Source organism: Aquarana catesbeiana, linkage group LG07, assembly GCF_042186555.1.
Source record: "Aquarana catesbeiana isolate 2022-GZ linkage group LG07, ASM4218655v1, whole genome shotgun sequence".
Classification (NCBI taxonomy): domain Eukaryota; kingdom Metazoa; phylum Chordata; class Amphibia; order Anura; family Ranidae; genus Aquarana; species Aquarana catesbeiana.
In genome coordinates, this window is record NC_133330.1 from 16,228,171 (window position 1) to 16,344,920 (window position 116,750).

The 116,750-nt window shown below is 45.7% G+C and overlaps 3 protein-coding genes across 10 annotated transcripts in view; 1 reads left to right on the forward strand and 2 right to left on the reverse strand.

The window, feature by feature from the left end:
* Positions 1-3,238: 3,238 nt before the first annotated feature.
* MST1R (macrophage stimulating 1 receptor) lies at positions 3,239-84,216 on the reverse strand. Of its 3 annotated transcripts, none has more exons than XM_073591664.1 (22): positions 84,061-84,216; positions 48,259-49,185; positions 44,708-45,053; positions 42,608-42,796; positions 42,405-42,524; positions 40,555-40,725; positions 39,885-40,063; positions 37,980-38,118; positions 36,512-36,651; positions 36,199-36,366; positions 30,492-30,570; positions 28,206-28,424; positions 25,135-25,281; positions 19,506-19,665; positions 19,307-19,408; positions 17,245-17,442; positions 15,796-15,876; positions 13,857-14,038; positions 9,845-9,954; positions 7,755-7,920; positions 7,514-7,650; positions 3,239-4,323 (listed from the first exon to the last, which is right to left on the reverse strand). In XM_073591664.1, the coding sequence occupies exons 2-22, from the start codon at positions 49,089-49,091 to the stop codon at positions 4,083-4,085; spliced, it is 4,107 nt and encodes a 1,368-aa protein (XP_073447765.1). In that variant the 5' UTR covers positions 49,092-49,185; positions 84,061-84,216; the 3' UTR covers positions 3,239-4,082. The 3 variants fall into 3 exon arrangements, with proteins under 3 accessions (XP_073447765.1, XP_073447766.1, XP_073447767.1); XM_073591665.1 differs by lacking the exon at positions 84,061-84,216 and adding an exon at positions 83,829-83,986; XM_073591666.1 differs by lacking the exon at positions 84,061-84,216 and adding an exon at positions 67,099-67,115.
* Positions 84,217-100,752: 16,536 nt separating this feature from the next.
* On the reverse strand, positions 100,753-115,419 carry MON1A (MON1 homolog A, secretory trafficking associated). Of its 6 annotated transcripts, none has more exons than XM_073591667.1 (6): positions 115,279-115,419; positions 114,151-114,290; positions 112,680-113,126; positions 109,989-110,754; positions 106,094-106,241; positions 100,753-103,249 (listed from the first exon to the last, which is right to left on the reverse strand). In XM_073591667.1, the coding sequence occupies exons 1-6, from the start codon at positions 115,398-115,400 to the stop codon at positions 103,109-103,111; spliced, it is 1,764 nt and encodes a 587-aa protein (XP_073447768.1). In that variant the 5' UTR covers positions 115,401-115,419; the 3' UTR covers positions 100,753-103,108. The 6 variants fall into 6 exon arrangements, with proteins under 6 accessions (XP_073447768.1, XP_073447773.1, XP_073447772.1 ...); XM_073591672.1 differs by lacking the exon at positions 115,279-115,419 and adding an exon at positions 114,755-114,869; XM_073591671.1 differs by lacking the exon at positions 115,279-115,419 and adding an exon at positions 114,751-114,774.
* Positions 115,420-115,778: 359 nt separating this feature from the next.
* Positions 115,779-116,750, forward strand: part of LOC141102839 (uncharacterized) — a 58,168-nt gene continuing 57,196 nt past the window's right edge. The window contains 2 exon segments of the mRNA XM_073591868.1: positions 115,779-115,897; positions 116,247-116,320. Of these exon segments, the coding sequence (XP_073447969.1) occupies positions 116,262-116,320 (59 nt within the window). The 5' untranslated portion in view covers positions 115,779-115,897; positions 116,247-116,261.

Below are 116,750 nucleotides of genomic sequence, written 5' to 3' on the forward strand. Positions count from 1 at the left end.
TATTTTACTGAATATAGACCATGAGGGTTCACTTTCTCGGAACCTACCTTAAAGGAGAACTTAATGAAAAAAGTTTAGGACTGCCTGACAACTGCTGACTGCTGCAGATTAATGCACTGTATAGAACAGTGCAGGGGTTAGGAGTATGAAAGTATGACATACCATAAACAGTGCAGGGGTCAGGAGTATGACATACCATAAACAGTGCAGGGGTCAGGTGTATGAAAGTATGACATACCATAAACAGTGCAGGGGTTAGGAGTATGAAAGTATGACATACCATAAACAGTGCAGGGGTCAGGAGTATGAAAGTATGACATACCATAAACAGTGCAGGGGTCAGGAGTATGAAAGTATGACATACCATAAACAGTGCAGGGGTTAGGAGTATGAAAGTATGACATACCATAAACAGTGCAGGGGTCAGGAGTATGAAAGTATGACATACCATAAACAGTGCAGGGGTCAGGAGTATGAAAGTATGACATACCATAAACAGTGCAGGGGTCAGGAGTATGACATACCATAAACAGTGCAGGGGTCAGGAGTATGAAAGTATGACATACCATAAACAGTGCAGGGGTTAGGAGTATGAAAGTCCGACATACCATGAACAGTGCCAGGGTCAGGAGCAGTGGCGTCGCTAGGGGGTGGCTTTTGGGGTTGTAGCCCCAAATCTGGGGCCCATAGCCCCGAGTCTCTGCAGGGGTCCCCAAGGGGAGGGGGGGCTCTCTGGGGACCCTGATGTAAATGGGGGGCTCTCTGGGGATATATATATATATATATATATATATATATATATATATATATATATATATATATACACATGCACACACACGTATATTATATACATGTGTATGCCCACCCAAGCGTATGACTTTCTTTACTACGCTGCTATGGGCTCTAGCCCCAGATCTTTTGTAGACCTAGCAACACCCCTGGTCAGGTGTATGAAAGTATGACATACCATAAACAGTGCCAGGGGTCAGGAGTATGTATTGCATGGCTTAGTGTGTAAAGTGCAGGGGTCAGGAGTATACAGTGACAGAATCAGAACTATGTAATGTACAATAATGTTTAGAGTGCAGAGGTCAGGAGTTCTGTATAATAATGCATGCCGTAGTTTATACAGTGCAGTAGTCAGTAATATGTCATGTATAACACAGTGTATACAGTGCAAGGGTCAGGAGTATGTAATATATGACAATGACAGTGCAGGAGTCAGTACAGTAGTATGTAATTTATAACAGTGTATACAGAGCCAGGTTAGAAGTATGCAACGAATAAGGTAGTGTATACAGTGCAAGGGGTCAGGAGTTTATAACATAAAACAGTGTGTACAAAGTGTGTGTAATGTTTAGCATAGCATATACAGTGCAGGGGTAGAGAGTGTGTATTGTATAACAGTGTATACAGTGCAGGGGTCAGGCGTACATAATGTATACAATGCAGGAGGAGTGTGTAATGTATAACACAGCATATACAGTGCAGGGGTATGGTGAATGCATTGTATAGTGTAGTGTATACAGTTTAGGGGTCAGGAGTATACAATATATAACCTTGTATACAGTTCAGGGGTCAGGTGTATGTATTGAAAAACAGTGTATACAGTTTAGGGGTCGGGAGTATATAATATATAAGTGTATACAGTGCAGGGGTCAGGAGTATATAATATATAACAGTGTATATGGTTGCAGGGGTCAGGAGTGTGTAACGTATATAAGTGTATACGATGCAGGGGTCAGGAGTATATAATATATAACAGTGTATACAGTGCAGGGGTCAGGAGTATATAATATATAACAGTGTATACAGTGCAGGGGTCAGGAGTATATAATATATAACAGTGTATACAGTGCAGGGGTTAGGAGTATATAATATATAAGTGTATACAGTGCAGGGGTCAGGAGTATATAATATATAAGTGTATACAGTGCAGGGGTCAGGAAAATCATCCATGAAATATAAATATAAAAGATTATAAAAAACAAAACAGACAAAAAGATACAGAAAACTATTTTTTTTTTATTTACAATCCCTTCCTACAAAAAAATCTGTAATATTACAAAAATATTGGTCTGGTAAGTGGATCCGATATATACAGACAATACACAGCCATATACACTTCAAGTATTTCCACATTCAGCCATCTTCCCTCGGGTGGCAGAGTACTCGGGGGGGTCATCACAACATACAAAGAGGGGGGGGGGTTGTAGGGAGCAAACCGCAGGTACAGAGCCGGGAGAACCCCCAGGGGCGACAACCGACACCTCCACTGTGCATAACATACATTTTACAATCTTTATACAATCTTCAAGAGATTTACCGAAACGGAGGGTCTACCTCAACTACCCAACCAATCAGGCCGGCCTTTGCACTACACAGTTGTTGGTAGAGCTAAAAGGAGGCTTCCCCTAAAATGCAACATCAGCTTCACTGCAACAGGCACCCCCTTTTCCACCGGGTTTAATATCGTCCCCCAAATGAGAGACCCCCAGCAACCTGCTCACTGTTTGGGAGCTTTTCATTAACGTGAAGTTAAGAAATTGCCGTCTCTGCTGGGGGGGTCAATTTGATTTCCAGCTCTTTAGAGATAGATAGAGATAGAGACATAGAGATATAGATAGAGAGATAGCGACATAGAGAGATAGAGACAGAGAGATAGAGAGATAGAGATATAGATAGAGATATATAGAGACATAGAGATAGAGATATAGAGACATATCTATATAGATATATAGATAGATAGATAGATAGATAGATAGATAGATAGATAGATAGATAGATAGATAGATAGATAGATAGATAGATAGATAGATCTATCTATATATATATATATATATATATATATATACACACATACATACACACACACACACACTGCATAGTAGTAAATCTGCTTAAAAAAAAAAAAAAGCTGGAACTTTTCTTGGTGGCGGGAGAAGAGGGGTTGTGTGCCACCTCTGATCGTTCAGCTGTGTTGTTCAATCTCCTGCTGTTCAGGTACCATTTACAGCATAGGCTACGCACAGCATAGCAGCAAATTAGCTTTTAAAAAACCTGAGCATTTTACTGGTTAAAGTCAAATCACAGCTAACATTTCTCATTTATCAGTGTTTAGCCGTAAATATAATATATTATTATTATTTTAATCTATATATTTAAACACTCTATAAAGGCCTTTATATAAATTGGGGGCGGAGACAAACTGCAGAGAAGAATTCTCGCCATTGTGAGAGTGGACTCTGCCCCTCCCACAATGTTGAAAATTCTCCTCCAAAAACGACTGCAGAGAAGTACCACTGTTGTGGGAGGGGCAGAGACACAAACTACTGCAGGAAAATCCCACCGTTGTGGGAGGGGCAGAGACACAAACTACCGCAGGGAAATCCCACCGTTGTGGGAGGGGCAGAGACACAAACTACTGCAGGGAAATCTCACCGTTGTGGGGGGGCAGAGACACAAACCACTGCAGGAAATCTCCCCATTGTGGGAGGGGCCTAGACACAAACTACAGGAGGAAATCTCACCATTGTGGGAGGGGCAGAGACACAAACTACTGCAGGGAAATCCCACCATTGTGGGAGGGGGAGAGACACAAACTACTGCAGGGAAATCTCACCGTTGTGGGAGGGGCAGAGACACAAACTACTGCAGGGAAATTTTGAGGTCACTGGGAAAGCAGACATTGGGGGGTGATTGTACCCAACAGGAGACAGAAGAAGGGACTCAAATATTTCCCTATTGGACAATAAAAACAAATCTTTTTTCCAGGCACATACCGCTCTGTGCTGATCCACCAATAATAATAATAAATACAGTCTTAAAATTGTCCTTTTATTAGTCGTCGATATGAGCTGGTCTGGTCCTCCTACTACCTGAAGTTCATCGTCGGTACTTGTGCAACTCGTAACAAACTCACATTGGTCTGTTTTATTTTGGTCCTATTGATTGTGTCTTCACACTGTGCAAATGGCACATTCTGGGGGTTCCAGGGACTCCAGATCTAGGGGACTGACAACCTTTCAGTTCCAGTTTTTCTGAGGGTGTCCTCAGAGCTGAAGGACGTTTCATATCGGCCCTCAGTGTATGCCATCATATTCTTCTTCTTCCTGGGATGACTCTTCCTCCAGCTCATCCTCCGATGCGGGGGGTGCCGGCAGGAAAGGCAGGTCCTGGTCCAGGTTGATGTAGGTCACATTCAGATTGATGTAGTGCTCTCCCATAAGGGAGTTGGAAATGGTCTCCATCTCGTTGACCAGTTGGTTGAAGGTCGGTCGCTCATCTGGGTGTGGGCTCCAGCATTGCAACATGAGGGTGTATCTGCGGAGAAACAGAGCAGGACAGAGGCTCAAAAACAGAGACACAGGAGAAGGACAGAGGATCAAACCGAGACACAGGAGGAGGACAGAGGATCGAACCAAGACACAGAGAAGGACGGGGGATCAAACCAAGACACAGAGGACAGAGGTTCAAACCGAGACACAGAGGAGGACAGAGGTTCAAACCGAGACACAGAGGAGGACGGAGGTTCAAACCGAGACACAGAGGAGGACGGAGGTTCAAACCGAGACACAGAGAAGGACGGAGGTTCAAACCGAGACACAGAGAAGGACGGAGGTTCAAACCGAGACACAGAGAAGGACGGAGGATCAAACCGAGACACAGAGAAGGACGGAGGTTCAAACCGAGACACAGAGAAGGACGGAGGATCAAACCGAGACACACAGAAGGACGGAGGATCAAACCAAGACACAGAGAAGGATGGGGGATCAAACTGAGAAACAGAGGAGGACAGAGGATCAAACAGACACAGAGAAGGGTGGAGGATCAAACCGAGACAAAGAGAAGGACGGAGGATCAAACAGATATACAGAGAAGGACGGAGGATCCAACAGAGACACAGAGGAGGACAGAGGATCAAACCAAGACACAAAGAAGGACAGAGGATCAAACCGAGACACAGAGAAGGACAGGGGATCAAACCGAGACAGAAAAGGACAGGGGATCAAGTAGAGACAAAGAAGGACAGTGGATCAAACCGAGACAGAAAAGGACAGAGGATCAAACCGAGACACAGAGAAGGACAGGGGATCAAACCGAGACACAGAGAAGGACAGGGGATCAAACCGAGACACAGAGAAGGACAGAGGATCAAACCGAGACACACAGAAGGACGGAGGATCAAACCGAGACACAGAGAAGGGCAGAGGTTCAAACCAAGACACAGAGAAGGACGGAGGTTCAAACCAAGACACAGAGAAGGACGGAGGTTCAAACCGAGACACAGAGAAGGACGGAGGATCAAACCAAGACACACAGAAGGACGGAGGATCAAACCAAGACACAGAGAAGGACGGGGGATCAAACCGAGACACAGAGGAGGACAGAGGATCAAACCGAGACAAAGAGAAGGGTGGAGGATCAAACCGAGACAAAGAGAAGGACGGAGGATCAAACAGAGATACAGAGAAGGACGGAGGATCTAACAGAGACACAGAGGAGGACAGAGGATCAAACCAAGACACAAAGAAGGACAGAGGATCAAACCGAGACACAGAGAGGGTCAGGGGATCAAACCGAGACAGAAAAGGACAGGGGATCAAACCGAGACAGAAAAGGACAGGGGATCAAACCGAGACAGAAAAGGACAGGGGATCAAACCGAGACAGAAAAGGACAGGGGATCAAACCGAGACAGAAAAGGACAGGGGATCAAACCGAGACACACAGAAGGACGGAGGATCAAACCGAGACACAGAGGAGGACAGAAGATCAAACAGACACAGTGAAGGGTGGGGAATCAAACCGAGACACAGAGAAGGATGGAGGATCAAACAGAGATACAGAGAAGGACGGAGGATCCAACAGAGACACAGAGAAGGACGGAGGATCCAACAGAGACACAGAGAAAGACAGAGGCTCAAACCAAGACACAGAGATGGACAGAGGATCAAACAGACACAGAGAAGGACAGAGGATCAAACCGAGACAGAGAAGGACAGTGGATCAAACCGAGACACAGAGAAGGACAGAGGATCAAACCAAGACACAAAGAAGGACAGAGGATCAAACCGAGACACAGAGAAGGACAGGAGATCAAACCGAGACAGAAAAGGACAGGGGATCAAACCGAGACAGAGAAGGACAGTGGATCAAACCGAGACAGAGAAGGACGGAGGATCAAACCGAGACACAGAGAAGGACGGAGGATCAAACTGAGACACACAGAAGGATGGAGGATCAAACCGAGACACAGAGGAGGACAGAAGATCAAACAGACACAGAGAAGGGTGGGGAATCAAACCGAGACACAGAGAAGGACGGAGGATCAAACAGAGATACAGAGAAGGACGGAGGATCCAACAGAGACACAGAGAAAGACAGAGGATCAAACCGAGACACAGAAGAACAGAGGATCAAACCAAGACACAGAGAAGGACAGAGGATCAAACAGACACAGAGAAGGGTGGGGAATCAAACCGAGACACAGAGAAGGACGGAGGATCAAACAGAGACACAGAGAAAGACAGAGGATCAAACCAAGACACAGAGAAGGACAGAGGATCAAACAGACACAGAGAAGGACAGAGGATCAAACCGAGACAGAAAAGGACAGAGGATCAAACCGAGACAGAGAAGGACAATGGATCAAACCGAGACACACAGAGAAGGACAGAGGATCAGAAACGCAGAGGATGAAACAGTTTCTAATGTATGTCTACTCTGTTTGGGAAAGTGGTTGCCACCATCCCTATAATTGGCTTGGGAAAAAACCCTCTTATGGGATTTTGATGGAAACCAAAAAAATAAAAAATGCATAACCATTTATATAAAAAACACTTTTTATTACAAAATCTCTAAAATAACATAGCCTTATTAAAAACACATATGGCCAATGAAAAGGATGGAGGATGAAACAGAGACACAGAGGAGGATAGAGGATCAAACAGACACAGAGAAGGGCAAAGTGTAAAACAGACACAGAGGAGGACAGAGAATGAAACAGGGACACAGAGGAAGATGGACTAGGCCTTTGCCTGGAGGAGCTAAGGAAGAGTCCTGTTCAGATAGTTGCCCGTCTGAGCTTAAGAAACATCTGAATGCAGAGGCCGAAAATACATTGGCAGCCATCAGGGTCTACAGAGTTCTACAAGGTCAAAAGATACTAGAAGATACTACCATGTGGAGTGATTTTTGCTGCTGTTTTTTTGAGTATCCTGTACCCCTAACCCTCTCTCCGTAGACAAATGAGACAAATTTTTTTGCAAAAGATTGGAGGCCTTGATGTCTGATTGTTGCTACCGGAGGGTATGTGGGTGTCTGGGTGCAGAGCCCATTAAAACCCAGCTGTTCCCCCAGGATGTCACAGGGAAAAAAGGACAAATATATGGCCAATTAGGTCGTCTAAAAAGGGAAAATAATTGGCAAAAAGTGGCACAGACTCCAACACCTTCTTCCTGCTCCTCCAAGCGTGGCCATGGGCAGAGATGTGGTAAAGTAGAGGTACTCACAGTGTGTCCGGGCAGTACTCTGGTTGTGGGAGGCGTCTCCCCCTGTACAGGTACCGGGTGATGTCATAGGGGTCTACGTCTGGATATGGAGGGGCTCCCCGAGTCATCAGCTCCCACAGCAGCACCCCGAATGACCACTGCGGGGAAAAAAATATAAATTATTATTCCACATAAAGAGACCAATATGCTTCATACCGATGTCACATAAATCCCCAATTTCTGTAACGACTCGTTTTCTCACCACATCACTCTTGGTGGTGAATTTCTGCGTCTGTAAACTCTCCAGCGCCATCCACTTCACCGGCAGCCGAGCGTTTTTATGACGACGCACACTGTAGTATTCCTTGTCAAAGACATCCCGGGCCAGACCAAAATCTGCCACCTTCACCCTGTACGCGTCATCCAGCCTGAAAAAACATGACAGCACAATTCAATGTTGTTATCAAGTGACACCTATCTACCGCATGCCAACAGGTTCTCTGCCTGCTGTCTGAGAAAGGACATACTGTACTGACTTACTAACTCTCTCTTTGGCCCCACATCCAATCACTGTTCAGATCTTCACCCTGTGGTATTTCCAGAATTCGCCCCTTCTTGACCAATGACAACACCAAGACACTAATTCACTCCCTGGTTATCTCTTACTTTAACTATTTCAACTCCCTCCCCATTGACCTACCTCTACAGAGACTATCCCACTTCAATCTATCACGAATACTGCTGCCAGACCTACCTAATCTACCTTACTAACTGCTCAGTGTCTTCCACCCGTCAATGGAAGGATTGTCCCTTCCATTGGCCTTCACTCAGTGTCCTCCATCCTGCTCTGGCAATCCCTCCACTGTCCCTTACTCTGTGTCCTCAACCTCTCTCTGCCAATCCCTCCATTGGTCTCCACTCAGTGTTCTCCACCCCTCTCTGCCAATCCCTCCATTGGTCTCCACTCAGTGTTCTCCACCCCTCTCTGCCAATCCCTCCATTGGCCTCCGCTCAGCGTCTTCTTCCTCTCTCGGTCAGTCCTTCCATTGGCCCTTGCTTAGTGTCCTCCACCCCTCTCTGCCAAGCCCTCCATTGGCCTCCACTCCATGTCCTCTACCCTGCTCTGGCAATCCCTCCATTGTCCCTTAATCAGTGTCCTCCACCCCTCTCTGCCAATCCCTCCACTGGTCTCCACTCAGTGTCCTTCATCCCTCTCTGCCAATCCTTCTATTGGCCTTTCCTCAGTGTCCTCCACTACTCTCAGCCCATCCCTCAATTGGTCTCCACTCAGTGTCCTCCACCACTCGCTGTCCATCCCTTCATTAGTCTCCACTAAGTGTCCTCCACTACTCTCTGTCCATCCCTCCATTGGTCTCTACTCAGTGTCCTCCACCCCTCTCTGTCAATCCTTCCATTGGCTCTTGGTCAGTGTTCTCCACCCCTCTCTGCCAATCCCTCCATTGGGCTCCACTTAGTGTTCTCCACCCCACATTGCCAATCCCTCCATTGGCCTCCGCTCAGCATCTTCTTCCACTCTCTGTCAGTCCATCTTTCAATTGGCCCTTGCTTAGTGTCCTCCACCCCTCTCTGTCAATCCCTTCACTGGCTTCTGATCACCAAACGACGAACATTTAAAAATACTAACAATGTACAAAGCTATGCACAGCTCTGCCCCCAGCTAAATCACCAACAACCTCATCTCCATATCCTCAATCCTCACATCCAAATCCTCCAAGCTCCAAGCCATCCTCTCTGCCGCCCACAAGACCTCCTGCTCTCTAGATCCTTCATCAACACATCCTGGACTTCTCAAGAGTCTCTCCCATCCTATGGAACTCCCTACCATAATCTGTCTGGCTATTTCTGACTCTGCCTATAGGTGGTTCCTGAAAACTCATCTGTCTCTGGGAAGCCTATCCCACCTCCGCCTAATAACTGAATTTTTACCCATAGATATTGTAAAGCTCTGTGCAAACTGTTGGCACTATATAAATCAATAATAATAATTGCTGTATTATAATAAAATTAAAGTATAAATCCTGAATAATAATAACAATAATAATAAAAATAATATTAATAGGATTTATATATTATTAATAATAATAAAAAAATATGAATCCTTTGTAATAATAATAATAATAATATCATCATAAAAATCCTAAATTATAACCAGGTTTTCTGCTGTAAATTTACAAATATTATAACAGTATTTTAGCCGGCATTTCAAGGACCAATTGGTGAAACTCTTCATCACCAACTGCAGCATTTTTTTCTCCTGACAGTAACTAGACGACAATCCCTATTTCTCGCTGGTAATGAGAGGTGTCAATCATGAGCCCCATGATCACTCACATGCAGTTCCGTGCCGCCAGATCTCGGTGTACAAACTTCTCCTGGGCCAAATATTCCATTCCCCGGGAAACCTGCAGACCGAACCCGACCAGATCCTTCACCGTGGGGTTCTGTGTGTACAGAAGAGGAAGGTTATTATTATAGATTTGAGAATAAAATGGCGGCTGTTGCAATTTTTTTATGTCACACGATATTTCTGCAGCTTTTTATAAAAGGCAAATTTTTAGGAAAGAAATACACTAAAATGAATTTTTGTGCACATAAAAAACAAAATAATACCTGAGTTTTTGGTAAAATATAAAAAGATGATGTTGGTGTCAAGTAAACAGATACCAAACATGTCAAGATTTAAAATTGCACATGCCTGTGAAATGGTGATACACTTTAATACCTAAAATTCTCCATAGGTGACATTTTAAAATTCTTCACAGGTTATCAGTTTAGATTTAATTGCAAATGATGGCCCTAGAATTAGTGTTCTCACTCTGACGTTTGTGGTGATACTCCATATGAGTGGTGCAATCACTGTTTACATATGCTTGCCAGACCCTAGGCACATGTTTGCATTTGCATGTATGCGTGGGGGGGGGGGGTGCTTTTAGTTTTGTTTAAGTATTTTTATTTATTTTATTTACATTTATTTTCTTACACTTTTTTTAATTTACTTTAGGCTCCATTTACACCTGAGCTTACTGGATTTCAGAATCGCAGCAGAACACGGGACGTGTTTGTGATGCCATTATTTCCTAATGGCACCCCAAAAGCGCTGAGGTTGTCAAATGACAAAATCTGCTAAAATCGTGCCAAAAATCGCATTGGAGCGGAGGGAGGTCCATTCAAATGAATTGTGCCGCTCCAAAAAGGTGCCAAAAAAAAAAAAAAACACAAATAAAGCTAAAAGAAACGCAGTGCAGCAGGTGTCGCTGCAGTATGCTTAGGTGTGAATGGAGCCTTATTGGCATTAAAAGGAAGATAACAAGCCCCCTTGTGATAGCATTGGGCATGTGACAGATCCTCTTTATGGAGACATCAGGGGTTTATTAGCCCCCTGATCATTGGCAGTTGCTTTACTAGGGACGCAGGGGCGCCGCCCCCCAACCAATCCATGCGCCCGGACCCTAATCTCCATGCAGGGTTCCGGACGCATGGATTTCAATGTGTATTTTTTTCTGAAGCACATGATTAGAGCCTGAGGCTCTAAGTGGCTTCAAAAAGGGTGGGCTCGGGGCGCAGTGAGCCCACCCAAATGTGTGACCTTAGCGAATATTCCCTAATGTCTTCCTGCTTCTCCTCCCGGACAATCAGGAAGCGGGTCCTGAAACCTGATTGGCTAGGGAGTCTTAGGAGGAGAAGCAACGGCCCCGGCTCTTCCCTCGGCAAGCTGCGGTCCATGTGCAGCGAGGAGCAGCAGGTGGAGGGGCAGCAACAGCCTCTTCCAGCTTGCAGGAGCCCTACCCTGGATCCAGCATCAATACCTTGTCATCGTCCTCCTAAGGTAAGGCCATTGATCGTCGCCTTTCCGTCTGACCCGTCTGGGGGGTAGTGTGAGTGCGCCCCCCCCCCCCCCCCCAAATATTGAGCACCAGCCGCCACTGCCCCTGATGTCTCCCTTGCCCTCCAAAGCAGCTAACCAAGCACAGATTGTGCTTGCTTAGCTGCTTTCATGGCTGTAACAGTTGGGGAATGACAGCTCTGAAACCGGAAGTGACAAAATCCTTGTTGCTTCCAGGTCCATGCATTAGAGAGATCGGGGAATGGACGTTCCTCCATCTCCTTCTTGGGAAGCAGTCCTGGGTGCTTACTTAATGCAGTCCCAGAGGGACAGGACAGCCCAGGTGGCCTGGCGGGGGGGGGGGTCGGGGGCATTCAAACCGCTGTAAAAGTAATGCATCTGGGTGGATTTTTGTGCTACTAATAAAGTTGCATGAAATTCAGTGTAAACACATGTAGATCCTATCTACCATGACAATGGGGAGGATGGACACTGCATGCTGGGGGGACAGTATGCAATCTCTAACTTTCATGGCAGTCTGTAGATCAGTGGTTGCCAACTCATAGTTGTAGTGGCCCCTGACAGTTCCAAAGGGCCACACATAATTTTCAATATATAGACAGAAAACTGTCAGAGACTTCAGACATACTAGAGGAGACGATCATCGGAGACTGCAGACCTGCAACAGGTGTGGTTGGATGAGGAGTTATTGAGAGACTGGGCATACGCTTTGTGAGACCCCTAGAAATTCCCCTTTACTAATGAATGCTTCCATTGCTAACAGCTGGGGTCTCTAAAGGGCCACATGTGACCCTCAGCCCACAGGTTGGGCCACCAGGGCGGTAGATGCAAGCATAGGCGTGTGCACAGGGTGTGCCGAATGTGTCTGGGCACACCCTATTCACCCCATGCATCACTGGCAGAGCTTCAGGAGGTCGCAACCCCACCCATATATACATACATGCACGCATGTGTGTTTGAGCTTTGGGGTGCACACCCTAATGCAATAGGCTGCGCACACCTATGGACGAAAGCATGGACGGGGGGGGGGGCTTTTGTTGGTTAGAACTTCTACAGATTTTCCTGCTACATATAACATAAAAAGAAGATTTTCTATCATGACTTCCGTTTTACAGATGAGATTTCTCTGGCAGAACACACAGAACATTCTCTTTGTCTCTGGAGATTAATGAGGCCTGCAACGAACGTTCTCTTGGCGTATCGTGGTGTACAGACTCTCCATCCAGAAACTCTGCTTTACCCGTCAACTCCCGCCACTAATAACAGCCAGAAAGGATCATGACGGGGTCTCCTGGGACAAGCTGCACCGCAATGCCAACTTCCCAGAGACTTCCAAAGCCCACAGATCTCATTATGGGCACTTCTCTTCGTATCCCGAACAGTCACTGACATCTCTTACTTCTCTCTAGATTCAGCAAATTTCCTAATGACAGCCATTGCAGGAGTCTATGTAAGCAGCCTTGTGTTACTACCTAGAACAGAGGGGGCAATTCTCTTGATAGAAGGAGCCTCAATTGTCACCACTATTATAATATTCAGTGAATGTAATGATTCAGAAAGCTGTCAGAGGCTGCAGACATACTACAGGCGATGGTCAGAGGCTGCAGACATACTACAGGCGATGGTCAGAGGCTGCAGACATACTACAGGCGATGGTCAGAGGCTGCAGACATAGTACAGGAGATGGTCAGAAACTGCAGACATACTACAGGAGATGGTCAGAAACTGCAGACATACTACAGGAGATGGTCAGAAACTGCAGACATACTACAGGAGATGGTCAGAGACAGTGCCGTTTTTAAGGCAGGGCAAAATTGGGCAGCTGCCCTGGGCCCTGTCATTGTTGTGGGGCCCCATGCAGCTGCCTCATACTTGCCAAGTATCCTGGTTTAAATTGCTTCGTCCCTTGAGGTTTTAGTCATGTGCTGTGTCCCAATATCTCAGTGTGAAGTGCTGCTACTAATACTGCCCAGCTCTGTCCTATTGTTGTGTACAGATGACTCACCTGCAGACCCCGTGTTTACATGTAAATCACTGGCATTCATAAGTAAATAGCGGTGGCATTCATATGTAAATAGCGACGGCCGGCGGCATTGATATGTATATCATGCCCCCCTGAGGTCATATCCACAGTAATCTCTAGCAAGCAATCAACAAGCAGAAATCATGTGCTGTAACCTCTAGCAACCAGGCAGTGAGCGGTAATGATACACTGTAACCTCTGGCAACCAATCGCAATAGCTGCCTGATCTGGTTCAGTAAACTGATTTTGAGTCTAGCTGCTATTTATTGTATGTCTCAGAGCAGATGGAGGGCGAAACTGCATGGGGGGGCGGCAAGAAAAGTTTTGCCCAGGGTCCAATCAATATTAAAGACGGCCCTGGTCAGAGACAGCAGACATACTACAGGAGTTGGTCAGAAACTGCAGACATACTACAGGAGATAGTATGAGACGTCAGGCAAACTATAGAAATCACATAGTGACACAAGTGGACTTACTCTGTCCTCGCTGCGGATGAAGTGTCTCAGGTCCCCATGTGACATGTACGGCAGGACCACCAAGGGAAGACCCTCCCGCGGTAAGAATATTCCAGTGAGGGACAAGACATGCGGGTGATGGAAGCTCTTCATCAGGATCCCTTCTCTAAGGAACTCCACCACCTCCTCCACATCTGTTATCCCTAAGAAGATGAGAACACAGCACTCAGATATCATCATAAATTCTATCGACACATCCAATAAATGATACCCTTGATGCTTGGATCAGCCCCTTCGTTCTATAATTTAGGTTCATAGGCTTCTCTGGACCCACCATTGAGTCACTTTCTCTATTTCTTCCTCCCGGTCTCTTCCTGATTTTTAGATTTATTTTATATATCCATTTCTTCCTCCTTGTCTCTTCCTGATTTTTATTTGGCAAGTTCAGAGGTACATATAGCCTACCACAAAACTGTCTCTCTCCATTGGCTGGCCCTCTGGGTGTAACTCCAGGTAGACCAAACCTAACCTTAATATTGTAGCAAAGTCCCAGGCATCTTTAGGCCTAATTGTTACCTCCAGAGTTAGGGACATCCTTTAGTATAGAATGGGTTACAAGGCATGGTGGGTGTAATGCAAGATGAACAGGTGGGCGCCAGACACTTTTTGAATGCAAAGAGATTTATTGTCTCTTAAACAGAACTGTGGGAGAGAGGGTTAGGGTCAGGACACCCTTAGGTAGATGCAAAGATAATTAACAGACTCCGAGACTTCTATAGGTAGACAGCAATACAGGTGAAGGCTTCCAACCAGACACCACTTCTGTATAGGTAGGACCACTGTCTCCTATGGCAACAATCTTGTAGCTGTTATTAACGGTAATGATATTCAACTACTTGCAACACGAACAGTTCTCCTTACCCCACACTCACTCACTGTGGGTCTTCACTCAACAAGCTCCCAGTCTCTCTCACTAGACTTCAGATCCACTAGCCATTGGATCCCCTGAGCTCTTCCACTTTAGTATCTTCCTCAAGTGTCTCCCCCGCTTCCTTGCTGGGTCCCTGGCTTGGCACTCACAGATACTCCTCAAGCTTCACCCCCGCTGACACGTTAGGTCCCTGGCTTGGCACTCACTGATGCTCCACAAGCGTCACCTCTGCTGTCCCGCTGGGCCCCCGACTTGGCACTTGCTAACGTTTTTTTTCCACTTCTTCACCGTCCCTGGCTGGCAAGAAATCTGCTCTGGTACTGGCTTCAGCTCACTGACTGCGGTCGCCGGTAGCAAGGTGGATGGTCCCTTATTGGCGACAGCTTCCCCTCCACCTCCGACCACGACTGGTTCCCCAGCCAGCAGAACCGTTACTCTCGGGTTTGAGTACAAGCCCACAGTCGCAACCCTACGTGGCTCTCCTGCCTCTGGATAGGCCCTCAGACAGCCTAGCAGCGAGATGTCCCTGGCATAGCCCTAAGGCTTGCGGCCTAGCAGTCCGGGCAACATAACACATGTCCACCCAGACAGCTATCCAGGTGGCACAGTACAACGATCCCCTGACTCCACCCTAATAAATAGGTTCTCCCAGCAGGCCAAGGGACCCAAGAAAATCCCTGTCCATTGGCTGAGACACCCCATTCATTCCTAATCTAGTGTCACCAGATATCCGGCCACATAGTGACAGAAGAGAGAAGTGCAGCAATTGCAGAATTAGGGCAAAATCAATTGATCGAACAATTGGCCAAGTCAATTATCACCTGGCAACTAAATTTGATAGAAACCCTTCCTAAACACCAGGGTGCCTCATCTAATAAAAGTCATTGAGGATAACAGTGACTCCACCCAAATCTGCAAATGGGTTAAATGTCCCAGGATGCCCCAGCTGCCGGACTCAGCACTGTCAGATGGGGCCCCTGATGATCCCAGAACATGGCAACCATGCAGAACCCCCATATATGTGCTCACTGTTGAGAGACTTGACAGCGCAGTGCACTTCCCGGCCATCCTCTTCACAGTACGTCCCATGGTACACACTGCCAAAATGTCCTACAAAAGAAAGAGTATAAAGCTAAACCAGTAGATCATAAGTACAAATACCAAAATCCCCAACCCTCCTACATATTCTTTTATATAAACAAATTACCCCAGCTCTCATCCTGGCGTTTCCCCAAATGTAGGTTTTCATTTGGTGGTTAGGTAGCAGTTTAGACATCTATACTTGAGGACTGGTGTTCTCAAACTGCATCGTCACCCTCCAACAAGTCTGATAAATGTCCCCAATGTTTTTCTTTTTCATAAAAGTTTGAAGAAATCTTTTAGAATCACTACGTGCGGTGCAGTCTGAATGCTGAACCACCATCAACTGTCTATTGGGGATACTATCAATGAGATCTCTACGCGATGCTTGGTCTGGACTCCTGTTGTAACCATTATGAGGGGCTCTTACCATCCCTGTGTGGAGTTCCTGGGTCTGTACACCTTCTGTGCCCATTATGAGGGGCTCCCACCACCTTTGCACTGAGTTCCTTGGTTTGTACGCCTGCTGTGCCTATTATGAGGGGTTCCCACCATCCCTGTGCCAAGTTCCCAGGTTTCCACCCCTGATGTACCCATTATGAGGGCCTTCCACCACCTTTGCACTAAGTACCTTGGTTTTCACGCCAGCTTTGCCAATTATGAGGGGTTCTGTACACCTGCTGTGCCCATTATGAGGGGTTCCCACCATCCCTGTGCTAAGTTCCCAGATCTGTATACCTACTGTGCCCATTATGAGGGGTTCCCACCATCTCTGTGCTGAGTTCCCAGGTCTGTACACCTGCTGTGCCCATTATGAGGGCCTCCCACCATCCCTGTGCTGTGTTGCCGGGTCTGTACACCTGCTGTGCCCATTATGAGGGGTTCCCACCATCCCTGTGCTGAGTTCCCAGGTTTCCACCCCTGCTATACCCATTATGAGGGCCTTCTACCACCTCTGCACTGAGTTCCTTGGTTTGCACACCTGCTTTGCCCATTATGAGGGGTTCCCACCATCCCTGTGCTGAGTTTCTGCATCTGCCCACCTGCTGTGCCCATTATGAGGAGTTCTTTTCATCTCTACTGGATTTTCATTTATTTGTTCATTGTGGACAATGTAGCAGAAGCTGAAACACAAAGGATGGTAAAGCACCCCAATCTCCCAAGTGAAGAAGAACATAGCCAGAAATTATGGCAGGAAGGTCTCATCATTTGGTAATATTCAACACAGGTAGAAGCCAGAGACTGACTCACAAAGATTCACCTATCATCAAACATTACTTTTGGGTGGCCCAACCCTTTAAGGACTACCCCACTGAAGTCTCATTCTGTGAAGTCTTCCATTCTTGACTGCCTGATTGATTTTCACCAAAAATCGATTTCACACAATAAGGTGCTCACCTTTCCCAATGATGCGATCGCGGTGGGTGATCAGTCGGCCCTCCGGGATCAGAACATCCTTTACCTCCTCTAGCAGCTCCGGCCTCAGGTTGTCCAGTATGTTGGTGATGAGAAGCGGCATGGAGTTGGCCCCAATACTGTTTGGAGAGTAAATGGCCCCGTGGAAAGTCCCGCCACCAGAGCTGCTGCTGGGGATGTCTACATGAGCAGAGGACAGGAAAGGTCAAGAGAAGAACCGATCGAGCAGGGTGGAAACAATGGGTGCTCAGGATGGCAAAGAGCAGTGAGGAGATACAGAGCACAGGAACTGCCCCGCCCCCAAGGAACCCTCAACATCATCTGAACCACAATGCTCCAGTTCTAAAACCTCTATTATACATTCACAGTAGATGTTTTCAACATAATTCATTCACACGCCAGGAAAAATCATCAATCCCGGAGTTTCGTTCCATTTTGGATTTGTTCGTTTAGTTGATCATTTTGTTTCGTGATATTTGTTATGTTAGAGTGATTTGTTTTTGGAATTTGTTTCGTATATTCGTTATTTTCAAATCAATTCCAATTTTGAAATTCAAATTTCGACATTCGAAATAAAAAATTTCAACATTCGAATTTCAAAATTCGAATTTTGGAAGATGGCTATATTCGTTCTATTTTATTCTATTCTAGTTTTTTCTATTCTATTCTTTACTATTCTGTTCTGTTTTCTATTTTATTCTTTTATATTCTATTCCCTTAGTTTCTATTCTATTTTATTCTAGTCTATTTTATTCTATTATTTTTAGTTTTATTCTAAATCTTTTCCATTCTCAACTCTGCCCCCAGCTAACGTGGTCTCAAAATACCAACCAAATCGTCCTCTTCATTCCTCCCAGGACCTCCTGCTCTCTAGCTCCCTCGTCACTTCCTCACATGCTCACCTCCAGAGCTTCTCCCAAGCCTCTCCCATCCTTTGGAATTCCCTACCCCAATGTGTCCGACTATCTCCAACTCTATCCACTTCTAGGTGATCTCTGAAACTTTTCTCTTCAGAGAAGCCTATCCTGCCCCCACCTAACAACTGCACTTTCATTTTCTTCATCAGCCCATCCCCCAAAGTTATTACCTTTTGTATCACTTGACCCTTCTTTCTAGATTGTAAGCTCCAACGAGCAGGGCCCTCTGATTCCTCCTGTATTGAATTGTATTGCAATTCTACTGTCTGCCCTAACATTAAGCTTTGCGCAAACTGTTGGCGCTATATATATCCTGCATAATAATACATCCTGTATTATAATTATAATAATTCTATTATATTCTATTGTCTCCATTTGCTATTTTCTTCTATACTATTTGGTCCATTGCAGACAGGGCGGACTCTGCCCAGTGGATCCACCTGCTCTGCGAAGGCCCTTTACGCTGATCCCAGCTAAGCAGGCGGATGACAGGTCTGTGTCCGCTCCTGAATGCAGAGCAGACACGGACACAGCCCGCTCTCTTCTATGGGGCGGTCGGATGGAAACGGACTGCACGTTTGTTTCCACCCAACTGTCATCCGTTTCGACCGCTTTTACTAAGGGAAGGCATAGATCCGTGTCCCTTCTTTTGCAGGAACACAGGATCCATGCCCTCCCTACTGACAGATCGGCGTTCTGCCTATGTACTGAACAATCGGCGGGTGCCAGTGGACATCGAGTCTGCGGTTCCCACCGCTGTGTGTGATCACAGCGGGAAGGAGCCGGCGGCGGGTCGCGAATGCGTGCCCCAGACCGGGAGCCGTCAGATCATGTACTAGGTACGCGATCCGTCGCAGTGCCGTGCCAGTTTGCCGATATATACCGTATGTAGGTTATACGGTCGGCAAGTGGTTATTTCAAATTCGGATAATTAGTTTCGTTAGAATTTATTTTGGATTCATTGAAATTCCTTACTATTGGGATTCGGAAATTCGGATATGTCCAAATCTCTAAATACTGAAAATTTCAATTGGTAATGAAACGAATCACACATGCCGAGTATAAAATAAATGCAAAAGAGATAAAGCTGGAAACGTATGAGAATATAGCAAGCATTGTCCTCTTACAAGACTCTCTGTAGTCGATGTGCATGGAGTGAATGGGAAGGCCCGTCGGGGAGGAGAGGGTGTCTCTGTTATTATTCACCAATAATTCCATGTTCTCCGCAACTGTGGAAATAAAAAAAATCAGAAGGGTGAGGAACGTTCGATCACAATCTTCCGATTTGCTGAGTGTGTGCCGATATACACAATCCCATCTACTTACTTTTCTTCTTTCCAACTTTCTGCTGCTTCCAGATCAGGAAGGCCAATGCTATGCAGATCAATAAGGCGGCCACCGTTCCCAGGACTATTCCCAGCACCGGATCCAGGAGATTAACAAGTACGACCTTACCCAGCTCAATGCAGACATCTTCCACGCACACCTGAGGACAGAAAGGAAAGAGCGGCATGGTTACAGGCCACTGTGGGCAGAGGGACTCGTTATAGAAAGAGAAGTCAGGTTGTAGGCAGGTGCAGTTAGCTACTTTGCCACTAGGTGGCTCTGTACCAGAATAAAGTCTGGTTACAGCAAGCCGTGTCATCAGGTGCTAAGCCCCTTTTAGGTAGAGCCCTCCTGCAGTGATGTCATGGGTGAGTCAGTGCCCAGGTATAAGCCAGGCTGGGAGGAGCCCTAGTAGCACTTGGGGCATGAGAGCTAAAACACCACATCTATGCGGATGTACACAGCACAGCACATGGAGGCCCTGGGCAAGGCAGGAGGCCAGAGGGAGTGGACCTGCACCCAGGAAGAGCCAAATGTAAACTCTGTCCCTTATGGAGGTGTGGGCTAGGGCGGATTGCAAAAGGCCTTTTAGGCCAGGCCAAAAGTTCCCGGTGTAAGGCTACTTCCCTGTAGGGTGCAGGGAGTGGTCCCCAAGGAGGAGGTGACTACAGAGAGCTCAGTCCCGTGAATAATAATGCCCCCGGGTGAAAGAATGTTAAAGGGAGATAGCGAACAAGGTGCTGCGTATGCTTTCACATGTGACTACCTGAATTCCTACTTATTCCTACTTATCCCATCCTCTATATCATTTACAAATAAATTAAACATAATTGGTCCCAGAACAGAGCCTTGGGGTACTCCACTAAGCACTCTAGACCATTTTGAGTGGACATTCCTTTCTTCGGGTATGTAACGGTCAATGACCGGGAATGTCATGTGGAGGCATCTGGCTTGGAGTGGGGCACAAGATGGTGGAGGGTTCGGCCTCAGCAGGAAAGGCAGTGTTCTGGCAGGACAGGAGTGGGGGTAGAGACTTGTGATCTTGGCGGCAACATCCAGCTAATTGCAAAGCCCCTCTTACAAGGTGGAAGCATACGCATGGGTTCATGGGGGCATGGACGGTAGGTGCTAGATCCACCATTAATTCAGTTTACAAAAGGGGCCTTGAAAAGCAGCTCAAGCAAGAGCCGAGATTCGGGACAAAAGAGCCTCACCAATGGTTTCCCCTACTGAGAACCCCGCAGAGGACCCAGGATGGGAGCCCCCAAGGCCTAGAGAGTGACCACCTTTCTCCACCCACATACTTGGAAGGTTCTTGGTGACCGAAGTCTTAACAATCCATAGAAGAAATTATCTGGCAACCCAGTACGTTCCAAGTTCCAAAATCTTTATTAGGCTACATTAAAAGAGGCACAAAATAGCTAACATGTTTTGGCCATGATGGCAAGGCCATCATGGCCGAAACATATTAGCTATTTTGTGCCGTTTTTAATGTAGCCTAATAAAGAATTTGAAACTTGGAACGTATCGGGTTGCCAGCTAATTTCTTCTATGGATTGATGCCTTAGGAGCACACACTCCAGCCTCAGCAATCTATGTGGTAACAGACCAGTTGAGCTTGGGTAAAGTTTCTTCAGCGAAGCCTCAACAGATACCACTTCACCAGAGACCACTGGCTACACCAGAGACCACTGGCCTGCTCCTCAGAAAAACCTTCTGCCCACAGTTGATCACCACACCTTTAATCCTATCACCAATAGTTTAGAATTTCAAAATTATTAAATTTCACAGTTAATATCCAAGGTGAAAAGCCAACACGTTTTGGGGGTGTAAGGCTCCCCTTCATCAGAGATATAAAAACATAAGCAATGTAAAAAATAGTTATAGGAGGATAGGAGGAATGTTATTTTAAAACATACGAATATGTTTATCAAGTATGTAACTAACAGTTATGTGTAGCATAATTTACCTGCCAGGTATAGTTGCCTTGGCCAATTAATAGGAGCTCAATTGATTCCACCATAGTCCTGGAGTTGCTGCACTTCTCTCTTCTGTCACTAGTTTGCCGGGTATCTGGTGGCATTGGATAAGACAGGGGCATTGCAAGGACAGATTGGGAGTGGATGAGGTGTCTCAGCCAATGGGCAGGGATTTTCTTGGGTCTCTTAGCCTTCCCGGGAGAGCCTATTTGTTTGGGTGGGGTCGGGTGATCGGGAATCTGTGCCCCTTGGACGGCTGTCTGGGTGGACGTGTGTTGTAATGGCCAGGCTGCTAGGCCAGAGTCTGAGGCCTATCCCGAGGACATCTGGCTGCTAGGTTGTCTGAGGGCCTATCCAGAAGCAAGACAGCAGCGTAGGGTTGGGACAGCAGCTTGCAGTCCAACCAGAAGTGACGGTTTTGCTGGCCAGAGAACCTGTTTTGGTTGGAGGTAGAGGGGAAGCTGTTGCCACTAAGGAACCGACCACCTTATTACCAGGGACCACAGTGAGTAGCTGAAGAAAGTACCGGAGCAGTATTCTCACCAACCGGGGACAGTGAAGAATTTGGAAACTTCAGCAGGTGTCGAGCCAGGGACCCAACCAGCGTAGGTGACACTTGCAGAGCAGCCTTGTGCATCAAGCCAGGGACCGAGCAGGCCAGTGGGGTGACCCTTGAGGATTATCTTGAGTGCCAAGCTAGGGACCCAGCAGAGAGGCAGGGGTGACGCTTGAGGAAGATACTTAGTGAGAAGATTGGAAGAGCTCAGGAGATCCAGTGGCAGTGGATCAGCAAGTCTAGTGAGAGAGACTGGGAGCTCAGTTGAGTGAAGATCTACAAGAGGAGATTGTAGAGGGAGTGAAAGAGTTCATTGTAACCTTTGTTAGAAACTGTTCAGGATTGTTGCCATAGGAGACAGCGTGTCTACACAAGCAGATGTGGTGTCCGACTGGGTGCTTTTCCCTGCATGGTTGTCTGCCTATAGAAGTCTCTGAGTCTGCCAATTAACTTTGAAACTACTAAACAGTGTCCTGGCCCTAACCCTCTCTCTCACAGTTCTGTTTAAGAGACGATAAATCTCTTTGCATTCAAGAAGTGTCTGGCGCCCATGAATCTACCTTGCATTTCACCCACCATGCCTCATAACCCACTCTACACAGAAGGATGTCAGCTATCCCCAACTCTGGAGGTTCTCATTAGACCAAAGGGGACTCGGGACTTGGCTACATATGCTTAAGCAAGAAAGTGAAATTTAAAACGCTATGGTGCATACTTAATACAAATATTCAAGTGTACCTGAGAACACAAGGACTCCTACAGAAAGAGGAGAGGAGTGGGTAGAGTTGTAGGTGACTGCAAAGGAGCGCTAAGATAAGTAAGAGGAGGAGCAGGAAGGAGCAGTGTCTTGGAAGCCAAGATAATGGAGTTTTTAGGAGGATAAGAGGGTGGTCAACCGCTCCGCCTATCACTATTTAGTTATTATTATACAGAATTCATATAGTGTCAACAGTTTGCGCAGTGCTTTAGAATATAAAAGGGGGACAGTAGAGTTACGGTACAATAAAATACAAGCAGAATCTAATAGGATGGGGCAACTGGTACAAAGGGTTATAGCTTTGGGTGATGAACTGATGGAAGTGATACAAGTTTAGTTAGTTGGAGGTGTGATAGGCTTCCCTGAACAGATGAGTTTTCAGGGATCTCCTAAAGGCAGCCAGCGTAAAAGATAGCTGGACAGATTGAGGTAGAGAGTTCCAGAGCATGGGAGAGGCTCTGGAGAAGTCCTGGAGGAGAGCATGGGAGGAGGAGACAAGGGAGCTTGAGAACAGGAGGTCTTGAGAGGAGCGGAGAGGAGAGATTGGGTGATTTTTTCGAGACAAGATTGGCAATGTAGCTCGGGGCTTTGTATGTTGTGGTTAGCATTTGGAATATAATTTGCTGGGGGATCGTAAGCCAGTGGAGGGATTGGCAGAGAAGGGTAGCAATCACTGAACTGTTGGTAAGGTAGACGAGTCTGGCAGCAGCATTCATGACAGACTAAAGAGGGCATAGCCTATGGAGAGGCAGCCCTATGAGAAGTGAGTGAAGGAGTTCCTGTTTTTATAGCTCTGATGAAGGGGAGCCTTACAACCCCTGAAATGCACAGAATTGCAGCCCTGGATTTCAAAAATACTTCTGAGAAATTGGTGTAGTGCTCTTGTTTTCCCCATCTCCTGGATCATTTTCTTCACATTTTACCCTAGGGACACCATATACATGGGGATATAGTTACATATAGTTACATAGTAGGTGAGGTTGAAAAAAGACACAAGTCCATCAAGTCCAACCTATGTGTGTGATTATATGTCAGTATTACATTGTATATCCCTGTATGTTGCGGTCATTCAGGTGCTTATCTAATACTTTTTTGAAACCATCGATGCCCCCCCACCCCCGCTGAGACCACCGCCTGTGGAAGGGAATTCCACATCCTTGCCGCTCTTACAGTAAAGAACCCTCTACGTAGTTTAAGGTTAAACCGCTTTTCTTCTAACTTTAATGAGTGGCCACGTGTCTCGTCAAACTCCCTTCCCCGAAAAAGTTTTATCCCTATTGTGGGGTCACCAGTACGGTATTTGTGAATTGAAATCTTATCCCCTCTCAAGCGTCTCTTCTCCAGAGAGAAGAAGTTCAGTGCTCGTAACCTTTCCTCATAACTAATATCCTCCAGACCCTTTGTTAGCTTTGTTGTCCTTCTTTGTACTCGCTCCATTTCCAGTACATCCTTCCTGAGGACTGGTGCCCAGAACTGGACGGCATACTCCAGGTGCAGCCGGACCAGAGTCTTGTAGAGCAGGAGAATTATCGTTTTATCTCTGAAGTTGATCCCCTTTTTAAATGCCAATATTCTGTTTACTTTATTAGCTGCAGCTTGGCATTGCATGCCATTGCTGAACAAAACAATATAGGGCGCATCAAATGTGCATTATGTTACAATGTAAACCTATAGGATCATACAAAAGTGCTATAGTGCATGAACAATAGATGTGCTGCTTTTGCAATAAAGTGAATCCAATATATTATACAATATATTATGATGTGAACCCATATATTATACAGGAAAAAGTACTATAGTGCATGAACGATAATTGTGCTACATTGCAATAAAGTGAATCCAGTGCATCAAATGAAATGTCCTCAAATATTGAAGAAAACACACAAAATTCTTCTTAGTAATCCAATCACCACTTAATAGAGTGCACATGCATTCTTATTCGTGCTTCACCCGAAGTGGTGTATCTAAGCGCTCACTACTTTTTTTTTGTATAATCTATAGGTTTACATTGTAACATATTGCACATTTGTAACATATTGCACATTTGATGCGCCCTATATTGTTTTTTCTTTATTGTTTATTAGTAATTTTACTAATTTAGGTTGCAGCATCAGTTGGTATAGTACACGTTGCACATCATTTTTGGCGTGCCCATTAATTATTTATTGCATGCCATTGCCGAGCCTGTCATCTACTAGGACCCCCAGGTCCTTCTCCATCCTTCAGAGACTTCATAGGTCCTCCTCAGCCGTGCTGAGGATAGTCTGACTGCTATTAAAATGAAATATCTGTACATTCATCTCTGGACATTTTATCACACAGTTTCATAAAGCGTACCTGCACCACCAAGCCCTCTGATGGGATCACCATATCTTTAGGTACCCTACAGGTGATTTCGTTTTCCAACACTTTTGGGTAACACTCTCGTCCGCCGATGGTCATGGAGATGTTCAAACAGTTGCTCACCTGCCTGAGGTTTTCATGCTAAGAGGAAGGAAATACGAACAGAATCAAGAACACCAATCGTTATAGCAATCCAGGCACCTATCACATGGGCGATCATCACATTAAGACCCCTTTCACACTGAAGGCGTTTTAGCGCTAAAAATAGCGCCTGTAAAGCGACTGTAAAGCGCCTCTCAAGCCTCCCACACTCGGGCTTTCACACTGGGGCCGTGCGCTTGCAGGACAGGAAAAAAAAGTCCCGCAAGCAGCGTCTTTGGGCCGTGCGGGAGCGGTGTATGCACCGCTCCTAAACCGCCCCACCATTGAAATCAATGGGCAGTGGCGCTTTGCGGGCAGTTTTAACCCTTTCATCGGCCGCTAGCAGGGTTAAAAGATCCACACTAGCGGCTGAAAAGTGCCGCTAAAAACTAGCGCGCTTTACCGCCAACGCGGCCCGCGCCCCAGTGTGAAAGGGCTCTCAGTATAATCCAGTATTGAGCAAGAATACAGCAACTTGTTTCATGAAAGCTGCACTCTTATGGCTTCAAAGAAACACTTTCAGGGCCCTTTTACACTTCCTTCAACTTCAACACACATTAAAGCACCTACTACTTCAACGTGATTTTTTTTTTTTACAAGTTTTTGATGCTTCAGTGATGATTTTTTTTGAGGCTTTAATGAAGCTTGGCAAATGCCCTGTATGTGTGCGTTGATTCTCCATTTGTTTTAAAGGGGTCCAATAGAACTCCAGCTCAGTAGTGCCCCCACTCAGCAGATCCCCAGCTCATTGGCAACCTCGTTTAGCAGATTCCCAACTTATTAGTACCCTCGTTCAGCAGATCCCCTGCTCAGTAGTACTCCCAGCTCTGCTGATGCCCTACTCTGTAGTATCCCCAGCTTTGCCAATCCCCCCCCCCCATTAGTAGTAACCCCCAGCTCTGCTGATCCCCCACACAGCAGTAACCACCAGCTCTGCTGATCCCATGGTTTGCTGATCCTCCTCTCTCTCTGGTCCCTGCTCACCTCTCGCTGTATTGCTCCCAAGCTGCACACCACGTGTGACATCTGCCCTTTCTCCTTCTCTGGTCCCCCAGCTCTGCTGCTCCTCTGCCGCTCCGTCCTCTCTCTGTGTCTGTCTCTGTCTCTCTCTCTCTGGTCCCCACTCACTTTCCGCTATAGCGTTCCCATGTTGCACCCAGATGTGCCGTCTGCTGGTTGCTCAGCTCCGGACACCGCTCACCTTCCTGCTGCCCCACACCAGATGTGACGTCTGCACCAGACACTTCCAGAAAATAATATACTGGAAGTGACTGCTGATGACGTCTTTCTGGTTCGCTTGTTGGTTTCCCAGTGCATCCTGGGATTTCTCATACCTTCAATACTTCCAAAACAAAATCAAACACCTAAAATGCTTCTGGTGCTGCTAGCAAGCAATGTCAGACTTCCATGGAGGCTTTGGAGATGCTTTGAAGCACCAAGAAAGCGACATGGAGTATAATTATTTTTTTGTAGATGAATCAAAGTAAACACAACGTATAAACAGGACAGTAAGGTGACCATTTTATTTTGTGACAGGAGCTTTGATTGGAATTCAGAGGGCTTTAAAAAAGCGTGCCCAATGCCACATTTTGAAGCAAAAACCCCCAAACATTATATATTATCTATATATTTTTTTATATACAATTCTTTGTTCAATTAATATATATATATTAATATATATATATATATTAATATATATATATATATATATATATATATATATATATATATATTAATATATATATATATATATTATATATATATATATATATATATATAATTTTATTTTTTCTTTTTCTTTTCCCCCCCTTTTTCTTTTTTTTTTAAAATGTATTTATTTATTTTTTTAGCAGAGACCCTAGGGAATAAAATGTTGGATATTGAAATTTTTTGTACGGTTGTTGCGCAGCACGTTTTCAAAAGCAATTTTTTGGGGGAAAAAGTATACTTTAATGAATTAAAAAAAAAAAAAAAAAAATCAAAAAACATACTATATACCCCAATTTTTTTTCGTATACTATGAAAGATTATGTTACACTGAGTAAATAGAGCACGTGCAATGCTTTAAAATTGCGCGCGCTCATGGAATGGCGCCAAACCATGGTACTTAATCTCCATAGGCGACTCTTTAAAAATTTCTACAGGTTACCTGTTTAGAGTTACAGAGGAGGTCTTGTGCTAGAATTATTGCTCACGCTCAGACGTTAATGGGGATACCTCACATGTGCGGTGCAGTCACTGTTTACATACGTGGGCGTGCCCTACGTACGCGTTCACCCCTGCTTGCAAGTACGCGGGGTGCTTGAAAAAATTTATTTTTTTTAATTTTTTTTTTTATTTTTACACTGTCCCTTTAAAAAAAATTTGTTTTGATTGCTTTTATTGCTATTGCAAGGAATGTCAACATCCCTTGCCATAAGAATACGGCATGACAGGTTCTCTTCATGGAGAGATCTGGGGTCTAAAAGACCCCGAATCTCTTCTCTACCCTTAAAAGCAAAAGATAAAAAAAAAAAAAAAAAAAAAAAACTCTCTCTGGTCCTCCATGGGCATAAAGATGAGTGGTGGACATCTAGCCAGCTGACGCTAGATGGTTCCCGGGCTCAGCGATCGGTAACATTAGCCCGGGAAGCAGCGGGATAGGGGTGGGGGGGCGGGTCACCTGCCACTTATAAAAGTGATCTTGCGGTGAATCCGCTGCTGGGATAACTTATCAGGAAGCCGGCCGCCTAAAGGGAAAAAAAAAAATATATACCAGGGTTATGGCATCTAGCTGCAGCCATAATCACAGTTTTTAAACGTCAAAACCATGACGTATATTTACAGTTAGTCGGTCGGCAAGTGATTAAAGAGCAAGAATGATCAACTAAATCCACCGGGGCTTTTTCTTGGTTATTTTTTTTCTTAGCCTCTCATGTTCTTACATGGGTACTTATCTCCGTATCGCCTTTCTTCAGCTTAAAGCGAAGGTCCTCACTCTCAAAACGGTAGACGATGTAGTCTTTGAAGTATTCGAACTTGTGTGAATGGTTGTAGGAGTACCCGTCCAGTTGTACACCAAGGGTCCCGTAACCTCCCTTTTGGTATTCCAGAGCTGGGGTGCCGCAGAGGATGCGGTTTGGAGAAAAGGACCCGTGACACGTCTGCAGACAGAATATATCGGTTTATATACATCAAGTCTATATACTGTTCCTCAGAAATGGAATATATGAAAAAATAAAATGATCCCTCTCACACTAAGTCCCCAGCCAGTAGCCTGTGAGCCAAGTCAAGGTTTCTCAAACCCTGGGAGTACCATTTGGGTTCCCCCTGGGGAGCCACAAAGCACAGGACACAGTTTGTCCTGAATCAACGTCATGGTAAGGGCGGACTGGCCGCCACCGCCAACACAACCAATGACACCCTAGGGAAGGACACATTGGGGTTGATTTACTAAAACTGGGGAGTGCAAAATCTGGTGCAGTTCTGCATAGAAACCAATCAGCTTCCAGGTTGTTTTTTTTTTTGTCAAAGCTTAATTGAACAAGCTGATTGGCTACCATGCAGAGCTGCACCAGATTTTGCATTCTCCAGTTTTGTTAAATCAACCCCATAGCGTCATTTTTTGCTACGGTATTAGCAGCCAGCCTGCCGTCACAGTGGCAACGCATGACTCTGATCCAGGGCAAGCGGCATGCAAGACCACCGCCTCCTCATCCCGCCCTCTGCCGGACTGCTGGAGCCAAAAGGTAGGGCTCTGCTGTGAGTAGGGGACTATGATTGGTGGGACTGTGCAAATAAAATAGTTTTACACAGATATTATAGGAACTCCAGGATAAGCAAACATTGTCTACGTCCATTCATCATGTGTCTTCTTCCTGAATCTCAGTGAGCTTTGTGTATTTCTTACAGATCTGTACAGTAATCCAGTGCTAGACCTCCTGTAATAAAGACCAATCACTGCTGCTCTCTCCCCTTGTGCAGGGTGACTGGTCTTGTCTCCGCCCCCCTCTGTAGTTTTCTGCACGCAGCCTGTAGCGGGTGGAGCCTGCTGGGCCCCTCCCACAGCTCTGCCCTCTCCTTGTGCAGGGTGACTGGTCTTGTCTCCTCCCCCTCCTGTAGTCCCTGCCTGCAGCCTGTAGTGGGTGAAGCCTACTGAGCCCCCTCCCAACGTTCAGCTCTCCCCTTGTGCAGGGTGACTAGTCTCGTCTCCTCCCCCTCTTGTAGTTGCCTTCAGACAGCTTGCAGTGGGTGGAGCCTGCTTGGCCACTCCCACAGCTCTGCACACTCTCCTTGTGCAGGATAACTGGTCTTGTCTCCGCCTCCTCCCGTAGTCTCTGCCTGTAGTGGGTGGAGCCTGCTGGGCCCCTCCCATAGCTCTGCTCTTTCCTTGTGCAAGGGGGCTGGTCTCGTCTCTGCCCCCTCCTGTATTTGCCTGCAGGCAGACTGTAGTGGGTGGAGCCTGCTGGGCCCCTCCCACAGCTCTGCACTCTCTCCTTGTGTAGGGTGACTGATCTTGTCTCCGCCCTCTCCTGTAGTTTTCTGCAGGCAGCCTCCATTGGTGCTCAGCCTGTGGCCCTCCAGCTGTTGCAGAACTACAAGTCCCATCAGGCATTGTAAGGCTGATAGTTAAAAGCATGACTCCCAAAGGCAAAGGCATGATGGGACTTTTAGTTCTGCAACAGCTGGAGGGCCACAGTTTGAGCCCCCATGCGTGTAGCGGGTGGATCCTGCTGGACCCTCCCACAGGTCTGCCTTCTGCATAGGTCAGGGATATGCAATTAGCGGACCTCCAGCTGTTGCAGAACTACAATTCCCATGAGGCATAGCAAGACTATGACAGCCACAAGCATGACACCCAGAGGCAGAGGCATGATGGGACTTGTAGTTTTGCAACAGCTGGAGGTCCACTAATTGCATATCCCTGGCCTAGGTTATGTACAGCCCAGCGATTATGTCACTGCTACTTTTATAAGGTAATATCTGGGTTTGTATAGGGAGTGGCGCACACAAGGTGAAAGTTTTTATTTTGTGCCACAGAGTTCAGCTTTATTTTGTTTTATTGGGTTACTATGTATGTGGCATGTTGGTAATAAAGTTGGTGACAAAATATTTATTAAACGATTTGTGCTCTGGAGAGGTTTTCGCTTTAAGGAACAATCCATTTGAGGTCTGGCACAGATTTCAAACTTGATTAGAACACAATGTATAGGTTGGCGCCGTGCACTGACCTTCTTCATGCCTCGGTATGAGATGGTGACAGTGGAGATGGAATCCAGGTTGGCCCCATGAATGGTGATGGACGTCCCCCTGGAACGGAGATTGGGTGACGGTTAATAAGCAGCTCATGTATAAAACTGTCAGATTTTTCCTGCAAATCAGCTGAGCTGGTCTGGGAGAAAAACCTTCCTTCATTTTTAGTTCTAAAGTTTCAAACCGCTTGTGAATTCTGCCAGTTTCCATGGTAACCGGGAATCTAGAGAAATCCCTTAATACAGAGACTTTCTTCCTGCTGCCAGTATATAGAAGACGACTTATCCTTCCGATACATAGGTAGATACAGTGCATCTGGAATGTATTCACAGCGCTTCACTTTTTCCACATTTTGTTCTGTTACAGCCTTATTCCAAAATGGATTAAATTCATTATTTTCCTCAAAATTCTACAAACAATCCCCCATAATGACAACGTGAAAGAAGTTTGTTTGAAATCTTTCCAAATTTATTAAAAATCCCATGTACATAAGTATCACAGACTCCTCCCATGTACATAAGTATCACAGACTCCTCCCATGTACATAAGTATCACAGGCTCCTCCCATGTACATAAGTATCACAGGCTCCTCCCATGTACATAAGTATCACAGGCTCCTCCCATGTACATAAGTATCACAGGCTCCTCCCATGTACATAAGTATCACAGGCTCCTCCCATGCACATTGCTCAATACTCTGGTGAAGCTCCTTTGGCACCAATTACAGCCTCAAGTCTTTTTGAGTATGATGCTACAAGCTTGGCACACCTATTTTTGGGCAGTTTCTCCCATTCTTCTTTGCAGGACCTCTCAAGCTCCATCAGGTTGGATTGGGAGCATCGTTGTACAGCCATTTTCAGATCTCTCCAGAGATGTTCAATCGGGTTCAAGTATGGGCTCTGGCTGGGCCACTCAAGAACATTCACAGAGTTGTCCCGTAGCCACTCCTTTGTTATCTTGGCTGTGTGCTTGGGATCGTTGTCCTGTTGGAAGATGAACCTTCGTCCCAGTCTGAGGTCCAGAGTGCTCTGGAGCAGGTTTTCATCAAGGATGTCTCTGTACATTGCTGCATTCATCTTTCCCTCGATCCTGACTAGTCTCCCAGTTCCTGCCATTGAAAAACATCCCCACAGCATGATGCTGCCACCACCATGCTTCACTGTAGGGATGGTATTGGCCAGGTGATGAGCAGTGCCTGGTTTCCTCCAAACATGACGCTTGCCCTTCAGGCCAAAGAGTTCAATGTTTGTTTCATAAGACCAGAGAATTTGGTTTCTCATGGTCTGAGAGTCCTTCAGGTGCCTTTTGGCAAACCCCAGGTGGGCTGTCATGTGCCTTTTACTGGAGGAGTGGCTTCCGTCTGGCCACTCTATAATACAGTAATAATAGATGAACCTTGCGAGCCACTTACGGATAAATGCCCAAAAAAAATCAAATCAAAATCAAAATCGTGTATAACCAATCCTGTGTAACCAATCAGCTGCAAACACTCAATCACGTTTCATAATCGTGTAAGTGACAAATAGAAAAAATGTGTCTGCGCTAGATAAAAATTATCGTTTCAATAATAAATACAAAAATAAATACGTAAAAAAAGTGTTATAGCTAACCAATAAATCAAAAAATAACCATAAGTACATAAATTTGTAAAGTGCTCAGTGCCATATCAAACATGCAGTAAAAGTGCTCAATCAGAAAATAGAATATCAAAAAATTCGATATAAGTGCTCAATCAAAAATTGAATACAATATAAAAGGGAATATCTTCTTGTGAATCTAATAAAGTCCAAAACAATGTGCATCCAAAAATGTAAAAGTGCCCAAAAACATTGTCCATATTCAGTGAAATCCACACATCTTTCCTTCTGAAGGTGTATCACCATAAAACGTGCTAAAGTGTCTTCCAGTGTTCCCCACAAGCATGTATGCTCACCTTCTTGCGTGTGACACAGTGGTTACACTCTGTCAAACCAAGCTTTGGAGACACTCCTGTGCTCTAATGGAAACCGCTGTGTAGATCTCCAATGCTCTCAATCAAGGTTATATATGCAAAAAGAAAAGAGACTCCATAGTGCAACATTGCATGATGTAATAAAACGTTTTATTGAGAAAAGACTAACTCCCCTTGTGGGGGTACTCCCCCTGATGAAGGCACGTGATCCCGGTGCCGAACACGCGTAGGGGAGGGGCCTGGACGGAGCTGTCAGCAGAGAGAGAGAGAGAGAGAGAGAGAGGGAGAGTTCGTATGACACACCGCACCGCACGCCATACCACGAGATCGGCCGTTTTTAATCTGTTTAGGATGGTGCACTGACGCACCCACAGTATGTGAGTACCCCCACAAGGGGAGTTAGTCTTTTCTCAATAAAACGTTTTATTACATCATGCAATGTTGCACTATGGAGTCTCTTTTCTTTTTGCATATATAACCTTGATTGAGAGCATTGGAGATCTACACAGCGGTTTCCATTAGAGCACAGGAGTGTCTCCAAAGCTTGGTTTGACAGAGTGTAACCACTGTGTCACACGCAAGAAGGTGAGCATACATGCTTGTGGGGAACACTGGAAGACACTTTAGCACGTTTTATGGTGATACACCTTCAGAAGGAAAGATGTGTGGATTTCACTGAATATGGACAATGTTTTTGGGCACTTTTACATTTTTGGATGCACATTGTTTTGGACTTTATTAGATTCACAAGAAGATATTCCCTTTTATATTGTATTCAATTTTTGATTGAGCACTTATATCGAATTTTTTGATATTCTATTTTCTGATTGAGCACTTTTACTGCATGTTTGATATGGCACTCTATAATACAGGCCTGATTGGTGGAGTGCTGCAGAGATGGTTGTTCTTCTGGAAGGTTCTCCTCTCTCCACAGAGAAATGCTGGAGCTCTGTCAGAGTGACCGTCAGGTCACCTCCCTTCTCCTCCGATCGCTCAGTTTGGCCAGAACGTCCGCTCTAGAAAGAGTCCTGGTGGTCCCAAACTTCTTCCATTTACGGATGATGGAGACCACTGTGCTCATTGGGACCTTCAATGCTGTAGAAATGTTTCTGTACCCTTCCCCCGAACTGTGCCTCCATACAATCCTGTCTCTGAGGTCTTCAGACAATTCCTTGGACTTCATGGCTTGGTTTGTGCTCTGACATGCACGGTTAACCTTATATGATTTCCAAATCATGTTCAGTCAACTGAATTTACCACAGGTGGACTCCAATCAAGTTGTAGGAACATCTCAAGGATGATCAGTGGAAGCAGGAGGCACCTGAGCTCAATTTTGAGTGTTGTGGCAAAGGCTGTGATACTTATGTACATGGGATTTCTTTTGTTTTTTTATTTTTAATAAATTTGCAAAAGATTTAAAACAAAACTTCTTTCACGTTGTCATTATGGGGTATTGTTTGTAGAATTTTGAGAAAAATAATGAATTTAATCAATTTTGGAATAAGGCTGTAACATAACAAAATGTGGAAAAAGTGAAGCACTGGGAATACTTTCCGGTTGCACTGTAAATAGGGAAGAGATACAGACAGGGGAGACCATCCGCCCACTTCTGTAATACGGAGACTTCCTGATTCCGCCCATACATGGACAGCATAGAGCTGAGTTGGGTAACATTGTATCACTCAGGGGGAAGTGGAAACATAAAATCAGATCACAGCGAGTTCAGCTTTATGCAATGACAACATGACACAGCAAGGATACGACGTCATGCTATCACGTGATCATGTGACATATTGCAGTATATTAAACCCCCTCACCTCCCTCTTTTATGTAGAGACCAGACACTAGAATAAATAATATACAGGATACAATCATTTGATAAAGTAGAAATGACGACAAAACTCCTCCCCTTTTTGGATATAGTGAGGCTAATTTACACACTTGTTGTCCTCTGAAGAGCAATCTTTGTTCAGATCACTCTTCAGAGAGCATTTGACCGTCAGTTAGAAGGCATTCTATCGCCTCCTTATTTCCTCTTGAATCCTGCACCAGTTGCAATATGCCCCCATTCAGTTGTGATAGTGGGAGTAATTTTGCCATGTCACAATGTAAAGCATTGCGACCGTGGCATACGTACATCTCCTCCTCCTTAAGGGGGAGCGGTAAAAACGCACAGTTGAGCCCATCACAAATGTAAACGAGACCCAAGAGAGGGTTGTAACCCTTGTCAGTTTTTTTGCTGTGTCCTATTGGGTAGAAGTCCCTTTACTTCCGGTCGCAAAGCCAAAAACAGGAAGTGAGGGGAAACCCAGAACTAGTGTCCCCATTGGAAGATTTCCCCACTGTCCTGGTGACCACTCAAAATTTGGGATTCTCCTTTCGCTTTTGGTGATCCCAACAATGGAGCAGAATTCCTTCCATTGACGCTAATGATGGGGCAAAATTCCCCCCCCACTGACATCAACGAAAGGGCATTACTCTTCCCTATGTTAAATGGGGCCCAATGACACCAATGCTGGGGCACAATTCCTCCCAAAGACACCAACAATTGGTCACAATTCCTCCCAGAGACACCAATTGGTCACAATTCCTCCCATCGACACCAACAATTGGTCACAAATCCTCCCAAAGACACCAAAAATTGGTCACAATTCCTCTCAAAGACACCAAGAATTGGTCACAATTCCTCCCAAAGACACCAATTGGTCACAATTCCTCTCAAATACACTAACAATTGGTCACAATTCCTACCCAAGGCACCAAAATTGGTCACAATTCCTCCCAAAGACACCAATTGGTCACAATTCCTCCCAAAGACAACAATTGGTCACAATTCCTCCCAAAGACACCAACAATTGGTCACAATTCCTCCCAGAGACACCAATTGGTCACAATTCCTCCCAGAGACACCAACAATTGGTCACAATTCCTCCCAATGACACCAAGAATGAGGCCAAATGACACCAATGATGGGGCACAATTCCTCCCAATGACACTAACAATAGGGCACCATTCTTCCACTGACAGCAACGATAGGGAACAATCCCCCCCCCACTGACACCAATGATGGGGCATTGTTTTTTCCTGCTGACATCAGGACCTTTTCTACTCCCAATGGCCACATTATAAAAAATAATATATTATGGCGAGTGGCTTTCTTATGACACGGACCACCACTGAGGCTAGGTTAACACTGGTGCAGCTGCCATTTGATCTAATTTTCAGTGTGATTATATAGTATGACTTGGATGCATTTTTTACGCATTTTTGATACTACTGTGTTTTTTGGTAAGTGAAGAAGACTTATAGCCTTAACAACATGCAAACATGTATGTATGTGCATTTTTGGTGTGTTCCTATTGAAGTTTATGGGGCTAGAGTCAAATCAAAGTAGCACCGGACCCTTTTCCAAAAACACGCCGTGTTGTGCTGCATTGATGTGAACGGGCACCATTGAGAAGAATGTGATTTCCATTGTCATGAGATTCTGTGCTACTCAAGTCCCATCTGAAATGGCACTTGTAGTGTGAACCAGGCCCGAATGGCTGAAAAATCAAACTAGCTGATCAGATAATCCCCACAAAAGTGATTAGCGGAGACTGCAGCTGCCAATACAAGTGAAGGTCATCCACCAAATTGGCCACAATCGGAAGTTGGCTTCAGAAGAAATGATGGCACAAGTGGTACAAACAAATGACAGAGCGGGATACTGGAATGGGATTGTGGGAACTCACCGTACTAAGCTGCAGTTAGGCTGGATACTATGGATCACCGGGTTAGGTTTGTACATGAATGGTTCTACGTAAGAGAGCTGAGCTTGGTCCAACCAAAGAGTGATTTTGACTGGTCCAACGGAGGTGGCAGGAGGGGACTGACAGCACAAGTCACCGGCGGGACAAGACCTGAAAGAGTAACGCTGGATTGTAAAAACAATTTCACACCATTGAAGGCTAACCATCCATGCTCCTCGAAAGGTCCTCACTCACAACCATCCATCCTCATGAATCCCACCCATCAGCAGGATGAGCCCAATATCACACTACTCACTCATTTTCCATGTTGCAAAGCGTGTCCCCAATAAACACGCGCTGAGACTCTCCCGCCATCAGGTCCTTCCCCTTTAGTGTCAATAGGGATCCGCCAGCTAGAGGTCCAAAGGATGGAGAGACTGAGGTCAAGATCGGCTCCTGCAGACACACAAGATTTGATAGATGTACTTGTGCCTTATTCTGTGTGGTAGATCATAGTAGACTCTTCCTCCCAGGGCTGGCCTTAGCGTAGGGTTGCCTCCTCTCCTGGATTCACCCAGACAGTCCAGATTTTGAATCAAAACCTTGGTGGGAGATGATGGAAGTCGGCAGTGCTGCATGGGGGGGGGGGGGGTAACGTGTCCAGGTTTCGGGCCATCTGAAACCCGGACACGTTACCCCACCCCAGCAGCACTGCCGACTTCCATCCATTTGTCACCATTTCACAGGCGCACGCAAATTTATGGTTTGACACATTGGGTATCTATTTACTCGGTGCAACCTCGTCTTTTATATTTTATGGAAAAATTGGGTAATTTATTGTGTTTGTGTGCCCAAACATTAACTTTAGTATAATTTTTACTGAAATTCTGCATTTCCTAGAACTTTGGAATAATCATGTGACAAAAAACTGGAACTATCACCGTTTTATTCTCTAGGGCAGTGGTCTCCAAACTGTGGCCCGGGGGGCCAGATGCGGCCCTCTGCTTGCCTTTACGCAGCCCTTGGGGTACTCACTATTTCTCCCACTGATACGAGACACTATTCTGCCAACTGACATCAACAATGGGGCACCATTTCTCCCACTGACACCAACGATGGTGTAATATTCCTCTTCCCAACACCAAATGTGATGTTTACTAGACATGTGCAATTTGTTTCATTCCAAATTAGTTTAACGAATTTCGACAATTTCCTTAATTCAGAAATAGCCAAATTAACGAAAACCAGTTTGTCAAATTTTTCCGAATATTTGTACATTTGAATATTCAAAAATTCCTAAGTTCGAAAATTCGAAAATTAAAAAACCTGACATAACTAATAACTTAACTATAACTATTAAATTATAGGTATTGGAATTTCCTTTCAAATTTGGCTGTTAGTGAACGTAACGAATACGAATTTATCCAAAGTTACGAATTATCCGAAATAACAAATGCCCTATCTAAATGAATGGAACATAACAAATTAATAATAATAATAGTAATAAACAATAATAATAAAAATAATAAAAAAACGTTATTATTATTTAACGTCCACTCCCACTGGCCACAGCCTGGCCCCCCCTAAAATCTGAAGGACAATAAACTGTCCCTTTATTTTAAAAGTTTGGAGACCCCTACTCTAGGGTGTCTGCTTTCAAAAAATATATATTGTTTTGGCGGTTTTCTGTAATCTTCAGGCCTAATCCCCCCCCCCCCCCCCGGTAGAGGTGACCCGCCACCCTCCGCACTGTGCAACCCTGACAGTTGGCGGTGATTTCTTACCACAAAGGTGAATCCGCTGGCCGTATCATTTCCATCTATGTAATAATTGACATCTTTTAGATTTTCTTTGATGGTGACGACGACATCTGCAGGTGATGCAGAATTTGGAAGGCCGTCTTTCTGCAATGTGCATACCAGCCTGCCGATGGAAGAAAACATGTTATATCCTGGCATAGGCCATTCAGTCTCCGCCATGGACTTTTAGGCAGCAAAAAAAAAAAATTCAAAACATACAAAAATGTGAGATATATTGTATAACAAATATTTCTGTACAAGGTTAAAAACCCAAAATACTTAAAGTGATTGTAAAAGGTAAATGTATTTTTTTTTTTTTAAATAACAAAACATATAATACTTACCTCCACTCTGCAGCTCGTTTAGCACAGAGTGGCCCCGAACCTCCTCTTCTGGGGTCCCTCGGTGGCTTTCGTGGCTCCTCCCCACATCTGATAACCCCCTCGGAGAAGCGCTTCCCCGAGGGGGTTACCTTGCGGGCGCACTCCGGCGTCCATCATTCGGTATCCATAGAGGCCGAATCCGAATGCAGGCCTCGGCCCCCCCCCAGCGCTCACGTCATTGGATTTGATTGACAGCAGCGGGAGCCAATGGCTGTGCTGCTATCAAGCTGGGTCAAGTTCGAGGGTTCAGGTAAGTAAAACAGGGGGGCTGGGGGACAGGTCACTGCCAGAAGTTTTTTCACCTTAATGCATAGGATGTATTAAGGTGAAAAAACACGAAGGTTTACAACCTCTTTAAATTGCCTGGCAGGTCACCAGGCCACCATGTTACCAGGTTACCATACCAGGCCACATGCCTTCAACATATGGGGGGGGGGGTGCTTTTAGGGCACCCCTTAGCACCTTGTCCCCATATTAATGGGGACAAGAACCTCTTCCCCACAACCCTGGGCGATGGATGTAGGGGGCAGTAAGCGGGGGGCTTATAGGAACCTGGAAGCCCCCAGAATCCGGCCCCTCCTATGTGAATGAGTATAGGGTACATAGTACCCCTACCCATTCACCAAAAATGAGTGAACACTACACAAGTTTTTAACAAGCTGATGAGTCATTCGTTGTTAAGGATGCGGCGGCCGCCACTCCTTAACCACCAGCTATTCTTTACATAGAATTCGAAATCTGTCAATTTTTCAACTGATCCGAATTCAAACCGTTCCGAAAATTTGGAATTCATTAGAAAATTGATAAATGAAACAAAACAAATTCCAAAACATAGTAATTAAACTAAATTCGTAACAGAACGAATCTGTCCGAAACAAAAAACTTTCTGTAATGCACATGTTTAGATGGGGCACAATTCCTCCCACTGACACCAATGATGGGGCACTATTCCTCCAATGACATCAATGATGGGGCGCTATTCCTCCCACTGACACCAATGATGGGGCACTATTCCTCCCAATGACATCAATGATGGGGCACTATTCCTCCCACTGACACCAATGATGGAGCACAATTCCTCCCAATGACATCAATGATGGGGCGCTATTCCTCCCACTGACACCAATGATGGGGCACTATTCCTCCCAATGACACCAATGATGGGGCACTATTCCTCCCACTGACACCAATGATGGGGCACTATTCCTCCCACTGATACCAATGATGGGGCACTAATCCTCGCAATGACATCAATGATGGGGCACTATTCCTCCCAATGACACCAATGATGGGGCACTATTCCTCCCACTGACATCAAAGATGGGACATTGTTTACTCCCACTGACATTGGGACATTCTCTACTCCAGCTGGCCACAGCCCGGCACCCATACAGTCTGAAGGACACTAAACTGGCCCTTTGTTTAGAAAGTTTGGGGACCCCTGCCCTAGATTGTTTATAGGAGCCAGTATGAATGGACTGTTGCTTGTGTGGACGGGCTTTATTACCTTTTATTGTCACTCTGCTCTGGATTGACAAAACAGCTCCGCTGGCCGACCATCACTTGGTGCGTCTGTGCCGAGACCAGCACATTGTCTGGCTGATTGTACACCTGCTGGGACTGGAAATCTCTTCCACAAATGGTGATTGTGGTGCTGCCACGAAGAGGAGCCGTTGTAGGATAAAACTGAAGAAAGCCACAGGTTAGCTTTTCCAAATACAATACCCAGACTGCTACACATACTGTACAGTGGGTGGGTCATGCCTGCTGTTCTATCACCCAGCAGTCCCCAAAGATGGAAAAAAGGAGTGGGGACACCCCAAGGTGGGCAGGCAACTTATAACCCCAAAGTGGGCAGGAAGAGAACCAGTAAGAGATATGTATAGGTAGCCACTGAGTGGTTTACCCCCCACCTATAATCCAAATTATCACTTTTGGGTGCTCTGGCCCTTTAAAAACAGCTTAATACTACATAATCAAAAGGCTTGTACATTTGATACATTCAGGATAGTGATGTTGGTAACAATGTAGAGAAGTTGTTATAAACCCCAACAGACCAGCAATCATCTTCAATGGATGTCCTTCGTTGCTACAAATGTTGACTATCTGAAATACAACCATCAGGGAGAAAGGTCTGTTGGGGATGTATATGGAGGGGGAAGCACAGAGATACTTACATCATTAATAATGGGCAGGCAGAAGTCCTGATTCCATTTTCCCTGGCACTCCGACTCTCGCACGCAGCCATTGTCACACCAGCCACAGCCCATGAAAACAGGGGTGCGAAGGCAGCGGCTACAACTGAGTATATGGCGACAGCCCGGTGCTGTGACGCTGACCTTTGTCACCTGAAGGGAAGGTCAGACATAAGTGTCATAGGTAACAACGACAGACTGAAAGTATGTTTATACAAGACCCCGACACCCCAAAACTGGCTTATCTTGGGGGTATGAGAGAAAGGGAGCACTAGAGGGTGTGGGAGAGCAGAGATTGAGTGGGTGACTGGGAGAGAGGGGGGGGCGAGAGAGAGAGAGAGAGGGGGTGAGAGAGAGGGAGAGAGAGAGAGAGAGAGAGGGGGTGAGAGAGAGGGCGAGAGAGAGAGAGAGAGAGAGAGAGAGAGAGAGAGAGAGAGGGAGAGAGGGGGGCGAGAGGGGGGGGGGCGAGAGAGAGGGGGGGGCGAGAGAGAGGGGGGGCGAGAGAGAGGGGGGGCGAGAGAGGGGGGGGGGCGAGAGGGGGGGGCGGGGCGAGAGAGAGGGGGGGGGAGAGAGAGGGGGGGGCGAGAGAGAGGGGGGGCGAGAGAGAGGGGGGGGCGAGAGAGAGGGGGGGGGCGGGCGAGAGAGAGGGGCGGGCGAGAGAGAGGGGGGGGCGAGAGAGAGGGGGGGCGAGAGAGAGAGGGGGGGGCGAGAGAGAGAGGGGGGGGCGCGCGAGAGAGAGAGGGCGCGCGAGAGAGAGAGGGGCGCGCGAGAGAGAGAGAGAGAGAGAGAGAGAGAGAGAGAGAGAGAGAGAGAAAGAGAAAGAGAAAGAGAGAGAGAGAAAGACTCTGTATTGGGCACTGTCAATTGACACTGCACAGTGTACCCTCCCAGCCAGCAAGGGAGATGATGCAGCAGATCCAGTGTTGCAGATTAATTCAATGGATTACTCGGGGTGTGCAGTGCGTGGACAGTGTGTGATGAGTGCCCGTATGCCCCACACACTTCTGTACATTGGATGGTGCTAGGGGGCAAGGGGTGATTAGGGTGTGCCCAGACATACCCTCTATGCACGCCTATGTTTCCAACACTCATAATAACCGAGTGTAGCAAACTCCTAGATAGGTGCTATGTTAGGTAAATGTAGTTAGTGGCTCACCATCAGTTGAGTAGCATGTGATTATTTTGGTCTGTTCTCTGTTACTGGCTGTAGGTTTGGCTGCTTCCCCCATCTTTCTAGAAAGGTTCTGAAAGATACTGGGCTGGGGGAGTCAAATTAACAGCTGAATATTTATGCAGCTCTGGCCAATCCCTGGGGAGATGTGCCCAGATGGTGGCTGTGAGGGAGCATAAATAGCCTGGAGCTTGAAACAGAAGGGGTCTTGTCCTAGAGGAAGAGATCCCAGCCAGGAGGGCTGCTGCCCCTCTTGGCAGACCTGGCATGTGGCTGCCACTCATCGAGATCCCAGCTATTTTTAGGAGGAAGATAGGTGTCCTCAAGTTACCGTTTAACGTTGCTTGAGTATCCCACAGTTACCCCAAATCCATCCAAGTTCTGCAATAAAGCATCAGAAGAGCATACCCCTGGACTGATGATTGAGCCAAAAGAGTGACTGTAACGGTGTGCCTGGCTGTGGGTGCATCTATTGGAAAAGAGCCCAGGGACCTAAACAGGTGAAATATATAACTTGAGATGTCTAAACTGATAAACTGGAGACCTGTAGGCGGGGTGGTACCAGGGGATTTCAGTTAATCAGTGATGTGAAATGTGTGAGCTGATAACTCATAGGTATCCCTTTGGACCCAACCATCAACATCATAACCCATGCACTGACCTGGTTTCCGGTGACAAAGAATAGATCGTCCCCAATGCGGGTCACCTCCCGAGACACAGACTCAGTGCTCAACGAGAAGTTGGACAGGATCAGGGGGTTGCTGTTGCGCTGCAGAATCACCTGATAGAGAGGTAGAGAGGACCTGTCAGTACAATCAAAAGTGAGAATATAGAGGAGTATGCAATAAATGCAATACGACTTACCTGCAGAACCCTCCCATCAGAGGTGCCAAGGTGCCCAATGGTGAGCGGCTCCTGGGTGGTGACATATAGAGACGTCAGGAGGGTATCATTCATCCTTCCATTAAATAAATCAACACGTATCAGTGGTGGAGTGACCAACGTAGGGACATCCCAGCAGCTGTGATCAGTCACTGGCGCAGACTCATTTACCTGCCAGGAGACAGCAAAGGCTTTTTTAGACACATTGTACAATGTTATAACAAAGGGCCAGTGTTCCAGCCATGGACATTATTCATTCCAGACTGATCTTCCTATACATTCCCTGGAGGGACTCCCATATAAAATACATCTCCAAAGGGATCAGAGTCATCTTACTTTCTAAGGGCAATAGACTCAGGTTTGGGATCACATTTTGGGAGCAATAGGCCTAGTGTTAGAGCAACAGGTCTAGGTTGGGGGTAATTCCCTACATTCTGGGCAGTAGACTCAGGGCTGGGATCACATTCTGGGAGAAGACCTAGGTTGGGGGTCATTTCCTACATTCTGGGGCAGTAGCCTCAGGGCTGGGATCACATTCTGGGAGCAGGCCTAGGTTGGGGTCATTCCCTACATTCTGGGGCAGTAGACTCAGGGCTGGGATCACATTCTGGGAGCAGGCCTAGGTTGGGGTCATTCCCTACATTCTGGGGCAGTAGACTCAGGGCTGGGATCACATTTGGGGAGCAGGTCTAGGTTGGGGTCATTCCCTACATTCTGGGGCAGTAGACTCAGGGCTGGGATCACATTCTGGGAGCAGACCTAGGTTGGGGTCATTCCCTACATTCTGGGGCAGTGGGCGAGAGGTTTATGTAATTCCTTACATTCTGGGGCAGTAGGACTGAGAATGTGGCCGTTCCTAGTCATTCCTTGCATTCTAGGGACAGTAAGCTTTAGTTTTAGCAGTAGCTCTAGCACTGAGGCTATTCCATATATTTTGTGCACAGCAAGTCTGTTGCAGGCCATTCCTTTACATTCTGGGGTCAGTAGGCCTTGGTTTTAGAAGTAGCTCTGGTACAGAGGCCATTTCTTATATTCTGTTGACAGCAAGTCTGTGTTGCAGGTCATTCCTTTGCATTCTGGGGGGCAGAAGGCCTTGGTTTTAGATCGTAGCTCTGGGGTTGAGGCATTTCTCTATATTATGTGGACAGTAGGTATAGGGTCAAGGTTGCTTCTTGACATTTTGAGGGCAGTAGCTCAGGGTTGGGGTAGTCTTATATTCTGGGGGCAGTAGTCTTGGGTTTAGGGTTGGGGTAATATCTTACACTCTGAGGGCCATAGGTCTAGGATAAGGTTGTTCTTTATGTTCTAGAGGCAGAAGACTCATTCTTTACATTCTGGATGCAGCAAGTCTGAGCTTGGGATAGTATCTCAGGAGTCTTGGTAGTTAATTGCATCCTGGGGGCAGTAAGTCAGGGGTTGGGATAGTGTTTCTGGGGTCAGGGCAGTTCCTTACATTCTTGGGACAGTAGGTCTTGGGTTGGGGGTAGTGTTTCTGGTGATGGGATAATCTCCTACATTCTGAGGGCAGTAGGTCTGGGGTTGGAGTAGTGTTTCTGGGGTTAGGGTAATCTCCTACATTCTAGGGGCAGAAGATCAGGAATTGGGGTAGTATTTCTGAGGTCAGAGCAGTTCTTTACATTCTTGAGGAGTAGGTCTGGAGTAGGAGTAGTCTTTCTGGGGTTGGGGTAACCTCTTACATTTTAGGGCCAGTAGGTCTGGGGTTAGAGTAATCTCTTACATTCTTAAGGTGGTAGTTCTGGGGTTGGGGTGGTGTTTCTGGGGTCAGAGTAACCGCTAACACTCTGGGGGCAGTGAGTAAGGGGTTGAGGTAGCATCTCTGAGCTCAGAGCAGTTCCTTACATTCTTGGGTAGTAGGTCTGGGGTTGGGTTATCTTCCTGGGGTCAGGGTAATCCCTTACATTCTTGAGGCAGTAGGTCTGGGGTTGCGGTAGTCTTTCTGGGGTCAGGGTAATCTCTTACATTCTGGGGGCAGTAAGTCTGAGGTCGGGGTAATCGCTTACATTCTGGGGGCAGTAGATCTGGGGTTGTGGCAGTGTTTCTCGGGCTGGGGTAATCTCTTACATTCTGGGGGCAGTAGGACTCAGTCTGGTAGTAGCCGAGTCCTCTCTGAAGTTTCTCTTTGTACTCCACACTGCAGCATTTTTTCATCCCCTCCATGATGGAGTAGTCGATTAGGTTTAGCGGAAAGGCACAGAGGGCGGACTTGTGGCGAGGTTTGGCGCTCTGCGGCTCACTTTGGGCAAACGTGGCAAACAGCACCAGATCACCGGCATTCAGGTTCATCTCCGTGGCCAGATTCTTCCCCACAGCAACAACATGAGCTGCTTGGACGAGGTTGAAGGTTTCGGGTTCTGATCTGCGACGCCGCTTCAGCTCAATCCGACAGTCCAAGACCAGCTCCCGGTAACTGCAGAGAGAAGGACGGTACTGGGATTACATAGGACGATCCCCTATAACTCCACACAGGAAGGTGGAGCGCACTCCGCTCTAACTGAAAAGCAGGAAACGTATTTAAAGGAGCAACTCAATGCGACTTGAAGTGTGAATTAAAAATGACATATGATGCAGTTAGCTGTTCGGAGACATAGTTTGCAACATAGTTTTATTACCTGTTGATCCTGCCAGTAGTTACGTTATTTTTCCACTTTCAATAACAGGCCAAGATGGTCTCAGAGCATTTTAGTTGCTAAGAAAATGAATTGCAGTCAATAACGCTGCTGAATTGCTAAACTGAGCTTGTTACAGAACTGCTACCTTCATTAGCTACTAATATCATCCAATGCAGATGCCGATGACCAGTGGCGGCTGGTGCTATGGTGGCTTTTTTTTTTTTTTTAAAGGGGGGGGGGGCCAGCGGCACTAACCACCACACACCCCCACCCCCTCCCAGTTGCTGTCTACCAGTTGGTCCAACACTTACCCTATCAAGGTGGCGGGTGGCAGACTGCGGCTCTGGTGTCTTCTCCATCTTCTTTCTCCTCCTGCGGCTTCAGGAGGAGAAGCAGGAAGACATTGTCACACAAGTGGGTGGGCTCACTGCGTCCCGAGCCCACCCTTTTTTGAAGCCTAGAGCCTCTGGCTCTAATTCACGTGCTTCAAAAAAAAAAAAAAAACACACTTCATATTGGAATCTATAGTCTGGCACCCTGTATGTAGATCAGCGAGCCGGACGCATGGATGGGGGGGGGATGTGGTGCTCGTGCGTTCCTAAGGGACGGGCCACCACTGGGCTGGTGGTACATTTTTTTAGGGGGGGGGGGGGGCGGTCCCCGCACTTACCCCATCTAGGTCTCGGGCAGTGCTTCCTATGGCCGGCGGGACCCTGCATCTCCTCCTCCTGGCTGCCAATAGGATCGCTTCTTCTCTCTGCCAATCGGGTGATGGGTCTCAGGCGGGGAGGAGAATCAGGAAGACAATAGTGAATATTCATTTGCTATTGTCACACAACTGGGTGGGCTCAGGGCGCAGTGCCTCTGGCTCTAATCACGACTTATAAAAAAAAAAAAAACAAAAAACCCTGCATTAGGAATCCGAGCTTCTGGCGCCCTGCATGTAGATTAGGGGGACGGACGCATGAACAGGAGGGGGGCGCCCGTGCCCCCTTGCATTTACGGGCCACCACTGCCGATGACACACTAGTGATTTGTAGCTGAATAGCCAAATTCAGTTTTAAAGCTACACTGGCCACTTCTTTTTAAAGCCACAGTGACAACGCGGAAATTCACAAATATAAAATTAAACTACACATTTAGTGAGGCTTCCCCTGAAACTAAAGATTAAATGCTCGATCCCTGGCAGCTAGCAATTACCTTTGGTCTCCAGCGCTCCAGGTTGTGGTTGGGCATTTTGCAGACCAGCGTTGGCAGCTCTGCACATGCTCAGTTTTCAGTGAGCTTTTATTATGGAACATTTCCTCCCCATCATATCTGAGCAGCCCATGGTGACTATAGAGTCACCCATGTGGTAAATGACAGCCTACCCCCCTCCCTCCCTCCTCCATGCCCACTAACCAGCTAAAAACACAATGGGGGACGGGATATTACATGTAGATTGACAGAGGCTTCACCTCCCTCCTATTCTAAGACACAGGCTGGAGGGGCGTGACACAGCCTGTGACTGGCAGAAATCTGCCCACACCATGTTATTGCCAAATAAATAATAAAGGATTTGATTGCAATTATATATATATATATTTGTATGCTGATTTAAAACAGTTTATTGATATTATTTATTTTTACTCTGCTGATCATGTGACCAGCAGCAGAGGACTAGAAGCTCCTCCTGCTTATGTTTTCCTGCAGACAGGCTGGGAGAGAGCCGGGTCATGTGATTGCTGTATATCAATGAGAAAAAAGGTACTTTTTTTTTAATTTAAATAATTACAGTGCCGTTATTCACATACAGAAATAAAAGAGACAATGTAAATTAAACAATGTGCATTTAGTATCACTTTAAAGTGGTTATAAACCTTTACCTACAACCAGTGAACAAATCCCACTACATAAGTTGTACCTGTTTGTCTGATGTCTCCTCTTCTCTACATCCAAAGTGGTACATTTTTTAAGCTTGTCTGAGACCTCAGAAAAAAGGGGCGGAGAGCTGAAGTTACGCTCTGCAGAGCTCAGTGGGGAGAGCTCAGAGCTGACTGGAGGGAAGAGAATCTATCACCCACCCACCCTCACAGAGCACACAGAAACAGAGCTGAGGCTGTCAATCACAGGCTGTGTGCTGGAGCTCCCTCCCATGTCACCTTTGTTCCCTTGGTGTCAGGAAAACTTGTCAGAAGTGATTCCTACAGATAGCAGAGGAATGAAGCAGCAGACAGAAATTACACTTCGAGCTCTGGATGGAGACAAGTACACACTATAGAGCAGTGTTTCTCAACTCCAGTCCTCAAAGGCGCCCCAACAGGTCATGTTTTCAGGCTTTCCCTCAGATGAAACAGCTGTGGTAATTACTAAGGCAGTGAAACTGTTTAAGGCTAGGTTCACACTGCTGCGAATTCTATTGCGAATTTGAGCCGTTGCGATCGCTCAAATTCGCAAGTCATTTAAATTACATAGATTAACATTAGTGCCGTTCACATCGACGCGTTGCGAATATAACCTGCGTGAAAAAAAGGTCCTGTGCGAGTTTACTGCATTGCGTTGCGAATTTAGTCTCCATAGACATCAATGTAAATCGTTCTTGAATCGCATTGATGGTTCACATATGTGCGAATTCCACCACACTACTCTCCACAAAAACCAGGAAGTACACAGGAAGTTAAGACCCTTTTTTTTTTTACATTATGATTCCATTGGCTAGACTATCAATCGCAGCTATATCCAACTCCTGAAATTCGCGGTAAAATCGCGGTAAATTCGCGGTAAAATCGTGGTAAATTCGCACCAAAAAACGGAACAAAATCACAAAGCATCAGTGTGAACCCAGCCTAAATCACCTGTGCAAAATAATGGAAAGTCTGAAAACATGACCTGTTGGGGCGCCTTGAGGACTGGAATTGAGAAACAATGCTATAGAGGGATATGCTTTGTTCATATTTCGTGTCTGAGGTTTACAACCACTTTCATTTTAACCAACTCCCACCAGAGATTGCACAGTGCACTCACTTTGTCATGTCCTGCTCTGTTGCGCTCAGACGCACCAACCTGCTGTGGTAGTTTCTGGATTGTGCGTTCTCCAGCTGTATCGTCAAGAAGAAGACGTATCGCGGAGTACTGAATGTGTAGACATACTGGATGGGGTATTTGTCCATCAAGGTAGGAAGAACAGTCAGAGAGTGAAATTCTGCAAAGCCATCATAACTGGCCCGCACTCGCCTGATGGACACGGATGTGGTACCATAGTTCCCCTTCATACTGGAATCCACCGACGAGGCTATATATAAATTGATAACCTTCAAGTGTTCAACGGCTGTAACCACTGTGCCGAGGGGGCTGGCGACACAGTCCTGGCACAAGGAAGGAGAGTTGAAGGATGCACGGAACAAGCAGGAGGAGCTCAAGATTTCAGAGCTGTCAAATTCATGCACGAAACAAACTCCATGGAGAGAAGAACCACAGCTGTACAAAACCTCTGCTTCTGGATCCATCACCAAGACTTTGCTGTCCGTGTCTTCGGCCTGGGCCGGGCGGGCATCGCCCATCTTACATTTGGAGCACAGCTCACATGCGGAGCTGTTGGTGGGACCAGTAATGAGGTCCTGCACGACCTGAAGGTTGGCAGCATCCAGCACATAGAGGTGATTGGTGGTGGCAATGAAGAGTAGAGGCCCATCCTGGGCGGCCAGATTTTGGATAGCGCTCGGTGCAATGAAGCTGGAGAGGTTATATCGGACATCCGGATCTAAAGACATGAAGGGTCTGTTTGGGCACTTCCATGTTGATGCCAAGCAGTCTCTTATGAGGAAGAGCAAGAGGAGCAGTTGGCACAGATGCCACATACTGGGGCGGTGGAGGAGCAGGACCCACGGGAAGGTCAGAGTTCACCTTGGTGGAGGACAAAGTGACAGACACAGGGAATCCATAATACAGCACCTGAAGAGAGAAGGACAAGGTTAGCCGAAGTGTCGGGTATTGAAAAAGACTCATCTAACCCAAAACTCATAACTGACCTAACATTCTGAATCAGGTTACATGCAAACTGCCCCATTGTTTTCCTAGGCCTAAGGCACTGCCAACGGAGCAAGCCCTTTCCTCTATTTCCTTGCACCCCATTCGCCAGCACCTAAAACTGGCTCAATTCAGAAAGCTAAGGATATAGTTCCCCAATAAAACATGTGACTGCATTCCTCCCAACTGTTCCGGATTTTGAGGGACTGTCCCGGATTTGGAACAAAGTCCCTCTTTCTTCCTCATCGTCCCTCATTTTGGTCCAATCTATACAGTGGCTTGTAAAATGCACTATGCATCTTTCAAAAAGTGTTTCCCAGAGGTAAACCTTTTATCCGATTTCTAAATTGCTCCATTTGTGAACCTCAAAAGCAAATATAAAGGAATAATAGTGGTTAAAAAAAAAGCACTTTAACTAATCATTTTTGTACAATTCTTCTAAAAGGGGGCGTGGCAGGGGTGTGTCCTATCCCTACATACATTTGCTAATAGGTGTACCTCGTTCCCATCTCAAAAAGTTGGGAGTTGTGTGCGACTGTAATTTATAAACTCCATTGGGTTCAGCTGAAAAAAAATGTCACTTTTTAAAAAATAAGTGTACTTCTCTTGGTGTGCTAGCTTTGTGAATGGAGCATGTGTTCTGGTATTTATTGGCCATAGAAGCCTATCACCAAAAAAAAAAAAAAAAAAATGTATTCAATTTTTAAAATATTTTTCATTTTTTTTTTTTGCCATCGGCCGGGTGACAAATCGCGCAAGAGCGTGGCCCATAGGGTGCGCGAGGTGGGATCCTGGGGAGGACGTCATAGGACAACAGTGCTCCCGCCCACCTGTCATTGTACAATAGGCCCGGGCAGGAAGGTGTTAAAGACCCCTTTTCAGCCACCCAATAACCCAAATATATGTTGCGCTATACCGGGGCATAAGGGCCGGAATCTCCAACTTTTATTTCAGGTAATTATAAAGCGCAGATGATTTGGGACTGAGGGGACTTATAAGAAAAGGGGAGGGTCTAGCTAGGACTGAACTAACTAGCACTAAACAGGTGGGGAGGACAGGGGGAAGAACCACAAAAGTATGTAGTAAACAAGTTGTAGTGGCCCAAAACCTCCACTAGAAGTCAGCATACTACTGAACAATGATAACCTGATGCAGCTCAGCACAACATAGAAAAATGACGTGTAAGAGAACAAAAGGACGACAAAGAGGCGGCACGGCGGATGTGTGTCATGTGACCATACAAGCTACAGGGAACCGCCAGCATTCACCTATAGATGAAATGTCAGCCTCAGAGAGAAAGTAATAAGAGGAATAAATAACTTCAGAGAATATTCTGTATCAGCTCCAGGTATACCACACCCAGCATACCCGCTGATAATATCCAGATAATATGTTCTGCCAGAAATCCTGCCCTGTACTGGCAGGGGACAAACCACCATTCTCTGCCAGGGCAGGATTGTGAAATCAGCGAAAAAAAAAAAAAACAACAAAAAAAAAGAAAAAAAAAAAAAAGAAGGAGCTACAAAATGCAACAAAGCAGTGCAAAGGGGAATTTTTATAACTGTGTGCAGATCAGAGAGATACGAAGATTAGCTGCTATTTATAGCTGTGTTGGGTTCTCTCAGGCACGGCTGACATTTTTTTCACTTATTTTATGTGGTTTCATACGGAGTTTTCAGACACAAGAAGGAGAAGCTTCTGCTGTGCCCTCCCTTTAGAAAATACCAGGGTGTCCTCCAAAACCAACGTCATGCATGCCCCCTTGAAACGAAAAATAGTCTTGGATCAATTTTGTCTTTTTTCTTTAGTTAGATCGCTGAACTGATGTTTTCTGTCTACTTTTAGTTATTTTATTTCAGTTACTTACTTGTATAGCGCCGTCAATTTACACAGCACTTTACATATACATTGTACATTTACATCAGTCCCTACCTGCAAGGTCCCTAACTCACATTCATACATACTAGGGACAATTTAGACAGGATCTGATTTACCTACCGGCATGTCTTTAGAGTGTGGGATGATTTTACCCCCCCCCCTTCATGACCAGGTCATTTTTTGCTATTCGGCACTGCGCTACTTTAACTGGTGATTGCGCGGTCATGCAACGTTGTACCCAAACAAAATTTGTATCCTATTTTTTAACACAAATAGAGCTTTCTTTTGGTGGTATTTTATCACCGCTGGGTTTTTTTTATTTTTTTGCGATAAAAAGACCAAACATTTTGAAAAAAATATTTTTTTTTTACTTTCTGCTATAAAATGCATTCAATAATAATAAAAAAAAAAAAAAAATGTAAAAAAAAATCTAATGTCTTCATAACTTTTGGCCATAATGTATTATGCTACGTGTTTTTGATTTAAAAAAAAAAAAAAAAAAGTACAGATAAGCGTATATTGATTGGTTTGCGTGAACGTTATAGCGCCTACAAATTATGGTATATATATTGGAATTTTTATTACTCTATTATAGGTACTTATATAGCGCCATCAATTTACGCAGCGATAGAGATATACAGGCCTTTTTTTCAGGGGGAACTTGGTGGAACTCAGTTCCACTACCTCCGGCTCAGACCCTTTGGTGCCTGCTCACCACAATCACTTGTAAATAAAGAAGTTCGGTTTCTATGTTTACAAGTGACAGCTCTGCACTCTGTATGTAATGCAATCCTGGTATTTAATACCCCTTTAAGACCCTCCTACTGTTTGTGAAATCTGACTGACCACACCCACTATTCGATGCGATTTGGAGGGTGTGTGTGGGTGGAGGGGATTTGGGGGGTCGTGGTTGAGTTCCAGCACCTATTGTTTGAGAAAAAAAGCCCTGGAGATATATATTTATAGATCTCTCTCTCTCTATTATATATATATATATATATATATATATATATATATATATATATATATATATATATAGAGATAGATATATAGAGATAGATATATAGAGATAGATATAGATAGATATATAAATTATATATATAAAAAATAATAATAATCTATCTATCTATATCATTCACATCATTCCCTGCCCTCACGGAGCTTACAATCTAAAGTCACTAACTTACTTTCATACATACTGGAGATACATACAAGACAAGTTTTTAACAATTCCTTTATTTAAGAAAAAAAAAAACAAACACACACACACACACACACACACACACAGACAATGTCCCCCGATGTAGATCTATCGTCAATCATGCCACCACTGCCGCACCGCCAGACCCGAAAAAATAAAAAAACTCCGGTCTTGAACGCTGCTATAGACTGCATCCTCTGCCATTCGACATTACTTACATGGCTAAGGGGCAGAGTCACCCGATGACGTCAGCCGGGAGACCCCGCCCCTGTGTGGCGTTATCGACCCAACGTCCCCGAAGGTCCTGGTATGGATGGGGGACCCCACGCTGTTTTTTTCCGGACTTTTCTATTGCCGGAATTCTTTTTTTTACATTTCAGCTGTCAGAGGGGAAGCCCTCTGACAGATGAGTCATCGGTTGTTAAGGACGCGGCGGCAGCCGGCTTCCCGGCCCGCTCCTTAACAACCAGCTATTTTTCACACAGAACTCAAAATCGGTCAATCATTTTTCAACCGATCCGAATCGTTCCGAAAATTTGGAATTCGTTAGAAAATTAATACATGAAACGAAACTAAAGAAATTCTGAAACGAATCAACGAAACGAGGTTAGTAAGAACGAAGCGATCCAAAAAGAAACAATTTTTTCTGTCCTGCACGTGTCTAATTGCAATTATAGAACCATCCTGGCTCCCTTGTTGGCGCCAATCGGTTCCACTGCTGCAAAATGTCAAAACGCCGAACATAAAACATACAGGACAAACACACTAGATACAAAAATAACAGTTTATGTTGGGTAATCAGATGGGAAATGCAGGGACGTGTCTGCACGAAGAGGGTCATCCTGATGGAACGCCTCTTCATATTTCTGCCAGAGCTTGGCGAGGACAACAAATCAGAATTTTCCGTTGCATGTGCATGAGACGGCGAGCTTCCAGCAGTGAATGAGCCAGCGCGGGCGGACAAGACTCTGCGTGTCATCATTATGGAAAAGGGACAAACTGCTTACTGCTCTCCGGCTTTCACAATCCTGGACAAAAATAACGCTCATTTTACGTAACCCCCCTATTACCACACCACCGGCATAAGCAGCAATGTAAATATAACATGACGGGGTCAGAGGAGGGCTGGGGGCCCGGGAGAATCGGGTGAACGATGAAATACATTCCTGGCACTTTTACAAAAACAATTTTTCGTCAGGAATTTTCCAGCTGCAGCTTGATGCTTCATATTTTTATCAGGTGATCCCAAGCAGAACCGATTCTGGGAAAATATGTACAAATCTGGTGACAAATTACACAGAAAAAGATCAGATGTCTTATCTATAGAATTGTAGCAATGTATGGCATGGGGGGGGGTGCACAAAAAATTCCCACGCCGGGCTTACCATCAGTTCCCTCCCCTGCCATAATCCAGCCTGGTCCCTGGAGGGTGTCATAATTCAGCCCAGGCCACAGGGGATGCTGTAATCCAGCTTGGTCCCTAGAGGGTGCCATTTGTCAGTCTTGTCCTTGGAGGGTACCATTTGTCAGTCTTGTCCTTGGAGGGTACCATTTGTCAGTCTTGTCCTTGGAGGGTGCCATTTGTCAGTCTTGTCCTTGGAGGGTGCCATTTGTCAGTCTTGTCCTTGGAGGGTGCCATTTGTCAGTCTTGTCCTTGGAGGGTGCCATTTGTCAGTCTTGTCCTTGGAGGGTGCCATTTGTCAGTCTTGTCCTTGGAGGGTGCCATTTGTCAGTCTTGTCCTTGGAGGGTGCCATTTGTCAGTCTTGTCCTTGGAGGGTGCCATTATTACCCTCATGCTTCTCCTACCTCTGGAGATATGTCCCAAAACCCTGGGCCTCCATCATTTAACTGTACCCCATGCGCCCATCACCCTCTGGTAGCAGCCGCATTCAACACAATTTAGTTCCCATTCCTATTCTTCCAAAAACCAGACTCCCTTTCTCTTGTGCCCTTTGGAACTCCCACTCTGTCTGCAACAAACTCACCTCTCTCCATGACCTCTTTATCGCCAACTCATTTAACCTACTCGCCATTACCGAAACCTGGCTCCACAAATCCGACACTGAGTCTTCTGCTGCCCTATCCGATGGTGGTCTTCTCTGGACTCACTCCCCCAGATCCAGTGGACGTAAGGGAGGAGGTGTCGGAATCCTTCTAGCCCCACATAGCACCTTTAAAGGTACTTCAGCCATCTCCCTCTCTGTCACTCTCCTCTTTCGAAGCACACTGCATTCATCTTTTCACTCCAATTTCTCTAAGGATAGCCGTGATCTACAGGCCCCCTGGACCAGTATCAACCTTTCTTGATGACTTCTCTGCCTGGCTACCCTACTTTCTTTCCTCTGAAATCTCTGCAATCATTCTCGGGGACTTCAACATCCCTATTAATACTAACACTCCTGCCCCTTCCAAACTTCTCAGCCTAACCTCCTCCTTTGACCTGAAGCAGTGGATACATTATTATACAGGATTTATATAGCGCCAACAGTTTACGTAGCGCTCCTACTCACTCCGAAGGCAATATCCTTGCCCTTGTTTTCTCTCACCTTTGCACTCCATGCAACCTCTCTAACTATCCATTCCCTCTCTCTGATCACCACCTTATTAGTTTCACTCTCTCCCTCTCCTTCACCTCCTCTCCCTCCAACCGCCTTAAAGTTACCCTCAGAAACCTACGTCATCTCAACCCTTCTCTTATCTACTCTGCTATCGACAACCTCTACGACAAAATCTCACCCCTATCCTGCACCAACCTAGCCACTTCTGTCTACAACGCTTCACTTCTAGCCTTACTGGACTCACTGGCCCCCCTCACTACACACAGAATCAAGCCTGACCCCTTCAACCTTGGCAAACAGATGATACTAGAAGTCTGAAAAAACGTAATCGTGCTCCCGAGCGCCTGTGGCGCAAGACCAAATCTCAGAGAGATTTCAACTAATATAAATCTGCCCTCCAAAAATACAATTCCAGCCTCCTCTCTGCCAAGCAGACCTATTTTATCACTCTCATTAGCAACTTATCATCCCATCCCCGTCAACTCTTCTCTACCTTCAACTCTCTACTTCGTCCTCAACCGCCTCCAGCCACCAACTCACTCACTGCCCAGGAGATCGCCAATCATTTCAAACAGAAGATTGATACAATTCGTGCTGAGATCTCAACTGTTCCGATACCCTCCACGCTTTACACTTCATGCCCACAGGCACAATCATTACTTCCCTCTTTCAACCCCACCACTACAGACGAAGTTGCTAAACTACTTGCTAATGTCCACCTTACCACCTGCCCTCTGGATCCTGTTCCCTCACAAATGCTATATTCACCCTCTGGCTCTATGCTACACTCTCTAACCCACATCTTCAATCTCTCCCTCTCTTCTGGCATCCTCCCCAACTCTCTAAAACATGCACTTGTCAGACCCATACTTAAAAAGCCCTCACTGGACCCATCCAATCTTAACAACCTATGCCCCATCTCCTTGCTCCCCTTCTTATCCAAACTTTTCGAACATCTGGTCTACAACCGACTGAGCATCCACCTTGCTGATAATAGCCTTCTTGATCCCCTTCAGTCTGGATTTTGTCCTCAACACACCACAGAAACTGCTCTTCTAAAACTAACAAACGATCTACTAACGGCCAAAACCAATCGACACTATTCTGTACTCCTACTCCTGGACCTCTATGCTGCCTTTGATACAGCTGACCACCCCCTCCTCCTCAAAAAAACCCACGCCTTTGGTCTCCATGACTGTACTCTTCGCTGGTTCTCTTCCTACTTATCCAACCGCACCTTTAGCATTTCTTACAACTCTACTTCCTCCTCTCCTCTTCCTTTCTCTTTTGGGGTCCCCCAGGGTTCTGTTCTTGGACCTCTCCTATTTTCAATCTACACCGCCTCCCTGGGTCAACTGATAGCCTCCCATGGCTTCCAATACCACCTCTATGCTGACGACACCCAAATCTATTTCTCTACCCCTCAGCTCACTCCCTCTGTCTCCTCACGTATCACTAATTTACCATCAGATATATCAGTCTGGATGTCACACCACTTCCTCAAACTCAATCTATCCAAAACCAAACTTATCATTTTTCCTCCCCCATATGCCCCTTCCCCTGATCTCTCTGTCAAAATCGATGGCACAACTATAAGCCCATCCCCACATGCCAAGGTTCTAGGTGTAGTCCTGGACTTTGAACTCTCCTTCAAGCAACACATTCAATCACTGTCCAAATCCTGCCGCCTCAACCTCTGCAACATTTCCAAAATACGCCCCTTTCTAGCCAATGACACAACAAAGCTCTTAATTCACTCGCTGGTCATCTCTCGCCTCGACTACTGCAACTTCCTTCTCATTGACTTACCTCTACATAGTCTATCACCCCTTCAGTCCAACATGAATGCTGCTGCCAGACTCATCCACCTTACCAATCGCTCTGTGACTGCTACTCCTCTCTGTCAATACCTCCACTGGCTTCTGCTCGGCCAAAGAATTAAATTCAAAATACTAAAAACTACGTACAAAGCCATCCACAATTTCGCCCCCAGCTACAACACTAGCTTAGTCTCTAAATACCAACCTACTCATTCTCTTTGTTCCTCTCAAGACCTCCTGCTCTCTAGCTCCCTCGTCACCTCCTCCCATGCTCATCTCCAGGACTTCTCCAAAGCCTCTCCAATCCTATGGAATGCCCTACCCCAATCTGTCCGCTTATCTCCTACTTTATTAGCTTTTAGACGATACCTGAAAAACCTTCTCTTCAGAGAAGCCTACCCTACCCACACCTAACAACTGTATTTTCATTTTTTTTCATCAGCTCATCCCCCACAGTTATTACTTTTTGTTTCTACTTGACCCTCCCTTCTAGATTGTAAGCTCTAACGAGCAGGACCCTCTGATTCCTCCTGTATTGATTTGTATTGTAAGTGTACTGTCTGCCCTCATGTTGTAAAGCGCTGCGCAAATTGTTGACGCTATATAAATCCTGTATAATAATAATAATAATAATAATAATAATAATAATAATACCGCTGCTAGACTAATACACCTCACTAACCGATCCATGACTGCTGCCCCTCTCTGCCAATCCCTTCACTGGCTTCCCCTACCCCACAGTATAAAATTCAAAATGCTAACCACAACATACAAGGCCATCCACCCACCTAAGAACTGTCCCCGAGCCACCCCCATCAAATCATTCCCCACATTATTACCTTTTGTATCACCAACCCCTCCCTTTAGAATGTAAGCTCTACGAGCCGGGCCCTCCTGTATTGAACTGTACTGTAATTGTGCTGTCCCCCTCTACATTGTAAAGCGCTGCGTAAACTGTTAGTGCTATATTATAATAGTAATCCTCCAACTTGGTCCCTAGAGGGTGCCATATGTCAGCCTGGTCCCTAGGGGGTGCCATATGTCAGCCCAGACTATAGAGGGTGCCAAAATCCAGTTTGGGCCCTGGAGGGTGCAATAATTCAGCCTGGTTTATAGGGATGCCACAATACAGCCTGGTTTCACCATCAGTTCTCTCCCACGTGGCTCAGCAAAGGACAACCCCATTTGGTGTGCCAATCATTATAGCATGACGCAGAGCAGCCCCTACAGATTAATATATACTCCCAGACCCACCTTCACAACAATTATCTTCCCATGATCTCCTGTACACCAGAAATCAGGCCAAGACTGGGAGGTTCTTATCGATTGGTCTGTAGGGTACAATTAATGTTTGTCCCCAGAGGATGCACTAAAGGCGCTGGTGGACATCATAATCCAGTTCGGTCCCTGGAGGGTGTCATAGCTCAGCCCGAGATCTTGAGGGGGCCATAATCCCATCCTGGTCCCCCCATGGGTGCCATAATCCAGCCTGAGACCCAGATTGTGCCATAATCCATCCTGGTTTCCCCGGAGGCCTCCACAACCCAGCCCCTGGACCTTGCACCCAGAAGGTGCCATAAATAGACCATGGTCCCCCAGAGAGCACCTTAACTCAGCCCAAACCATAGATGGTGCCATAATTCAGCCTGAGATCTTGAGGGTGCCATAATCCATCTGGGTACCCAGAGGTTCTCATAATACATCCTAGTCCCTACGTGGATGCCATAATCCAGCCTTGGGCCCTGGAGAATGCCATAATTCAGCCTAAGACCCAAAATGTGCTCTAACCCCAGATGGTGCACCATTCATTATATCACAACCAAGTTTGAGAGGTTCTCCTTATCGATTGGTCTGTAGGTTATGGATTAGTGGTTGGCCATAGCGGGTGCACTAAAGGCCCTGCTGGACACCACAATCCAGCCTGGGTCCCAGAGGGTGGCACAATCCCGAGGCGGTCATAATACAGCCCATGTCTGAATGGGTGTTATAATTATGGCACCCTCTGGGGCGCAGGCTGAATTTTAACACCCATTCAGGCCTGAGCTGTATTTTGGCTGCGGCTGGATTGTGGCATCCTCTGGGGCCCAGGCTGGATTGTGCCACCCTCTGGGGTCCAGGCTGAATCTAATCTAGGCCCCAGAGGGTGCCACCATCTAGTCTAGGCCCCAGAGGGTGCCACCATCTAGTCTAGGCCCCAGAGGGTGCCACCATCTAGTCTAGGCCCCAGAGGGTGCCACCATCTAGTCTAGGCCCCAGAGGGTGCCACCATCTAGTCTAGGCCCCAGAGGGTGCCACCATCTAGTCTAGGCCCCAGAGGGTGCCACCATCTAGCCTAGGCCCCAGAGGGTGCCACCATCTAGCCTAGGCCCCAGAGGATGCCATCATCTAGCCTAGGCCTCAGAGGATGCCATCATCTAGTCTAGGCCCCATCCTTGTCCTTAAGAGTGCCATAATCCACCCTGGATCCTGGAGGATGCCATAATACAGCCTGGTCACCCAAAAGGCAGCCAATATATAGTCCGGGCCCCAGAGGGTGTAATAAACCAACCTAAGCCTCAGAGGGTGCTATAATCTACCCCAGAGCTCTGAAGAAGGGGTTGTGTCCCCCGAAACGCGTAAGCCTGTTAATATGAGAGATGGTTTGGACCAGGTGGCACTATCCTACTGCTGGATCTGAATACAGTGGCATTATTTGCTTGCATTTTTTTTACACATAGGAGTATGTTTTTTGGCATTTGGTTTCAATAAATGTTTTCGGCGATGCACTAGGCGTTTGACCTGATGAAGCAATACAAAGGAGCAATGACGACGGGTAGAGCTCAGTGACTCCCAACCATCAATATGGAGGAATCAGAACCATGAAAGATGAATCCTGACTTCTTCCTGTGGAATACTCACACATTGGCTGGTAGATGGGAATTGTAGTTCCTCAGACAGAAGTTCTTCACTCCAGTCCAAGAGGTCTCCTGTGTCATGCTTGTTCTCCTAATGGATGGTTTCCTTCCATAACAGATCACAGCATTCCCAACCAGCGGAGAGAGAACATAGAGAGGAGAGGATGAGCGCCAGCGCCAGGGCGTACAACCTGGCCACACTCCCAACACTAATCACACCCCGCCACAAAAACCACAACAACACTGAGAGGGAGCGCAGCCAACGCTGCAAACATCAGCCCAGACACCGGATTCTAGAGCAGTGAAGATCAATTTACTCAACATAGGGGCCTTCTAATATCACACAGGGGCCACACGTAATACTCAGTGTATGTAATGTTACAGGAGACGGTCAGAGACTGCAGACTTGATACAGGAGATGGTCAGAGACTGCAGACATGAGATGGTCAGAGACTGCAGACATGATACAGGAGATGGTCAGAGACTGCAGACATCCTACAGGAGATGGTCAGAGACTGCAGACATCCTACAGGAGATGGTCAGAGACTGCAGACATAGTACAGGAGATGGTCAGAGACTGCAGACATGATACAGGAGATGGTCAGAGACTGCAGACATGATACAGGAGATGGTTAGAGACTACAGACATCCTACAGGAGATGGTCAGAGACTGCAGACATGATACAGAAGATGGTCAGACTGCAGACATGATACAGAAGATGGTCAGACTGCAGACATGATACAGGAGATGGTCAGAGACTGCAGACATCCTACAGGAGATGGTCAGAGACTGCAGACATCCTACAGGAGATGGTCAGAGACTGCAGACATGATACAGGAGATGGTCAGAGACTGCAGACATGATACAGGAGATGGTCAGAGACTGCAGACATGATACAGAAGATGGTCAGACTGCAGACATGATACAGGAGATGGTTAGAGACTACAGACATCCTACAGGAGATGGTCAGAGACTGCAGACATGGTACAGGAGAATGTCAGAGACTGGGGACATCCTACAGGATATGGTCAGAGACTGCAGACATACTACAGGAGATGGTCAGAGACTGCAGACATACTACAGGAGATGGTCAGAGACTGCAGACATACTACAGGAGATGATCAGAGACTACAGACATCCTACAGGAGATGGTCAGAGACTGCAGACATACTACAGGAGATGATCAGAGACTACAGACATCCTACAGGAGATGGTCAGAGACTGCAGACATACTACAGGAGACGGTCAGAGACTACAGACATATGACAGGAGATGGTCAGAGACTACAGACATATTACAGCAGGAGATGGTCAGAGACTGCGGACATAATACAGGAGACGGTCTTCTCTGCACTACATCGCAGTGACTTCTCATTTCTCGGTATCTGTCCGGATTCCAGGAAATGTCAGAACTGGACGGCGTCCCAGTCTCCCTCTGAACATGAAACCGACACATTTCCCAGTCTGGTATTGGATGGACTGTTACCTGCTACAGACACTGAAATAACAGCAGACTTTACCTAGTGAGATCACACAACCAAAGACCAAAATCCCCCCCCCCCAGATAGAACCATTAAATCCTCCCTCCGGCCTCCCCTTCAGTCTTGTAGCTTTCCCGGTTCCTCTCCTGGACTGAAATAGCTTCCTCTGATTTCCCTGCACACTGTGAGCTTCTCACCATGTGCATTAGAAGCTGCAGCAAGTCAGATAGAGAGCCCCGCCCCATTACCTGGCTGGTGGACACCCAGCATCATCTAGCCCTTTTCTCCTCAGCCTGACTGTCCCCGGTCATTTCTTTCATTGGATTTCACAGAGGCTCAGCATCACATGTGGGTGTTCTTCATAGAAATACAGCCTGGTTAGGAACGCCCACTCCTCCAGACTGACACCCGCCCATCAAGGCATTTTTGATCTTTGAATAACCCCTCCCACTTCTTGCATCAGGACTGAAGGCTCTTCAGAGGAGTACTGCGGCAGGGGGGCTGTGATCTTTTCAGGAAGCCATGTACAGCCCCCTGCAGGCCCCTCCCACCACCCACCATCTGTCTGCATTGCATAGAGAAGCACAGAGACCCAGTGAGGACACCGGGGCCTGCGCCAGCATACGGCTGCTTGGGCAGCCGCCTTAGGGCACCAGGATGGGGGGGGGGGGGGTAAAAAAAAAAAAAAAAATCGCACCTTTGCCTGTGTAGACAAGGATCCTTGCTCCGGCAACTGGATGACACTGCTTTCATGTCAAACTAAGAGCAAAAATAGATACAACTTTATTGATACAAGATCTGGTTGACACAAAAAAAGACCATGAAGAAATCCCCACCATGACCCCATTCTCAGCATGCAAACGCATCACATTAGACTCAGATCCCAATATTCTGATCTGCATTGTGTCTCTTGTACTGTCCCTTCTATAGGGCGTTATATATCCTTTATTTGGGGCCTTTTTTGTATCTATCACACCAAATCTGCTGTTCCCAGACATTGGCCCCCTGAGGAAGCGATGTGGAGCTCGATACGTGTCGGGCCACTCTGAACGTTCTACTCCTAGAAGGTTCCTTATACGCTATATTACCAAAAGTTTTGGGACGCCTGCCTTTACACACACACATGAACTTTAATGGCATCCCAGTCTTGGTCTGTAGGGTTCAATATTGAGTTGGCCCACCCTTTGCAGCTATAACAGCCTCAACTCTTCTGGGAGGGCCGTGGCTAAGTGTGTCTATGGGAATGTGTGACCATTCTTCCAGAAGCACATTGGTGAGGTCAGGCACTGATGTTGGACGAGAAGGCCTGGCTCACAGTCTCCGCTCTAATTCATCCCAAAGGTGTTCTGTTGGGTTGAGGTCAGGACTCTGTGCAGGCCAGTCAAGTTCCTCCACCCCAAACTCGCTCATCCATGTCTTTATGGACCTTGCTTTGTGCACTGGTCCAAATCATTTGGTGGAGGTGCACGTGCCCTAGGTCTTCTATGGGATATGGAGATGATATAGGGAAAGTAATGGGTTGGGGGTGGAGATTACCCACTTGGCGACTGCCCACCTGACGAGTGGTTGCTGTAGGGAAAGCGATTTACTCGTACGTCGCTGCCTACCACCAGGTTTAGGGTGCGCCCCCCCCCGCCTGGCACCCGCTGTGATTGTACACAGCGGGAGCCCGTCAGCAGGTCCCAGACAATTATTCCTGGCCGGGACCTGGTGTCAGGCTGTGTCCAATCACAACCCTGAGCTCTGTGTTGGTAAACAGCACACAGCTCTGTACAGAGGAAGCGATCTATCAGTTTCTCCAGGGATGAGAAACAGATTTGGTATTAAAAAGCAGCACACATTACATATTGCTAGGCACATATTTAACCCCTTGATCGCCCCCCGATGTTAACCCCTTCCCAGCCAGTGTCATTAGTACAGTGACAGTGTATAGTATTAGCACTGATCACTGTATTAGTGTCACTGGAGATGTCAGTGGCAGTCAGTTCCCCCTCATTATCAGTTAGTGCCAGATTTTCCGCTGCACTATCACAGTCCCCTTATAAAAGTCGCCGATCACCGCCATTAGTAGTATAAAAAAAAAAAAAAATTAAACTTCCAGTAATATATATATATATATATATATATATATATATATATATATATATATATATATATATATATATATACACACACACATACATACACACACACACATACATATACACACACACATACATATACACACACATACATATACATTTGTACACACCACAGTTTGTAGGCGCTATAACATTCACACAAAACAACCAATATACTGTACACTTATTGTGTTTTTTTTTAATCAAAAACAAATAGTAGAATACAGTTTGGCCAAAATTTATGAGAAAACAATGATTTTTTAATTTTTATTGGATATGTTTTATAACAGAAAGTAAAAAATATTGTTTTTTTTTTTTAATTTTCTGTCTTTTTTCCATTTATATTACAAAAAAGAAAAAACGCAGATGTGATCAACCACCAAAAGAAAGCTCTAATTGTGTGAAAAAAAAATATTTACGTTTCATTTGGGTACAGTGTTGCATGACTGTGCATTTACAATTTAAAGTAGCGCAAAAAAATGGCTTGGTCATGGAGGGGGGGGTAAATCTTCCAGAGGTTAAGTGGGGCCTTTATTAATTGGTCTTATTGTGGTTCAATAATAATGGATATATTTTTGATATTAGCATTGGGATTTTTTTTATGTTTTTTTTTTAATTATTTTTTTTTGGTAGAAGGTTGTTTTGTTTTATGTGAAGCATTGTTGTCATTGTAATTCAGAAAATTTGGTGATCACCAAAACCAATACGAACCTACTAACCTCAACCCAGACTCCTATAGCCCATAAGCCTGACTTTCAAAACCTGCTTACGGTAAAAAATACTTTTTGCCAACATGTGAATCACAAAACGTTTGTTCCTTGCCAAGTATTTCGATGTTGATTTGTGCCAAAATCTTCCAACCCAGACCCCTTACCCTGCTAACGACTGTGACCCCCAACCCCCAAAAACAGCCACAACCATAGTCCTGGCATTCAAAAAATTGCTTACGGTAACATTTTTTGCCAGTGGCGGAACTACCAGGGTCACAAAGGTCACACTTGCAACTAGAGTTGCCACCTCATCCCTTTAAACCCGAACACATATGAAATATACGGGTTCTGAGGCTAATTTAATGCAGATGAGGCACCAAGTGAGTTTAATTACCTCCTTAATCAGCCACAGAACCCGTGTAATTAATATGTGTTCAGTTTTAAAGGGATGAGGTGGCAACTCTACTTGCAGCCGGGCCCTGGTGTTCCACCACCGTAGGGCTCCCCCCCAAGACAGCAGAAAGGGGGCTCACTGCAGAACATGTGAAAAGGCACACCTCCCAACATTTTGAGATGGGAATGAGGGACACCTACTTGCAAACGTATGTAGGCATAGGACACGCCCCCTGCCACGCCCCTTAAAGGGGACATAACCAAAAAAAAAAAGGTTAATTCAATCCACAAGTGCTTTTTTTTACCACTACTATTACTTTATAGTGGCTTTTAGAATTTACTAATGCAGCAATTTAGAATTTGGATGAAAGGTTTAGCTCTGGAAAACACTTTTTGAAAGAGAAAAAATTAATTTTATATACATCTATACAGATCAGACCAAAATGAGGGACCAATGAGGAGGAAAGAGGGACAGTGGGACTTTGCTCCAAATCGGGGACAGTCCCGCGAAATCAGGGACAGTCCCACAAAAATCGGGGACAGTTGGGAGCTATGGAAAATAAATAAAAGGGAGTAAAGTGCCCTGGGCCCAGGGGTGAAGGGGGGGCCCCTTCTGGGTTTCTTGCACCGGGGGGGCCCCTGAAGGTCCTAGTTACGCCTCTGATTTTTGCCAACATGTCAGGCACAAAAGCTTGTTGGACGAATGCTCCTTGCATTCGATGTTCACACAATGGGAAATTTCCTCTTGGTGGGACTTTTGAGGGCAGGAGTCTCAAAACGATGCATCAAGACAGTATAAATAATAATTATATTTTATTAAAATATAATTATTATTTATACTGTGTTGATACATCGTTTTGAGACTCCTGCCCTCAAAAGTCCCACCAAGAGGAAATTTCCCATTGTGTATTCGTATATAGGGATGTGGGCAAGGTGTCTCTTTCCACCAAGTACCAGTCACTAACCTATGGTCTTGCATTCGATGTTAGTTTGTGCGGTGTCACCCAACGCTGCCCGACTTCGTTCCTTTTTTACCCTCCCCCTCTGCCAAGCCTGTAGATCGGTGCCAGGATCTGCACACCCGGGCGGATGACTAGTAAGGAGAGTTTCATATTGAGGTGGGAGGAAAAAAATCCCCAGATCTCACCTCGTCATTAGAATAAGAATACATCACTATACAGAGCCAGCTGTCACCTGCGGCCCAACCCTTCCCGCATTCCTGGCCTGTGATTACAATCCAGCAACATGCACATTCCTCAGCCCCGGGGAGGGGCTGTTCCTGCCTGGGGGGGGAGAATATCTGCCCCACTCACAGGTTCACTGATTAACCCTTTCACGGCTGAGAAGGCCTATTCATTATCTAATACAGGGCTTAGGAACCCTACTCATGGATCTACTCATGGATCTTCTCATGGATCTTCTCATGGATCTACTCATGGATCTACTCATGGATTTGCTCATGGATCTTCTCGGATCTTCTCATGGATCTTCTCATGGATCTCATAGCCCAACACCCCATACACACTATTATGCCCCGTACACACGATCGGACATTGATAGGACATTCCGACAACAAAATCCATCATTTTTTTTTCCCCGACGGATTTTGGCCCAAACTTGTCTTGCATACACGCGGTCGCACAAAGTTGTCGGAAAAATCTGATCATTCTGAACGCGGTGACGTAAATCACGTACGTCGGGACTATAAACGGGGCAGTAGCCAATAGCTTTCTGTCTCTTAATTTATTCTGAGCATGCGTGGCATGCGTGGCATGCGTCGGAATCGTCCACACACGGTCGGAATTTACGCGAACGGATTTTGTTGTCGGAAAATTTTTATATCCTGCTCTCAAACTTTGCGTGTCGGAAATTCCGATGGAAAAAGTCAGATGGAGCCCACACACACGATCGGAATTTCCGACAACAAGCTCCGATCGCACATATTCCATCGGAAAGTCCGACCGTGTGTACAGGGCATAAGAGTTTTCAATTTGTATGTAATCAGGCAGGCCCCTCGCACTACATGGTTTTGGTAAATCTGAAGACAAAAATCTGCAGAAAAATCTAATAGTGTGTATGGGGGTCTTTTATGGCCTGTACACACGATCCAAATATTGTACGATAGCTCTTACGTCTTTTTTCACTTAATATTCGCAAGTAGAAATTGAATAGGTATTTTTAGTCACAAAAATTCTCATATGACAGAAAAAAAAAAAAAAAAAAAAAAAAAAAAATCGGAATTGATGTCATGTGTTGTAATGTACTTGTATTGTATTTTTCGGACGACAACTGTACTGACTAAACGAAAATCATACGATGAAAATTTTAGCGCTTGTCCGATCGAATAATAATGAGTTGAACTGTCGTGATCGGCTCTCGAAAGTAGTGTACACAAAACGAAAATCGTGCGATCCTTCCTCGGACGTCAGTTTTCGTACGATATTCGGATCGTGTGTACAGGCCATTCGAAATACCTTAAGGTCGATTTACTAAACCGGGAGGAGAGTGCAAAATCTGGGGCAGCTGTGCGTGGGAGCCAATCAGCTTCCAGGTTTTATTGTCGGAGCTTAAATTGAAGAAGCTGAAGTGAGAAGCTGATTGGCTCCCACGCACAGCTGAGTTTTTGCACTCTCCGGTTTTAGTACATCAACCCCAGCGAGTCTTCGCACCCATCACTCCTTCTGCTTTGCTTTTCCTGCATATCGACGCAAGTTTTGCTGGATTTTTATGTGTTAAAACATATAACAAGACACAAAAACTGAACGAAAACAGTAAAACGCACCTTGATTTATAATAATATGACAGTGTGACTCCGGACAACGCCGGTTTCTCCCTCGCGGCTTGATGCCGAGACAAGTATTTCTGCAACATCTGTTTCTGTAGGTTGTGATGAAAACAACATAACTTTATTTAAATCGGGGGACTCCAAACTTTTCAGTAGGAGGGCCAAAAAATAAATAAATAAATCACTTTTATAAATGAAGGAGTCCTGATAATGTCAGGATCCCTGACGGAGTCCCCCTTACATCAGAGTCCCCATTGGAGTCCCTCCTTACATCAAAGCTCTCATCAGATTGATCCCCCTTACACCACAGACCCCCCCCTTTACATCAGGGCCTCCTGCAAAAGGCCTCCTCTTACATCAGTAGAGTTTCCCTTACATCAGAGTCCTCACCAGAGTCTTCCTTACATCAAGTTCCCCATCAGAGTCCTCATCAGATGCCCCCCTTTACTCCAGGGTCCCTGTCAAAGTCCCTCCTTACATCAGAGTCTTCATCATAAAGTCTCCCCCAAAAAGCCTGCCCTTACATCAGAGTTCCCCCTTACATCAGGGTCCCCAGTAGAGTCTCCCTTACATCAGATTCCCCATTGGAGTCCCTCCTTATATCAGGGCTGCATAAAAAAAAAGAAAAAAAAAAAGTCTCTTCTTACATCGGAGTCTTCCTTATATGAGAGTCCTCATCAGAGTCTTCCTAACATCAGGGGGCACCATCAGGGTCCCAATCGGATTCCCTTTTTATATTAGGGTCCCAATCTAATTCCTCCTTTACATCATGGTCCCCATCAAGTCCCCCACTTACATCAGGGTCCCCCTTACATAAGAAACCCCCCTTTATATCAGGGTCCCCATCAGAGTCCCCCTTACATAAAAAACCCCCCTTTATATCAGGGTCCCCATCAGAGTCCCCCTTTTACATCAGGGTCTCCATCAGAGTTGCCCTTACATAAGAACCCCCTTATATCAGGGTCCCCATTCCCCATCAGAGTCCCCCTTACATAAGAACCCCCCTTTATATCAGGGTCCCCATCAGAGTTCCTCTTTTACATCAGGGACCCCATCAGAGTCCCCCTTACATAAGAACCCCCTTTATATCAGGGTCCCCATCAGAGTTCCCCTTTTACATCAGGGTCCCCATCAGAGTTCCCCTTTTACATCAGGGTCCCCATCAGAGTTCCCCTTTTACATCAGGGACCTCTTCAGAGTTCCCCTTTTACATCAGGGACCTCTTCAGAGTTCCCCTTACATAAGAACCCCCTTTATATCAGGGTCCCCATCAGAGCCCCCCTTACATAAGAATCCCCCCTTTATATCAGGGTCCCCAGAGTTCCCTTTTTACATCAGGGACCCTATCAGAGTCCCCCTTACATAAGAACCTCCCTTTATATCAGGGTCCCCATCAGAGTTCCCCTTTTACATCAGGGTCCCCATCAGAGTTCCCCTTTTACATCGGGGTCCCCCTTACATCCGCCTTTACATTATTTGTTGTATTTTTCACCCCCTTCTCCTTTGGCATTGCCAGTCTCCTTATGTCTGCTTTTCACCATTTCTCCTACTTTGACTTTGTAACTTTTTTTTTTTTTAATTGTTTTAATTTTTTATAAATCTGAAGAAAAAAGAGAAAATCAAAAAGTACAACCAGAGAATTGGCCCCTAGGAGATGGTTGTAATGAAATCAGGTGTTCCAGCAGATTAGGCGACCCGTCAGATTCTGTAACGGAAGTAACGTTCAGTGGCCGCCATCTTGCTACACCCCCCCCCCCCCCCCACTCCTCCACAGAAAGGATTTCTCCCTGGTGGCTTCTCTTTGAGTGTAGTGGGGGCTGGGCAGAGAACCGCCATCCGCACAGCCTGACTTCGCCCATTTGTGGAATCACTGGGGTTCACTTCAGGTAAATTAACGAATGGGAGTCATATAGATGCAGCACAAAACGCCCGTCATTGTCATAAAACACGCCACACCATACAGGGGCGCCATAACATACAAAATGTGACATATATCACATAGGAGGCCCAGAGGAGACAGGAGAGCCTTTAGGTTCCCATAATCGAAGGCGCCAAGTGGGGTCTACATGACATAAACCAACAACGTCCAACAGAAAGCGTCATAAATGTAAACACATGTTTATTAAACACGGAGCTCTACTTTATAGACCCGACCCGCAGGCGCTCACCATTTGTACCAACAGACCCCTTTCAAAGGTCCTTGTAAAGATTCCCCAACTTTATAGAGAAGTAGTAAGAAGATCAACTCAACATAATCTCACTGAAAGTACATTCTGCTTTCCCCTCATCAAAAAAGACAAAACACATCTGGATATACCACATGTGTCAAACACAAGGCCCGCGAGCCAAATCCGGCCCCCCCAGGTCATTTCATGTGGCCCTCGCACCTCTCCTGCAGTTGTGGCATCCTCCTCATATCCATCCCCACCTTCTCTCAGCAGTCGGCGGCAGAAAGGAGGACAGAACTCCTCCACCCGATCCTGCTCTTCTCTGTGCAGAATCATCCCTGCCCCCTCCTTGTCTCAGCAGTTAGCAGCAGAGAGGAGGACAGAACTCTTCCTACAGATCCTGCGCCTTTCTCTGCAGCTTCCCCGTCTCCGCATTCAGCAGACTCCGGCACCTGACTTCAGCCCCCCTCTGGTCCTCCTCCAGACCCTGCACTCTCTGCGTCCCAGCTCCACCCTGTCTTTATTCCTGGCAGCAGCACAAAGGAGGGGGGGGTGCACGGTGATGTAAGGGGAGGGTGAGTGACTCGACTTCTGAGGGTGGGGGGGGTGGGGGCTCTTGACATCTGATGTAAGGGGGGGGGGGGGATGGGGTGCTCTGGACATCTAGTCTTACAGATACAACCGGCCCTTTGAGGGCAACCATAATGCTGATGCGACCCCCCAATGAAATTTAGTTTGACGCCCCCCTGGGATATACTGTATATCAGGCAGAGCCTGGGTCCTACTTATCAACTATTAACCCTTTCACTGGAATAGCCGTTATTGCATTTTTCGCTCGCATTTATGAATTCATTTTAGGCCCCAAGTGCCGGTTCACACCAGCGCTCCCTGCGAGGTCGCATGCGATTCGCACCGCAAATCACATGCGATGCCCGTGCGATGAGATTTCAGCCATACAGATTGTATGGCAGATATTGCATCGCGTCCGGACCAAAACTCGCACAGGACCCCTTTTTTTGCAGTGAGTTTTTCAACGTTTTTGCAATAGCGTTTAACCTTTTTTTTTTTTTTTTTTTTTTTTTTTTTTTTTTTACACCAATTGATCAAAAATGTTAAAAAAAAAAAAAATAAAAAAAAATATATATATATATATATATATATATATATATATATATATATATATATATATATATATATATATATATATATATTTATTATCTATCTGACTCTGTCCATTCACATAACTGAAACATTGTAACCTGTGATTCCGATGTCTCAGTTTATGAATGGAGAGGAGCCTCTGTCTCTTCTCCATTCATTTTCAGTGCAGCTGAGGAAACGTGTCCTCAGTCCCTTTCCCTGTCTCCAAGAGGAGATGTCAGGGGTCTGTTAAGACCCCTGATATCTTACCAAAGCCCCCTAACAGGGCTAATAATAATAATAATAAAAGAAAAGAATTACAATAAATGATAATTTCTTTCTAATTGTAAAAAATAATGAAAAATAAAATAAAAAAAAAAAAAACAAAAAAAAAAAAAACACACACTGACACTGTCCACTCCCCCCCCCCCCCCTTTATAAAAAGAACGCATTGTAAAAAACACATAACAAAATAAATTGTAAAAAATAATAAAAAAAAAATAAAATTGTAAAAAATAAAATTGTAAAAACAAAAAACTACTGACACACCTGTCACTGTCACATGACACTAAAAAAAAAAAAGTATCGGTAATCTGTATCGGCGAGTACTTGGAAAAAAGTATTGGTACTTGTACTCAGTCTTAAAAAAGTGATATTGGAACAACCCAAATAATTTATATTGATAGATATACACACACACACACATTTTATTGTTATTAATCAAAATAACATGTAATAATAAGCCCTCATGCACACAGGCTGTTAAAATAACGTTATGAAAACGCCAGTATCTTTGCAGTGATTTTTTTTAACTTTTTTCAGCTTTTTTCAGCGTTTTTGCAATAGCGTTTTTGAGCGTTTTTCCACGTTAGCGTTTTTTAGCGTTTTTTTTTCAAAATTTTTTTTTTTTTTTTCAATGGATCAAATGGTGAATGACGTTTTTGAGTGTTTTTCAGCGTTTTTCAGCGTTAGAGCTTTTTTACAGCTGAAAAACGTCTCTCAGAACCCACTGGTCCTGGGTTTTTTTTACAGCTTAAAAACGCCTATGCCACTTGCAGCTCAAAAACGCCTAGGTAGGCATGAAGCCATAGACTAACATAGACAGGCCTTTTTAAGCTGCAAAAAAAGCAGCTGTAAAAACGTCCGTGTGCATGAGGACTAATAACAAATAGTTGGTATTTATGTATTATTGTTATTTTACTATTACTAATAACAAAAATAACCATAATGTGGTAATAGCATTTGTACCAATTACACGGCTAGAAAGGTGAAGGGGCCACACCTCAGATTGTCCATCACCCTTGGAAAGCTCCAGCCTCGGGGCTGCAGACGGTGATCTGTCTCGGCACGCCGTCCTGACATCACCCCGCCACAGGCTGCGCCTTCCAGGGCTCACACACACCGCAGTTTCCTTAGTGTTGTTGACAATGGAACATGACGTGAGCAAAACATACAACAACATGTACAGCCTCATATATAGAGGCCACTTCCGGGAACACTTTTCACTTCGTGGTTTTCTAAACCTCATTGTGGCGAATGCCGAGACCCGATTCCTGTAGGCCTAGCGCCGAAGACGGCCGCTGCTCATTGTAGCTTATTCCGAGCCATTGGTTGTATTGAAGAATTGTCAATGGTGTGCCATATGTCGTTTTTTTTTACAACAACGTGTAACATGGATTAAAGCTTTACTTTTAGTCTTGGATGGGAGTATGGAAGGATGAGCGCTCAACCTGCGGCCCTCAAGCTATTGCGGAAAACTACAAGTCCCATCGTGCCTCTGCCTTTGGGGAGTCATGCCTGTAACGGTCAGCCTTGCAATGCCTCATGGGACTTGTAGTTCCGCAACAGCTGGAGGGCCGCAGGTTGAGCACCCATCAGGTTTTTATTGATGTCGGCGTCTCTGCTGGGGAGCTTCACCCTATATTTGTCACCAAGACAGTAAAACCAAAAATTTGAGAAGTGACACCAGAATAGGCAAGAAACCGTCCAATGGGCTTGCCTGGGAACTTGCCGACTTTTTCTCTCCTTTTGCCGGGGGGGACCGGTCTCGACTCCGCCCCCCTCCTGTCGTTGTTTCTACAGGCAGTCTGTAGTAGGTGGAGCCTGCCGGGACCTTCCCACCGCTCTGATCTCTGCACAGGCTATGTACGGCACATTGGGCGCACCTGAGAACTTGGCGGCTTTTTCCCGGAGATGTCGGGATTTCTCCAGGCGCTGGCCTTCATTCTATAGGAGCGAGGTCAGCGTTCCTCTCTAGCCACCCTACATCCCTCTGAGCCACTCAGGGCCCCTTAGTTTAATGCACCCCGCAGAGCTTCCCCTAAAGATGGCATAGCAGCTCTACTTGGACTGACCACACCGATGCAACTGCATTTTTTTTTTTCCCATTGATGCCGACACATGGGCATTTTTTTCCCCCACTGACACCAATGCCGCGGCATTTTCCCTACTAGTGATGCTCATGCCACCATTTTTTTTTCCCTTTGCCTAGCCTAACCCCATATATTAATGTGGGACAGCATGTGCACCCCTATAATTCACTGGGGGTGTGCCACAACTATTGCATACCTCCCAACTTTTTGAGATGGGAATGAGGGACACCTATCAGCAAAAGTATGCAGGCATAGGATACACCCCTTGCCACGCCCCCTTAAAAGGAGAATTGTACAAAAAAATAAGATTGGTTAAACCCACAAGTGCTTTTTTTACCACCAATATTCCTTCATATTGGCTTTTGGAATTTACAAATGCAGCAATTTAGAAATCAGATGAAAAGGTTTAGCGCCGGGAAACACTTTTTGAAAGATAAAAAGTGCATTTTATAAACATCTATATAGATCAGACCAAAATGAGGGACAAGTGAGGAGGAAAGAGGGACAGAGGGACATTGCTCCAAATCAGGGACAGTTGGGAGGTATGCTATTGGCTCTAGTGCTACCGTTGCATGAATTTTGGTGCGATGTACTGCATTTGCCGTTATTGAGCCCTCCCCCTGCTCTACCCTTGCCTCCTAGGCAGTGGCGGCCCGTCCATTAGGGGCGCCTGGGCGCCGCCCCCCTCTCTCTCCAGCCACCCCCCCTATATGCAGTGGATAGAGTCATTCACCAACGAGGTGTGTGTTAGTGCCGCTCCACCGGCGGCCTGGGGGGGGGGGGGAATTGTTTGCCGCCCCCCCCCCCCAAAAAAGGACCCCATTAGCCGCCACTGCTCCTAGGTATGCCGCTGGGGACACCTGTTCACTTTGGAGCATTTTTATTTATTTTTTTTTTATTTTTTTACAATGTCGCTTGCATTTTTTTTTTTTAATCACTTATTGCTGTCACGAGGAATGTAAACATCCCTTTTGACAGCAATAGGCATGTGACAGGTACTCTTTATGGAGAGATCTGGGGTCTATAAGACCCCAAATCCCTCCTCTGCCCTTAAAAGCATATGATTACACCAAAAATAAATAAATAAATAAATCGGTGAGATCAAATGCTTTTCATTTGTAAAAATGGCGCCATTTACATCCGGGTAAACCAGAAGCGATGCAAGGTCATCGCTTCCGGGTTACTATATATAATAGAGCCCAACAAAGCCGATTGGGTCTTTGTTGGGCTCTACAGTCAGCCAGCAGAAGCACCAGCTGGTTGATCAGGACTCTTGGTGGGATGGAAGATCTCCAGCGGCGGCCAGTCCATAAGGGGCGCAGGGGTGCCAACCCCCAATCTCCATGCGAGGTGCCGGACACAGATTTCTACAAGTTTTTTTTTTTTGTTTTTTTTTTAAAGCACATGATTAGAACCAGAGGCTCTAATTGGCTTCAAAAAGGTTGGGCTCGGGGCGCAGAGCACTGTGCCCCGAGCCCACCCGTTTTTGACATTAGCGAATCAACATTCGCTGTTATCTTCCTGCTCCTCCTCCCGGCCAGTCAGGACAGGAAACAGGTCTTAAGACCCGATTGGGTAGGAGGAGAAGCCGGGGAAGCCGCCCGCGACCTGGATGGGGCAAGTGCGGACCTGGCGTGGGTTCATTGGACCCAGGCAGCACTTTGAGAGGGGCAGCAAATTAAACCACAGCCGCCTCTCCTTCTCTTTACCCAGCAAATTGACGACCAAGATTTTTTTTCCAGCAGTTTTGTGTGTAATGACGACAACTGCCTCCCGGGCCGCTCCACCCACCCCTATACTACCCTAGCCTGCCCCTATACTATCCTAGCCCGCCCATATACTACCCCAGCCTGCCCGCTATACTACCCCCATTCTGCCCCTATACTACCCTTGCCCACCCCTATACTGCCCTAGCCTGTCCATATACTAACCTAGCCTGCCCCCTATACTACCCCAGCCTGCTCCCTATACTACCCCAGCCTGCCCCCTATACTACCCCAGCCTGCCCCCTATACTACCCCAGCCTGCCCCCTATACTACCCTAGACCACCCCTTGGAATTAAACATCATGGTATGCAATATAAATTTTCATCTAGACAAGATGCTGTTGCATGTAAATCTGCCTTCCTGATAAATTTCATTTTAGTTTTAAATTATCATGATATAAAATAATGGATGTGGGGGCCTTTTGGTGGGCGTGATTTTTTTTGGGGGGGGGGGGCAGCATTTCATTCTTGGACCCAGGCAGCACAATGTCTTGGGCCAGCCCTGGGGGGAGGGGGGGCTGTTTGCTGCCAAAAAATGGAGCACCAGCCACCAATGGAGATCCCTCCTGCTGCTTGTGAATACAATCCAGAGGCTAGGTAGCCGCTAGGATTGCTTTTACTAGAGAACCAAGCATCAGCTCTAAAAAGAAAAAAAAAACAAAAACAAAATGGTACTGGGATGATGCCTGTAGTATAACTACTCAAACTCCAGCGACGTACGGGCGTGCTGCTGGAGCTGAAGTGGCTACAAAGTCTATATACAGCCCGGTGATGATGTCACTGCTACTTTTACAAAGTAATATCTGGGTTGGCGAAGGCATTTTGGTGCAAACAAAGTGGATTTATATCCTTTGAGGATTATTTTTTAATTACATTTTTATCAGATTTATATTTTGAACTTGAGAATTAGGAAATGCTGAGCAATGCTGCAAATCGATGTTGTGGATTCACCTTTGTCCTTCATGCAGTTTACCTAAAAAAGGATCAATGACCGGATTGTGAGTGTCCCCCCCCCCCCCCCCCCCCCCTCTGCAGGGAGATGCTAAGGGGCCCACATACATCAGGAGACAGGCCCAGAGACGGGTCATATACTGTACAAAGGGCCAGCAATTACAGAAACTTTATTTTTTTCCCTTTGTAACAATTTAAAATGGTTTCAGGAGGTCAATTTCCTAATTTTCTTCTTTTTTAAAGTTTAAAACGTTTTCAAAAGTTTAAAAGCTGAACCCTGGGCATGAATAAAATGCACAGGTTAATGCGACTCTGTAATCACTATGACACCATCACGTGTATTATTTTGAAGGCAAGCAGTGCAAGTACATGGATTTGACCTGCTATCAGCCTATTGCAATCCATGAACAGCAGAGCTCAGACTGGGACAGGAAGAGGTAGCACAAGAAGCATGCTGATAGGGGGAGAGAGCAGAGCGACAGATCTACAAACCCCTTTGAGAGGTAGAAATATATATATATATATATATATATATATTTATTACACACACACACACACACACACACACACACACACACACACACATATAAAATTTAATTTGTGTATTTAGCAGTTTGCTTAAAGTTCAGCTTTAAAATGAGATGCCCGCCAGCAGCTCTTGCTCTGTGCTATTACTACGACTCTGGGTGATCGATCTTTGCGGCAGCTCAGCATCCAACAGGAAGGTCGGCTGCAGCTCATGCTCTTGGCAATTATCAGCAGAGAATATCTAAACTTTAATTGTTTGTATAGTCAAAACTTTTTTTTTTGTGGGAGTAAATAAAGGGTTAAAACTGCCCTCAGTGTAAATTTTTGCTGTTAGTGTCTCAGGAAAAGCTTGGATTGTCAGATTGGCGGAGCAGGAACACAGGATGACTTTGCTGTATTCCCAACACTCCTCAGTGGAGGACATAAAAGGTCACAACTTCCCGTCAGTGAGAGTGAACAGCCTGAACTTTCACTTCCCCTCATCTGTTCCATCAGAAACTGTTTATTTTCCACCTTCTGTACCCGGGACACACCGGACTACCACCTTCTGTACCCGGGACACACCGGACTACCACCTTCTGTACCCGGGACACACCGGACTACCACCTTCTGTACCCGGGACACACCGGACTACCACCTTCTGTACCCGGGACACACCGGACTACCACCTTCTGTGCCCGGGACACATGGGACTTCCACCTTCTGTGCCCGGGACACACGCCACTTCCACCTTCTGTGCCCGGGACACACGCCACTTCCACCTTCTGTACCCGGGACACACGGGACTTCCACCTTCTGTACCCAGGACACACGGGACTTCTGCCTTCTGTACCCAGGACACATGGGACTTCCACCTTCTGTACCCGGGACACACGCCACTTCCACCTTCTGTGCCCGGGACACACGCCACTTCCACCTTCTGTGCCCGGGACACACGCCACTTCCACCTTCTGTACCCAGGACACACGGGACTTCCACCTTCTGTACCCAGGACACACGGGACTTCCGCCTTCTGTACCCAGGACACACGGGACTTCCACCTTCTGTACCTGGGACACACGCCACTTCCACCTTCTGTACCCGGGACACACGGGACTTCTGCCTTCTGTACCCAGGACACATGGGACTTCCACCTTCTGTATCCTCTCTATACCCGGGACACATGGGACTCCCACCTCTCCCCCCTCCCTCCCTGCAATCTTCTGGGACACGTCACAAGTCCCAGAAGATTGCCCGGGCCATTCACAGTGCGCCTCCCACATGCCGGGCTGTGAAGCCACAGCCGGGTTACCCACAGTTAGAATGCAGGCACTGCGGAGAGGAGCGTGGCTTTGTGCGCCTGCATCGCTGGATCGTGGGACAGGTAAATGTCTGATTGTTAAAAGTCAGCAGCTACACAATGGGTGGAACTCCACTTTATTCACAAGAGTCCCCCTCTTACATCAGAGTTTCCTTTTTACATCAGACACTGCACTGTGGGGGGGGGACTCTGCAGACTCTGATGTAAGGGATGCTCTGGGAACCCCGATTTAAAGGGGGGACACTGGGAACTCTGACGTACGAAGAGAACTCCCACCTTATTGGATATTTAACTCAACGCATTGTTCAGGCAGACCCTCCCACTTCATAGTTGTCCATAATTCCAAACAGAATTGTACAATCAGATTGTGATATTTGGAGCCAACCTTACTGTTTTAGATGGCAAGCTCTTCTGTTCTGGGTTCCCATTAATAGTGTTTCAGGTTTTTATATACACAGTAGGCGAAAGCGACTTTGTACACCCTCACTTTGTACAGCGCTACAGAATTTGACACTGCTACATAAATGAATAAATATATAAATAAAATTTATTAAAATAAATTCATAATTGACCCACTATACACATAATTATTATAACAAATAAGAATAGAAAAATACAAAAAAAAAAAAAAAAAAAAGATAAAAATATAAATAATAATAATAAATATTAATAACAATATGATTATATTGATTATATTTTTTTAAAATATGTTTATTGTATTTTATTAATATTATAATGTTTAAATAATAATTATTCAAACATAATAATATTAATAAAATGCAACATAATTAAAAAAAAAACATATATACATATATATATATATATATATTTTATTATTATTCTACTATTTTATTTGTAATAATAATAATAAGAATAATAATAATAATAATAATAATAATATTAAACCCTGCTGAGCTGCCCCCTCCCAGATGAAGCATGCTGGGCCTTGTCCCCCCCCCCCCCCCCAACCCCTGGAAGTCGCTCTTCTTTGTACAGTTCGATTGGCGCAGCGGTGACTTTCGTTACGTAATCTGCTCTATGAAGGCACTTAGTGTACAGGAAGCACAGAATAAACAAGGGAGCGCCGCAAAGTGCACACATTACCGAGGAGCCAATAATGTTCAGGCTGTTCTATTACATTAGCAGAATCCCCGGGGACCCGGAGCCCAGGGTGGTGGTGGGGGGGCCCCCAGGGAGCACAATCTGATCTCCTGTGTATCCAAAAAACATCACAGATGTTCCCTCCAGCTGCTCTTGTGGGTCTTCATTTCTGTCATTCATGGTGCGCAGTACAGGGAGCCTACGCCTCTGCCTGTAGAACTACAAGTCTCAGCATGCCCTGCCACCTTTAATACGCCATCTACAGGTGAACACTGCTGGCTGGAGACAGACCGGTCAGTGGACTCAGATGGCAGACTGAGATCCCAAGCTGACATTTTTCTCTAGGCTTCTGTCTTGGGTTGGCCATACACAGCCCAACCACTCCATTCCTTCACATTCCAGCGACGATCGAGCAATGACGGGTTAAATCAGAGAAAAGAAGGATGTGTGTTTGCATGACGGTTATTCACTTCCTTCCTTTTTTAGCACTAAAAATAATGTTGTTAGAGAGAGATATATATATATATATATATATATATATATATATATATATATATATATATATATATATAATATATATATATATATCTCTATCTCTAAAGGGTTCCTGCTCATTTATAAACTGACACATAGTAAACACAGTTTCTTATGCTTCAGTGATGAATGGACACAGGAGTGATCAGTACCGATCAGTCACTGTGTTAATTCAGGAAAGGGAGGGGCCAATAAATTATATATTTACTGGCCCCTTCCCCCCGCTCTCCATCCTGAAACATCCCCCTGTGTGCCCACAGAGGCTGCCGGTGGGAGAGGAGGGAAGCCGGGAGCGCTGCGGGGGGGGGGGGTAAGGGACACACACGGGGGCCCCGGACAGCAGATGGAAGAGGTGCATGTGCTAGAACGAACCCCCTGTAGTGCAGCCAGAGGGAGAAGCTGGCAGCGCTTCAGGGGGGTAAGAATAAGAATATCGGTGTGTGCAATAAGACAGTACAGCCGGACTTCCTACTCAGCAGGGTCCCGGGTCCCCCTTTTGAACTGATGGGGGCCGGGCCCACTACAGGAGGGCTGGTTGTACTGCCTTATCAGTGGACCTGTATATACATACACTGTATATATACATATACTTTGGGGCTGATTTACTAAAACTGGTACACTCAGAATCCGGCACAGCTGTGCATAGTAACCAATCAGCTTCCAGGTTTTATTGTCAAACCTAATTGAACAAGCTATAGTTAGAAGCTGATTGGCTACCATGTACAGCTGCACCAATCAGCTTTTTGTACCACCACCTCCTCCCTTTAGAATGTAAGCTCTACGAGCAGGGCCCTCCTGTACCTTTTGTATTGAACTGTAATTGTGTTGTCCCCCTTATACATTGTAAAGTGCTGCGTAAACTGTTGGCGCTGTATAAATCTCGTATTATAATAATAATAATAATAATAATAATAATAATATAGCTTGTTCAATTAGGTTTTGACAATAAAACCTGGAAGCCGATTGGTTACTATGCACAGCTGCACCAGATTCTGTGTGCTCCAGATTTAGGCCCCTTTTCACACTTGTGCAACTTGTCCTGCGACTTGGGACAGCAGAGTCGCATGACAAGTTGGACTGGTACCCCACTATTTCCAATGGAGTACCATTCATATCTGTGCAACTTCAAAAAGTAGCCCCTGTCCAACTTAGGTCCGACTCAAGATTACACACAGGCGTCGCTTAAAGTCGCATCAAAGTCGCGGCAAAAATTGCGGAAAATATTTGCTGCAAAATTAGCGCAACTTTCAGGTGGCACAAGTGTGAATGGGGCCTTAATAATAATCTATATATACACAGTATGAGATTTAATATGTAGCATCTTTTGGATTTCATAGCTTTAGTTCCTCCTATGACCCGCCTTCAGTCTGCCCAATCTGGGGAGGAAGTCAGTTGACCCGGGCTGTAGGAGGAAACCGCATAAACACGGCAATCTTTCCTATTTATGGAGAAGTAGATCACCGACCTTCAGGCTGGGTTCACGCCTATGTGATGCCAGACATCGCATGTGATTCGCACCGCATTGCTGTGCACATGACATGCGATGTCTGTGCGATGCGAATTCAGCCATGCAGTTTGTGCAGCTGAAATCACATCACATTGGTGCAGGACCCCCTTTTTTTTTTTTTTTTTCGGCACTAGAATCGGATCGCATGGGGTGTCCAGACCCAACGCGATCCGATTTCACAGTTTGCACTGCTATCTGAGATGCCAAACCCCACCCCCTCCCCCCACCCTATTCATGATGTGCAAGGATCCTACGCCCAGCAATCACTGGCTTGTAAAAAAATCACTGCCGCTATCACTACTCCTGTCAGCTTTGTAAGAGAAGAAAGGCGCCCCCCATCCCTACAGTAAACAGTAATTACCTTTTGTATCACTTCACCCTCATTAGATTGTAAGCTCTAATGAGCAGGTCCCTCTGATCCCTCCTGTATTGAATTGTATTGTGACTGTAATGTCTGCCTTGATTTTGTAAAGTGCTGCGCAAACTGTTGGTACTAAATAAATCCTGTATAATAATAATAATAATAATAATAATAATAATAATAATAATAATAATAAACCAGTGCGCCCGGGGCAGCTTCCCCTCCCGCCCACCCTTGTCCCGGCCCTGAATATGGAGGACAGACCTATTCAACCCAGCAAATCACACAGGTCCTTTTATTACATACACTATATTGTCAAAAGTATTGGGACGCCTGCCTTTACATGAACTTTAATGGCATGAATGAATGAGTGACTTGTATAGCGCCACCTATGCAAACTGAATCGCCTCAGGGCGCTTTTGCCGCCGATCCATCTGCGGTATAGCGCGGTCCTTTGCCCCATGGGGTCCCGACACGCTTACAAACATACACACACATATTTGGCCGCCCAGTCTTAGTCCTAAGGGGTCAATATTGAGTTGGCTCCGCCCTTTGCAGCTATAACAGCTTCAACTCTTCTGGGAAGGCCGTCCACAAGGTTTAGGAGTGTGTCTATGGAATGTTTGACCATTCTTCCAGAAGGAAGGTCAGGCACTGATGTTGGACGAAAAGGCCCGGCTCGCAGTTTCTACTCCAGTTTATCCCGAAGGTGTTCTATCGGGTTGAGGTCAGGACTCTGTGCAGGCCAGTCAAGTTCCTCCGCCCCAAACTCGCTCATCCATGTCTTTATGGACCTTTGTGCACTGGTCCAAATCATTTGGTGGAGGGGGGGGGGGGGGGATATGGTGTGGGGCTGATTTTCAGGGGTTGGGCTTGGCCCCTTAGTTCTAGTGAAGGGGAACTCTTAAAGCATCAGCATACAAAGACAATTTCATGCTCCCAACTTTATGGAAAAAGTTTGGGGATGGCCCCTTCCTGTTTCAACATGACTGCGCACCAGTGCACAACGCAAGGTCATTTCTAAAAATGTGGCTCAATCACACAATTTTAACGCCCAGCAACCACAAGTCTAAAGGAGCCCTAAGCCCTGGTTCACACCAGTGCGACTTGTCATGCGATTTGATAGTCACAAGCTGGACGCAGGCAAAGCCCTAATCGCCCGTGTGAATGTAGCCTAAGGCTATTTTTAAATGTGCATCTAAGCTGCCGCTCCTCCTAAAATCTGCGTTCATATCGCTTGTCAGATACGTTTAACAGGTGGTGATGAGGCCCTGCCTGCTGCCCAAAAGGGGGGTGGTTGGGTTCTAAAAACGTGGCTCAACCACATGTTTTTAAACACCCAGCAACTACAAAAGTCGAAACGAGCTCTAAAGACCTGGTTCACAGCAGTGCAACTTGACAGTTCAATGTCGCATTGACAAGTCGTACCCCAGTTGCAGCAATGGAACCGTTCAAATCACAAAAGTTTTCTGTACTATTTCTGTGCAACTTCAGCGTCGACTTGCATTGACATCCGTTAAATGAAGAAGTCGCACAGATGTCAGCAAGCAGCACATGAAATTGTACTGACTTCAAAGTCGCACTGGTGTGAACCAGGGCTAAAGGAGATTGTACAGTGTGTGGTCAGCGTAAACGTTCCCTTCTCACAGTCAGATGGTGTACACTTGGCACTTCTATTGGGTTGCACAGGAGACGTGGGGCGACCACCGCAGAGGTGGGTTCATATATACAGTGATAAACCATTCCTTCTCTAGAATACCTATCACACACATAAAGATTGCTCTGCGATGAGATGGCATATTCTGTTTGCATGAACCTTCGACTGATCTGCTGCCGTCATTGGGGTCCAACCAGGACCGACCCATCGAAGGTTCCACCTGAAGCATGAATTGTTTATAAAGATCAAAGTATCGCATACAGGGTCCAACCAGGACCAACTCATCAAAAATTCCTCCTGAAACGTGAACAGTTTCTGAAGATCAAAGTGTCGCATACAAGGTCCAACCAGGACTGACCCATTGAAGGTTCCTCCTTAAACCGGACCTGTTCCTGAAGATCAAAGTATTGCATACAGGGTCCAACAAGGACTGACTCAAAAGGTTCCTCCTGAAATATGAACAGCTCCTGAAGATCAAAGTATCGCATATAGGGTCCAACCTGGACCGACCCATCGAAGGTTCCTCCTGAAACGTGAACTGTTCGTAAAGATCAAAAGTATCACACATGGCATGTTTCCCAACTCCAGTCCTCAAGTACCCCCCAATTAGGTCACGTTTTCTGGATTTCCCTCAGATGAAACAGTTGTAGTAATTACTAAGCCAGTAAAACTGATCAAATCACCTGTGCAAAATAATGGAAAGCCTGAAAACATGACCTGTTGGGGTATTTGAGGACTGGCGTTGAGAAACATTGGCATACAGGTCCAACCAGGACCGACCCATCGAAGGTTCCTCCTGAAACATAAACTGTTCGTGAAGATCAAAGTATCGCATATAGGGTCCAGCCAGGACCGACCCATCGAAGGTTCCTCCTAAAACGTGAACTGTTCCTGAAGATCAAAGTATCGCATACAGGGTCCAGCCAGGACCAACCCATCGAAGGTTCCTCCTAAAATGTGAACTGTTCCTGAAGATCAAAGTATCGCATACAGGGTCCAGCCAGGACCGACCCATCGGAGGTTCCTCCTGAAACATGAGCTGTTCGTGAAGATCAAAGTATCGCATACAGGGTCCAGCCAGGACCGACCCATTGAAGGTTCCTCCTGAAACATGAGCTGTTCGTGAAGATCAAAGTATTGCATACAGAGTCCAACCAGGACTGACCAATCAAAGGTTTCTTAGAAACATTAACTGTTAGCGAAGATCGAAGTATCACATACAGGTATGAAGACCACGATCACATTACACATCAGGACAACGATAGAATCTCGACTGGTAATATTCTACAGGTGAGCTCACAATCAATAAATCATGAAGTTAAAGGAAAGATAGATTACGTACCCTCAGATCTTCATAATGGAGACTCAATAGGTAGCAAAAACTTCAGGTGAAACCAAAAACTCAACTATAAATCCCAGCGTCCTGCCCGTCCCAGCGCCAGTACTCCCAGAAGTGAGGATCCGCTCGGAAAATCTCAATTCTTAGAAAATCCAGGAAAATTCTCGTCATCAATCATTTCCTACACACCCAGAAAACTGGCTGGCAGGATTCCAGCACAGGAGGAGGCACTTACCTGGCCAAGGCAGGTCCTGCTGGGTATTGTCCAGTGGTCAGCAGGGGGGGTCTCTCTCACTCTCCAGAGGTGGGAACTGGATCTTCAGGTTTCCCACAGGACACAACGAAGGGGTGGGGGGGAGGAGGAGGTGCTGCTGGTATTTCTCGGCTGGTTCCTGTAGAAAGAAAATAGCAGTTACAGGGAGGGAGGAGAAGGATCAGACTTCCATCAACAGCTCCACCCTCCGCCACAGGCGTTTTACATTGAGCAATAACCCATTCCCAGCCCTGCAGAACTGTCTAACCCCCCCCCCCCCCCGCCTAGTCTACCCACCTAGTCTACCCACCTACCTCCACTCTATACCTGTCACAGGGGCACCGGAAACCCACCAGCCACCAGGCATTCTTTGTTTTTGTTATTTTGTTTTTATTTTTTTTATTAGAAAAAGTAACTTTTTTAAAACTTTTTGGTAATTGAGTGATTTGCAGCGATTTGCACTGCCGGTATCATTGTGACTTTAACAGAAGTTCTATTAATTTTTTATTTTTTATTTTATTACTTTCTTTTTGGTAATTGTGTGATTACATGTTGAAAAGTTTCCCGGAAAAAAAATGCATAATGACGGCGCTAATCCGTCGTTTTACAAGAAAAGCGAGGAATCTAGTTTAGTTGAGGCAAAAAAAAAAAAAATCCTTTTTTCAGAAACAGAAATTGGCTCTTCTGGGACGTTCGTGTGGTTGTTTGTTTTTTTTTTGTTTTTTTTTTTAATTATTTACACAGCTGTTGAATTTATTATAAATTCTGTATAAATGTGACTTTTTATGCTGCACACACAAAAAAAAAATCTCTCATTTATTCGGAAAAGAAATAAGGAATCCGGTTGCTATGGGCAACAGCCAGTGGCCAACTGTCATTTCTTTGATACATTTTCTTGTCATTTATTTGATGCATCTTATATAAATCAGAATATGGCTTAGTTCTGACTTTTGCATGTCAGGCTTTTCTGACGCGCAGAGAAACGCACTGCCGTTAATTGAAATGGCGCCCCCACACATCGGCAAACGTCTGCGTCAAACCGCATGCTGCTTCGGGACTTCTTTTCCGTGTTTCTCGCGCATGAGACAACCCATTCAAATGAATGGGCTGCCCTATACGCAAGGTGCGGGAACGCACCGGTCGCAACTATGGGTGTGAACCAAGCCTAAAGCTTTTTTTTTTTTTTTTGTTGCTGAAAGAAGAAGATGTGGGGATGATGTCACAGAAAAACCTAAAATAAGTATCTTAAAATTACGGAAATCCCGGAAATTCCACTTTTACCCTTTCCTGTTCTGTCCAAGGAAAGCTTTTGACTCTTGTAAACCCTTCCATATACCCGGCGAAGTGGCTGGCCTAAGATAATACACAGAGATGAGAGAAATCCTCCTACATAAGTTGTACCTGTTTATATGCAGTCTTCTCTTTATCCGTTTAAAGTTTGTCTGAGAGTTTTAAAAAAATGGGGGCATAGAGCTGAAGTTACACTCTGCAGAGCAGGGACGTGCACCAAGGGGAGGCAGGGGAGGCAGGTGAGGCTGAGCCACACCTGCCATGAATATAAAAAGATAAAAAAAAAAAAAAAACACGATCGACTTTGAGGGTCGCAGCTTGGTGACCTGGGGTCACAGAGACCCCAAATTGGGGAGTAGGTGGTCCTATCCCACCACTGGGCTCCTATTATCTATGGTTCCGGAGATATGAGGCTCCTTGCACAGCCTGTCAGAAGCTACATGTACAAGGAGATATGGGGCTCCTTGCACAGCCTGTCAGAAGCTGCATACAGAGCGGCCAGTCTAAATACAAGCTGGCACACTCTGTTTGCAGCAGACTGAGAGGACGAGCTCACAGCGCCTCTCCTCACTTCTTGTCAGAGGCACTGAGCTCAATGGACAGCTTGGAGCCTTGGACCAATGGTAAAGCACCTTTGGCCCAAGCTGTCCAATAAAAAATGCCTTTCATTGCCCGCCTCTCACTGCAGTGTCGTAGAAGGGGGTGTGTCTAAAAGACAAATGCTCCCTTCCAGACCAGCCCTCTTAATTAGAAGGAAAAAACGTGTTTATGGGTATAAGATTTACCCACAATCCCATGTTTTTCTCACACAGTTAAGAGGGAGAATGAGAACAAGCTAAATCATATATTAATATGCTAAATGTTATAAGATAATAATTTATTATTTATCTATTTACTGTGAAATTACTGGTTGGAAGTTATAACTTCAAACTTCAGTAATTTGTCTGTTAAGCCACCTGATTGAATACAGATTTAGAAAATATAGTAATTTACCTTAAAAATAATATATAATAATTATTTGTATATTACTTATGGTAATTAACCCCTTGCCTCCCAGGCCAATTCTGACATTTTTCTCCTACATGTAAAAATTAACTTTTTTTTTTTTTTTTTTTTTGCTAGAAAATTACTCAGAACCCCCAAACATTATGTATATTGTTTTTAGCAGACACCCGAGGGAATAAAATTTACACTGTATTTGCACAGCAATTTTTCAAACGCATTTTTTTTAGGGAAAGAACCCGCTTCATGAATAAAAAATAAAAACACTAAAGTTAGCCCGATTTTTTTAAAAATTTTTTTTGTATAGTGTGAAAGATGATGTTACGCCGAGTAAATAGATACCCAACATGTCATCCTTTAAATTGCGCACGCTTGCGGAGTGGCGCCAAACTCCAGTACTTTAAAAATCTCCATAGGCCACATCTTAATTTTTTTCACAGGTTACATGTTTAGTTACAGAGGAGGTCTAGTGCTAGAATTATTGCTCTCGCTCTAAAGATCGCGGCGAATGTAACCTGTGTGTATCTGGCTCTGATACCAGACACAGTGCCTCACCAGCCACTCACCTCACCGCATGTCCAGAGCTCAGTGAGGAAAATTCTGAGAGTAAATTCTGACAGCTAATTGGAGGGAAGAGACACCCCCCCTTCCCCCTTCACTAAGCATAGAGCAACAGAGCCGAGGCTGTCAGCCACAGGCTGTGTGCTGGAGCTCCCTCTCCTGTCACCATTTTTGCTCTTGGTGTCAGGAAAACTTGTCAGGAGTGACTCAGGCTGATAGCAGAGGAAGGAGGCAGCAGACAGAAATGACACTTAGTGTTCTGGATAGAGACAAGTACACATTATAGAGGGATGTGCTTTGTTCATATTTTATGTCTGAGGTTTACAACCACTTTAACTACTTGCTGGCCGTCATTTAATATGCAGTTCAATTATGTCAATGAGATTCTAATCAGATAATTGTCAGTGAGCAGTTCCATCTCTCAGCAGTAAAGTGATTTAATGATAGCCCCGGGCTCGGGATACACGAACGTTTAATTACTTTGTTGCTGAGCTGAGAGATTTTTGACGGTTACCTCATTAGCATTACATTGATTTCAGTGCAGCCAGAGCCGGAGAAGTGTCTCTATCATTCCGGATAATTTCTGCCCCCCTCCAATCATACATAGAGGGTCCCGTATATGAAGATAGTTAATTATTTTAATAACGTTTTTTTTTTTCTATATTTATAAATATATTTAAGTAATAATAAAATAGAAATGCATATTAAATTATTTTTATGTTATCTATGTTGCATATGATATTTATACATACATTTTTTTTAAACTATATTTATAAATATATAATAAAATAATCAAAATTAAGGAAACAACATAAAAATAATATATTATGCATTTTTGCATATGATATTTATACATAAAACATTTTTTTTATATATTTATACATATATAAGAAAATAATCTTTAAGCAATAAAATAGAAATGCATATGATATTATTATTTTTTTATTGCTTAAAGATTATTTTATTATATATTTATAAATATAGTTTAAAAAAAATGTTTTATGTATAAATATCATATGCAACATAGATAACATAAAAATAATTGAATACGCACGTCTATTTTATTGCTTAAAGATTATTTTCTTATATATGTATAAATGTATTAAAAAAATGTTTTATGTATAAATATCATATGCAACATAGATAAATAAAAATGCATATTATAATATTTTTATGTTGTTTCCTTTGTGTGAAATCCCTGGTGATCCTGCCAGTCCCCCTGCTGTCCTATTGCAAACTGACCACGCTAGGCATGAGAGCTCACCCATCCCGGTGCGGTCAGTTTTCTGGCTGTGATGGGAGAGCAGCCTGCCTGTCCTCCAATGATCACACTTGTGCTGACACAAAGTGTGTGTGTGTGTGTGTGTGTGTGTTTGAGAGGGGGGGGGGGAGGGGGGTTGGGGTTCTAGCCAGGGGCGTATGTACAGGGGTCACTGCGACCCACCCCCATGCTCCAGGGTGCAAGTCCCCCTGTACACCTGGGTGGGTGCCGCCCCTCCCATCCAGGTGTACAGGGGGACTGGACAGGCCCCTGGAGAATGGGGCCGGGTCGCAATGGCAACTCCTGCGACCACTGTACATACGCCCCTGGCTAGAACCCCAACCCCCCCCCCCCAACACACCCACTTGTGTCAGCACAAGTCTCATAAGTGAAGGACAAGCAGGCTGTTTAATGGATGAGCTCTCATGCCTTGTGTGGTCAGTTTTGAATGCCGGCTTCTCCTCCTCTCCCTCCTGCAGACATTCAGCGGCTGCAGAAAGAAAGTGGAGGGCATTGGTTGTTCTACATGCCACCACCGCTGCCTCCTTATCCCTGTCCTGCTGCCCCAGGCCTCTGCATGCTTCCCTGCCCCCCGCCTGCGGGGGGTACTGTCAAGATGGAGAGCGGGAAAGGAGCCGGTAAATGTGTCATTTACCAGCCACTTCCTTGTCCTAATAAATGGAGCCAGTGATAGGTACTGATCACTGATTGTGTTTTTTATTTTTTCATTCATAACTGAGACATAGTAAACTGTGTTTACTATGCCTCAGTCAATGAAGGAACAGGAAGCCTCTGTACAGAGCTATTCCTGTTCATTCATTCTATGCAGCTGAGGCTATGTCTATGTCTCAACAGTGACACATCAGAGGTCTGTTTAGACCCCTGATATCTCACCAAAGCCCCCAACGGGGGTCCTAAAAATAATTTTTTTAAGTATTTAAAAAAAGAAATTGTACAAAAAAAACTATAAAAATAAAATGGTAAATAAAATAACAAAAATAAAAAAATACTGACACCAGTGGTGTAACTACCGGGGTCACAAAAGTCGCACTTGCGACCGTGTTCTGGCATTCAACCACTGTGGGGGGACTCCAAAAGAGCAGGAAGGGGGCCAACTGCGGGACGGTGATAAAGGGTCCCACGATGGGATTAAAGGGCCCCCGAGATAAGTGGGAAAGGCACCGGCCGGGGGCCCCTTCATGGTTTCTTGCACCGGGGGGCCCTGAAGGTTCTAGTTACGCTTCTGGCCCAGACAGCTGCAGTTTGTCAGGACAGGCAGAATTATTACATCAGTGGGAGATCTGCCAGAGTACGGTGATACTTCATCCACTGTCAGTACAGAATGATCGGCCGTAGCTTCAGATATCTACTTTTACAGTTGTGTTCGGTGTCCCGGGTATTTCCTGCTCTCCTCCCTGCAGATGATCCTTTTCCCATTCCTGACATACCATGCCGTGTTCTGCACCGTCGCTGGATGAAGACGGTCTTAGTAAAGGCGGGGCTTCCCGATGAGCTACAAACCTTATGAGTGATCTGATGACTGGTTGGGTAATGGTGGAGGAAACACACAATGGATGAAGCAGAAGCAGGGAGAACCTTGCCTGGCAGATTCTCGGATACATCTTCCTCTCCAGCAAGGAGAACAGTGAGCAGCACAGTGATGACATCACCACATCTCACTACCAATCTGCTGACACCTGCAGTGAGAGGAAGCAGCTCTTTAAATTATTTCACACTGCAAATATATACAGCTATGAGGACACAAAACAGGAGTGCCTAAATACAGACAGTACAATGGTATCAGGAGTGCCTAGGCACAGGAAATGCTCTGATATCAGGAATGCCTAGGCACAGGAAGTGCTCTGAAATCAGGAGTGCTTAGGCACAGGAAGTGCACTGATACCAGGAGTGCACTGATATCAGGAGTGCCTAGGCACAGGAAGTGCACTGATATCAGGAGTTCCTAGGCGCAGGAAGTGCACTGATATCGGAGTTCCTAGGCGCAGGAAGTGCACTGATATCGGAGTTCCTAGGCACAGGAAATGCTCTGATATCTGGAGTTCCTAGGCACAGGAAGTGCTCTGATATCAAGAGTGCCTAGGCATAGGAAATGCTCTGATGTCAGGAATGCCAAGGCACAGGAAGTGCATTGATATCAGGAGTGCCTAGGCACAGGAAGTGCACTGATATCAGGAGTGCCTAGGCACAGGAAGTGCACTTCAAATTTGTAGGAGGAATTTAAGACAATTCAGTCCGGGTTAGGACACAACTGACATTTCTAGATTCCCTATAACATAGCAAATCTTCTTCACATTTGTGTAAAGGTCACTTTTTGACAAGTTCATCTGTTTATATATTTTTCATTTTGAAATCCTTTGATGTTTTTTTTTTTTTGCAGCATATGTCCTCATGGGACTTCCTCACCTCACTTTCTGTCCTGGAGACACCACAGTAATTTACAGGATATCTCTCTAAAACGAGAGGAGATCCCCCTCTTACAGAACAGGTGTCCCCATTGGAATATCTCCCTCCACTTCCTGTTTTGGTGACAACTGCATTTTTTTTGTTGTCCCAGTGAATTTTCCCTGCAGAGACACAGACGGCAATAAAAACCTGGCAGGGGTTCTCAGCTCTGTCCAAAACTAAAAATAAAAAAAAAATGTGGCTTTCGATAATCTTTAATGCTGAAGATTGTGACGTGTGATGTGTGTGACCTTTATCAGCACATTTATTGAAATTTGTGATGTTTGTACTTTGCATAGCTGTGCCTAGACATGTGAGTAATGTAAGTAAATATGGGATTGTCTGGAAAGTTTTTAAAGCCGCACTCCGGGGCGATATTCGTTTTGAAGAGACAGAAAGAGTTCATTTCTCTCCCAGATCTAGCGGTGTGCCTTTTGAACCCCTTGAGAAGCTCGTCCCTCACTTCCTGTTCCTGTGACACCCATACAGGAAGTGGAGGGAGCGGTTGTCACTGGGGCAAGAAGGTACAATACAGATAGCAGAAGGCCTGGATGGGGGTGACGGAACGTTCTTTGCATTACCCCCCGGCTGGCTACAATACCTATAAATATATGTTGTGGTTTACCGGGGTCATGGCTGAAGCTATCAGCCACAATCTCGTCATTTTTTTTTTCTTTCAGCCAGCGGCTGACTTTCTACTGAAAGCGGTCCGAGTGGCTCATTAGCTGCTGGATCGCTTTCAGAAGCAGCAGAAGGGGACAACCCCCTCTCTCCTGCCACTCACTGCCGTTTCTCGGGCTTACCTTTTTTAACCAGGCGCGCCCGAGAAACGATCCGATGGTGCAGCCGGATGGTCATAGAGGCGAACACAGACCAGATCGTCTCTATGGCCTTGGAGGACCAGAGCAACGTCATGGGCAGAAGTAAGCTTTGCTTTAATTAAAAAAAAAAGTTACTTTAAAAAATAAATAAATAAATAAAATATTTTGCTTAAAAAAAAAAAATTTTGCTTTAAAAAAAAAATAAAAATATTTTGCTTAAAAATTTTTTTTTTTAAGCAAAAGAGTATTATTTTTTTTTTAAAGCAAAAGATTTTTTTTTTTTTTTAAAGCAAAAGATTATTATTATTATTATTATTATTTTTTTTTTTTTTTTAAAGCAAAAGATTTTTTTTTTTTAAAGCAAAAGATTATTATTATTATTATTATTTATTTATTTATTTTTTAAAGCAAAAGATTTTTTTTTTTTTTTAAAGCAAAAGATTATTATTATTATTATTATTATTAATTTTTTTTTTTTTAAAGCAAAAGATTTTTTTTATTTTTTTTTTTTTTTGGATCTTTTGCTTTTAAAAGTAAAAGAGCCCAGATCTCTCCATAAAGAGGACCTGTCATGCTTATTTTTATTACAAGGGATGTTTATATTCTTTCTAATAGGAATAAAAGTGATAAAAAAAAAGAGAAAAGGAAAGTGTCAAAGTAAGTTAAGAAAAAATGTAAAGCCCCCCCCATTCCTCTGTGCTAGCGCGCAGAAGTGAGCACCTACGTAAGTCGCACCCGCATATGTACACGGTGTTCGCACCACACATGTGAGGTATCGCCGCAAACATTAGAGCCAGAGCAATAATTCTACCCCAAGTCCGCCTCTGTAACTCTAAACAGGTAACTGGTAAAAAAAATGTAAAGCTTCGCCTATGGATATTTTTAAGTATCGTAGTTTGCCGCCATTCCACGAGCGTGCGCAATTTTAAAGCGTGACATATTGGATATCTATTTACTCAGCGTAAAATCATCTTTTATATTTTACAAAAAATATTTGAGGTATATGTTTTTTTTTTTTTTTTTTTTTTTTTATTCATTAAAGTTGTGTTTTTTTTTTTTTTTTATTGCATTTGAAAAACTGCTGCACAAATACTGTGTGGCATAAAAAAAAATTGCAACAACCACCATATGGTCTCTGCTAAAAAAAAAAAAAAAAATATATATATATATATATATATATATATATATATATATATATATATATATATATATAATGGTTCGGGATTCTAAGTAATTTTCTAGCAAAAAATACGAACTTAAACTTGTAAACAAACAGTGGCAGAAAAAGCCTGGTCTTCAAATAGTCAAAGGTAGAAGAGGGATTTGGAGTCTTTTTGACCCCCAGATCTCTCCATAAAGAGGACCTGTCATCCCTTATTTCTATTACAAGGGATATTTACATTTCTTGTAATAGGAATAAAAGTGATAAAAAAAAAAATGAAAGAGTGTAAAAATAAAATAAATAAGAAAAAATGTAAAGCAAATCCCTTCACGCTCACGCACAGACATGAGCATTCATGTCTGTGTGTGAGCACGAAGGAATTTGCTTTAAATTTTTTCTTATTTATTTTATTTTTACACTATCTTTTTCATTTAATTTTTATCACTTTTTTTCCTATTACAAGAAATGTCGGTAAGTCGCACACGCACAACATGTAAACAGTGTTCGCACCACATATGTAAGTTAACGAACGTTAGAGTGAGACTAATAATTCTAGCGCTAGACCTCCTCTGTAACTCCCAACAGGTAACCTGTAAAAAAAAAAAAAAAAATTTAAAGCGTCGCCTATGCAGATTTTTTTAAGCATCGTAGTTTTTCGCCATTCCACGAGCGTGCGCATTTTAGAAGCGTGACATGTTGGGTATCTAATAATGCAGCATAAAATTATCTTTCATATCTTACAAAAAAAAAAATTGGGGTATATGTTGTGGTGTTTTTATTTATTTTTTTATTCATTAAAAAGTGTATTCTTTCCAAAACAAATTGCGTTTGAAAAACCGCTGCGCAAACACTGTGTGACATAAAAAAAATTGCACCATTCTAAGTAATTTTCTAGCAAAAAAATACGGATTTAAACTTGTAAACAAAAAGTGCCAGAAAAAAGCCTGGTCTTCAAGTAGATAGTAAAAACATGACAGAGGCTCCAGCCCTCTCCTGTTCTATTTGAAATAAATTGACTTTAAACACCTTTTGGGGTTCCTGGTCATAAATTGGATATTTATTGGGTATACCTGGAATCAGTGGGGGCGGGGGAGTTCTGGGTAAACACAGATTTTATTGAAGAAGGCACAGTGTAAAAGAGCCGAGGATCACCAACATATACAGTATCCAGGTACACCGGCTATCTTGCATTCTTTTGTGTGGTGTGTTTTCCATACTGAGTAGTAATTGTTGTGCAATACATTAGTGATATCAGCTATTATTGCTCAGACATGCTTGTGTCCTCATGAACTCCCTGTACAGTATGTCCTGTTCCCTGCGGAGGGGGCTAACAGCGACACCTAGTGGTCATTTCATGATAACACACACAGGGTTCAACCACTGCGTAAGACACACAAAGTTCATGCGTTTTAACCCCGCCTGACTTTTTTTGAGCTAGTAAAATAAGTACTAGGATGGGTTATTAGATAAAAGCTGCACTAAACACAATAAAATCTTGCCAAACAGCCCCTCTGACTATTTACACTGCGAGCTATCTACCTATGTTTGTGAGTAGTTTTCCTTTTACCTATTAATAAAATATATCCACAGGAAGATGCACAAGACTGGTGTACCTTTTTTTTCTTTTTCTCCCTCACCACTCCCTCTGGCCAGGGTTGAGCTCTACACCAGAGGATTTCGAATGGCCATGGGTGCCATCAAACAAGGTCCTGCCCTGCTTTTGATGAAGGCCTAAGGCCGAAACGCGTCAGCATTTTTGGATGACGTTATTGCTGTAATGCTTAAATAAATATTTTCTATGGAGAAGCTGTCGAGTTGCCGGCCTGTACTTTCTATGGATCTTTTGTGAGCTTAATTAGCCAGAGCACCGACTACTCTACACACCAACTATACTATATAGCGGTAGAGCTTGGGTGAGTTTTTCTCTAAGGTCCTGTCCACCGCCTGAGGCTGATGAAAGGGATGATTTCCCAGAAATGCGTACCCGCAGGTTACTAGCTGCTAATGTCATGTCGCTCTGATGGACGGGACCTTGTTTGACGGCACCCAGCCTCGGCATCCCTCGTGTGCACAGCGACTTCTACCATCAGAGGTTCTCGCCGCTCTTTCTGGCCAGGGTTGAGCTCTACACTGGAGGATTTTGAATGGCCATGGGCGTCATCAAACAAGGTCCTGCCCACCGCCTGAGGCTGATGAAAGGGATGATTTCCCTTTCTTATTAGCTTCCAGTGTGACCTCATTCCGGTGGTCGGGACCTTGTTTGACGGCACCCAGCCTCGGCATCCCTCGTGTGCACAGCGACTTCTTCTACCATCAGAGGTTCTCGCCGCTCCTTCTGGCCAGGGTTGAGCTCTACACCGGAGGATTTTGAATGGCCATGGGCGTCATCAAACAAGGTCCTGCCCACCGCCTGAGGCTGATGAAAGGGATGATTTCCCTTTCTTATTAGCTTCCAGTGTGACCTCATTCTGGTGGTCGGGACCTTGTTTGATGGCGCCTGCTCTCGGCTTCCCTTGTGAGCACTGCGGTTTCTTCTACCATCAGAGGCTCTCACCACTCCCTATGGCCAAGGTGGAACTCTACATCAGAGGATTTTAGACTGCCTGTAAATCTGGCCATAGATGGGTGGAATTTTTGAAGAAAAATTCTTGGGTAAAGAAGGTTCTAAGAAAATGTTTTTATTTTTCTAATCATTAGTGGAGTCAAATCGATGTTTATTTTCGGCCACATTGATCACAACATTTGAGGAGCAGGATGAAAATTTTTTTCCTCCAACGATGAATTTCCAACAGTGGACTTGGTTTTTGTTCAGGAAAGTCCATTCGTTCCAAAATCAAATGTTGAAAGTCAATTAAATCTTCTGAAGGACAAACAAATGTTCTGGGAACGCTCTGAGAATTTTCATACGTTTTTTTTTTTTTTCCTAAGGATTCTTGTTTGAAATTCTTTCTATCTAGGACCAGCTTAACCACCTCATTACCGCTCTATAGCCAAAAGACAGCTAGTTCTGGGAGGGTGTCCATGGGGGCGGGCATGGGGCGCGCTCTGGGGTGGCTGTGTCCTTAGGACACCGCTCATCATAAATCGGGGTAAAGGGCCAATCACAGGGGCTCTTTACCATGTGATCAGCTGTGTCCAATCACAGCTGATCACATGTAAACAGACTTGCCGGTTAATGCCATTCCTTCCATCTCCTCATCAGTGCAGCTTCATCAGTGCCTCCTCCTCAGTGCCCATCAGTGCAGCTTCATCAGTATCTCCTCATCAGTGCACATCAGTATCTCCTCATCAGTGCACATCAGTATCTCCTCATCAGTGCACATCAGTATCTCCTCATCAGTGCACATAAGTGCAGCTTCACCAGTGCCTCCTCATCAGTGCCCACCAGAGCAGCTCATCAGTGCCCATCAGTACCTCCTCATCAGTGCTGTCTCATCAGTGCACATCAGTGCAGCTTCACCAGTGCCCACCAGAGCAGGTTATCAGTGCCCATCAGTATCTCATCAGTGCAGCCTCATCAGTGCCCATCAGTATCTCCTCATCAGTGCAGCCTCATCAGCGCCCATCAGTATCTCCTCATCAGTGCAGCTTCACCAGTGCCTCATCAGTGCCCACCAGAGCAGCTCATCGGTGCCCATCAGTATCTCATCAGTGCCCATCAGCGCAGCCTCATCGGCGAAGAAGAAAAATGACTTATTTGCAAAAATTTTAACAAGTTTTTCTAAGAACCTATTTTTTCAAAATTTTCTGTCTTTTTTATTTGTTTAGCAAAAAATAAAACAGCGGTGATTCAATACCAACAAAAGAAAGCTCAATCTGTCTCAAATAAAAAAAAATGCTAAAAAATGTCATATGGGTACAGTGTTGCATTACCACGCATTTGTCATTCAAAGTGTGACAGCGCTGAAAGCTGAAGATTGTCCTGGGCAGGAAGGGGATGAAAGTTCCCGGTATTGAAGAGGTTAAAGTGATTGTAAAAGGCCAAAAGGCGCATTCTGTGCATTAAGATAAAAAGCCTTCTGTGTGCAGAAGCCCCTCGTCATACTTACCTGAGTCCCCTCTCGATCCAGTAATGTCCACAATTGCCTCGGCCGTCCGGAACTCTTCCTCCTGATTGGCTGAGACGCAGCAGCGGTACTATTGGCTCCTGCTGCTGTCAATCAAACTCAGTTAAGCCAATCAGGAGAGAAAGAGAGGGGGTGGGTCTGAACCGCGGCTCCGTGTCTGAATAGATACTTGGAGCTGCAGTTCGGCTCAGGTACCCCCATAGGAAGCTGCTTGCTGTGGGGGCACTCAACAGGAGGGAGGGGCCAGGAGCTCCAGCCAGGGACCCAAGAAGAGGAGGATCGGGGCTGCTCTGTGCAAAACCATTACACAGAGCAGCACTTTATAATCACTTTAAAGCAGTTCTATACCCATATTTTTTTTTATTTTTACCTACAGGTAAGCCTATAATAAGGCTGAATGTACCAAGTTTATCGATCGATCAACTTGGGTACAACCAGCCTGCAGAATTCTGTTGCGATTAACAGTAGCGGCTGCTATAGCCGCTATCGATAATCACTGTCGTCTCCTGACTGGGACAGCTTCCCCGCTGGGAGAAGACAATGGCCCAGCAGGAGGGATTCCCCTGTTCAGCACTGTCTGTGTTGATGGAAGGAATTGTGCAAATTTCTTTCCTGCAACCCGTGGCTGCAGGAAAGAAATTTGCGCCGTCTATGGTCGGCCTTAAGCCTCGTAACACGCGATCGGATTTTCGGCAGGGGATTGTGTGATGACAGACTGTTTGCCTAAAATCCGACCCTTAGTACGCTCCGTCAGACAATTGTTGTCCAACTTTCTGCCAACAAATGTTGGATGGCAGGCTGGTAAATTTTCAGCGGACAACGGTCTGTTGTCAGATTTTCCTATCGTGTGTACACAAGTCCGTCACACAAAAGTCCAAACACGCATGCTCGGAATCAATGCTCACCAAACACAACATTAGCAGAAGGTGCCCAAAGGGTGGCGCTCAAGAGCTGAAATTTCCACGTAGTACGTCACCACGTTCGTGTTTGTTGGCCGACAATTGTGTGCCGTTAGGCAAAATCCAGGCACATGCCCTTCGGACAAAAGTCTGACGCTCTGTCTGACAACAATCGGATCGGGTGTACGAGGCTTAAGGCTGTTCTGTCCCAGGCTTCCCAAACAGCTCCCATTGTAACTGCATTTTATCTTATCTTGTATTAATAAAACCATTCTTGTTTTAACATACTACACTATTGGCCTTTTATTTTATTTTTTTTATATCAACCAAGTGGACAATGGAACAGCATGACCATTAAATTCCCAAAGCCAAGGAGGCAATTACTGTGAGCCCATTGTGTCTTCTCAGTATGAAACTGGATAGTGGAGGACATGAAACTGTGCAAACCTCCCGCAGGGGTATGAGCGCCTTCACTTTGATTAGTTCAGGTGAATAAAAAGCTTCATTCCTCCTGACATGAAAACATACTTGTGTGTATAAATAGTATAAGGCTGGCCATACACTATTCAATTTTCCTGTTCAACTTTCCTTTAGATTTACCAAAACCATGTAATATGAGGTGAAACCTAAACCTTTTCAATGTGTATGCAATCAGGCAGGCCCTTGCACTACATAGTTGAAGGTAAATCTAAAGAAAATTGAATAAGAAAATTGTATGGTGTATGGCCAACTTAACTCTGATGCAGCCGGCTGGACCGGTCAAACCAGTCAGGTTCCTTGTTTCTAACATTCTGGAGAGCCCCCCCTCTGCCCTGTAAATTTTGGTTTTATATATATATATATATATATATATATATATATATATATATATATATAAATATAATAATTTTTCCCCCCACTTTATCTATTTACTCAGTGTAACATCATCTTTCACATTATAAAAAAATTGGGCTAACTTTACTGTTTTTTTATTTTTATTAAATGCGTTAAAGTGTTTTTTTTTTTTAAATGCGTTTAAAAGATCGCTGTGCAAAAACAGTGGGACATAAAATATTGTAACGTCCGCTATTATATTCTGTAGGGTCTCTGCTAAAAAAAAAAAAAAAAAATTTTTTTTTTTTTTTTTAGCAGAGACCCTACAGAATATAATAGCGGACGATACAATATTTTATGTCCCACTGTTTTTGCACAGCGATCTTTTAAACGCATTTAAAAAAAAAAATACACTTTAACGCATTTAATAAAAATAAAAAAACAGTAAAGTTAGCCCAATTTTTTTGTATAATGTGAAAGATGATGTTACACTGAGTAAATAGATAAAGTGGGGGGAAAAATTATTTGATCCCCTGCAGATTTTGTATGTTTTCCCAATTACAAAGAAATGAAGGGTCTATACTTTTTATCATAGGTGTATTTTATATGATAGAGACAGAATATCAACCAAAAATCCAGAAAAAACACATAATACAAATGTTATAAATTGAGTTGCAGTTCAGTGAGTAAAATAAGTATTTGATCCCCAAGCAAAACATGACTTAGTAGTTGGTGGAGAAACCCTTGTTGGTGATCACAGAGGTCAGACGGTTCTTGTAGTTGGTGACCAGGTTTGCACACATCTCAGGAGGGATTTTGGTCCATTCTTCTTCACAGATCTTCTAAATCCTTAAGGTTTCTTGGCTGTCTCTTGGCATCTCAAAGTTCCAGCTCCTTCTATAAATGTTCTATGGGATTAAGGTCTGGAGACTGGCTAGGCCACTCCATGACCTTAATGTGTTTCTTCTTGAGCCACTCCTTAGTTGCCTTAGCGTTATGTTTTGGGTCATTGTCATGCTGGAAGACCCATCCACGACCCATCTTCAGTGTTCTGGCTGAGGGAAGAAGGTTCTCATCCAAGATTTTACAATACATGGCCCCGTCCGTTGGCCCCTCAATGTGGCAAAGTCAGCCTGGACCTTTATCAGAGAAACAGCCCCAAAGCATCATGTTTCCACCTCCGTGTGTGACTGTAGGGACGGTGTTCTTAGGGTCATAGTCAGTGTTTTTCTTCCTCCAAACACGGCAAGTTGAGTTAATGCCAAAAAGCTCAATTTTAGTCTCATCTGACCACAGCACTTTCCCCCAATCCTTCTCTGAACCATTTAGATGTTTATTGGCAAACTTCAGACGCCTGTACATGTGCTTACTTGAGGAGGGGGACCTTGCGGGCGCTGCAGGATTTCAATCCATGGTGGTGTATTGTGTTACCAATGGTTTGTTTGGTGACTGTGGTCCCAACTGCCTTGAGATCATTCACAATCTCCTCCTGTGTATTTCTGGGCTGATCCTTCACTTTTCTCATGACCATCCTCACCCCATGAGGTGAAATCTTGCATGGAGCTCCAGACCGAGGACGAATGATGGTTATTTTGTATTTCTTTCATTTTCCAATAATCGCTCCAACAGTTGTCTCCTTCCCACCAAGCTTCTTGCTGATGGTCTCGTAGCCCATTCCAGCCTTGTGCAGGTCTACAATCTTCTCCCCGATGTCCTTTGACAGATCTTTGGTCTTCTCCATGATGGTGAGGTTTGAATGGAAGAAAGAGATTCTGTGGACAGGTGTCTTTTATACACATAACGAGTTGTCGTTAGGAGAACCTTCTTACATTGACAGGACTAACCTGTGTACCACATGAGCACCTACTGTAGCCAGTCTGTGGGGGGCAGATGGTTATTGTTGGTTGGTAGGGAATCAGATACTTATTTTACTCACTTTATAACATTTGTATCATGTGTGTTTTTTTTCTGGATTTTTGGTTGATATTCTGTCTCTATCATATAAAATACACCTATGATAAAAATTATAGACCCTTCATTTCTTTGTAAGTGGGCAAACTGTAGGGGATCAAGTTATTATTTTGCCTACTGCATAAAGATAATTGTTTTTAGTAAAGATTATTTTTAAAAAATAATAATAATTAATAAAATTAATAAGAATAAATTTATTTTAAAAATTCCCAAATATCCAAGGGGAGGAAAACTTTTGAGCACAACTGTATTAGTATGTCCATAGCACTGTGGTAAGAGGTATTTTATAAGAAGTAGCGCAAGATTTCATATATTTATTTTTTCATAGATGAAACATTACATTAAAAAAAAAAAAAAAAAAAAATCACGGGCAGCATTAGAGAATTTATTGCCAGGTGACCGGATGATGAGGAGACCCTCTTCCCTCCGATTGTTGGAAAATCGTCAAAAACGTCATTTATTTTGTACAAAGGTTCTATAGAATAAATACAGAATCACTGAAAAGGAACCCGCCAGGACAGAAATACGGGAACGGACCCTAAAACAGTGAAGGCGAGGCCGTCATCTTCATCCTCACCTATTTAGAGGTCAGGAGTCTCCAATTCACTGGCTGCATGCTTGTTCTAAGTCAGAACTCCTAACTCACAAGAAAAGAGACGGAAGATGGACGGCCTTGGAGCCTTCCCCTAAAACAAGTCAGTAGCAGCTCCCGCATTTTCATCCTGACGGACCCTCTATAATTATAAATAGACACTTTAAAGTCATAAATGGCTTTGGTTAATATAGTTCCGCTGGTTATCCTGAGACTTGCAGTTCCTCAGCAGCTAACAGTCCTTTCGTTAGTCGAGATTGGGCTGTGTGTTCCCTTCATGCAGCTGCCATGACATCAGTTATTATTATTAGATATTAATAATATTGTATTGCTTTGATTTTAAATGTATTAGTCATTTCCTGTTTCCTGTCACATGACTGTGTGCTATGCCGGAATTACAATGTTGTCACAGACAATCGGAGGGAGATTTACTAAAACTGGAGCACTCATAATCTGGTGCAGCTGTGCAGGGTAGCCAATCGGCTTCTAACTTCAGCTTGTTCAATCAAAGGGGTTGTAAAGGTACATGTTTTTTCACCCTAATGCATCCTATGCATTAAGGTGAAAAAACACCTGGCAGTCACCAGCCCCCTCCCCCCCCCGTTTTACCTACCTGAACCCCGAATTTCCATTGGCGCGTCCCCGCCGTCCTTCTCTCCACGGGTTCCCGCCTCTTGATTGGATAGATTGATAGCAGCGCAGCCATTGGCTCCCGCTGCTGTCAATCAAATCCAATGACGGGGGGGGGGGGGGGGCGAGTCCTGCAATCGGCTTCTATGAAGGCCTAATGCTGGACTCGGGAGCGCGCCTGCAGGGTAACCCCCTTGGGAGAGCACTTCTCCAAGGGGGTTATCTGATGCGGGGAGGAGCCGCAAGAGCCGCCAGGGACCCCAGAAATTGATGTTCGGGGCCACTCTGTGCAAAACGAGCTGCACAGTGGAGGTAAGTATGACATTTGTTATTTGAAAAAAATAAAAAACGATCCTTTAGTACAGTGGTCATCAACTCCTGTCCTCAGGGCCCACTAACAGGCCAGGTTTTATGTAATACCTTGGGGGAGATGCAGACTAGAATACTGCAATCACTGAGCAGCAAATGAGATCACCTGTGATGTATTTCAGTTATCTTGCAAACCTGGCCTGTTAGTGGGCCCTGAGGACAGGGTTGTAGAGCTGGGCGATTTTCTCAAAAAAGAAAAAAAAAACTCAATTCACGATTCGAATCAAGTTTTTTTTTGAGGCACGCCGTGCCGGTCCTGAGGAGCTGCGGGCAGGAGTTTTTTTAGGCGAGGCCTCGCGGACTAGGCCAAAGCTGCGGCCTCGCCTAAAAACTCCTGCCCACAGCTCCTCAGAACCGGCACGGTGTCAGCGCCGGTCCTGGTGAAAAAAAAAATCTAAAAAAATCAATTTGCTGAAAATTTGAATCGATTTTGACCTCTCAACTCGATTCAAGATTCAAATCGATTTTTTTCCCCAGCCCTACAGGGTTGATGACCATTGTCTTAGTATCACTTTAAGCTTTGATAATAACACCTAGAAACCGGTTTCTATTGAGATGCTTTAGATTTTGCACTCTCCAGTTTTAGTAACCCCCTCAAAAATGTTTTGGTCTGCACACAGAAGAAATTCAGATTTTAGTTGCAATTTTTCTGGTGGTCTCACCCATAACCTATTGGCGTGCAATCACCCATCTTTCCCCAGTTGCACACACAGGACTGTCCTAAGAGGTAGGGGAAGAGGCAGTTGCTTTGGGGGAGTACAAAAAGGAGCAGGACCTCCAACCTATCCTGAAACAAATAACAGCTCATGGAGCGGGACTTTTCTGCCCCGGCATTGGTTGCACATACTGAGTTTACAGGTTCCAAACCCCCCCCCCCGTGCCATTCCTTCTTCTATACATCAAACCAACCTTTTCCTAAAAACAGGTATATACTTAGAGGAGAAATAACGGAAATCAGTTATCATTACAGTCACCCCTAGCTTCCGGTGACATGAGGAGGAGCTTGACGAGGTAGAGCTACCAATCACAGCGCAGAGGATTCTAAGAAATCCTATCCAATGGGCACCCTCGAAGGTTCCTCTGTCAGTATCTTTGCTGTCCAGAACCAGATGTGGCTTCACCCTCACAGTCAGTATGTGGGAGAACTCAGGATGAACAGGCGGTCCTCTTCCTTGCGGATCCAGCGCAGCAGGCGGGAGACCCCGCTCACAGCTGATGACTTTGTCCCCAGAGGACTGAAACAAACGTAGAGTTCGAAGGCCTCCGTCACCTGCAGAGAGGAGAGTGATAAAGGTCATAGACGCCAGACAAACTACTCACCTCGTCTCCTCCTGAAACATGGAGAAGCAGAATTACTAACTGGAAAATATGTCAGGGCATTTCCTGTCCCTAGGCACTCCTGAATCCTCATATCATTGCACTTCCTGTCCCTAGGCACTCCTGAATCCTCATATCATTGCACTTCCTATCCCTAGGCACACCTGAATCCTCATATCATTGCACTTCCTGCCCCTAGGCACTCCTGAATCCTGTTATCAGTGCACTTCCTGTCCCTAGGCACTCCTGACTCCTCATATCATTGCACTTCCTGTCCCTAGGCACTCCTGACTCCTCATATCATTGCACTTCCTGTCCCTAGGCACACCTGAATCCTCATATCATTGCACTTCCTGTCCCTAGGCACACCTGAATCCTCATATCATTGCACTTCCTGTCCCTAGGCACTCCTGAATCCTGTTATCAGTGCACTTCCTGTCCCTAGGCACTGCTGAAGCCTCATATTGCACTTCCAGTGCCTACGCATTCCTGTTCTTTTATCTTCATAGCTGTATATCTGCAGCAGTGTTAATTTTGTCTACTAAAACATTTTAGTCGACTAAATGAATACTATTTTAGTCGACTAAAATACGACTAGAACTAAAACAACTGAGATGACTAAAATACGACTAAAATGGCATTTTAGTCAAAAGACTAAGACTAAAACTAAATTGAAATTTGACTTCAAAATGAACACTGGTCTGTAGTGCATGTTCATACCTCAATACCATAATAAAAAACATAAATCGATTTTTCACTCTAGCAGTATATAATGAATTTGGAAATTGTAGAGAAATGTTAACTAATGCATTACAGTTTAATTACACCCATTAGATTTTAGATGACTAAAATGAGTTTAGTCGACTAAAATGTACTGGATATTTAGTCGACTAAATACGACTAAAACTAAAACTATTGCAGAAGACTAAAATGGGACTAAAACTAATATGCCATTTTAGTCCTAAGACTAAGACTAAAACTAAATCGAAATTTGCTGACAAAATTAACACTGATCTGCAGTCAGTGGCGTAACTAGAACCTACAAGGCCCCCCCTGACCCCCGGCAGGGGCCCTTCCTTCAGAGCTCGGTGGTGAAACACCAGGGCCTTGTCGCAAGTGCGACGTTTTGTGACCCTGGTAGTTCCGCCACTGGTGTCAGTAGTTTTTTTATTTCTATTTTTTAAATTTTTTTTAATATTATTTACAATTTCTTAGGAGCCCTGTTGGGGGGGTTTGGTGAAATATCAGGGGTCTAAACAGACCTTTGATGTTCCACCTTTGAGACAGAGAAAGGAGATTGAGAACACCCAGATCACAGCCTCAGCAGCACAGATTGAATGGACAGGGACAGTTCTGTACAGAGGGGCCTCCCTTTCATTCACAAACTGAAGCATACAAAACAGTTTACTATGCTACAGTTATGAATGAACAATGGATTCCTCTATATGCAGCCGCTCCTCCTATCCAAGCGTACAGGGGGGCCACACAGGCCCCCCTACAGCATGGGGCCGCGTCGCAATTGCGACCCCTGTAGGTACGCCCCTGTCTGCAGTGTGAGATGATCAAAGAACTGCTGCCTATAACTGCCACCCTCAGAAGATTTGGAGAGAGATTTGGTGATGTCACTAGTGTGCTGATCTCGGTTTTCCTTGCTGGAGAAGAAGCTGTACCTGGGAGCTTCGAGTGCAAGGATCTCCCTGCTTCTGATTCATTCATTGTGTGGATCTGTGCTTCTTCCACCTCAACCATTACCCCACCAGTCGGGCAGCTCTGACATGAGGAAACAAAGCCCTTCCTCTAACAAGATGGATGTCTCTACACAGCGACAGTGTCGAACAAGACATGGTAAGGCAGCAATGATGAACATATCCTCTGGAAGGAGAGCACTGGAAATACTGGGGACTAGGTATTTGCCCTCTGCTTGCTTATTTGGGCACAGCCCCCTGTTACTGCAAACCTCATTAAATTTGAAGTGAGATTTGGTGATGTTACTACTGTGCTGCTCACTATTGGAGAGGAAGCTGTACCTGAGGACCTGCAGTGCAAGGATCTCCCTGCTACTGCCTCATCCATTCTGTAGATCTGTGCCTCCTCCACCTGTTTTATTACCCCACTAGTCATCAAGGGGAGAAGCCATGACACCAGGAAGCAAAGCCTTGCCTCTACCAAGATAGCTGCCTCTACACAGACTTAACACAGAACGAGGTACGGCAAGTCGGTAATGATGTATATATCCTTTGTAGGGAGAACACAGAAAATACTGGGGACTTTGCACTTTGATGTTTTTTGGGGGGGTGGGGGGGCGCAGCTCCCTGTTACTGCTAGCCTCAGAAGGTATGGAATGATATTTAGTGATGTCACTACCATGCTGCTCACTGTTTTCCTTTCTGGAGAGGAAGCTGTACCTGGGGACCTGTAGTGCTGGGATCTCCCTGCTTCATCCATTCTGTAGATTGGTGTGGATTATTCCACCACTAAGCCTTGCCTCTAACCAAGATGGCTGCTCTCATGCAGACATGGCATGGTAAGTCAGTAGTGGGGAAAAGACTAGCTGCAGAGAGCTCATAGGCATTACTGGTGATGAGACATTTCACTTCTCCCTGCAATCTTCCGGGCACAGCTTCCTCTATATTCAGATTGTACAATGAAGACTCCACTATCAATCACATACGGCTTCATGGCAGCATGTTGCAAAACCTGCTCTGTATCCTGGGGGATTATTACAAGTTCTTATAGGTGGAAATATTTGTCAGAAGCAGGAAAGAGACTCACTGGAATCCTCTTTGGGGTCACTTACCCAGGCCAGTATGTTCTCATGGGCTCCCATGTGGTAGATGGTGATCAGGGGACGGGCGCTGCAGTGTGCTCTGCCGTGCAGGTATTGATATAACTCCACCAGCCGCTTTCTTTCCTGATCGGTGTCATAGGGAGCCACCATGGCGGGACTGTAGGGAGATCACATGGTCATTCTTTCCTGGCTTCATCGGCAGGTATGCAGCATTTTCCATTTTCACTTCCCAGCCCTTTCTACAGCCAACATGTACAAAAACTGCTGCCCAATAGGAACAGCTTACAATGAACTCACTAAACACAAAGGTCTTCCTTACGTTCTCTTTCCCCTGTAAGCCCCCACTTCCCAGTGCACACCTTAGGGCAGTGATGGCAAACCTTGGCACCCTAGATGTTTTGGTATTACATTTCCCATGATGCTTATCTAAACTGCAGAGTGCATGAGCATCATGGGAAATGTAGTTCCAAAACATCTGGGGTGCCAAGGTTCGCCATCACTGCCTTAGGGTATGCCTTGTGCAAAGAGGGCTACTTGTTTTGCAGTCTTGGAGATTTTTCAATCCACACAGAAGCTTGCCATGGCTATTTATATTAAAAGGAGAAGCAGTGGCGTTACTAGGGTTGGTGTCACCTGGTGTGGTAAAACGTGGTGTCAGCCCCCCTCCAATTATTTTCCAGTTTTCTGAAAGTGCGCAGAATGCGTGACTTCTGGTGCGCTTTCAGAAAATGCAGAACAAAAAAAAAAGCGCAACCTGTAGGACTGCAGCAATAACTGCAGGTAAAACGTAGGAAAACTCCCTTTACATTACACAACCCCTGCACCTCTTGCCCCCTTTACATTACATGCCCCCACACCTCTGGTTCCCCTTACGTTACATGGCCCCCGCACCTCTGGACCCCTTTACATTACACAGCCCCTGCACCTCTGGACCCCTTATTACACAGCCCCCGCACCTCTGGTTCCCCTTACATTACACATCCCCCTGTACATTACACAGCCCCGAACCTCTGGACCCCTTTACATGACAACATCCCTAGCACCTCTGGCCCCCCTTTACATTACACAGCTCTCGCACCTCTGGACCCCTTTACATTACACAGCCCTCGCACTTAAAGCGGAGTTCCACTCAAAAGTGGAACTTCTGTCTCATACTAAACCCCCCACCTCCAGTGCCACATTTGGCACCTTTCGGAGGGAAGGGGGGGGGGGGGGAGCGGATACCTGTCTTTGACAGGTATCCTGTCCCAGTTCCGAGAGACCAAGCAGCAGCGATCTACATCAGCAGCTCTGTCCCTCTCCTCCTCTTCTGCCGGCCAGTGAAAGAGCGCAGCGTGCTTTGCGCAGTAGGGGCCCGGCAATGAAGCCGAAAGGCTACACTGCCGGGTTCCCTCAGTAGCAATGGTCGCGGCAGTACCCGACTAGCTGATCCGAAAATTGCCTGCGGTGCCCTCATTGCTGGACTCCAGGACAAGCAAGTGTCCTAATGTTAAAAGTCAGTAGCTAAAGTATGTGTAGTTGCTGACTTTTAATTTTTAAAGGGGTGGGCTGACCTCCTCTTTAACTTGGAAAGTTAGCTCCGGTTTTCATTCTGACTCCTGCTTCGCTCTGCTGTGTTAGTGAGTGGCAGAGGCAATCCAGCGGCCAGCCGTGGGTGTTGCCCCTCTGGCAAGTGTCACCCGGGTGAGGTCCGCACCCCCATAGCGACGCCACTGATGAGAAGTATGGGCTATGTAAGAAAACAAACCTTCATACTCACCTGCATGCTGCAGCATCAGTGTGATGCTGTAGCTGCCCCCACTGGCTTAAAGCCCGAGAACTGGGCAACTGCATGACCACTAATCGCTCAGGTATTGGTCAGCTCTGAGTGTCGTGGCTCTCCGCTCTGCTCCTCCAGCATTCACTGGAGTGCCGTGCTGGAGAGGGTGAATTCGGCTCTCAAGCAATATGGTTGGGGTCCTTCCAAAGCCTGGAGCAGCTCTAAACCTATTTGGACCCCCTGCAGGCTTCCTTTATGCATACACCTTATTGTACCCTTTGCCAATCCCCCCCAGCTGCATGCCTTATTAGACTCTCAGCCAACTTCCCCCGTCTGCTCACCTCACTGAACCCCTTAGCTCATCTTCTCCAGCAGTACATCTTATTGGATCCCTGGCTGGCCTCCCATATTGCTCACACCTCGTTGGGCCCCCAGCCAGCCTCCTTTTTGCACACCTCATTGTACCCCTGGCCAGCCTCCCCATCCACAAACCTCAAATTTTCCAGTCAACCTTCCCTATCCACACAGCTCATAGGACCCCTGGCCAGCCTCCCCTTACACCTAGTTGGACCCCCTGCAGGCTTCCTCTATCCACCCAGCTCATTGGACCCTCAGCCCTCTGCACACCCCATTGAACCTCTAGCCAACCTCTCATACCCACACACCTTACTGGTCTTCTGGCCAGTCCCCCTAGATGCATACCTTATTGGACTCTCAGCCTCCCCTTATCTGTTCACCTCATTAAACCCCTTAGCTGATCTTCCCTAGCGGTACATCATAATGGATCCCTGGCTGGCCTTCCATATCTGCACACCTCGTTGAAACCCCTGGCTGGCCTCCCCATTGGCAAACCTTATTGGATCCCTAGCTGGCCTCCTCTATCTGCCCATCTTACTGGATCACTAGCTGGTGTCTCTTGTAAGTCTTACTGGACCCTGGCTAGCCTACTTGCACAGCTCATTGAACCCCTGGCCCCCCTCCCTTATTGGCCCACCCTATTGAATCCCTGGCCAGTCTCCCCTAACCGAACATCTATTTGGACCCCTGGCTGGCCTCCCCCATTGGCACACCTAATTGGTCTCTCAGCCAACCTCCCCTCTCTGCTCACCTCCTTGAACCCCTTAGCTGGTCTTCCCTAGCAGTACATCATATTGGATCCCTGGTTGACCTCCCATATTTGCACACCTCATTGGACCCCTAGCCAGAGTCCCCTATGTAAATATCTTAATGGACCCTAGCTGGCTTCCCATACTTGCACACTTCATTGAACCTTTGGCTGGCCTCCCCTACTGCCATATCCTATTGAATCCCTAGTCATTCTCCCCTATCCGCACGCCTATTTGGACCCCTGACCGGCCTTTCCTATCTGCCCACGTTATTGGGCTCTCAGCCAACCTCCCCTGTCACCTCATTGAACCCCTTTGCTGGTCTTCCCTAGTGGCACAACTTACTGGATTCTTGGCTGGCTTCCCATATCTGCACACCTCATTGGACCCCCATCCAGTGTCCCCTTTGTGAATACTCTATGTTGGCCATTTTCCCACACCTATTGAACACCCTTGGCTGGCCTCCCCTATTGGCACACCTTATTGAATCCCTGGCCAGTCTCCCCTATCTGCACACCTTATTGGACTCTCAACCAACCTCCCCCATCTGCTCACCTCATTGTCCCCCTTAGCTGGTCTTCCCTAATGGTAAACCTTACTGGCTTCCTAGCTGGCCTTCCATATCTGCACACCTCATTGGACCCCTGGCCAGCATCCCCTATGTGAATAGTGTATCTTTTTGGACCCTGGCCGGCTTCCCATACTTGCAAACTTTATTGAACACTTGGCTGGCCTCCCCTATCGGCACACCTTATAGAAATCCTGGCCAGTCTCCCCTCTCTGTTCACCTCATTAAAACTCTTAGCTGATCTTCCTTAGCAGTACATCTTATTGGATCCCTGGCTGGCCTCCCATATCTGCACACCTCATTGGACCCCCAGCCAGTGTCCCCTATACTGTATCTTATTGGACCCTGGCTGGCTTCCTATACTTGTACACTTCATTGAACACCCTTGGCTCGCCTTCCCTATTGGCACACCTGGCCAGTCTCCCCTTTCCGCACGCCTTCCTGGACCCCTAGCTGGTATCTTTTGCTCACCTGGTGAGGAGCCCGGAGCTCTTAGATTTGTAAAGGAAATGCCTCAGTTCTGGGATCCCGATCGGTGCGACATCATAGAATTGGTTCCTCAGCGCCTCCATCAGCGGGGCCCACACTCCCTTCTTCTCCAGCCTCTCCACTATCTTTCTCTTGCAGTCTGAGACTGTGAAGAAGTCCTCTCGGTCAGTGGACACCATCAGGAGGCAGAGTTCAGGTTTGTGGCTCAGATACGAGATGTGAGCATGGAAGAAGCCAGAGGCATTGAATTTGGGGAGGCAGATGGGTGTCCAGGCCTCGCCTTCTCTGAAGGAGCTGGATGAGGTGACCAGGTTGAAGAGAAGGTGGAGGTCAATGGGGTGCAGATACTGGTCCTTCTTCCTGACTAGGGTCACCAGCTGGTTATTGGACATCAGAATGGAGAAGACCAAGCTTTTGGCCTTGGCTTGCTGGAGGCAGTACATGGCCGAATCTCGCAGGCTGGCCGCCATGGGCAGACAACGCACTGCCCCCAGGAGGAAGCTGGGGTCGACGTCCATGGAATCCAGCAGCTTGTCTGTGATGCGCTCAGAGCCGGAGAGGAGCTGGCGCAGGTCATAGCTGGCTCTCTGCTGGAAGAAATGGTGGAGCTGAGTCCCGGTGACCAGGCTCACGATTTGATAGTAAACGTACAGCAACTCCTGAGCGATTTCCTGCTCCGACTGCTGAGTATGTGACACCGACACCAAGACCAGAGGAGAGCGACGCACAAACACCACCTTATATCCATCTGTAACAGAGAAAGAAAAAAAAAACTGTACCAGAAATAGGGGCGGGGAAGGCATATGGGAATACTTCTAAAACCATTTCTCACCTTTATTAACCGCTTTAAGACCGCTACATAGCAGATTTACTGCTACAGGGCGGCTCTCCTGTGCAGAATCAAGTGTATACAGTGCCTTAAAAAAGTATTCATACCCCTTGACATTTTCCACATTTTGTCATGTCACAACCGTAAATGTATTTTATTGGGATTTTATGTGATAGACCAACACAAAGTGCGACATAAATGTGAAGAAGTGGAAGGAAAATGATAAATGGTTTTTAATTTTTTTTTTACAAATAAATATGTGAAAAGTGTGGCATGCATTTGTATTCAGCCCCCCTTTACTCTGATACCCCTAACTAAAGTCTAGTGGAACCAATTGCCTTCAAAAGTCACCCATTAAGTAAATAGAATCCACCTGTGTGTAATTTAATCTCAGTATAAATACAGCTGTTCTGTGAAGCCCTCAGAGGTTTGTTAGAGAATCTTAGTGAACAAACAGCATCATGAAGGCCAAGGAACACACCAGACAGTTCAGGGATAAAGTTGTGGAGAAGTATAAAGCAGGGTTAGGTTATAAAAAAAATCTCCCAAGCTTTGAACATCTCACGGAGCTCTGTTCAATCCATCATCGGAAAATGGAAAGAGTATGGCACAACTGCAAACCTACCAAGACATGGCCGTCCACCTAAACTGACCGGCCGGGCAAGGAGAGCATTCATCAGAGAAGAGCCAAGAGGTCCATGGTAACTCTGGAGGAGCTGCAGAGATCCACGGCTCAGGTGGGAGAATCTGTCCACAGGACAACTATTAGTCGTGTTCTCCACAAATCTGCCCTTTATGGAAGAGTGACAAGAAGAAAGACATTGGTGAAAGAAAGTCATAAGAAGTCCTGTTTGTAGTTTGCGAGAAACCATGTGGAAGAAGGTGCTCGGGTCAAATGAGACCAAAATTTAACTTTTTAGCCTAAAAGTAAAACGCTATGTGTGGCGGAAAACTAACACTTCACATCACCCTGAACACACCATCCCCACCGTGAAACATGGTGGTGGCAGCATCATGTGGTGGGGATGCTTTTCTTCAGCAGGGACAGGGAAGCTGGTCAGAGTTGATGGGAAGATGGATGGAGCCAAATACGGGACAATCTTAGAAGAAAACCTGTTAGAGTCAGCAAAAGACTTGAGACCGGGGCGGAGCTTCACCTTCCAGCAGGACAACGACCCGAAACATCCAGCCAGAGCTACAATGGAATGGTTTAGATCAAAGCATATTCATGTGTTAGAATGGCCCAGTCAAAGTCCAGACCTAAATCCAATTGAGAATCTGTGGGAAGACTTGAAAATTGCTGTTCACAGACGTTCTCCATCCAATCTGACAGAGCTTGAGATATTCTGCAAAGAAGAAGAATGGGCAGAAATGTCCCTCTCTAGATGTGCAAAGCTGGTAGAGACATCCCCAAAAAGACTTGCAGCTGTAATTGCAGCGAAAGGGGGTTCTACAAAGTAATGACTCCGGGGGGCGCCATACAAATGTACCCCCCACACTTTTCACATATTTATTTGTAAATAATTTTGAAAACCATTTATTATTTTCCTTCCACTTCACAATTATGTGCCACTTTGTGTTGGTCTATCACATAAAATACATTTACGTTTTTGGTTGTAAAATGACAAAATGTGGAAAATTTCAAGGGGTATGATTACATTTTCAAGGCACTGTATGTATAAGTGATTCTGCAGGGGGACGCTGATCTTCAGTAAAACACACAGAACGGGTATCTGCCCATGTAAACAAGGGCCATGCCCTGGTGCCATGCACAGCTGCACCAGATTTTGCGCTCTCTAGTTTTAGTGAATAACCCCAATGTGATACAACTACACCAGTTCTACCTGCGTGGATGGATCGGATGGCGTTCTTCTCCGATTCCAGAAATGACACCAGAGCCATCATCACTCCGGCCGTGCTCGAGAGCGCCTCCTCTGACCGGTACCGAGAATACACCGGCTTCCCTGCTTCACTCAGGACAAAGACGTGTTTCTGGTGCCGGTACCAGTCATCCAGAACCCGACTCCCTCCGTCCCCTTCTGGGCTGGAAGAAGAAGCGGTGTCCTCCTGTCCCTGGTCAGGGACCTCCTCCGGGCTCTGCTCCATACTCTGTATAGAGCTGACACTCAGCTGAGTGGTGAGCTTGCTGAAGTCCTCACTGATCTGCTCAATGCTGCTGATCTCCACATTGCCGTCGAGGCCGGGACTCCGGGGGAGGGGAACCTCCACCTCTCCAGTGAGGTCTTCATAGGACTGAGCGTGAACAAACATGGCTTCATCTTGGCCCGCCCCTGAGGAAAGAGAAAGAGAGATTTTAAATCATTATTTTATTTCATTAAAATTTTTTTTTTTTTATTTCTGCTCCTGGCTCCTCCCCAGCAAGCCATTTGCTATGGGGGCACTCCTGCATACTCTTTCCCAAGCCGGCTCTGTGTATCCACAGAGCATGGCTCGTCCCTGCCCACCGCTCCCTCCTTACTGTCTTTGAATGGCTCCCACTGCTGTCTCTGAGCCAATGAGAAGGGAGAGAGCAAAGAGAGACGCTGCTCTTGGACACAGTGCTGCGAGATCAGGCTTAGGCATGTATTAGGGGGCGGGGGGGGGGGGCTCTGCATGCAAAAGGTTTTTACCTTAAAGTGGTTGTAAAGGCAGAAGGTGCATTCTATGCACGAAGGTAAAAAAAAAAAAAAAAACCTCTGTGTGCAGCCCCCCCTAAAACTTACCCGAGCCCCCTCTCGTTCCAGCGATGTCCACAAGAGCCTTGCCTCTCCGGAAACTCGCACTCCTGACTGGCTGTTGTCTCCCGCTGCAGTCAATCACAGCCAGTGAGCCAATCGGGAGACAGAGGGGGCGGGGCCCAGCAGCGGCTTCGTGTGTAAATGGACACACAGAGCCGTGGCTCGGGAGCGCAGATGCTTGGGTGCCCCCAGAGAAAACGGCTTGCTGTGGGGGGCACTCGGCAGAAGGGAGGGGCCAGGAGGACCAGTGGGGAACCCGAGAAGAGGAGGACCGGGGCTGCTCTGTGCAAAACCATTACACAGAGCAGGTAAGTATAACATGTTTGTTATTTATAACTATTCTCACAAGGGGGAACAAGCCCCCACTTTGTGACAGCTTGGGCAGTGACAGGTCCTCTTTATGGGGACATCAGGGGCTTTCACACTGGAATGAAAGCAGCGGCACTGTCGGGTCGGTTTGCAGGCGCTATTATTAGCGCAAGAGCGCCTGCAAACCGCCCCAGTGTGAAAGGACCCTAAGAGGTGTGTACAGCGCGGCGGACTGTGTTGGCGCTATGTTGGGTGTTTTACGGCTTACCTGGCTCGGTGCCCTGGGTCAGGGCGGGGGCGGGGCTCTCGGAGCGCAGGAACTCCGGGAGGGCGGACAGGTTGGAGGAGGGCGGGGTCACTCCAGGGTGTCGCTCCACCTTGTCATGGACGTCAGAAGCCATAAATGTCCTGTACAGGGGAGACAATACATTACATAACACATTACTGCAGGTTACCCATAGCAACCACCTCTACTTCCTGTCAGCTGACACCAGGAAGCTGATTGGCTGGCTGCTGTGCCCATGTTACAATAGGCCCCTCCCCCTCCTCAGTGTACACAGAACCCTCACATTACCTGTCCGATCACCGCAGGACCCCCGGTGCATTATGGGGCCTCCCCAACCCCTGGCGAGATTCACACACACACACACAGCCCCGCCCCACACTCCTCCCACCTGTATAGAGACTTACTTCCGGCTCATTGTGGCTCCTCCCCCAAGCCCCGCCCCACACTCCTCCCACCTCCACACAGGCTGTCCTGCTTTCAGTGCACGGTGGCTCCTCCCAGTCGATTCCCAAGCTCCGCCCCCGTCCGGCTCAGCCCAGCTTCGCCCCAAACTCCACCTAATTCTAGGCTAAAAAGACCGACCTACTTCTAGTGGCTTGTGGCCCATCCCCATCATTTCCAAGCCCCGCCCCACGCTCCTATTCTCCAACAAAGGCCGAGCTGCCTGCTTTCGGTGACTTGTGGCCCCGCCCTATCATTCCCAAGCTCCGCCCCTCTAGGCATCTCATAGAGCCCCGCCCCACACTCCTCCTACCTTCAACAAAGGCCGAGCTGCTTTCAGTGACTTGTGGCCCCGCCCCATCATTGCCAGGATCCGCCCCTCTAGGCTTCTTACAGATCCCCGCCCCAAGCTCCGCCCCTCTAGGCTTCGTACAAAGCCCCGCCCCACACTCCTCCTACCTCCAACAAAGGCCGAGCTTTCAGTGACTTGTGGCCCCGCCCCTCTAGGCTTCTCACAGAGCCCCGCCCCACACTCCCACCTACCTCCAACAAAGGCCGAGCTTTCAGTGACTTGTGGCCCCGCCCCATCATTGCCAAGCCCCGCCCCTCTAGGCTTCTCACAGAGCCCCGCCCCACACTCCCACCTACCTCCAACAAAGGCCGACCTACTTCCAGTGCCATGTGGCTCCTCCCCCCGCAAATTCCAAAGCTCCGCCCCGACCAACACTTCTGTCTCCTCTACAGAAACTGACGGGCGACCTGCTCCTGCATTTTGACTCCTCCCCCGTCATTCCCAGGATCCGCCCCAGGTAGGCTCCTCCCCAATACAGCCCCGCCCAAACACTCCCCTCTCCTCTACAGAGTCTGACCTACTTCCGGTGCATCGTGCGCCCCTCCCCATTCTTCCCAAGCTCCGCCCACAGCGGGCTGCTCTCAGTCAGACGGGGTTCTTAGTACTGTATTTCACTCTATAAACTCACTTTACTGTTTGAAAATAAGTGTAACATGCAAAACTCCGGTGGGTGTAACAAGATGTCCGCTTTCCCCCTCCCCAGCGTATACTTACCATGGAGGAGTGCGGGGTGTAGCAAGATGGCGGCGACGGAACGTCACTTCCGTTACACATTCTGACGGGTCGACCTAATCTGACGAAACACCCCGCCCAACGATTTTTCCCTTCCTCCTTTACTCGAGGCTGGCGTACTTCCGGTGCGGGGCGGAAGTGAAAGTCGAAGCTGGCGCTGGGCGAACGGAGGAGGATCCGCGTCGGGGACCAACAGGGCCGTGTGTAAGACCGCCATTATCCGGCTATGTATAGCGCCAACATGTACCGTAGAGGTGTGCAGAGGCCTCTGTCAGTCACAGGAGCTTACACTCTAATAATAAGTGTGGGGGGAGGGGGGAGACATTAGAGTGTAAGCTCCTCTGGTACAGAGACTGATGTGACTGGCTCAGTGATCTCTGTACAGCACTGCGGTATATGTCAGAGCTATATAAATGTATAATGTCCCCCCAACAGCCACACACACTGTTATTATACATGTGTATTGCTCTGACATATACCGCGGTGTTGTACACAATCTTTGTATATGTTATTCTCTCGCTATAGATTGATATTTGGATTTTTCTTTCTCCAGGTGGTTGATTTTCGGATGTCGTATAACGCGGAGAAGATGTGGGACGGTCCTCGCCCGCCGTTCGGGGCGTTCCGGTGAGTTTCCCCCCCCCCCCCCCAGAGATTACGATTGATTTTCTGATCAGCGTGGAGCCGCACACGTGACGGGCCGGGATCTTAGTTTTGTATTTACATAGAAATGTAGGAAGTAGAGCGGCACGATTCTGAACCAAAATGAGAATCACAATCTTTTTTTTTTTTTGCTTAGAATAAAAAGATCACGATTCTCGCGGTGTAAAATCTGTCACGTTTTACAAAAAAAAAATTGGGCTAACTTTACAGGGTTTTTTTTTTTTTTTTTTTTTTTTCATTAAAGTGTAATTTTCCCCCAAAAATTGCATTTGAACGACCGCTGCGCAAATACAAGTGTGACATAAAATATTGCAACAACCACCATTTTATTCTCTAGGGTCTCTAGTAAAAAAAAAATATAATGTTCGGGGGTTCTAAGTAATTTTCTAGCATA

Coding starts and splice junctions, on each gene's coding strand:
- MST1R (XM_073591664.1), bottom strand. CDS start 49,091: ATGTGGCATCTGTGCCAACTGCTCCTCTTGCTCTTCCTCATAAGAGAC. Junction 25,282..28,205: donor ATACGGAGATAAGTACCCAT/GTAAGAACATGA, acceptor CCTTCCTCTTAG/CATGAAAACCTCAGGCAGGT. Junction 14,039..15,795: donor CGCTGTCAAGTCTCTCAACA/GTGAGCACATAT, acceptor TCATCTTCTTAG/GGATAACAGATGTGGAGGAG.
- MON1A (XM_073591667.1), bottom strand. CDS start 115,400: ATGACGGGGGAGGAGTCAAAATGCAGGAGCAGGTCGCCCGTCAGTTTC. Junction 110,755..112,679: donor CATCCGATCCATCCACGCAG/GTAGAACTGGTG, acceptor TCTCTGTTACAG/ATGGATATAAGGTGGTGTTT. Junction 106,242..109,988: donor AGCTCCGGGCTCCTCACCAG/GTGAGCAAAAGA, acceptor ATCTCCCTACAG/TCCCGCCATGGTGGCTCCCT.